Source organism: Miscanthus floridulus, chromosome 7 (genome assembly GCF_019320115.1).
Source record: "Miscanthus floridulus cultivar M001 chromosome 7, ASM1932011v1, whole genome shotgun sequence".
NCBI classification, from domain to species: domain Eukaryota; kingdom Viridiplantae; phylum Streptophyta; class Magnoliopsida; order Poales; family Poaceae; genus Miscanthus; species Miscanthus floridulus.
In genome coordinates this window covers 32,603,380-32,747,558 of record NC_089586.1, presented here as the reverse complement: position 1 = coordinate 32,747,558, position 144,179 = coordinate 32,603,380, and the positions used below count along the sequence as shown (strand labels likewise).

Sequence of the window (144,179 nt, the reverse complement as noted above, 5' to 3'; positions counted from 1 at the left end):
ACATGCGCGGCCACAGTGTCATTAAGGCGAGGCGATGGCACGAGGCAACCGAAACAGCCCTCGTGCGTGCGAGGACAAGGCGAGTGGCAGCGCAACACAATGTCGCAGTGGTGTCGGTAGCAGCAACGCGAGGTAGGGCAGCAGTGCGGACACGACAATGAGGTGATGGCACCAGCAGCGACTCCGTCGCGGTGCGGGGGAGGGCAAGCGGCAGCAGTAGTGGCTCCGCACGACGGGGCCAGCGGCGGCCGGGCCGCAGCCATTCTAGAGGCAGCCACGGCCGGCCACACGTGGCAGCGCGCGCACGAGCAACCAGCGCAGTGACGCCGAGCGCGCAAACCTGGTGACTGGGTCCACCCGGCGAGCCAGCCCGAGAACGTGTCGTGCACGGATTTCAAAGCGCCTATAAAAACTAAACGATTGCTTCTGAACCTAAACCATCTTCACCATGCTCGAGATGACATATGAAACTACCAAATTGAGCTATAACACTACACCACTCCTTAACCCAATCTCTCAAAATAATTTGCTAAACATAGCAATGTCTAGCTGTTGACAAACTTAAATTTTTTCTAAGTTTTTAGCTGAACTTGATTTCAATTTGTAATTTCTAGGCTAGTAGAAATATTAGCTAGTAATATTATTTTTCAACAGCAAGTATTTCACTATCATCTATAAAGTTTGTACTTCAAACTTTATTTAAGTATCATAAACATGTTCTATAGTATTTTTGCTTAATAAAAAATAGTTTTCAACCCTACTTGATATACATGAGCTATTGAATCAACTTCCATTTAGCATTTTTTATTGATTATTTTAAGTTACAAGAAATTTATCTGCACATTCTATCACATGTACTAACACATAAACATGATGCTCATGACATATTTTAGTAAATGATTTAGGATATAACACCGAGGGTGTTACACCATTTTTGCAAGTATACCTAAATAGCTACTTGAATGGGCAGGCACAAATTAAATTACGGTAATGATATAATTACGACGTCCGAACAGACGGATGCCTCTCTCTGCTCACTCCCACACGCACGCCGCTCACCCAGTGACCCTATCCTCTCGTCCTGTTTGTGCGCCTCGATGCATCCGCCCACCCCACTTCGCCTCACTACCGCTGGTCCCGCGCAGTGTCGCGCCCCATCCCCTACGCCCTCCTCCGTGCTGCCTCCTTCGCGTCGCATTCCCCACCCTATCTAGTCTACCTCGTCTGCCTCCACCGCACTACCACCACGCCACGGCTGGCTCGCTCACCACGACCGCCTCCATCGAGCTAGCGAGCCATGGCCACTTCCATCGAGCCAGCGAGCCTCTACGACGGATGCTCCAGCAAGCAGGCGAGGGGGACGAGATTCATGTGATGCCGCGCACGCCGGTGAGTTGCCCGTGCCGCTACCGCACAACCAAGTCCATGTGCCGCCGTCGACCTCCACGCCGGCGTGCCTCCATTCGTCAAAGTAAAGCCTATGTTGCAAGAGTATGTTTCAAGTGTTTTAGATATTTCATCTAGATATAGTGGCTATACACGTATGTTTCAAGTGTATGTTCTAAATGTTTCATCTTGTTTTTCAGACATATGTTTGCAAGTGTTTTCATCAGGTGTTTTTTGCAAGTGTTTTATACGCATATTTCGAGTGTTTCAGCTGTTTCGTATGTTTGTTGCAAATGTTTCATCTGGATGTTTTAAAAGTAGGTCTGGTGTTGCAGCTAGTGTTTTTAGATGCATGTTTCTTGTGTTTTATCTGCCTCAAGACGTATGTTGCAAGTGTTGTATCCGGATATTTTAAAAGTAGATCAGGTGTTGCATCTCTGTCTTCGCTTTTCTGCTGTCTCACCTTGCCTCGGTGTCTTCTCCTCCTCCTCCCGATGTCGGATGGGCATCCTCACCCCTCCCCCTTTTCAAGATGTTGGCGTAGCCACCTGCTGCCACTGTTGGCCTAAACAACCGTTTAGCCCGTTTACACACCGTTTAAACGCGGTGGTACACTGTTTCTGTATAATCGGTTGTTTTGACCAGTTAAGCAATAATTTTTCCGTTTAAACACCCGTTTTGTCTGAATAATGAGATAAACGGTAGGTGACGAACTGTTTAGCGTCTAGGTGCCGCTGCTACAGCTGCTGGCTATGTGCATGCGCGTGAGAAGCGGACGGGCGCGAGTGGGGACTCCCCACGTGCAGTCGGGTGGCATGGGCCCCGCATAAGCTGGTGCGTGGGGAGACGGAGTGTAGGCTTAGGCGTCCGTTCAGATGTCCGGACGCTAGCACGATTAAATTATTGAGCCAGAGTATTATGTACGTTTACATACGCAAATCTTTTGCTGATCCGCGGCAGATAAAGCTGTTAAACGAACTACCCGTATATATATTATACATATTAAGACAAAAACAAATTCAACGTAACATAATATTGAAAGCGCGTCCATGAACAGTAGTTAGACGCGGCAGGTTCACATACGTTTCACCAAGACCACGAAGACGAAAAAAACCATATATACTCTTATCAGGCACTTATAGCTGAGCAGATTAATTATTGTTTCATAAGTACGGCTAATGTTCCAGGATCGGAGTATCTTTTAATATGATTAGGAGGAAGCTCATCAAATCTATCTACAAAATGGAATCTTCTTTGTTAATGAGAAGTAGGTATATGATTCCAAAGAAAAGTTAAGCTACGCATATAATAAATATAAAGAGTAAAGTGCACCAGCGGTTCCTAAACTTGTACGGCTGTGTCATCCCGGTCCCTAAACTCGCAAATCGACCGTTTAGGTACTCAAACTTGTTTATCTGTGTCATCTCGGTCCCTAAACTTGTTCGGTTGTGTCATTCCGATCCCTAAACTTATAAACCGTCCATTTAGGTCCTCAAACTTGTTCAATTGTGTCATCCAGGTCCCTAAATTTGGTTTTGAGTCTCATCTGGGTCAAAACAAGGTGATCTAAAAACTTTATATGAAAAAATAATTCATAAATTTTTCATATGAACTCGAATAAAGACAAACTTTATATCAAAATTGAAGCCCTCAATGCGATCTACGACTTTGTAGTTGAAAATTTTTTGAATTAAAACTGTTTAGGGTCCCAAAATATTATTACATGTTTATAGATTTTAAAATTTAAAATTTAAAATTAAATTTTGGGACATTAAATGACTTTAAAAAAAAACTTTCAACTACAAAGTTGTAGATCGTATTGAGAACTATAACTTTCATATAGACCATATCAATATCCAAGATTATTTGATAATTTTAAATTTCAAATTTCAAGATCTTGGATTTTAACTTTCAATCTTACTTAGACCATCATGTTTAAGAAAGCGAAATTAATTAACACACGGCAGCAACCGATTTTTTTTTCTCTCCTAGACCAAAATCCACAGTGAGTGCACGAAGCTTGAGGCCGGAGATCCGGCCATCGGCTGGTACGGCGACAAGATCAGGTTGGCAATGGAAAGCCGCCGCAAGTGGTGGAGCACGGACAGGGGCAACGGCCAAAGGCGCTGTTGGACCTGTCCCCCATGGCGCGTAGCGCGGCGGCGGCTCGATCGCTTTCCCCGTTCCCGAGCGCGCGCCGTCGCGTCGTCGATCGACAGCGCTGCACGCCACGGCGATCAGTCGGGCCGCGCGCAGCCGTTGGCAGCAGGGCACGGATCGAGCGAGACCGCGACGTCCAGTCCAGTCCAGCCTCCGGCCGCAGCCACCTGCCACGTACTGGCCACTGCCTGCATCGTCCATGTGCTCCCCCTGCGCCCGCCCCACACGTGATTTCGCTCGCTCCTCCGTCTGCTCGTAACTGTGCGTGAAAGGTGCGCGGGGTAACAGTAGCCACGATAGCGCCCGTGTCCGTTGTTCTGGTGGTGGTGCCGCCGAGGAGATAGATAGCGCATCCCCGTCAGCGGCAGTAGTCCGGGCAATTTCGGTGTCTCATTCACATGCGGGGGAGGCTAACAACTATTTTGAGCTGTTTTCAGCGTGTATATCATCTTACTATGCTCACGATGGATGATGGCTTCAACAGGGCAGTAACTATACGAGAACGACCGTGTCTATCAGTCGGTCGACATCTTATATTGGATTGACATATCAAAACCACAATGGACCGTGGTTTAATTTTGCGTAAATACGTGGCTGGAGTGATATATAATTATACTTTCTTTCTTTTCTTAAAAAAAGATGATCGAATGTGTCTACTATTATATACCGGATCTGTTTGGTTCAGATATGATGTAAGTAAGCTATGAAAAATCTGTTATGGGTTGTAAACTGTGGAAAAGCAGATGTGAAAAAGCTATAAACTATTTGGTTCAAATAACTATGAAACACATCACCTCTCTATCTCCCTTGAAATAAGTCTATTATATTTCCAAAGCAAAAGGCCAAAAGCAGGAGAATTAAGGTGCTGAAAAAATTATACTAATCGAAAGCAACGGCTTCTAAAAAAGCAGCTTCAAATTTCACTCGTCTGGTCGGTGTTCCCTATTGATAGCATAAGCACTTTCCAGAAACTGAAACAAACACAACTAGAAGCAGCATGTAGTACATTAACATGGCTACTAGCTAATTATGGAGTTACAACTTCGACACTTTCTTTAATTTGTCGCATTGATGAGACGACTCAAAATCAGTTGAGAAAAACATGTTTATATATGAATCCTAGCTAGTAAATTAACAAATTACTTGTCAACATCTGTCATTTTTATATGTCGAATCTGAGTTCAAGAGCCAAGTTTAAGCAACTCAATTTTTGGTTCTGGGTCACAGAGGTAAACTATTCCTTTTTCTAGCTAGAGCACATTCGAAATGACAAGAGCATTTAGAAAAAAAAAAACTTTTTATGCAAAAGGCGCTGAAGCATTTTAGGTTTTCTCTCTTTTTCTTTTTTATGTTTGATATGTGGAAGACGATTCTCCTTTGCATGGAAGTATGCAATTAATTATAATTAATCAGTTAGTCCATGATCCATGATATATGTATATATGCGCCTATTTTTGTAGATCATATATACCTTACGGTTCAAGTTTCCCCTCTTGATCAACTGAATCTCCCTTCTCCAACAACCAACTGTCACCACATGCATCTGTGGTTATTATGGATAAAAAGAGCACAGAATCATATGGTCGGAAGCCAAAGTGCGATTCTATTATTCCAAACAAAATTCCATATGCGCAGAAAATGATCTGATATTAAAAGTCACATTCTTCTTGCTTAACTGCAGAATCATTCAAAAGGGCAAGAGAAAGGAAACGCCACTACTAGGTGGAGGTCCTGTACTTTGCACGAGTTTCATGAGTCGAGATGCATTTTCTTATCAGTTTTCATCTGATAGACTGATTCTGCTAGAGAATGGATGCAAATTTGGTAGCTACTTAGTTACAATATGAGTGATGACTGATGAGTATGGCCATGCATCTGCAGGATTCGTAAGATCGCACATATATAATATACTCTCTCCGTGTTGAAAGATGGCAAAGCATTTCCAAAGAATCCAATTCCTTTGCATGTAATGGTTATCTATCATTAATGATCTCTACAAATCAGTTCTGGTTGTGAATCACAATGAGGGAGCGGTTAAAATGTCACTATCTAATTCATTCAGTCATCTGATCTGTTCTGGATAATGTATAGTTTAATTTTCCCTTTGTTTTCCTTGCAATCTATCTATGGCTCAGGAGTGAGACTTGAGCATTTATTTCTACCAATGATACGGGTGTTTTAGTTTTCTAAATTATATTTTTCATTGCACCTTAAAAAAATGCTTAGCTGTCTCACAAAAAAAATGCTTAGCTGATTCTCGAAATTTTTATTTTTATTAAATTATTCATAAATGCCTTTTTCGTTAAGAAAAAAATCTAGAAGTGATCCTAGAGAAAACCTGCAGGCAGGTAATAGCGTACTGGCCCAGATCAACTTCCTAATACATATATCATGATGCAGTGTCGTCGTAGCTGGAGCTGCACACATTGATATGGTAATGATGCCTAACTTGTGGTATTAAAATGGAGTATATATAAAATGTAGAAAGAAATGTCTTTGTCACAAAAGTCTCATCATCTACTCCGTATCACCCAACAAGAAGAAAAGGATTAATCTCCGCCGGTTGAAATGGACACAGTGGATTTGTTGCTTGACATGGAATCAGTCCAAAGCTAGGGGCCTCCGCCGGTCCGATTCCGCTAATAATTTCTTTGGTCATACTCACTTTAGTTTCAAGAAAGGTTGTACGCTTTCGGTCATCTATGCAATCATCGCATGAATTCATTGTTATAGTTTAATTTATAAGGAATGATTAATGCTTAAGCTAAAACGTCATGTGACTTGAGTTTTGGATTTCTTGGTATCTGCACATGCAGTAACTTATTACACAAAACATATCTGAAATTTTCATTATGTTGATAATTTAATTAGATGTTCAAAGTTCACTCATACATTCAGCCAACAGGGACATATATACGTTGATACTCTTGTATATAATATAGTATACACGATCAGCTATCATATCTCTTTAAACGGAGATGTGGCTTTTATATACATTAAAAAGAGTAATAGTGTAAAATAAATATAGGTCAGGAAAATAGAAAGGCCAGAAGGCTTCTGGGAAAAAAATGATGAGCTAATAAAAATTTAGGCCACGAATCTCGATTTTTGTTAAATTATTTATATTAATTTTCTCTTTTATTAGCAGAATGGACTTGGTTGACTAGAAAAAACTAAATAACTATTTTCATCCGTGAAATATACTGTCAGGAGGACTTGGTTGACATTTTTCCATCCTTGTTAGGGACGACAATGGTCGTCATACGTGTGTGATGTGTAAGGCATTGTTTAGTTTCTCCCTCTAAAGTTTACTCCCTATCTCATTAAATATTTGGACACATGTATGAAGTATTAAATATAAATTAAAAATAATTAATTACACAGTTTATGACTAATTTACGAGACGAATCTTTTAAGTTTAATTAGTTCATGATTTGACAATGTGGTGCTACAGTAACACATGTGCTAATGACGGATTAATTAGGCTTAATAAATTTGTCTCGCGGATTACTGACGGATTCTGTAATTTATTTTTTATTAGTATCCGAACACCCCATACGACACCCCATATAACATCTGATATGACACCCCAAAACTTTATATCCTGGATTTAAACAAGGCCAAATATACTTTTTTTTGCGTGTTTAACTAGACCAAAGCATGCATACAGCGTTGAAAAGATGATAAATGAATAATACTAATAGATGTGCAGAAAAAGTTGACAAACATATACGGTCCTGAGACGCTGCATGGTTATCGAACACGTAGTCGTCGTTAGTCTAAGACGCCACGTCCTTTAGACCAAACGATATAGTCTAATTCTCAATCAGATCGGGCGTTGAATAATTACGTGTCTTCTGGATTTCTTGGTATGTGCACATCATATATATGCCGTAACTTACAAAAAACGTATCAGAAATTTTCATTATGTTGATAATTTAGATGCTCAGAGTTCACGCATTCATTCAGCCAACAGGGACACTATATATATATATATATATATATATATATATATATATATATATATATATATATATATAGGGAGAGGCTATTCAGTAGCCGGCTACAAAATAAATTATTCTGTAGCCACCTCCATTTACTATAATTTTATATACTAATTTACGATAATGTCAATACATATTTACGATAGTTGGATTACTATAACACATGGGGATATTTACCATAACGTTATATTAAACAACTTAGTAAGGAGTTACTATAATCTCGTAAATTAACATAGTAATTATCGTAACTCAAAGTGGCTACAGAATAAGTTATTCTGCAGCCAGCTACAGGATAGTAGTTCCATATATATATATATATATATATATATATATATATATATATATATATATATATATATATATATATATATATACGCGCGCGATCAGCTATCATAAGCCTATTCGGTAGGCCAACGATCGTATACGATCGTGGATTATAAGTTGGAACAGTATTTTTCTCTCACACTAAATCAACCAGCAGTAAATAATCCACGATCCAGCCCAGTCAGCCGAACAGGCTACATATCTCTTTAAAACAGGGATGTGGCTTTTATATATATTAAAAAGAATTGTAGTGTATTCAGTAAAAAAAGTATAATAGTGTAAAATAACCTAGGTCGGCAAAATAGAAAAGCCTAGAAGGCTTCTGGGAAAAAACAAATAAATGATGAGCTAAAAAATTAGGCCACGAATCCTGATTTATGTTAAATTATTTTGTTATTAGTATAGAAAACAATTTCCCCACACAGGCCTTTATTAGCAGAATGGATTTGGTTGACTAGAAAAAGCTTAATAACTATCAGCCTGTTCGGGAGGCCGTATCGTATCGTGGATTATTTACTGCTGGCTGATTTGGTATGAGAGAAAAACACTATTCTCGACTGAAAATTTACGATCGTTTACGAGCAAACGAACAGGCTGTATATACTTTTATCCGTTGAAATATATTATCAGATGGACTTGGTTGACATTTTCCATCATTGGGAACAATGGTCATACGTGTGTGATGTGTAACAAGTAGTATAGATTTTTGCGTGTTTGACTGGACCAAAGCATACAGCGTTGAATTGAAAAGATAATAAATCACTAATACTAATATACTTCCCTCCGTTTGCGTTTACTTGTTAGCAACTTTTTACTGTAGCAAATTTGACCATCTGTTTTTTCTTCTAAAAAAATCTTAGATACTTCAATGTATATAACACTAATGAAGTATGTTCAATAAAGAATCATATATGTAAAAACTTGATGTATCTAAAAATCTTTTACAAAAAAAAACGTATGGTCAAAATTGCTACAGTAAAAAAAATCGGTGACAAGTAAACGAAAACGGAGGTAGTACGTACTTACAGAAAAAGTTGACAACAAATACGGTCCTGAGAGGCCACGTCCATAGTCTAATTCTCATGAAGATCGGACGTTGAATGATTATTTATTTACTATATATACGAGTCTTCTGGGCTAGTTCTTCGTTAGGGAGAGATGTTGACAGCAGTCAGCGCAGGGGCAGATATCGCTTAATTTGCAGTCTAGTTTGATGTTCTTAATATATAATTTATTTATGTGGGCTAAATCGCGTATAACTTTGTGATGTTGGATTAATTAATTAATGAGATATCTTTAATACAAAGTAGTGCTGCATATATAGGACCTGTTTGGCAGGGCTCTGGCTCCTCTAAAAATAGCTCCGGCTCTGGCTTCTCTGAAGGAGCAGCTCATCTGAAGGAGCTGAAGCCGTTTTGGAAAACGTTTGGCAAAACGGCTTCTTCGCACTGGACGACGTGAACCCACAGCAAGGAGCCGCGCGAAACTCGTTTTTTAGCTTCTCCTGCGCGGGCAAAAATAGCTCCGACACTTGACCGGCTCCCCATGCGGAGCCCTTTCCAAAACAGACGTTTGGCACAGTTTCTACAGGAGCCGGAGCTAAACCCCCTGTAGAAGCCCTGTCAAAGAGGCTCATAATATTATTCTCACTATTCATAGTGGCCTTATTATGTTCTTAAAACATACATAGACAAGCATGCAGTCACCGCCGTCTGGAGGATTATATATACTACTACTTCGTTTTCATACGTCAATCAGAACTTAAGAAGGCAACGTCGCATTGCACCACCACCAGAGAGCCGCGTCTTCGCTTAGTGACCAGGCCGGGAGGAAACAAATAAAATATCTTTTGTTTTCTGGATCGGGTGTTCAACCCGTTTTTTATTAAAAGAAATAAACAAATAAAATATCTAGACGACGACACTGATTAATTTCGCTGACAGATATGATATTTGGTTTCTTTACAAAAAGGCGTATGAAATTATACAATGCCGTCGAACTTTTCCGTTACAAGAGACAATGCAAGAAACGACGACGACACCAACTCGATCTTTTGGTGTGCATAATAAACTGATCAAAGTTTTGAAAGGAAAAAAAAAGCTAAACTTGGAGAAGAAGGTTTCAACCAAGCACTTTCATACCATGCATGTATGGCTGCCTTTTTTATGTCGTACCTACCTGCACTACAGAAACGGAAACATATAGGCGCCGTTCGGCCGGTAAGAAAACCAGCCGAAATTCATTGTTCATGGCTGATTTTTACTGTTTATGCTCTCATAAATTTCTTCAGATTCATTCAGATTCCTCCAAATTTCTCCCAGCGAATAGGGCCATAGGATAAGAAGAAGTAACGGCCTGGCCGTGGTCGCGTCCACAGCGTAGCTAGTCTCGCGTTCCCATGGAATGGAATAACGACAAATATGAAATACATTGTGCGTGCGTCAAGCGCAGTTCTACCTCTGTTTATCTGCCGGTTTACTAATTTAAACCCAGAATTCGTGTTTATAGAAAACATAATAAATATAAACCACTTGTGGCCAAAATGAACGGATGGACATCATATGACACTGAGCTGATTGATTGATGATGCAGTTATGAGGCAGCAGGCTGATTGCCGCGCGTCAGGGTTCGGTTTGCGATTGATTGATTTCCTCTGCAATATTGTTGGCTCCTCCATGCCGGACCGCATGGATACCGGCGGCGGGCCCACGCGTAGCCCACGGACCGGACACAGGGCGGCACACCCCGCCCACCATCATCCCCCGCGGTCTCTGCCCCTGTCGGCTCGCCCGCTGCCACCCGGACCTGGCCCATGGCCCGCGGTCCGTGTCCGGTCCGCGTCGCCAGCCATCGCGGCCCAGGTAACGAGCGCGCCCATGGAAGCTAGCTGGCGAATTCGCCACGTGCGTACATACGCTATGCTAGGTTATGATGAGACGATGCATGATGATGGATCATATACACGTCCTGTTTTCTCTGGACGTCCACGTGGTCGGGTCCTTCGACCCGGTGCTCCCCCGTCGCGTACACATCGTACCGTGCGTGCAGTGTGTGCGCGCTCGTCGTCAAATTAAGCTCGGCCGGCCGGTGCGCGCAGGCAGGTATGTACCCGACACGGCGGCGCGCGCGGGGTATGTGTACCCGACACGGCCGGTGCGGATGTCTCATGTCTGTCTGCTGGCTGCTGCCATACGGCCCACCGCGAGGCATGGCAGACCCTGGATGGCGGCCGGCGCGTCCGTCCTGCTGCTCCTGCCGAAATCAATCGGCGGTGATGGGGGCGGTGCGGGTGCGGCCCAAGTAAACTCGGGCGACACCGATCGACGATTTGACGTCAAAACGGGCAAACGGCGACCGCCGCCGCGCTCGGCCGGACGGGCGGGACGTCTCTTTGCGTACGTTCGTGCTTTCGCGGCGGCGTCGTCTTTAGTGGACTTGGCGGCCGCGGCTGCCGGCTGCATACGTGCATGATGCGTTGCGGCGGATCCGTGGGTGGTGTAGCGCGAGAGCTCCAGTCCATGCACGGCGGTCCGATGATGGCCCCAGCTCGGGTGGTGGGGATATGAGCTTTCGGTACCAGCTGTGTCCATGCCGCGGTGTCGGATGCACTTTGCGAAACGTTCCCTTGTCCCGTCACTTCCACTGCTCAACTTCGTTTCGATATTTGCGTGGCGCGGTGCACGTCGTTTCTGCATGTGTCATGCATCATGCATGTGTGAGATGGCTGTCCAGGAAGAACCCAGAGGGGTGTACATGCAGTATAATTTTGCACAACTTCGGTTATCACCACCGCATAATTGATTTCAGAAGACATGCCTTTTTATTTATAGAAGCGGTCACAAATTGACATTGTCTTCTGAAATAGCTGGTGAATTGATTTTAGAGACAGTCAGCTGATTTATAGAAACAGTTCGATAAATGACCATCTCTTAACACTGATTAACAAAGCAGATTTTTTTTAAAAGGTCCACCACTGAACATATGACTCATTTTTCGAAACGGGCCTATGTCAAAAGGCTCATGGTCTATTTGAAAACCCACTCCATACCTAGCTACAGCTAGAATATATATATAGCTGCTGCCTTCTCTCCGAAAATATTATTTGACCGCCTCTACTAATGTTTTGATACTAGCTAGTGTATTGTCATCCTAAATCCTGTATTAGTCAAGTCATGAGAACTTGAATCTAAATGGATAGATTTCACCACAATGAAATTAACAACTGATGAGCTACGTTCAATTCACGGATGCATGGGTTTATAACTTTATAGCCAACTGATGCTAATGTTACGCACGCTCACCCGTGCCATCGAATTCGTTCTTGTATCAACAACTTCATGATCAAGACCGACAGACCGTCAATGGACCTTACCGGTGGATCTTGGAATATATGGTTTCTTGAGCCTCGGTGAAAACAAAACCATGGCTGAAATTAATTAAACATCCTGAGTGATTTAACAGCGCAAAAATTGCTAAGCTCAAAAGCAAAGATTGGAACAAAACTGCTAAACAGTGAAACAAAAGGAAGTACATTGGACGACGCCCTTCTAACTCTTGGCAAGTCCAAGTTTCATATTACAACCACAAAACCATATATCTTACCTCAAAAACTATCTGATACCATAATGATAGTCTATGGTGTAAGATATCTAATTTTGTGGTTAGGGTTGGAGTGTTAGATAGGAGACAAGAATTAGGACCTGTATGAATGCCAAGTCTAATTGTTAGCCAACTAAAAATTAGCCCTAACCCATTTAAACATGGGGCTAATAGGTCAGCTAATTTGTTAGTCAAGGCTACACCTAGTTGTTAATTTAAGGAAATTTTAAGATAATTTTAGCTCCAATTAATAACTAATCCTAGCTAGCTGATCCAAACAAACTCTTAAAGGATGTCGAATCAACTAGGGACATATCTAGAAACAACTATTGGAAGGGGTTTTCTTTCATAATTTTCTACCTCTAGCTCCTTATTTCAACCTACCATGGCTGTAAATTTGCAGGGGACTTGAGATTGGCTTCAATGAATAAGCAGAAAAAGAAGCCCCATGTACTTAAATGGGCTGGCCGATTTTATGGTTTATACACGATGAGCCTTCAGGCAGATGGATCAAGATTGGGCTCAACCCTGGGGTGCATATTTTTGCATGGGCCTCCATTCTCTTATAGGGCTCCGCCTTGAGGGATAGGCCTTTTTCTTACTCGACTCGATAGCACCTCCATTTCCAGGATGGGCTTTTTTTCACTCTAAACATACCAGACCCAATAGGGCTAGGCCTAGATTTAGAGACCAGGGCCTTGGTCAAGCACTAGCCCAACATCAGAAATAGCACATATATGACGTGAGACCCCAGTACGCCGGAGTACCTGAAACTTTCATCAAATTTTTGTTTCAATTTTTTCTCATACTTCTCACTCACGCTCTAATCCGGACACCGCACTCTTCACTTCTTGTCAATGTTTTTGGGAAAAAAACACTATATGGAGCATTTCTTCCCAAAAAAACACAGCACCATGTGGAAACATTAGAAAGTAGAGCTTTTATCTGTATGGCTCTTAAAAAAAATACATCTTCCTTGTATGACTTTTTTTTTAACTTACCTATATGGCCCCTAAACAAAATTTCCTTTCTTCTATGGCTTTCCATCCGTTTTTGTCACTCGATGGTGTTAAGTCAAGGATAAAATGTTCGTTTTACCCCTGGCGAAAAAAATAAAATGCAAAGTTTTGTTTGCCTATTGTATATTTGGAGTAATATTAAGCAAATAAATTCACATATAACAGTACATAATAGGACACATAATCAAGTACACAAATATATTGCAATAAAATGAGCTTATCAAATGCATAAAAAATTTCACAAATGCATTGCAATTAACCATAGTAAAGACGAGCAAGGATTTCATCTCGTAGTGTGCTACAGGGTTATACGACAGTAAAAGTTCACGAGACGTTCTTCACTCTAGCAGCTGATCTAACTCATCAAAGTCATCGTCCTCGTGATTTTGTACTCCTGATTCATCATTGTCAATCACTATGAGCTGATTGCCACGGGATCCGTCCTCGTAATATTGTACTCCCAATTCATCATTGTCAATCACCATGAGCTGATCGCCACGGGATAATCCTGTTCTCTGGTAGAACCCCTCATTCTGGGCATCCCATTCTTTGACGACTTCATCTATCTTGTCACCCAACAGCTTGTCACTCTGAAGGAGGTGCTTAGCATCTTCAACTTCCACAATTTGGCTTGCCTCTGTCCAGGTGATAGGGGCAAACAAATAGCAGTTGGGTTAGGAACAGTGTTTGTCCAGAGTTTTACATAAAAGGAGAAGAAAATGCACATATCCAACAGTGAAAAATGACAGGCACCTGCAAGGGCCAATTCCTTTGCTTCTGCATACTCCTTTGACAATTTCTTGATGCTATCAAGCTCAAACTCAGCACCCTAGAGGAAGATGAATAAATCAGTAACAGAAGCTTACCTGCATAATATCTGTATTACAAATAAAAGAAAGGCTTTGCAGGCTGCCTTTTGTTTCTGTGATGATATATTTCCAACCCAAGACAGCATAATAATTCTTTAAGAAGATCTTACAGAAAATAAAAGGAAGCACAGGTTCATTTTACAGAAATTGTATTAAAACATAAAACTAGAAGGATCACGTTCTGACTTGCATGTGCAAACCACAGAATCGTGTCATCGCCATGCTACCATGATAGGAATAGAACTATAAAATAGAAGCACAGAACTTACCAAGTCCATGTGCATATAACTTTCTGCTTGGGTATTTGCAAATAACCTGCAGACATAAAAGTTACAAGGAAAACATCAGCAGGCAATAAATTTAGCATTATTTTTTTCGTTGACCAAATTATAGCCTTGTTTGCACAGGAAGAAACATGAGTAATAACCTGCACTTTGGAACAACATGCAAGACAGTGTAGCAAGGGGAAGGAACTTAAAGTGAATATCTGTGTCACCGATCTTATTTGTTAGGCGCGATTTCTTACAGTACTAACACTCACATGGACATCATATCAAAGAAAACAGTGATGCTACGTCTTGTTTAGATGTCTATTGGTGCAATTTACTCAAAACAAAAATACTAATGCTAAAGATCAAGGTGGCAAAAGTCACACGTACTTGTCGCAGGCAAATTTTACTCGTTTGTTCTGCAATGCAGTCAATTCCTCAACCTGCTTGTCCCCATTGTCATCAATCAAATTCATGTAGCCAAACAAAAACATGCCCTCATTCAGCTGCGGGATGGGCCGGCCGCGACGGGCTGCTCGCTAGAGGTGGCGGCCGGGCCGCCGGGCTGGCCGCTGGAGGTGGCGGCCGCGCCGGACCAGCCCCGGCTGCGCGCGCTGCACCAGGCGGGCGGCGGCGCCCTCCCCCATCGCGTTTTTTTTTCGCTCGCTCTCTAGTCTTTCCGCTCGGTCTCGGTAGCATGCGGCGGTATTGGAATATCTAGGCGAAGAAATTTTTTATTTTGGAGCCATACAAATTAAAAAAGCAAAACGTATAAGAAAGATGTATTCTTTTTAGGGTCATACAAGTAAAAAGCTCTAGAAAGTACTGGTCGAAACCATATATCTGAAACGACAATTTCCCATGGTTCGAACAATTTTCTGATGCCCCCAACGAGCAGCTGCAAACACGGCAAGTAACCGCGCGATAAGAACAGCAAGAAAAAAAAATTCCTCCGTCTCCCTCTCGCACGCACGCCCGAGCTCCACTCCTCCGACCACCGGGCTTTTGCTCTCTAGCCGCGCTTGGTAGTGCGCACGCTGACGACGGCGACGTCGTCGAGCACGGGCCCGCAGAGCGAGCTGAGGTCGTCGCTCCGGGTGCTGTAGAAAGAGCTAAAGAAGACGAGCCTGGTGCGCGCGGACGCGGCGCGGAACGGCAGCACGGCGCGCTTGACGCCGCCCTTCCCCGCCGACTCGTACGCCACCTTGGTGGACTCCCGGCCCGCGTAGGCCTCCACCATAAGCGAACCGCGGCAGGCGTTGCTGGCGTCTCCCACGGTGAAGGACAGCGCGTACTGCCGCCCCGGCACGGTGCGGATCACCTGCGCGATGGCGCTCTCCCTCCCGGCCAGCAGCTCCACAGCGCGCCGGCCCCGCGGCACCGCGAAGCTGTCGCCGTCGATGTACTTGATGGCCTTGAGCGACTCCACCATCCACCCGGGAAGCGGCGAGTGGTCGTCCACCACCCGCGACGGGATCAGCACGCCCCACTTGGTCCCCGGGATGATGTACGGGCCCTCCTCGAAGTCACCGTTCTTCACCAGGTTCTCTGCAAGAAGGGCATACAAAATTAAGGACACGTCGACCGTCGTGTCAGGTCAGGCCACCGCCGGCCGGCACGCCTGATCGATGATGCAGCTAGCGCGGCAGCTCAGGGTGTGCGTGCGTGCTTACTGTTGGTGCGGCGAGGCGGGTTGAGCGTCTTGATTGCGACGGAGTCGATGAGCGGGCCGCAGGCGGGGTCCTCGGTGACGCCGGGGTTGTGGATGACGACGTCGACGTCGTCGGCGTCGGCGACCCAGGCCCAGGCGTACGAGTCCCAGCCGTTGCTACTGTACACGGTCTGCATGGCCAGCAGGCCCGACTGCCCCGACGCGGACACGTTGAGCTGCTCCGCCTGCGCGCACGTCCGCGCCGCGCTGAACGTGAGCGAGTAGCGCGCGCCGCGGGCGGCGCCCCGGAGCCGCTGGCGGATGGACGCCTCGTTGCCGAGCCGCACGGCGTAGGCGCCCTCGGGCACCACCAGCACCATGTCCCCCTGCTTCCGCCCCGACGGGATGTACTCCACGAACCCCGACGTCTGCCACGACGGGATCGCCGACGCGCCCACCACCCGCGTCCCACGCAGCTGCGACGGCAGCGGACCCCGCTCGAAGTTGCCGTTCGGGAGCAGACCTGCATTCCATTCCATTTCCATGGCAGAAAACCAATCAGAGATCGCGCCAAGAAACTTCACCCAACGGCAATCGCATCGGAACAACGACTGTGAATCAAAAACAACTACGTTACCGTCAGTAATTCCGAGCGTCAGTCTGCACGTCGTGCACAGCATCAGAAGCATCACCGGCACAGCCATGGCTAACCTTCCCATCTTGCTCCAATTTGCTCTTGATCTAAAGAGATGAACAGACTCTGCACTTCGAATCGTGTTGCTCCGAACTTCTGACTTCTGATCGATCGATCGATCGATGTGGCTGGCCTCCAGCGGAGCGAGGAGAGGCGCGGTGCTTAAATGGAGTGGGAGGCGACCTCCGGGACTGCACCTCGATTTGGGCGCAATTAACCGTTCTGCCACAAAGGAGTTACCTCTGCAAGGTTCAGTTCTGTCAGAACCTGCAACGTGCGGTCTTCATGATCTGGCAGGGTCAAGAACATGAGTCCATGTTCGAGATCAATCAGTAACGTTTCTTATTGCTGAAACAAAATGCAATCAATTTGCAGGCCTCAGCTTATAACTTATAATATAGGGCAAGATTCCACCTTATAGTTCTGAATTGTTTTTTCTTTGGATGATCACTCTCCTAAGGCTAAAGTTTGAGGTGTGAGTCAGTGACAAACCGTCAGGAAAAATCGACATGTCGGTATTGCCCATTTTTGGGTTCAGTTTCGTCATATTACGAATGCTTGTGGAAGTATGTAGATCTTTCGGACATTATAGGAGGTGTCAGGCTTTATATAGGTAGATCTGAAGCGAAATAGCTTCATGAGTGACCTGGCATGAGATGAGATCCTCAAAGTGGTCGGCCCCGTTCGCTGGTCTGAAACTGGATGAAAAACACTGTTCTGGCTGAATTGTTGTGAGAGAAAAGTACTGTTCTGGCTGAAAAAATAAGCCGAACAAGCCGAATATGAGGTAAGCCGAACAGGTATTTATGGTTAGGTCTCTGCTGCATATAGGTACTGTCGGTTATTCATGCTAAAACTGATGTACAGATGTTCTCAATTTGGGACAGTTTCTACAGTAACAGTGCAGATCAACATCATCGTGAGTTCTGCTTCGGAACTCAGTTTTCAGTGAGAAATCTGGCCTTTAACATCGCGGGTATGGCCAAGAGTCGAGACTCAAGCACTGATCTTACAATACTACATTGTTGTTGTCTTGGTGATGATATACAAAGCCTCCATTCAAAAATGATATACAAAGCCTGCGGTCTGTAGATCAAAAGCAGCGCAACAGAGAACCTGAGCCTTTTTCTGCGATTAGTTTGCTCGCTTGATCTCTGAACCTGTGGAAGTGGTGGTTTTGGCCTATGGCCAATTATGGGCACTCTTATCCATGTGAGGGAGAGGGAATGACGATGCCAAAGACCTTTGTTCCATCCAGCATGCATCCACCGACCATATCATGGACTGAAATTCACCTGTAGTAATCGCGGACTGCTCATGCAGTAAGACTGTAAGAGCCCGTAAGTTTAACATAAGTTTTTCACTGACGTCCCCATGATTTTGATCACTCTGCTATCTTTTCGGAGCCATGATCTTTCTACACCTGCAAATTGCAAAACACTAGATACTCCAGAACGCTACGAAAGAGTGAGACGTCACTCTGCAGTTATTTGAGCAATAATATTGTACGTGAGCTCAGAATCAGCGGGCTAATCTATTTAGCGGCCTCCCTCATCAAACAACTAACAGTGGGCTATATATAGCGGCTAAATTGTATATAAAAACAAAACAGCTATATCTGTAGATAGCGGCAGCTATAGCGGAAGATTTTAAAACTTACTCCTAATGTGCATGGAAGTTAGAAACGAGGCAGGAATCATTGTTCTTTTGTAACATTACCTCACTCATGCACTGAACAGGTCGGCAAGACATGCACGCAGATCGCAAGGGGGGCGGCCCGGGATGCGATTCCGGCATGTGACCGCGCCTGCGCTGGCTTATCGGGTGATCATGTGCCCGTGAAGCAGGGCAGATGGCAGGCACTCGCATGTGCAATTGCATGTGGAGGTGGAGCTACTCAAATGCAAGGCTTGTGCTCATGTGGGCATGTGTGTCTCCAGCTTTAGGTCTCAATAAGTACCCGCTACCCGATTTAGGTTTCAATAAGTCCATCCAGTGGGATGGAAACGGTTCCATTTCGTTTTGGATCAGTGCCACACCGACAAGTTTCCTATTTTATGACCCCTTCTTTAACTTTTAAGCTTAGTGTATATGTGCTTAGTTTTAAGGAAGAATGGACTGTGTGCTTTGATAGAGCTCCATCTGATTTTGATTCTCTATGTAAGCCGATTCTGTGAGAGAATTGATTATGTGGTTCAAAGTGATTCTTTTTTATTCTTTAGTATAAATTCTTAAAATCAGAATTACTTCATAGAATTAGAAGAAGCTACTTTTTCCGCTCTCAGTCTCTTACTTCATTTCAGATAATCACTTTACGGAATCAGCAAAGAATCACTTCTCTCTGAAAAATTATTTAGCAGAGCTTCTGCTGGATTCAGCAGAGAATCAATTTTAGGAGCTCCGCTAAACATGGCCTTATTTTGTTTCAAAACACAACCTATATGCTTGCAGGTGAAACCAGAAAAGCTGATTTTAGTGGGCTCTCTGGCTCCTCTCCGGTATCGTAGTATGAAGCGGGGAAAGAAACCCTCCCAAAGCGGGCCAAGCCATTTTTGTTGGGATTTTGTTCGTCTCTGTGCTGCATGTTCAAGCCTTCAAGGCAGAGGAGTAAAGGCGGTCTGGAGATGGTAGGAGGATGAACTAACTCTACGAAGATGAAATCCCGGCCTCGGAAGTGTAGTAGTATTCCTGAATGGCTGGATAGGTATGGCGTAACTCATCTCATGGATTGGGACCATGCATGACTCATGAGACGCTGCAGCCTCTTCCAGAACCTGAACCTATGTTGTCTCCACACTCTCTTCCATGCATAGTTGGCCATGCAGCCCGAGCCCGTCGGCCTAGCCCAAGGCCCATTTTTTTAGCCCGGCCCAAGCACAGCTCGACACGGAGGCTAGCGGGCCCGGGCTGGCCTGGCCCGGATGAGCAGGCTATGCCTGGGCCTTACCCCAGACACGTGGGCCGACACGTCATGGCCTGCTACCGAGCAGCCGGCCCGCTAGCGGCCTGGCCTGCCAGTGCTGCCTCCCGACCTCCCCGCACCCTCGGCCCTCGCGCCGCGCCCCGCCCCCGCATATAAGCGGCTTGCCCAGTCGCCTTGCCTCCTCACCTCTCCACTCTCCTCGCCCGCTCCACAGTCCACGGTCGCCTCACCTCCTCGTCCGCTCCGCTCTCCGCTCCCAACCCTAACCCTAATCCCCATTCCCCAGTTCCACACTCGCTCGCCGCGACGCAGCAAAGCCCCGCTCACCTAGTCGCCTCGTCGGTGGCCGGCTCCACAGTCTGCTCCCAATCCTAACCCTAATCCCCACTCACTCGCCGGCTCGCCGCGGCGCAATCTCTGCTCTCTCTCTCTCTCTCTCTCTCACCCGCATCGGCCGCATCCATAATCTGGCGAATCTGAGCTCTCGCTCGTGATCTACCGATCTTGTCTGTCGTCCTCGACTCCGGTGACCTCGATCCGCCCCTCCTCCCTTCTCCCTCTCTCCTCTCTCGCTCTCGGTGAACTATATGAGTTCGTGACCGTGTTCCTGTCCGTCTCTCCTCCGTCGTTCGCCGTTGTTTCTAATCGGTCTCTCTCCTCTGGGTGGCCCTCATCATCTCCGGCACCGGGCTCCGGTTGCGCAGGTACTCCACTAACCCTAACCCTAGATTTGTCTTCTCCACTTCTTGTGTCTCTTCCACTGACTCTGGATTTGTACCTCTATCTCTCTGACTCTGTTTTTCTCCTCCGTGCAGGTCGATTGCCGATGCCTCGTCGTCCTCTTCCTGTGGCATAGACTGGGCACGGCGGCCGCGTGCACATTGAGGAACGGTGCTGGAGATCAGCCGTCCGTGGTCAAGGTCACCATGGTGGATGACGACGATGTCGTCTATCCACTCACCGGCAACAATGACCTGATCGCGGTAGGGCTACTCCCAGAGGACGACGACGACATCCATGACGACTCTGCTGTGTTGTTGGGTATCGATGTCGGTAGCGGCTCTGCTCTGATCGATCTAGACGGTGGCAATGGTGGTGGAGGGGTGGAGTCGGTGCCGTCGGCGACAGCGACAACGACAGGGACACCGGTCGGCTCCAACAGCACAGATGGTACCTCATGCCTTGGTAAGTGTAAATCTGGTGTCTGGGTTGATTTTGATGAGATCTATGAGCCTGTGAATGGTCAAAATATTTGAACTGCTGCTATCTATAAAATGTGTAAGAGTAAATTGTCTGCTAGATCTTTTGCTGGCACTGGCCATTTGATTAGGCATCAGAAATCTTGTAGGAAAAAGGTTGATCATGCTGCTAGGGTTTAGTCTAGGCTTTCTTACAATCCTGATGGATCTGTGCATAACTGGGACTACAATGATGTTGTTGCTCGCTCTGAGTTGTGTAGGTTGATTGCTAGGCTTGACCTTCCATTAGGTATAGGTGAGTCACAGGCATGGGAGGATTACATTGTTCTTGCTCATAACCCTAGGTTTGCTAAGGTTTCTAGACAGACCACCACTAGAGATCTTGGTAAGCTGTTTACTGAACATCGTGATAAGCTTAAGAATTTTGTGTTGCCTGCTACTTCTTCTATTGCTTTGACTTCAGACATTTGGTCTGGTAATGCTAAGGAGGACTATATTAGTGTTGTTGCTCACTATGTGAATGTTGATTGGGAGTTACAGAAAAGGGTTATTGGTCTTAGGGTGATTGAGGTTAAACATTCTGGTGAAACCATTGCTGAAAGAATTGCTGCTGTGGTTGAGGAGTATTGTCTGATTGACAAGATTTTCTCTATCACTCTAGATAATGCTTCTTCTAATGCTAGGGTGTGTAAGGAAAATGGACCCTAGGCCCATTTACTTTGGATTTTGGTGCTTGATGACCAACACAACCAAAATTGGACTAATGAATTTGTAAGTGATTGTTTTGTAGTTCAATAGGATGTAAGACGTGACTTGGACAAAGGCGACGTGATGATCCGATGATCAACACCTCAAGCAAGACCTTAGGAGCATAAGAGAAGACCCAAGATATCAAGCAAAGTGCAAGCACGAAGATAGGAACCAAGCCGTACACAAGATCGCGAAGAAACGAGCTCGCAGAAGCGACCGAACGCTAGCAGAAGCGACCGAACTCTGAACCGGACGCACCGGTGAAGAAGCTCAGCAAACTAGCATCAGCAGCAGTGACCGGACGCTAGACCGGACGTTGGCGGCAGATCGACCAGACGCAGGACAGCAGAGTCCGGTTGAGTACAGAGAGGTTCCACAGCGGTGAAACTGCGACCGGACGCTGGCAGCGTCCGATCAGTTGATCGCGGATCTAACGGTCGGGACGACCGGACGCGTCCGGTCAGGATGATTTCAGCGTCCGGTCAGTAGCCGAAAAGCAGGATTTCGTCCCCAATAGCTACTTTCTCAGTGAGGCTTATAAATACAACCCCCAACCGGCCAAATGAGAGGTGTGGAGCTAAGGAAACCTACCAAGGATGTTGATACACCATTTTAGTGATCTCCACTTGCATAGAGCTTAGTGATTCACTAGGTGATTAGCGTAGGTGCTTTGCGAAGTGCTTAGGTTGATTAGACCATCGCTCATGCGCTTGCTCTAGGTTTAGGCCTAATGTTTAGTGAGGTTTGCATACCTATTACCACTCGGTGCTTGCGCGCACCATTGTTGTACATCGGAGGGGCTTGAAGCCTTGCGAGATCACACCAACCACGTTTGTGGTGTGGCCGCCACCATGTATCGGAGGGAACAAGGCCCACGACGTTTTGGCCGGAAGCTTGATAGTGAAGATGGCAGGGAGCATCCGGGAGAGGCTTGCCGAGAGGCACGTCGGAGACCCACTTGCGCGTGGGGAAGGCCCGAGGCTATCCACGGTGTTACCCGACCGGGAGCTTGGCTCTTGCGAGGGATTCCTTGCGAGGGGCTCCAACGAGGACTAGGGGGAAGCTTGCGTGCTTCTCTATACCTCGGTAAAAATACCGGAGTCGTCGACGGGAGTTTGCATATCTCTACCTTGCTCTTTACCTTCCGCTTTACATTGATTGTATTACTTCTTTTGCGGTAGAGATAGCAACACACTAGCAAAACCGTAGTTGCACATTTAGATAGTTCATCTTTTGCATAAGTTTTGCTAGGGTTAGAAAAAGAGGCCATAGTTTAGAGTTAGAATTTTAAGTTGTCTAATTCACTCCCCCCCTCTTAGGCATCACGGTCACTTTAATTGGTATCAGAGCCAGTTGACTCAATTTAGACCTTTGGCTTAACCGCCGTTGACCCAACGCTATTTAGAGTGGTTGGGATAGATACCTCTAGGCCTCCACACTTTGATGGCACTAACTTCCCTTATTATAAGGCTAGAATGGCTTGCCACCTTGAGGCGGTTGATTTGGGTGTATGGAGAGTCACTCGTAACGGGATGAAACCCATCAAGAATCCCAAAAACCCCACAAAGAGTGATAAAAAAGAAATGCATTTCAATGCTAGAGCTAAGAATTGCTTGTATGAATCATTTTGCATGGATGTGTTGAACCAAGTATTAACTTTAAATATGGCACATGAAATTTGGTTAAAAATCCAAGAGCTCCATGACGGCATAAGTAATGTCCGTGAGCAAAAACATTGTCTAGCTAAACAAAATTATGATTCCTTTACAATGAATGATGATGAGCTTGTTCATGATATGTATTCTCGTTTGAATCTAATTATCAATGAGCTCCATTCAATAGGATTAATAAAGCTAGATGATGCGGACATCAGTGAGGAAGATCATCTCCTTGCTACCATAAAAGAAATATGCAAGCATCATCACCATCCTTCACAACATGGAGGACTTGAGCACCATGACCCCAGGCATAGTTATTGGCAAGTTAGTGGCATTTGAAATGTCACGTAAGATGGGTAAAGAAGAAGCTTCTTCATCAAGCAAAGGTAAAGCTCTCGCATGTAGCGAGAAAAAGAAGATGAAGGGGAAGCAAGTTGAGACAAGCTCAAGCTCAAGCTCCTCAAGTGAAGATGAAGAAGAAGATGAGGACGACAGATGATGATGATGTAGATTCAAGTGACGATGATCAATCTTCCTCCTCCACCTCCGACCTTGATGAAGAATCAATTCAAATTAATCAACAAGGTGGAGAAGATGATCCAAAGGCTCAATGTCAAGGGTGTGCCTATTCCAAATTTAAGATCTTATTTTCACCAATCAAAGAAATGAGCAAAGAAAGAGAGGATGCTATGGATGCGGCGAGTTGGGACACTTTGTGGAAGTTTGTCCAGACAAGCATACACCCAAGACAAAGAAGAAGGCATGCAAGAACCAAGCCCTCACAGCAATAAGATCATAGGATGATTCTTCAAGTGAAGAAAAACACCATCATAAGAGGCGAGGCCGCAAGCACTTATCATCAAGCTCTTCTCGTGTGTGCCTTATGGCACGAGGTAACAAAAGCTCATCCTCTAGTGAGAGTGATAGTGATGATGATATGCCTTCTTATGATGAAATTATGCAACAAAATCTTAATTATGCTAAAGTTTACACTAGTCAACAAAAGAAGCTCAAAAGTTTAAAAGAAAAGCTAGATAGTTCACAAGAAGCATATAAAACTTTGCTTGAACAATATGAGAACTTTGCTAATCTCAATATTGAACTATCTACTAAAATTGAGCAACTTAAGACTAGTGCAATAACAAATGAATGCACAATCAATGATGAGCAACTTGTAAAGAAAAATAAAAAATTAAAAGAAAAGTTAGCTAGCTCACAAGATGCTTATAAAAGTTTACTTGCAAAAATAGAAACCATGTGCAAATATTATGATGAGCTAATTAATAAAGTTGTTAATCTTGAAAGCCATTAGTACAACCCCCACTAAGGCATCTAAAAAGAAAAGTTCTATCTTTAACATAGTCTAAAAATGATGCCTCTACTTCTTGTAATGATTTATGTTTAGACTCACCTTTGTGCAACCAAGTTTGTGTTGAGAAAGTTGTTGTAGATACATGCACATAAGAGGTTGCAAAGGAGAATGAGCAACTCAAGCAAGAAGTAGCTCACCTCACCAAGGACTTAACTCAAGTGAAAGGCAAGGCGAAGCAAACCCAACTTCATCAAGATAACACCAGTCAAGGGAGTGAAGAAGCTTGATGAAGGACAAATCGTGGTTTGTTACGTGTGCCACAAGGAAGGTCACTAAGTCCTATGAGTGCAAGGTGAAGAATGGGGGAGGAAGCAAAGAAGAAAGAGAAGAAGCAAACAAGCAAGCTCTCCAACACCTACACCAACAAGATGGACAAGAAGGCCTCCACTACCTTATCTCTTGAAGAAGAAGAAAAATGACAAGTGGTAGGCCATCAAGGTGAACAAGCAAGCCAACAATAGGGTCAAATGCTTTTGGGTGCCAAAGGAAATTATTTCAACATGAGGAGCACCAAGAAGGTTTGGATCCTGAAAGGGAAGTAAAAAGTCCAAAGGACTTCAGGGAATTTGGAGACTTAGCAAAGTATGGGTGCATTTCATAGGGTGCATCATGATGGATAAAATCATTGCCAAGTGGGTTAGTGAATACTATGGACCCAAATTCCCCTTCCCATATTAGATAACTAGATTCAATTTACTTCAATTGGTATAAGATTTAAATTTTCCTACAATTGGTATCTTTTAGCATCTAGTTACTCTTCATGCCTATGTTTGCATTTGCATGCCTATATCTTTTAGTCATGCATACACTAGGTATATCCTATGGTAGGCTTGCTTGGTTTCATTCTTAACCCTTGGAGCAAACCTACATGGTTTAAATTTGTTTAGGAGCACGGCACATAGCTTGTCTTTTGACGATTCATCTAATATGTGCCAAAGTCCAAATTGTAGATAATTTCTCTCGAATATTATCTTCAAAAATGATTCTCACATTCATGAGATGTCATCTTTCAAGTAGTATTCTTGATTCTAAAATCAATGTGCACGATTCCTACAAGTATTCCACACTTGTGTGTGCACAAATTTAGGGGGAGGTTAATCTACAAGTTGGATGCTTTGAGACTAATACCCTTTTCAAGCTTATCATGTGTGTAGTAGTCTCATTGCAAGGAAAATTGAGTCCCCGGAGTTAAGCATCATACTTCAAATATCCACCACCAATTGCAAGTGGTAGAAATCAATTTGGTTTCCACATGTGGTATTTCTAAACCAATATTATCATGTTGATTTTATTTTGATATTTATATGCTTTCTCCATGCATTATATAGATTAAATTCTCTTGAGCAATAACTTGCTAATTGTGCATATACTTTGCCTTCTATCATATGTATGCATATATTTAGGGGGAGCTTAATCTATATAATGTGAGAGTCAAACTTTGTGACCTATTCCACTCCACATACAAAGGATCACAAAGTTTGACCCTCTCTTGTGCTACTAATGTCTTCCTTTTCGGTGTTTGATTCCAAAGGGGGAGAATTTGATACACCATTTTAGTGATCTCCACTTGCATAGAGCTTAGTGATTCACTAGGTGATTAGCGTATGTGCTTAGGTTGATTAGACCATCGCTTATGCGCTTGCTCTAGGTTTAGGCCTAGTGTTTAGTGAGGTTTGCATACCTCTTACCACTCGGTGCTTGCGCGCACCATTGGTGTACATCGGAGGTGCTTGAAGTCTTGCGAGATCACACCAACTGCATTTGTGGTGTGGCCGCCACCGTGTACCAGAGGGAACAAGGCCCGCGACGTTTTAGCCGGAAGCTTGATAGTGAAGACGGCGGGGAGCATCTGGGAGAGGCTTGCCGAGAGGCACGTTAGAGACCCACTTGCGCGTGGGGAAGGCCCGAGGCTATCCACTGAGTTACCCGACCGGGAGCTTGGCCCTTGCGAGGGATTCCTTGCGAGGAGCTCCAACGAGGACTAGGAGGAAGCTTGCGTGCTTCTCTATACCTCGGTAAAAATACCAGAGTCGTCGGCGGGAGTTTGCATATTTCTACCTTGCTCTTTACCTTCCGCATTTACATTGATTGTATTACTTCTTTTGCGGTAGAGATAGCAACACACTAGCAAAACCGTAGTTGCACATTTAGATAGTTCATCTTTTGCATAGGTTTTGCTAGGGTTAGAAAAGGAGGCCATAGTTTAGAGTTAGAATTTTAAGTTGCCTAATTCACCCCCCCCCCTCTTAGGCGTCACGGTCACTTCAGGGTGAAAGGTCCTAATGGCTAGAGGGGGTGAATAGCCTATTAAAATTTTCTACAACAACACTTAACAAAATGGTTAGATAATAATGAGGCGAAGTAAGTGTTGCGCTAGCCTACTAAAAATGCAAGCCACCTACCACAGTTCTAGTTTATATGGTTTCTATCCACACAATGGCTAAGTTAGTGTGCTCTCAAAAGCTAACTAAAAAGCCACACTAACCAAACTAACAAGCTCTCACAACTAGCTATACTAAAGACAACTAGTTTGCGGTAATGTAAAGAGAGAGAGAGAGAGCAAGATAGTTATACCACCGTATCGAGGAATGAACCAAACAATCACCAGAATCAATATCAATGAAGACCAATTACCTCGGAATCAAATGATGACACAATGATTTTTTACCGATGTTCACTTGCTTGCCGGCAAGCTAGTCCTCGTTATGGCGATTCACTCACTTGGAGGTTCACACGCTAATTGGCATCACACGCTAAACCCTCAATATGGTGCCGCACAACCAACACAAGATGAGGATCACACAAGCCACGGGCAATCCACTAGAGTACCTTTTGGCTCTCCGTCAGGAAAAGGTCAAGAACCCCTCACAATCACGACGATCAGAGCTAGAGATAATCACCACCCTCCGCTCGACGATCCTTGCTGCTCCAAGCCGTCTAGGTGGTGGCATCCATCAAGAGTAACAAGTGAATCCCACAGCGAAACACAAACACCAAGTGCCTCTAGATGCAAACACTCAAGTAATGCACTTGGATTCATTTCCAATCTCGCAAAGATGATGAATCAATGATGGAGATGAGTGGGAGGACTTTGGCTAAGCTCACAACGTTGCTATGTCAATGCAAATAGCTAAGAGAGTGAGCTAGAGCCAGCCATGGGGCTTAAATAGAAGCCACCATGAAATAGAGCCGTTGTACCCCTTCACTAGGCACAACATGGGGGGACCAGACACTGAAAGGTCCTAATATGGCTAGAGGGAGGGTGAATAGCCTATTTAAAAATCTACAAATCAACTAGAGCACTTTGATTAGTATGACAAATAGCGAAATGCAAACTTGCTCAAGCTCTACAAGGATTGCAAGCCACCTATCCAACAATTCTAGTTGCAAAGATTACTAGACACACAACTTATAATGTTACTACTCACTAAGAGCTCTTAATCTTGCTACTCTAAAGAGCTCCACTAGATGAACTTAAAATAACAAACCAAGCTCTCAATTCTAATTACACTAAAGAGCTTGCCACAACTAGTTTGTAAGAATATAAATGAGTGAGTAGGGTGATTATACCGCCGTATAGAGGAGTGAACCAATCATAAGGTGAATATTAAATCAATCACTGAGAGAATACCAAATGACAAGACACAACCAATTTTCTCCTGAGGTTCACATGCTTGCCAACACGCTACGTCCCCGCTGTGTCGACCAACACTTGGTGGTTTGGCGGCTAAGAGGTGTTGCATAAACCTCGTCCACATAATTTGGACACCGCAAGAACCTACCCACAAGTGAGGTAACTCAATGACACGAGCAATCCACTAGAGTTACCTTTCGGCGCTCCACCAGGGAAGGTACAAATCCTCTCACAATCACCGAAGATGGCCACGAACAATCACCGACTCGTGCCAATCCTCCTCCGCTGCACCAAGCCGTCTAGGTGATGGCAACCACCAAGAGCAACAAGTGAATCCTGCAGCAAAACACGAACACCAAGTGCCTCTAGATGCAATCACTCAAGCAATGCACTTGGATTCTCTCCCAATCTCATAATGATGATGAAACAATGATGGAGATGAGTAGGAGGGCTTTGGCTAAGCTCACAAGGTTGTTATGTCAATGCAAAATGGCCAAGAGAGTGAGCTTGAGCCAGCCATGGAGCTTAAATAGAAGCCCCCATGAAATAGAGCCGTTGTATCCCTTCATTGGGCACAACTCGGGGTGACCGGACGCTCCGGTCAGTTTGACCGAACACAGGACCCCAGCGTTCGGTCGCCCGATGCTTGCCATGTGTCATCGGCTTCAAACACTGATCGCCTGATCTCAACAGTCAAGTGATGACCGGACGCGTCAGTTAGAAAGGGACCGGACGCAAGACCCCAGCATCTGGTCGTTTCTAGTAAGGTTCCAAACGCAAAATTTCACGATCCGAACATGTCCAGTCATGCTCGACTGAACTCACCTGGCATCTGGTCACTCAACGTTTCCTCTGTGCGCCTCACATCAGCATACGTCAGCACTAACCGGACGCACCCTGCCAGCGTCCGATCACAAGACTGAGACGTGTGCTCACAGCTACTACTGACTGGACTCAAGACCCAGCGTTCGGTCACTACGCCACCAGCGTCCGGTCACTCTATGAACCCCTATCTTTTCTATATAGGGCGCCGGTGGTACCGTCGGACTGTCCGCACTCTACGGGCGGACACTCCACCGGTGAAGTTCCTAACCCTTGCTCAAATGTACCAACCACCAAGTATATCACCTTGTGCACATGTGTTAGCATATTTTCACAAACATTTTCAAGGGTGTTAGCACTCCACTAGATCCTAAATGCATATGTAATGAGTTAAAGCATCTAGTGGTACTTTGATAACCGTATTTTAATACGAGTTTCACCCCTCTTAATAGTATGGTTATCGATCCTAAATGTGATCACACTCACTAAGTGTCTCGATCACTTAAAACAAAATGGCTCCTACTATTTATACATTTGCCTTGAGCCTTTTGTTTTTCTCTTTCTTATTTTCCAAGTTCAAGCATTTGGTCATCACCATGCCATCACCATCATCATGATCTTTACCATTGTTTTATCACTTGGAGTAGTGCTACTTATCTCATAATCACTTTGATAAACTAGGTTAACACTTAGGGTTTCCTCAATTAACCAAAATCAAACTAGAGCTTTTAGATGCTCTGGTCATATCGACCGGACGCAGGACCCCAGCGTCCTGGTCACCTGATGCTTGCCACGTGTCATTGACTTCAAATACTGAGCGCCCTGATCCCAACGGTCAAGTGATGACCGACGCGCTGCTGCGAAGTGACTGGACATAGGACCTCAGTGTCCGGTCGTTTCCAGTAAGCATCCAGAAGCGAAAAATCATGATCGGACGCGTCCAGTCATGCCCGACCGGACTCACCCAGTGTCCGATCACTCGACGTCTCCTCTGTGTGCTGCCACATCAGCAGGACTGGATGCACCCCATCAGCATCTGGTCACTAAGTGACCCAGTGTCTGGTCGAAGACCGACGTCAGCGTCTTCACACTACCACTGACCGGACGCACTGGTCCTACCGAGACCTCCGTCTTTTCTATATAAGGCACTGGTGGCACCGTCGGACTGACCGCACTCTATGGGTGGACACTCCGTACGGTGAAGTTCCTAACCCTTGCGTAAATGTGCCAACCATCAAGTGTACCACCTTGTGCACATGTGTTAGCATATTTTCACAAATGTTTTCAATGGTGTTAGCACTCCACTAGATCCTAAATGCATATACAATGAGTTAGAGCATCTAGTGGCATTTTGATAACCGCATCTCGATACGAGTTTCACCCCTCTTAATAGTACGGCTATCGATCCTAAATGTGATCACACTCACTAAGTGTCTCGGTCATAAAAACAAAATGACTCCTACCATTTATACCTTTGCCTTAAGCCTTTTGTTTTTCTCTTTCTTCTTTTTTCAAGTCCAAGCACTTGATCATCACCATGGCATCACTATCATCATATCATGATCTTCATTTGCTTCACCACTTAGAATGTGCTACCTATCTTATGATCACTTGATAAACTATATTAGCACTTAGGGTTTCATTAATTCACCAAAACCAAACTAGAGCTTTCATAGGGCTATAAACACTTTGACACCTCTATTTGCTTGTTACTTGGGTCCTGATCCTTTGGATCCTAGTAACCGTAAGTACAGTCTTGTACATCAATGTTGTGCTTGTCATATCATTAATTTCGTTATAAAATCTGGATTAAAGAGGTTGAAACCTTACACAGAAGATTTTAGAACTGCAATTAACTTCTTAAATTACTTTAATCAAAGAATTGCATTGTTCAAGGAATACTGTAATGCTAAGGGTGTTAGACCTAGAAAGTTTGGCTCAGATATGAATGTTAGATGGAATTCTACTTACCTGATGCTTAAACACTTGGTTCCATACAAGAATGTCTTTTCTGTGTTCATTAATTCCTATTATGGTTCACAATTGTTGACTACAAATCATTGGTATTTTGCTAAGAAGTTATTGAAGTTCCTAGAACTCTTCTATGACTCCACTGTTGTACTATCTGATGTTTATTATCCTACAAGTCCACTTGTTCTGCACCATATCTTAGAGATCCCAACAAATATGAGAGCAAGTTTGGTGCAACTAGGTCTCAAAGGGTTGCACTACCATCACATCATACAGGTAAGAAAAAGCAGACATGGGGAAGAATCTTTGACCGTGGATCAGGTGTTGTTGGTCCTTCTCCTCTCACTGCCACTTCATCTTCATCTACTTCTGTTGTTTCTGAGCTATCAGCTTACTTAGATAGTGACAATGTCACTTCTTATGAGGATGATTTTGACCTACTTCTGTGGTGGCGTGACCACAGGCTAACCTTTCTAATCCTGTCTATAATGGCTAGATATATCATATCAGTTCTTGTATCTACTGTCTCTTCGGAGTCTTATTTCAGTTTGACAGATAGGATAATTGAGGAACGGTGGCGGCGCTTGTCACCAGAGACTGTGGAGATACTGGCCTGCTTAAAGGACTGGGAGTTAGGAGAAAAAAGAGAACATCATGCTATTGACAACCAAGAGCTTGAAGACTCATTCCAGAACTTGTACCTTGATGAAGATGGACCTGCTGGTGGTGCTCCTGGTACTGAGTGAGGTACTGAGGTTGAGACTTGACTCCCGAGTGTGTGTGATCTGTGACTGTGAAAGGGTGTGTGTGACTGTGAAAGACTTGTCTATCATTTGAACAATGGTTAATTAAGAGTTGACTGCACTCTTTTTTTATATAGGGTTTCTCACAAGGGTGAGTTTTACCTAGAAAGATTTTTAATGATGCATCATTGCACTAAACAGCTCATTTTGGTTATTTCTGTTGTCTGTCGGCTTTGAACTTTGATTCTGTGAATGTATGAAACTATGATCTGTGAATGTATCGGACATTTCGACTTCGATTCTGTGAATGTATGGAACTATGACTGTATCGGACATTTGAAGTTTTGGACTTTGATTTTATGAATGTAAGAAACTGTGATCTAGCTAGTTATGAATGTATGAATTATGAAACTGTAAACTGATATCTGTTTATGAAATTGTGAATGCAAAGGGTAACAGACCGTAGACTAACACGGTCCGTGATTCTGATCGTACTTCGCGGACCGACCCGGTACGGAAATCGACTTATAGGGCTGTGCCTGGACCGAAGACCAGATCCGTGGCCCTGTGAGGCACGGCGTGCCATGCCGGCCCGTTGGCCATATATACTTCCGTGTGCGTGCTTGGTTTGTTAATTGTTATGGTCACAGTGACGGGAGCTGTGTGTAATGTGTACGCATGAATGCATTGCGTCCCACCCAATCAACGCTTCCTTCCACAGTCTGCTATGTACTTGCGTGTGTAGTACTTGTGCCATGACAGTACTTCCCTTCTCAAAACAAATGTTACGCCGTGTTTAGTTCCAAAAATATTTTCCAAAAAATGCTACAATATCTATCACATCGAATCTTGCGATACGTACATGGAGCATTAAATATAGACGGAAAAAAAATTAATTGCACAGTTTGGTGGGAAATTGCGAGACGAACGTTTTAAGCCTAATTAGTCCATGATTGAACACTAATTGTCAAATAAAAACGAAAGTGCTACAGTAGCCCAAATTCCAAACTTCATCCAACTAAACACGGGCTTAGTAGTACTTGTTTCCTTTGTCGATTCCGAATTTAACATCTAATTAGTTCTTTTCTCAAAAACAAATGTTAGTAGGTTACTTGTTCCTTTGTTTCTGTTCAGAGATCCTGCAAACTAACATAGCATAGCTTGAGGTTCAGAGCCGAGGTAGCCGCTGCCGTCCACTGATGTCTGATGGAGACCAATCTGATTTTTCAGGTAAGCTTCTGATGGTCTTATTGCACAGTGATCTGGGGAATCAAACCCCACCAGCACGGCAAAGTTGTAAGCACTAAATTCTGTTGCAAACGGTCATTTTTTCTAGGTGGCTAAAATGAAAAATGAGCAGAGAGTATTTTTTTATCTTCAATTCTGCCAACAGATACCAATAAAATGCGGCTAGGCAGTGCCTACGGTGGGCAGTGGCAGCAAAGCGGTGGAGACAATGAAAATTCATTAAAAACAAGCATGGAACAGAGAAAAACCAGCATATAGAAGAGATTTACAAGCAAGCATGGATGTTGACTGTTGAGGGGATTCAGATAGGAAACCATTTGAGACCCGGTTTTTCCCTTTCTTATCTTAGGGGAAAAAAGGTTTTTAGGTGTCGAATAAAAGAGCCCTTAGGCTAAGAGATGCTCTAACAACGTGAAAACAACATAGCTCAGACAGGGCCACAAAACAACATAGCTCAGACAGGGCCAGATTGAATGGGCCACAACATTGCAATGCATATTACACACCAAAGGGAACATCGCATGGATAATCAGATCAGAGCAGCAACCATTATGCAGTGTTCATTACGAGTGGGCTGGCAAACTGCAAACCAAGTGCGAACTGGAACGCAGTACATCGCGAGCTAGCAATGCATTAGTACCATAATCTAACTGATCTGATCAAATTCAACTTTGCAATAAAGTACTACAACCGTTATAAGGAAAACTTTAAACATATATATAGGCATGCACGGCATAACTTAAAGCACATCGCAAAGGTCCAGAGCATGCCGCTACACCATTCCACACTGCTTTGGCAGAGATATAAGAAGATGAAGGCACTCGCTTCAGGGAGGCCGTGAAAGGTGGGTACAAGGCATGAGCCTCACTTCCAGAGCTTGCGCAGGGACATGTTCTTCTCCGTGTCTTTCTTCATCACCTTGGCCACTGCCATCTCGAAGTCCTCCTGGGTAACGTGCACCCTTCTCTCGCGGAGAGCAAACATTCCAGCCTCTGTGCAGACGGCCTGAAGAACAAAAAATGGAAGGAAAAAATCAGTCTGAGTTACTTCGAATCAACACAAGGTATATAAAAAAAATAGCAACATTGAGCCACTAAAAGACAAAGCTATGCACGTATAGGAACTATAAGATCACATAGGCTTGGTAATAAGCATTGAAATCCCAGTTAAAACAAGAAATTCTAAAAAAAATAATGTGCTGAGGTCCAAGATGTATCAGCTAGAGATTGCTATATGAGCAAGCTTTCTGAACTCTCGACTCCATAATCATAAGCATTATTGTGAGTTGTGACTAAAAAGATGCGCGAACATAACTTTCTGCTTGAATGGATGGACAAACAGCAAACATCATAAAATTGAAATAAGAGGCACCACACAGTTCATCAGATGAAGTGGATTTAACAAACCTTGAGCTCAGCTCCTGAGGCCCCATTCATCTTTTCCGCGATCTTTTTCAGATCAATACCACGCATCAAGTTCATTTTTCTTGAATGAATCTTCAAGATATCGAAACGTGACTGCAAGGGCAAAAGATTAAGAACCCTGTCAGCAGGAGTAGCCATGTAAAATCAACAGGTATAACAGGACGAATTAGCCGAACATACATCCTCATTGGGATTTGGAAATTCAATCTTCCTGTCTATGCGGCCAGGCCTCAGAAGGGCTTGATCCAAGATGTCTATTCTGTTCGTTGCCATCAAAACCTGCATTAAATATTTAAAACATCACATCACAATATTCTACATTTACAAATCACTTATTCAGCACAAGTGATGTGTACCTTAATTTTGTTTGATGCTTCAAAACCATCAAGCTGGTTTAGAAGTTCAAGCATGGTACGTTGCACTTCACTATCACCATTGCCAGTTCCAGACTCCATTCTAGCAGATCCAATAGAGTCAATTTCATCCATAAATATAATGGATGGTGCATGTTCCCTGCAATGAGATAACCAGATAACTAAGCCCACAATGAAAGATAATAACAGAATATGTATATGCAAAATTATGCTTCAACTCACAAACAACTAATGCTTCAGGTACAGCAGGAAAAGAAATGTGGAGATATTTACTCAGCCTACCTGGCCATAACAAAGAGTTCGCGAACCATCCGGGAGCCCTCACCAATATACTTCTGAACCAACTCAGAACCAGACACCCTGATGAAGGTGCAGTCAGTGTGATGAGCAACCGCACGTGCCAGCAACGTCTTTCCTGTGCCCGGAGGTCCATAAAGGAGGACACCCTGAAAAATAAATAAGATCTCAGTCTTTTCCACCTACATGTAAAGTGCAAATAAGTTAAGATGGTCTTCAAGGGAGAAAACAAACCTTTGGTTGGGCAATTCCAAGGCTCTCAAACAGCTCTGGGTGTTTGATTGGAAGCTCGATGACCTAAAAGTTGACTTCACAAATCAGAATGTGCATATTTTGATGATAACGCATTTTAGTTCAAAACAAACCTCTTTGATCTCTTTAATTTGCTGGTCAAGGCCTCCAATCATATCATAAGTAGAATCAGGAACCTTCTCAACTTTCATGAGATTGACCAATGGATCAACTTTGCTTGGTAGGATAAGATGGAGCATATAGCTGTCATTCCGAAGAGCAACTCTTGTTGAAGGTGTGATCTTTGTGATATCAATGCTCTTATCTAGATCCACCACATATTTGCCTTCGGGATGTACCTGAGATTTCATTTAGAAAGTTAGTATCACTTTGATAACCAGGAAGTTAGAACCCCCATTGAGAACTCTCAGACAAGGAATCCAATAATAACAAGATTTGGATTATAAAAAACTACCACATCCAAATCAGTCACAGCTTTAAACATGTATTCACAAAACAATGTCAGGGAGCTCTTCACCATATTGAAAAAAAAAAACTTATACCAGGAGTTCAAAAACATTTCTAATATGCAGAGTTGCAAGAAAATACAGAATTTTCAATTGGTACTCAGTTCAGATAATCTGGGATACGTAAAAACATAGTTTAGACAAATTGGATTCCATATGCAGTATATGCCACATAAGGATTATTTGTCGGCAGCGGCAGATCTAGAAATCTACAAAAGATGGGGCCCAAATCATCTTCAAACTCCAGAACCCCTCTTTGATCTCTTATGTGTTTTGAAAAATTAGGAGGGCCTCCACTAGCACGGAGGGGGTTAAGTCACACCCGCCCCACCACTAGATCCGTGCCTGTTTGTCAGTAGAGATACCGACAATGTGACAGCCAAGATAAAAAAATGTGAAGGCTGATGCTAATTTGTACAAAGCATCTAAGATACTTGTATTAAAGGGCGTACCCAGTGCAGAGAGCTCCCGCGCTGTGCGGGGTCTGGGGAAGGGTGTTAGTGGCAAGCCTTACCCTCACCCGTGCAATGCGAGGAGACCGCGACTCGAACCCTGGGACCTTCCGGTCACAGGCGGTAAGACTCTACCACTTGCACCAGGCCCGCCCTTCATCTAAGATACTTGTATTACCATGGCCAAATATTATTTTACTTGTTTAGTTGCCATGTGACTAGGGGCTCATGTTGGCTTTCAACTCTAGCCTACCCCAACTTGCTTGGGACTAAAAGGCTTTGTTGTTGATGTTGTTGTTGTTATTGTTGTTGTTTTAAATATGTGGTGGGAACATGAATCTATATAATGCAGTCCAGTGCTGAATATTTGTTCTTTGTAAGCATAGTTCCATGGACTCATATGCAGTCAAGTGATGAATATTTGTTCTTTGTAAAATACAAGAGTCACAATTTCCACAGATGAACTTATCTTTAAAAACAAAGACACATTCCCATAAGCTCATTTATAGGTGTTAAATGGAGGCAGCAGAGTACTCTTCTAGCACGTAAGCTTAACCGAGAGAGCACTGGTAAAATCTCATTAAAGCTTTGTTTTATGTAACAGCAAGAATAAATACTTTTAAGCAGAAAATGATATTCATATGAAGTACTGACTGTAGAGTAGGCAAAAAATTACCTTCACCAGAACCTTTGATTTCCCCATGACCTTCACCACCTCACCAACATACGAGCCAGGCTCTTGAAGCAACTGCAACTCTTCCCTGAGCATTCTAACTGAAAAATCAAAATTGCAAGGCCAAATTTAGAGTATGGCAATCAGAAAACAATACATGTAGGAGGGTGTGCTGCTCCTGAAACAGAGACAGCAGGAATTTAATAAATCCTATAAACAAAAGCATCATGGTGCAATCATGCGAATGAATATTACTCCACTAGGTAATGGGGGCGTAGGGTGATCATCAAGATAATTTCACATTGCAAATGTTCAGGTAGAAGCGAATTTAGTTTATGGTTTCTGTTAGAATGTCACACAATAGGCAGCCACAATATTACAACTCAATCTGACTAATAATGGATAACCTCAGGAATACACCCTGCTTGAAATATTATCCTAACCACCCCACAAGAATGTGGTACAACAAAATTGAAAGGCAACATACGCAAACACAGACAAGCAACAGGTAGCCTACACATCTTACGCATAATTCACTCCCAAAATTAAGATCCAAACACAGCAAAACAACAGTTACCACTATGACACTACCATCAACAATTCAAATTGAACAGTCCAAGTCAGCCTGCTGCTCAAGCAGCTAAATATCTAAAGCATATTCAATTGGAGCTATTCTTCAGTCAATCTAACACACTGATTAATAGTTAGCGGGACATCTTCATCAGATCAGATAATTTGGCTAAGAAACTTCAGCTAGACGAACAATCAGGCATCGAAACCCAATTATATAGGCAACTAAAGCCCGTGCCTTTGGCCACGATTCACACCCAGCCAGAGGTAGGGTTTCCATCAACGCGATCGAGGAATCATCACCACACCAAACCGCGACGCGGGAGGGGGCACATCGATTCTAGGGTTTGCGGAATCGGGAAGAGATTCACCTCGGGAGTTGAGGTCGTTGCGCTGGGCCTCGAGGCGGTTGAGGTTGTGGGTCTTCTGCCGGATCTGGAGCTGCAGATCGTGGATGTGCTGCAGGTAGTACTGCCGCAGCCCCTCTCCCCCGGCGCCGCTCCTCCCCTTCGCGGCCGCCGCGGCCTCGTCGCCGGACGCCGCCGGCGTGGGCTTGGAGATGTCCATCGCCACCGTCGCCATATTCGCCGGCTCGTGTAGGTCGCGTTCGGGGTGGGGGAAGAAAGGTTTCTTCTTGCGTTGGAAGAAAGGTTTCGACCCGGAAGCTGAAGTGGGCTTGCTTGTTGGCTTGGTTCTGGCGGTCAGGGCAGCTTTGTTTCGGCGTCTAGGCGGTCAGGGTCAGCCCCCGACTCCGAAACCTCCTCTGCTGGGTTCGAGTCGGCTCCCTCTCTTCATTTCGGCCTAATCGACTCCGACTTCCTCCCCCCAGTGTGAAGAAGGGGATAACTTCGGCTCCGAACCCTTCCTATTTGGGAGAATTATGTATTTTTGTATCGAAACAAATCGGTGTTTTGTATTTGTCACTAAAAAATTTAAAATTTCTTATCTGATACCTAGTTGAAATTTGCTTTCATAAATGGCACTACCGTCCATTTATGACAGTAACGGTGTCAAGTGACTGGCAAAATGACATAAATACCCTTGTTTGCAGCAGAAACCCATGGTTCCAAATAGAGAAATTCAAGTATTTTCGTATGGACGACTGGCGTGGTGAGCTCGCGACCAGCGAGTGGGGCGGCGTGGCAAGTGGGCAGCCGGCATGTGGGCACAAGGCACGGCGAGCGAGCGGCCAGCGCGAAAGGTGGCGTGGCGAGTGGCTGGCCGGAGTGTGGGCACAGGGCACGGCGAGCGGGCGGCCATCGCAGGCACAACATGCGGCGAGCGCGTGAGCCCGTTGTGGAGAACTGCACAGTGAGCGGCGGCCGTCGCAGAAATGAGAAGCGCGCGAGCGCGTGCCGCCATCGCGGAGGGCGGCGCGGCGAACCTGCCCGGCTGGCGTGGCGAGCTCGCGGCCAGCACTATGTGCGTGCACGGCCAGCGTGGAGGGTGGCGTGGCGAGCGGGCGACCGGCGTGGGCACACGGATTGGCGAGTGGGCGGGCGCGGCTGGAGCGAAGGTCGGCATAGTGAGTGGGGCGGCGGGCGGCGTGATGATGGGTCTCCTTCGAAGAGGCGCACTCTAGGAGAGGACACGAGGTAGGAGTTGGAACGACGGCCCCAGCGCTGAACGGCGGAACAGAGAGGTTGCGCCCACGCCACTGCCACTCCGGCGACAATTAATGGACGGCAGCGCACGTGGACCAAGCCTACCCGTTGAATGCTGACTCAGGTCTTGGGTCAGCAGGCGAGGCCGCGCCCGGGACAGCTGATGCTGCAGACTGCAGTTCAATGCCAGCAGACGAGGCTCTCCCTGCTCCTGGCCGGCGGCCACCGAACTAGCTCCTCCGTGTCGTCCGGCCATGACGCGTCCCATTGGCGGCACGCGACACGGGAGGTCTGCGGTGGCGAGGCGCGTCGCAGGAGAGCTGGCGGCGTGAACGCATGGACGAACGGCGGCGCGGCCGAGTTTCTCCAACATCTCACCGGAGCTATGGAGCATGACGAGGGCAATGCGGTGACCTTCAGGGCCAAGCGACGTGGAGGAGAACGACCGGGGCGATGCATTGGAGCTTCGCGGCTGAGTGCCGAGGCCACGTGCTGGCTGGACAGCCGACAGCGTGAGCTAGACAGCAGCGCGTGACAGCACGTATGCAGCTGCTCCGGCTACCTTCCTCGGTTCCTCACGCGACGCTATTTTTTGCCTTGAATGGCTAAGAGGCCTTGGATCGACATTGAACGCACAAGATGAAGCGAAAGTTACGGCATGACTTTATGAAGCAAAGTCACTGAATCCTTATCCATCTAAAAGAGGGGTACATTGGACATAGGGAGAATTTCTCCGGACATAAAGCAAGGAAGAATTTCGATCGGACTCGTTACTTTAATTTATATAGCTTTCGCTAGCCGGATTAATTCCTGTTGTCTAAATGTCCTAACCGATGAACGCCCTATTCGTTTGGACTTATTTGGTTTATAAGTCATGGCTGAAAGTACTGTTAACTGGTTTGGTGTGAGAGAAAAATATTATTCGTTGGCTGATAAGTCATGGCTTATAAGTCAAATACGATCGAGCGAACATGCTGTAAGTCCTCATGGAGTATCCGATAATAATTAGTCTACTATACTATGATGTTTACTATCTGTATTATACAACAGAATTTAATTAGTATCGTGAGATGACGTACCTTGTTTGAACTCATATTATGAATATAGGTGACGAGTTTAAATCGTGAACAGGATAATAAACTAATTAAGATTCTAATTTCTAAATTACCATATAATACTATTTTAAGTAAAACCTACTAGAACGCTTACGATTTGAAAAGTAGAGTGCGTTGGACTAAAATTTTAAAAAACTTTCGTTTTCTTAGAGTATCTTCAGCAGTCTTTTTGAAACTCACTCTCTAAATCATCATTTAGAGAGTCATTTAAGTAAAAACCGTTTTCTATAACTTTCTACCATCCCAAAGTCTTTTTTTATATCTTGTGCACCACTCTAGAGAGCTAGCCTCGTTTTCTATCATTGACTAGCAAGAATCCAAAAGCGGATGCCTATAACCGGCAAGAACGCTTACGCTTCCAAAAGTAGAGTGCTGGTTGGACCAAAATTTAAAAAAACTTTCGCTTCCTCATAGCATCTTTAATAGTCTTTCTAAAATTCATTCTCTAAATCATTATTTAGAGAGTCATTTGAGTAAAAACCGTTTTCTATAACTTTCTACCATTCAAAAGTTTTTTTTTATCTTGTGCGCACTTTAGAGAGCTAGCCTTGTTTTCTACCATTAACTAGCGAGAAAGCCAAAAGAGGATGGTTATATTTGATATTCGGTTAAAAAAAGTTAGAGTTTTTCACCAAAATTTCTATTCCTTATCAATAAGAAGACATAGACAGTCTCTTATAATTGCTCTTAACGTGCTAGTGGAAATTATATTCTTGAGAAAGGTCAAAACAGAAAATCCAACCGGTGGGAAAAAACCAGAAAACAAAAGCCAAGCTTTTGCTATTGGAAATAATGTCGGAAAACAAAAAGAAATCGGAAAGCATAGACCATTCGAAAACCATAGACCGACAGACGAAGGACGAAACCAATTTCATGTTTTAATATTAGGTATATAAATATAGATATAAAAAATATTAAATTTTCTCTATAACTCTGTCTAGTCTATCGCATATCAGTTCCTCCACTCCCTCGAGCATACGAGTCCTACCCAATTTTATGGTTTAGTACCTGATTAATTTGAGATAAGAGTCTTAATTGGTTTAGGGTATAGTCTGTGTTCCGAACTCATGACTCATATTTATAGGACTTAGAATAGCATGAGTCCAAGAGCAATATAGAGTCTGGTTCCAAAATATATAGAGCACATGACATAAATTGTATATTTTGTTACAATGCAAATATATATGTATGCTAGTTATAATAAAGAAAACAACTAACGAGTATGACCTTCCAAGGCATTCGATACTTAGGTAGAACAATTTAATTTAATGGCTGAAAAAACCACAAACTCCAACTTTATGGGTGAGGGAAGTTTTTTTTAACTGTCTAAATTGGCTTCCATCAATATTAAAATTAGAATCTAAAAATGCTACTAAACATATAAAACCACTATACTAGAGTCTCTTTCACATTATAATACTATAATATAATATGGTATGAAGACAAAAAAAAACACCTTTTCCATTTTCACTAGGTCCATTGAATATAGTGGTTTTTTATGCCCTAACTCCAATGTTGTGGTTTTTTATGCCCTAACTCCATTTGCTTGCGCACACGGTTCATCTCGCAACCTTGCTTTTTTGTTTTTATTTTCCTCTAAATAACAACCATCCTTTTAGGCTTTGTCACCTTAGAAAGCAAACCAAGCTAGTTTTATCATCTAAAATGACCTAGTAAGTGTTTATCTTGATCAATAATTTATGTAGGAGTCACTCGATCACTTTAGACTTGCAAAACATAGCTACTTGTAGTGTTTATTCACCCTCTTCGCCTACTGTTATGCTTTGCTAGATTTCTTAATTAGGTTATTCACCCTCTCTAGCAATATTCTTTTGCGAGTGTGTTTGGTTAGAGGTATGGACAAACTGTCCAGACAAATATTGTTTCCTAGAAGTTGTTTAGAAAGTCGTTAATATTGCCTGACCAGGTAAGTGTAGAGAAGGTGTGTTTTGATTGGTGCACGGACATAAGAAAACTAATATGATGACAATGTATGATTTTTATACTATAAGTTTAATATATTCTGATTAAATAATACAAGAAGAAATAAAACTTTTAGTTAAGAAATGCAAAAAATCATAACCAATACCATAAAATAAACATTAACATTTATGAGTAAAGATCGTTTTCATGCCTAGGGGAATAGTAACCTGGTCAGTTTCTTCAGTAATAATAACTTATACATCTCGGTGAGGAGTAAACAATACTTAGGCCTATTGAGTCTAGATTCTACTCTCTCGGTGTCACAGAGAGTATCATTTATCAATTTTTGAGAAGTTAAATATTTTTAACTTTAACTAAATATACAGTGTAATATTAATATTTATAGTTTACAATCAGTATCATTAAATTAATCTTTAAACATAGTTTTATAATAAACTTATTAGAGCTACAAACATTGCTAATATTTTTTACAAACCTAAAAAGAGTTTGACCAACATGAAACCTATGTTACATTGCAACATTTTTTATTAAGAGAGAGAGAGTATATCTCTTTTGCACATGTGGGCTGAAAACTGCCTAGGTTTGGATGTGACCTTTATGGTCTGCACCAAGCCGTGCGAGGTCCTGCCGAGCAAAATGGAACGTCTGCCGCCGGCTTGTGCACAATCAAGTGACCTGCTGATTTTCTACTATTATTATAAATTAACTGAAGAATTTGCCCGTAAAAGAATAATTGAAGAATTGTTTATTAAATTACATTTTTTGAATTTTAAATTACATTTTTTAATGTTCATTAGAAACGGTTTCAGTTACAGCTAAAAAAAGGCTTTCCTGTCCGTCGACATGAAAATATTTTATGTGTATAAACGAGAGCAGTGAGATTTTTTTATTTTATAATCTTTTTTATTTAATATTTTAATAATAATCGCTCTAAAAAATTATGGATTTAATCCCTTTTGATCGCGCCAGCGCCGTTGGCTTGGTCAAATAACATTGTCACGCCATATGCGTTGGCGTGGCCACATGCATTGCCGTGTCAACATCCGCCACGTTAGACGGCGTTTTTCGACGTGGAAAATGCTGTCATGCCACTTCCGCTGGGGTGATAGTATTGTTCCGTCGCGTCAGTGAGAGTGGTGTGACAAGATTAAGCATTTGAAAAATCATAACTCTTTGATACGACGTCAGATGAAGATGAAATTTATATGAAAATTGTAGCTCTCGATGACATTTACAACTTTGTAGTTTTGAGTTTTTACATTTGAGAACATTAAATGCTAAAAAAGTAATATAAAATTTCAGGAGCATAATAACCGCGTACTGGTGCTCGTAGCATTAGACAAATAATATCTTTTCCATATGGTGTCAAATAAAAATATTTTTTACATCAAAGTTGTAGCTCTTATGAAATCTACAATTTTATAGTTTTGAGTTTTCACATTTAAAGCCGTTAAAATACTCAAAAAAATAATATAAAATTTCAATAGCATAATAATCACGTACTAGCACTTATCGCATTAGAAAAATAATATTATTTTAGTATCATGTTAAATGAAGGTATTTATTATATTAAAGTTAGAGCTTAGTGATCTATAATTTGTATTTAAAAAATATTTTTATGTGACATCAAATAAGATACGTAAGATTTTTCTAAAAAGATAAGCTTTGATACATGATTAATATGCTATAAAAACTTTATATTAATTTTTAGAGTATGTTAATGACCTTAAATATAAATACTCAAAACTATAAACTTGTAGAACTTTGGTATAAAATGTATCTTCATTTGACACCGTACAAAAATGATATTATTTTTCTAATGCGACAAACGCTAGTACACAATTATTATGCCATTGAAATTGTATATTTTTTTTCGTGTCTTAACGATCTCAAATGTAAAAACTCAAAACTACAAAGTTATAGATCTCATTGAAAGCTATAATTTTAATGTAAAAAGTATTTTGATTTGACAAAATACAAAAAAAAGATATTATTTTTCTAATGCGATAGGCACTTGTACACGGTTATTATTTTTTGAGCATCTTAACGACCTTAAATAAAAAAAAACTCAAAATTAGAACGTTGTAGATCTCATCGAGAGCTACAATTTTCATATAAATTTCATCTCCATCCTACGTCGTATCAAAGAGTTATGATTTTTTCAAAGGTTTTATCTTGTCATGCTGCTCCCGTTGGCACGATAGAACAATAATTTCACGTCAACAGGAGTGGCGTGATAGCATTTTTCACGTTAGAAACGTCGTCTAACGTAGCATATGTTGCCGCGCTAATACGTATAGCGCGACAACGTTACATGACTAAATGGTTAAATGCCTAAATTTTTTTTAGTAGCGATTATTATTAAAATATTAAATAAAAAATTTAAAAATAAAAATTCTCCAGCGACCGGAGTGGCGAGCCCGACTCCCGCTCCGTGCGCTCCATATAAAAGCTTATTAAAACGAAGCCATTTGAGTGAGGTTTTAAAAAATATATATTCCTTCGTCTATTCGCCTGTTTCGTATCACACTAGTATAGAATACTAGATCCCCGATCCGTAGGTTCTCCACCCCCATCGCTGTAATTATCCCACCATCAACACCAGGAACAATTTCTGTGTACAAATAACAAATCAAACCACAGATCCGGATCAGGCACGGACCCCAATTTAACCCTGATTTTTCCCCTTTTTTTAATCGGGCTAGGGCTAGTGCGCCGCGCTGTTTTAGGTTGTGCTCGGTGGCGGCGGTGAGGTTTGAAACTAAGGTTAGGATTTGCGGGAGGCGGAGGGATGGACAAGAAGAAGGTGGCGGTGCCGACGGTGTGCCATGGGCACTCGCGCCCGGTGGTGGACCTCTTCTACAGCCCCGTCACGCCCGACGGCTACTTCCTCATCAGCGCCAGCAAAGGTACGCCATCCCTGAATCCGTCACTGTTGCTTGATTTATAGATTGAGAGTGAGTGTGTGGGTTATATTGTGGAATGTGGATTGCACGATGATTAAGAATAGAGGGTTCCTAAGGTGAAAAATGCAGTTAATTTCATAGATACTGGTGGATTTTGTTGTCATGTACACTCTGCTACTGATGTCGTTCATGTTGGTAAGGATGTAACTGTCACAGAGACCCTGGTCCAGATTCTGGATCTGTATTGGTTTATCTTTACACATGGATGCTTTATTATATTAGCTTCCAGTCCAGTTGCTGTTTGAAATGCGAGATTGAACTATCAAATTGTCAATACCTGATAAATTGGCTATGCTATTCATTTGTCATTGGCTCATTTCATTTAGCTGGCTCTGCAATTTGTGTGCATTCAAGTTCAAAACAAGTCGTTGAGTCACTGAAAGATGAGACCACCTCTTGTTTGCGTCCAATCCCATGGCAGTCAGTGTTGAAGTGACTTGGGTCATTGCTCTTTAACATAGCAAAACTGAGGAACTGTTGTAATTTTCAGGGCTTAAGCTGAACCTGATACTAACGTTGTTGAGTGTTGACCATATAACTGTTCTTTTGAGCCTAATTACTTGTTCGGCTTATGCATAAATTTGGATTCCTTGTTGGAAGTAGTATCTTAGCCTCTTAGGCATCTCTTTGGTTTAGCTAAATAGTCAGTTCCTATAGTTTTTACTGTACAACAATCATTAGATTTTTTAGCATTATTAGTTGGCGCAAAAAAATTGACTATTTGTTCGGCAGTTCACTTCTACTGGATCATATCATAAATTCTGGTGAAGAGTGTATCCATATTTATACGGTGCAGGGGCAATGTCATCAGTTACAATTTGCACCGTGTGAGCTTCATCTATTGTTGGATTAGTGTACCTTGCTTATTGCATCGCTGTTATTGATAGCATGGTTTTGTTTGCAGACTCAAATCCAATGCTTCGCAATGGTGAAACTGGAGATTGGATTGGGACATTTCAAGGCCACAAAGGCGCTGTATGGAGCGCTTGCCTTGACACCAATGCTCTGCGTGCTGCATCTGAAGGATGTTGCATATCATCTGAATTGATCATCTGTTTACCATTCTCTGGTGGATTTTTTTTCTTGTGTTATCTCAAGTTGGCTGTTTATTAGTACATTATCATTATCAGAAGCAAATATGATACAAACTATGTGAAATAACGCTACCAAGAAACACAAAATTAACTTCTTGCATGGATGTTTTGACTTGGAGACAAGTCGAAAGTGTAAATGGCTAAATGCTATTCTATTTAAGTTAACCAACCTTCTATATCTTTGAATAATATGTTTACTGGATGGATTTTGCACCAGCTACCTGAATGAAAAAAATGAACTGTCAAAATGACATGGGATGGTTTACATGAATGGCATATAAGCTCAGTTTCCAAATGATGCTCTAGATTGTCTGTTTCCATTTTTGGGAATATGTGTTGATTATCTCTTTTTTTTTCAGAAAAATATGGGATGCACTAACAGGCGATGTGCTCCACTCCTTCGAACACAAGCATATTGTCCGTGCATGTGCTTTTTCTGAGGTTATGGTCTTACCATATTGAAGCATCATACATGTTCATCTCCTGTAGTCAAGTAATTCTGTTGGCTGCTTTTATTACCCTTTTTGTCACCTTGTTCCGATCAATTCTTTTTTTCCTGGTGACCTGCAACACATTCCTTTATTTTTATTGGTTGAGTGTAATGGTGATTATTTGTATTATTTTGGGTTGTAAATTTCAAACACCTGTTTATCATATTGGTTATTAATAATGCCAAAAATGTCTGTACCCATTGCTTTCGTGTGGTTGCATGGATGGCTAGAATTGATGATTTATGCACACTTTGTCTAGGAAGTGTCTAAAAACACTATAATTATGCCTAAAAGTTTATCAATATTCTATGACAATTTTTGGATTGACCAATTGACCTTAAATTAGCATCCTATTGAATTACCGATGTAAACATCACTGATCTGATCATCACAAGTTTTTAAGTGGCTTTAGTTGATATCATACTTCGAAGTGATCCACAGCCTTGCATTGTCTAAGAAAGTTATTAGTTTATGATGAAACAGTAGAATTTCAATTCTTTCTTATCTTCTAAGCTATCATACACTTTCCTTTCCATTTAACTCTATTTATTCAACCTTCATGTGATTCTGGTTGGAATTTTCTAATTTAACAAGGTGATCCATTATGCCTCTTCTATTTCTTGGAGAATATGTAGTTTCATTATTATGTATAGCTACTTGTCCAGTTGTGTACATTCTGAAATCTGAACTGTAGCAAGATGACTTGCTAGTCTAGTCTGAAATTCTGTATGAGGTTTATTTTCTCAACCCCAGTTACCTTACTCATCAAATAGGTTTTGGAAATGTCCATCTTGAAGATAACCTTCTTATGACTAATTCTAGAAATTTAACCATTAAATCATTTTAAACTTCTTTGAATCCCTACAGAATTGTTTTCTTTCCTTCGGTTTATTTTTTGCCGCATTAACTCAGAGAGTTTTCTGCATGCATAGATTTATATCTCATCAAAAACACAAATGTTTCTTGCAGGATACCCACATGTTGCTTACAGGAGGTTTTGAGAAGATATTGCGTATATATGATTTGAACCGCCCAGATGCAACTCCAAGAGAAATTGACAAATCACCTGGTTCTGTCAGAACTGTCACTTGGCTTCATAGTGACCAAACTATACTAAGTTCCTGCACTGATTTAGGTGGTGTGAGGTTTGTCTGCATGTACTGTTAACTGCATTATTTGTAGCTCCAGATTAGTATTGCCAATTTGCTGCGTAGAAGTTGATTTTGTATACAAAGTAAGCATGCTGAACTGTTATTGATAGGTCCTGGCAGAGTTGGCTGTTATTTGGAGTTGGGCCCTGCTAAACTGCGAACACAAAGACATAATTGAGAATTCAACTTTTACGAATTCATTTAATTTTGAAATAATAATTAAAGTTTGCACTGAAGCTCCTCTATTTTCCTAGTGAAAGAGAATATAATTGGAGGAATATTAATATATTGCATTGGGCCTCATGGGCTGATTATATAGAGTACATGTGACTAACATCTCACGTGATTAGGCAATGTGGTACTATTCCTAATACTCTAACAGCCCCTAGGCTACCAGCCGAACAGGCTTGGTGCCGGCCCATAGCAGGCCCCTTAGGCGCCTATTCTAACACACCCCCTCAGTCGAAACGTCAGCCACTCTGCACGTTTAGACTGGACCTGAACTCCATGAACACTGAAGTAGGCAACCCCTTGGTGAAGATGTCTGCATATTGCGAAGCATTAGGAACATGCAGAACACGAAGATCACCAATAGCAATTCGCTCCCGGACGAAGTGAAGATCGATCTCAATGTGCTTGGTGCGCTGATGTTGCACCGGATTGGAGGACATGTAGACGGCACTGATGTTGTCGCAGTACACCAGTGTGGCGCGCCGAAGAGGGGCACGTAGCTCCAAGAGAAGCTGTCGCAGCCAAGTTGCCTCTGCAACTCCATTAGCCACTGCGCGATACTCGGCTTCAACACTTGATCTTGACACTGTATTCTGGCGCTTGGATGACCAGGAAACAAGATTGTCGCCGAGGAACACTGCATAGCCCGAGGTGGACCTGCGAGTGTCCGGACAACCAGCCCAGTCAGCGTCGGTGTAGACAACAAGATCAGTCGGAGTAGACGGTCGCAGCAGAAGACCGAGGTGGAGTGTGCCCCGAACATAGCGAAGAATCCGCTTCAGGGCAGCAAGGTGAGGCTCTCGAGGGTCATGCATGTGAAGGCAAACCTGCTGAACAGCATATGCAATATCTGGGCGAGTGAATGTCAAGTACTGAAGAGCTCCTGCAAGACTGCGAAAGTCTGTAGCATCAGACACTGACCCCCCCCCAGCTGCAGCAACCTTGGAGTTGGTGTCAACTGGAGTAGAGCACGGCTTGCACTCAGCCATCCCGGCGCGATCTAAGATATCCAGCATGTACTGTCGCTGTGAGAGCAGAAGTCCATCGCCGCATCGTTGAACATGCATCCCGAGGAAGTGATGTAGTTCACCAAGATCTTTCATGGCGAACTCCCGCTGAAGAGCTGAGATGATCCGCCGAAGAGAATATGAAGACGAAGCTGTGAGGACAATATCATCAACGTAAAGCAACAGGTAGGCTGTGTCTGATCCGCGCTGATAGATGAAGAGAGAAGTGTCTGACTTGGCTTCAACAAACCCAATGGACAGCAAGTAAGAAGCCATCCGACTGTACCAAGCACGAGGAGCCTACTTCAAGCCATAGAGCGACTTCTTCAGAAGACAGACAAAGTCGGGATGAGCTGCATCTTCAAATCCGGACGGCTGCTGACAATACACTGTCTCAGTCAAGTCGCCATGAAGGAAGGCGTTCTTCACATCCAGTTGGTGAATGGGCCAGCGGCGACAGAGCGCCAAGGAGAGCACCGTGCGAACAGTGGCAGGCTTCACGACAGGGTTGAAGGTTTCATCAAAATCCACACCAGGCCAATGTTGTCACTGGGAAGTGGATCTTCAAGCACAAGTTTCAGTCTGATGGCTCCCTCGAGCGGTATAAGGTGCGTTGGGTTCTTCGTGGTTTTACCCAACGGCCTGGTGTGGATTTTGATGAAACCTTCAGCCCTGTCGTGAAGCCTGCCACTGTTCGCATGGTGCTCTCCTTGGCACTCTGTCGCCGCTGGCCCATTCACCAGCTGGATGTGAAGAACGCCTTCCTTCATGGCGACTTGACTGAGACAGTGTATTGTCAGCAGCCGTCCGGATTTGAAGATGCAGCTCATCCCGACTTTGTTTGTCTTTTGAAGAAGTCGCTCTATGGCTTGAAGCAGGCTCCTCGTGCTTGGTACAGTCGGATGGCTTCTTACTTGCTGTCCATTGGGTTTGTTGAAGCCAAGTCAGACACTTCTCTCTTCATCTATCAGCGCGGATCAGACACAGCCTACCTGTTGCTTTACGTTGATGATATTGTCCTCACAGCTTCGTCTTTAGATTCTCTTCGGCGGATCATCTCAGCTCTTCAGCGGGAGTTCGCCATGAAAGATCTTGGTGAACTACATCACTTCCTCGGGATGCATGTTCAACAATGCGGCGATGGACTTCTGCTCTCACAGCGACAGTACATGCTGGATATCTTAGATCGCGTCGGGATGGCTGAGTGCAAGCCGTGCTCTACTCCAGTTGACACCAACTCCAAGGTTGCTGCAGCTGAGGGGGGCCCAGTGTCTGATGCTACAGACTTTCGCAGTCTTGCAGGAGCTCTTCAGTACTTGACATTCACTCGCCCAGATATTGCATATGCTGTTCAACAGGTTTGCCTTCACATGCATGACCCTCGAGAGCCTCACCTTGCTGCCCTGAAGTGGATTCTTCGCTATGTTCGGGGCACACTCCACCTCGGTCTTCTGCTGCGACCGTCTACTCCGACTGATCTTGTTGTCTACACCGACGCTGACTGGGCTGGTTGTCCGGACACTCGCAGGTCCACCTCGGGCTATGCAGTGTTCCTCGGCGACAATCTTGTTTCCTGGTCATCCAAGCGCCAGAATACAGTGTCAAGATCAAGTGCTGAAGCCGAGTATTGCGCAGAGGCGACTTGGCTGCGACAGCTTCTCTTGGAGCTACGTGCCCCTCTTCGGCGCGCCACACTGGTGTACTGCGACAACATCAGTGCCGTCTACATGTCCTCCAATCCGGTGCAACATCAGCGCACCAAGCACATTGAGATCGATCTTCACTTCGTCCGGGAGCGAGTTGCTATTGGTGATCTTCGTGTTCTGCATGTTCCTACTGCTCCGCAATATGCAGACATCTTCACCAAGGGGCTGCCTACTTCAGTGTTCACGGAGTTCAGGTCCAATCTAAACGTGCAGAGTGGCTGACGTTTCGACTGAGGGGGTGTGTTAGAATAGGCGCCTAAGGGGCCTGCTATGGGTCGGCACCAAGCCTGTTCGGCTGGTAGCCTAGGGGTTGTTAGAGTATTAGGAATAGTACCACATTGCCTAATCATGTGAGATGTTAGTCCCATGTACTCTATATAATCAGCTCATGAGGCCCAATGCAATATATTAATATTCCTCCAATTATATTCTCTTTCATGGTACCGCTCGAGGGAGCCATCAGACTGAAACTTGTGCTTGAAGATCCACTTCCCAGTGACAACATTGGCCCGAGGCGGACGAGGCACAAGGTCCCAAGTGTAGTTCTGTAGGAGAGCACTGTGTTCTTCCATAGCTGCTCGCCAATTGGGGTCGGCAAGAGCACTACGGAAGGTCTTCGGCACCGGTGAGAGAGGCACGGCGTGGTAGATAGAAGGCATCCTGAAGCTGCTCTTCGATCGTGTGCCCATGGAGTGTTGGTTGGCTGCCGGAGGAGCAGGAACCGCCCCTTTGGGTAGCGGGGCAGCGGCAGCAGTAGTGGGGGCGGCCGGTGCAGCAGCCGGGCCGGCTGGGGCCGCAGTCGGGGCAGCCGGCAGCTCCCGTTGTCGACGACTGTAGACGTACGTGAAGTCGCTGGGCGGCCAGGGTGGCCGGAGGGGTGGGAAACCTGGTGGTGGCCCACGGGGTGCCTGAAGAGACACCGGAGAACCCGAGGAAGACGAGCCTGCACGCAGCGCGTCGGGTAGCTCCAGGGCCGCGCGTGGCGCGAAAGAGAGACTCCTGGTGGCCGCGCGTGGCGCGGTGGACGTCCCTGACACCCGCAGGGCGGGGGGAACGTAGAGTGCGGGTGTCCGAGGATCCTCAGCATCCTCGGGAGGCTCCAGGGGCGCCCTAGGCACGGCCGCACGGGGACCGGCAGGGGTGCGGGTGGCGTCGAAGGTGCTGGAGGGAGTCCCTGCAGGTAAACACTTGTGCGACGGTCCAATAGGAGCGGGCACAAATATCAGTACTGTCATCGGCAAGAAACTCGAGGTCTGCTGGAGTACTGGGACCATGACGCTCAGCGAAAGGGAAGGCCGTTTCATTGAAGATGACGTGCCGGGAGATGATGACTCTATTGGATGACAGGTCAAGGCAGCGGTACCCTTTATGATGAGCTGAATAGCCTAGGAAGACACACAGGACAGACCTAGGAGCAAGCTTGTGAATAGCAGTGGCGGACATGTTGGGGTAGCATTTGCAACCGAAAACTCGCAGATGATCATATGTGGGTGGCTTGCCAAACAAGGCAAGATGAGGTGTGGAGAACTCTAGAGTCTTGGTGGGCAATATGTTGAGGAGAACAGTCGCCGTGGAGAGAGCCTCCGCCCAGTAGGAGGGAGGCATGGACGCCTGAAAGAGTAGGGAGCGAACAACATTATTTGTAGAGCGAATAATGCGCTCAGCTTTACCGTTCTGAGGCGAGGTGTAAGGGCAGGACATGCGAAGGTGGATGCCCTAGGTGAGGAAGAAGTGGCGGGTGCTGGAGTTGTCAAACTCTTTCTCGTTCTCGCACTGGACGGCTTTGACGCAGGCGCCAAACTGAGTGGAGGCGTGGGCGATGAAGTGAGCAAGCGTGCTGAAAGTGTCAGATTTAAGTCGTAAAGGAAATGTCCACAGATAATGAGTGCAATCATCAAGTATGACCAAATAGTATTTATAACCAGAGATGCTGACAACTGGAGAGGTCCATAAATCACAGTGAATAAGATCAAACTTGCTAGACGCACGAGAGGTGGACACATGAAAAGGTAGACGAACATGACGTCCTAGCTGACAAGCATGACATAAATCTAAACAATCCTGAATAGAAAAAGACACACTAGACGCTAGCTTTGACAAGGCCTCATGACCGGGATGCCCAAGATGCCGATGCCACAGTGGAGAGGAGCCCTGAGCGGCAAAGGAGAGTGCTAGTGGAAGGCGAAGTGGGTACAGTGGCCCGGAGCTATTACACCTGACGATCTCTTTCCGAGACGGAAGAACCTTCACAGAACAACCAGCGGGGTCAAACTCAACAGAACAATTATTGTCAATAGTGAATTGGCGAACAGAGATAAGATTCTTAATAATTTGTGGCGACACAAGAACATTATTAAGACGTAGAGAAGGTGATAACTCTGTGGAGCCAGTTGCAATGACAGGAATAAGGGAGCCATTACCGACAATAATAGATGAAGGGTTAGGGTACCGCGAAGGTTGAGTATGTGAAAGAGAAGAAGACTGAGCTGTCATGTGTGAAGAAGCACCTGAGTCGAAGTACCACTCATTGTTCGAAGGAGGGGTCAGCGACGTCGTGCTGAATGACGCCGCGAGGTCCGTCGGGTCCCCAGAGGGGAGACCGGTCATAGGGTTGTAATACCCCGGAGCGACCCACTGACCGGCAGCCTGCTGGTGGGCAGCAACAAGCGCCTGCTGCTGCTGGGCGAGCAGGGCCTGTTGCTACTGCTGGTGTTGCGCTTGCTGCTGCGCCTGGAGGTGAGGAGGCACCGGGATGGGCGCCAGAGGTGGTCGAGGGCCCCCTGGCCACATCTGGATGGAGCCGGACCAGGGGTTGTAGAAGCTCGGCCAAGGGCGCCCCCCTCTAGCCTGCTGCTGCTGCTGTCCAGCAGCTTGCTGCTGCTGGTTGTTGCCGGTAGGAGCCTTGGAACCCTGTCCTGAAGAGCCGCTGCTGCCCTAACCTTTGCCGCCGCCGCCGCGCTTGTTGCGGCGGTTGTTGGAAGGCTTGGAGCCCCCGCCACCGCCTCCAGAGCCGGTGCTGGACGAAGGAGGAGCTGCTGTAGGAGTCGTAGTGGCAGCAAGGGCAGCTGCTGGAGTCTCCTTGCGGTTTGCCATGGTGAGTTCCTCGAGGATGAGGTCCTCATGGGCCTCCAGGAACGTGGGGAAGGGCTTGGCGCGGCGTAGCAGGGTGCCGACGTGGGCGAAGCGCTCGTTGAGGCCGCGGATGACGTTGAGGACGAGGGTGCGGTCGGTGATGACCTCGCCGAGGGCCGTGAGATCATCGGCCATCTTCTTCAGCTTGCGGCACAAATCGGTGACGGAGAGGTCGCCTTGGACGAAGTTGCGGAACTGCGTCTCCAGCTGAATGGAGCGGGCCTCCCGATTTCCGAGGAACTGCGACTCGACGGCGAGCCAGGCGTGACGAGCTGTGGAGCCCTGGGCACGGATGATCTCGCCAAGATCGTCCGTGAGCGTGGCGATGATCCAAGACTTGACGACGCAGTCCATCCGGGCCCAATCGGGGGAAATTGGGACTGGAGGCTCTTCGCGGACATGGCCCTGAAGCGAAAACTTGCCGAGGATGAGCAGGAATTGATCGCACCAACGGTTGAAGTTACCGGAGTCGACGTCGAGGACGGTGGTGACGTGGTTCCGGATGTTGCTGACGGCGACAGCCTGGGAGTGAAGCTGGAGCAGCGCCACGGCCTCGTGGTGGAGCATGGCCGCTCGGAGATCGGCTGGCGTAGAGGCGCCTCCAGGCGGTGGAGAGGCGCCGCCCGATGGCTCAGGTGCGAGTGCAGCAGCGGCGGCTGCGCGTTCCATGGCCGCGCGCACAAGGGCTTCGCTGGCGCGCAGGGCGGCGTCGTCTCGCTCCTTGGCCGCGGCTGCGGCCTGCTGCTCGGCCTCGAGAGCGCGTGCCAGAGCAGCATCACGCGCCTCCTCCTTGGCCACGCGCTTACGCTCCAGGCGCTGCGCGGTGGCGGCGGCTTCGCTGGCCTGCTCATTGGCGAGGCGCCGAGCGACCTCATCACCCTGGAGCGAGGTGGCGGAGCTATCTTCGTCGCCCTTGGGGGTTGGTGGAGAGGACGACCCCATGGGCGGGCTGCGCGGCTGTTTGCCGGCACGTGAGGGCGCTGCGCGGCTGGTGCCGGCGCGCGTGGGGTGGGTTGGGCAGCGGAAGACCTAACCTAGTCAGATACCATGAAAGAGAATATAATTGGAGGAATATTAATATATTGCATTGGGCCTCATGGGCTGATTATATAGAGTACATGGGACTAACATCTCACATGATTAGGCAATGTGGTACTATTCCTAATACTCTAACAGCCCCTAGGCTACCAGCCGAACAGGCTTGGTGCCGGCCCATAGCAGGCCCCTTAGGCGCCTATTCTAACACCTAGAAATCATATCTTTTTTTTACGCTAAAAACTGTGGGGGAGATCCCCACAGTATGCTTTTGTATTAAAATTTTTATAAATAGTTTACAGTGGATCATATCTTGATCTCTCTCTACTGTGTCTTTTTAGTAGCAAAGTCTGCACCAGAAGTATGTCACTGTCCAAAGTGTGTCAACGTACATATTAATGCAAATACCAATATGGACATATACATCTGTGAATCCAGTGATTTTGGTATAGGAACATGAGGTAATAAGATTGATTATTTGCCCTTTACAGGTTTCTAGAAACTTCCTTGCACTTTTTTTGAAGAACTCTAATTAAAATAATGTTAAGCTGAACTATGTATTAACAAGTACCTTGTCAAAACATGTGTTAAATTTAAGATACAACAACAACAACAACATAGCCTTTCAGTCCCAAGCAAGTTGGGGTAGGCTAAAGTTGAAACCCACCAATAGCCCCAAGTCACGGTTCAGGCACTTCAATAGCTGCTTTCCAAGCAATCCTATTCAAATATAAATCTCTAGGTATATCCCAAGCTTTCAAATATCTTTTTATTGCCTCCTCCATATCAATTTCGGTCTTACTCTATCTCTCCTCATATTATTAGCTTGACTTAGGACTCCACAATGCATGGGTGCCTCTGGAGGTCTCCTTTGGACATGGTCAAACCACCTCAACCGATGTTGGACAAGCTTTTCTTCAATTGGTGCTACCCCTAGACAATCACGTATATCATCGTTCTGAACTCGGTCCATTCTTGTGTGACCACAAATCCATCGCAACATACGTATTTCTGCAACACTCAATTGCTGAACATGTCGAATCTTTGTAGGCCAACATTCTGCTCCATACAACATAGTCGGTCTAATCGCCGTTCTATAAAACTTGCCTTTTAGTTTTTGTGGTATCCTCTTGTCACAGAGAATGCTAGAAGCTTGTCGCCACTTGATCCACCCTGCTTTGATTGTATGGCTAACGTCCGCATCAATATCTCCATCCCTCTGTAGCATCGATTCCAGATACCGAAATGTATACTTCTTAGGCACTACTTGACCTTCCAAACTCACATCTCCCTCCTCCTGTGCAGCTCCACCAAAGTTGTATCTCATGTATTCGGTTTTAGTTTTGCTCAATTTAAAACCTTTAGACTTAAGGGTCTACCGCCATAACTCTAGTTTTCTATTTACTCCCGCCTAGCTTTCGTCCACTAATACTACATCATCAGCGAACAACATACACCAAGGGATATCCCCTTGTATGTTTCTGGTAAGCTCATCCATTACCAAGGCAAAGAGATATTGGCTTAAGGCTGACCCTTGATGTATTTTAATCGGGAAGTAATCTGTGTTGTCATCGTTTGTTCGAACACATAGTCACAACATTGTTGTACATGTCCTTGATGAGGGTCACGTACTTTGATGGGAATATATGTTTGTCCAAAGCCCACCACATAACATTTCTTGTTATCTTAGTCATGAGCCTTCTTTAAGTCAATGAAAACCATGTGGAGGTCCTTCTTCTGCTCTCTAAACCGCTCCATAACTTGTCTTATTAAGAAGATTGCTTCTGTGGTTGACCTTTCGGGCATGAACCCAAATTGGTTTATTGATATCTGCGTCATTTTTCGTAGGCGCTGCTCGATGACTCTCCCATAACTTCATAGTGTGGCTCATCAACTTAATTCCCCGATAATTAGTATAACTTTGGATATCTCCCTTTCTTGTAGATTGGTACTAATATGCTTCTTCTTCACTCCTCAGGCATCTTGTTTGTTCGAAAGATATTGTTGAACATCTTGGTTAGCCATACTATAGCTATATCCCCGAGACATCTCCACACCTTGATTGGGATACCATCAGGGCTCATCGCTTTGCCCCTTTCATCCTTTTCAAGGCTTCTCTGACCTCTGATTCTTGAATCCTCCGCACAAAGCGCCTATTAGTGTCATTAATCGAGTCGTCCAGCTGAACGGTGGTGTTCTCGTTCTCATAATTGAACAATTTATGAAAATACTCTTGCCATCTATGTCTGATCTCATCCTCCTTCACCAAGAGCTGCTCCCTCTCATCCTTTATGCACTTGACTTGGTTGAAGTCCCTTGTCTTCCTATCGCGAGCCCTAACCATCTTATAAATGTCCTTCTCTCATTCCTTTGTACTCAAACGTTGGTAAAGGTCCTCATAGGCCCGTCCTTTTGCCTCGCTCACCGCTCGTTTTGCAGTCTTCTTTGTCACCTTGTACTTCTCTATGTTATCTGCACACCTGTCATGATATAAACACTTATAGCACTCCTTTTCCTTAATAGCCTTTTGCACATCTTCATTCCACCACCAAATGTCTTTCGAGTCGCATCCGCTCCCTTTGGTGACTCCAAGCACTTTTGAAGCAACCTTCCGAACGCATGTTGTCATCTTCTCCCACATGCTGTTTGCATCGTCTTCATCCTTCTAAGGGCCCTCTTCAATGATCTTTTCCTTAAAGACCTTTGATGTCTCCCCTTCTAATTTCCACCACTTCGTACTAGCAACCCTAGCTTGTTTGTTCCCACGAGCTTACACCAGAAAGCGGAAGTCAGCCACCACCAGCTTGTGTTGAGCGACCACACATTCTCCAGGTATTACCTTACAGTCCACGCATGTTCGTTTATCCCTCCTTGTAAGGACAAAGTCGATTTGACTAGAGTACTGGCCGCTACTAAAGTTCACTAAATGAGACTATCTCTTACGAAAGAAAGTGTTAGCTATCATCAGATCAAAAGCTATGGCCAAGTCTAAGATTTTCTCTCCCTCCTGGTTCCTACTACTATATCCGAAACCCCCATGAACCGCCTCGAAACCTGCACTTGATGTACCTACATGGCCATTAAGATCACCTCCTATAAAGAGCTTCTCGCTACTAGGGACAGCTCTAACCAAGCGATCTAAGTCTTCCCAGAAAAGCCGCTTAGCACTCTCATCATGGCCTATTTGGGGGCATACGCACTAATTATGTTTAAGACCATATCACTAATGACAAGTTTAAATAAGATGATCCTATCCCCTTGCCTTTTCACCTCCACCACACCATCCTTGAGGCTCTTATCAATCAAAACTCCTACTCCATTTTTATTTGAAGTTGTCCCAGTGTACCAGAGCTTGAAGCCGGTATTGTCCACCTCCTTCGCCTTCTGCCCCTTCCATTTAGTCTCTTGGACGCATAAGATATTTACACGCCTCCTAACCGTTGTGTTCACTAACTCTCTTAACTTACCCATAAGGGACCCTACATTCCAGCTATCTAAACGGATCCTAGTTGGCTCGACTAGCTTCCTTACCCTTCGCACCTGCCGAGGTAGGTGTGAAGACCCTTGCTCATTTTGCACCACACCCGGCGCCGATGTGGCGCGCCACTAAGGATGCGACGATCCGATCCGTGCTCACTTGACACTGTGCCTAGATCGCGACACGGCCCAGATCGCTTAGTATGTTAAATTTAAGATATGCATTTTTTTTGTTCTCCTTGATTGGTACCACCTCTTGACAGGTTATGGGATGTATTGACAGGTTATGGGATGTAAGGAGTGGGAAAATTGTCCAAACACTTGAAACCAAATCACCTGTCACCAGCGCAGAAGTAAGCCAAGATGGTTGGTTTATCACGACAACTGATGGCTCAAGCGTGAAGTTTTGGGATGCAAATCAGTAAGACATTTCTGTACCTTACTTTAACAATGCCGAGAGATGTGTTGGCTTTGTTGCTTACAGAATATATCTTGTTTTTCTGCAGCTTTGGACTTGTTAAGAGCTATAATATGCCATGTGCAGTGGAATCAGCTTCTCTTGAACCGAAGTGTGGGAATAAATTTGTCACTGGTGGAGAAGACATGTGGGTTCGTGTCTTCGATTTCTTCACTGGAGAAGAATTAGGTAAGTCTGTCAGTCTCTCTGTTTCAAGGTTTTGTCTATAGTTCGTTGTCATCATACTTGCAACTTGTTTCAGAATATTCTTGACGAATCTTTACTTCTTTGCTTAGTCTGTTATTCAAATTATTTTTTTCTCAAACACACGCCAGAGCTGCGTATCATTATATTAAAAAGAAGAAATAAAGGGGGGTAAGAACACTAACAACACATAACCACACTGTCCCAATTCTCCATGCACACCTTTAAAGTACATGACCTCGGCCTAAGATTGAACTTACATCTGGCTCAAGGACAAGGAGGTAGGAAAGGCCTCCAGACCCCACAGCTGTAGCTCTTCACAAGCAAGCTGAAGTGCTGTATCTATGCTAGGAGAAACTCCATTAAACACACAACGGGTGCGGTGGTTCCACAAGGTCCAGGCCCCTAGAATGACGAGGGAGTTAAGTCCCTTCTGAATCAGGTTATCACCCCCTAGAATGATGAGGGAGTTAAGTCCCTTCCGAATCAGGTTATCAACTCCAACAACAGATTTTTCCCACCTATCAACAAGAGAGAACTCCGCGGCTTGCGGAGCAAGGATCGATAGCCGACCATTTGCAAAATCTTGAGCCAAAATTCCCAGGAAAGCACACAGGACAAGAGGTGGTTGATCGTCTCTTCATCTTGATCACAATGAGGGCATTGGGCTGGATTCGGAAGGTCTCGTGTGCAAGACGAACAGCAGTCCAACATCTACCGTGGGCAACGAGCCACAAAATGAAGCGGGATTTGCCCAGGCCCAGTATCTCCAAATCATTTCCCACGGAAGAGACCCTCGTATGCTGTCTTAGTTTAGTGGAGTACTGACCATTAGCCGAGAAATGTGAAAATTTGAGTCCTCCGCACCAGGTTGCAGGGCCACCTCAGAAAGAAGATCCCAAAGCAGTATACATTCAGAAATCACAATTACAGTCAATGCACCTTGGATATCAGAAATCCAAGCCTGACCAGTAAGGGCCTCAAGCACTGTCCTTTTGGGAGCCAATCTAAACACACGAGGAGCAAGATTGGCTATCCTCTGGCCATGAATCCATCTATCAGTCCAAAATAAAGTTTTTACCCCATCTCACACCTTGGTTGTTACTGCCATAAAGAAGAAAGCATGGACATAGTGATGAACTTGAATAGGAAACTTCAATCGTGGCCGACTGGGGTCAATTTTTTGTAACCACAGCCAGCGCATTTTGAGAGCCCAACCAAGGTTTTGGAGATTAGAGATGCCTAGTCCACCGAGTTCTCGAGGGAGACAGGTCTTGGCCCATGCAGTAGGCTCTTTATTCAAAAGTGTAGCTGATATTCTGCTTGTTTATTTGCTTTGGTCCTCTCTCTTTTAATAAGTGCCAGTTGCTTGTAGACCTGAACTCCCGAAGTCTGTTTATGGTACCATTTCTTTAAAGTTGTTTCTGGTATTATATAAGTTTGTTTCGGCTGCCGCCTGGTTCACAGCTGTGGTTAAACAAATGTTGCTTGTCGACAAGTGTTCTGTTTCTTATGGGATCATTCCAAGCATTCTTTTTATTAGCATTCTTTTGTTTTTCAAACCGTTATTAGCATTCATTTGAAGTAGCTCAGAGATGTTATAGAAGCTGAACATTCTGTTTTCTTTACATGACAGTTGAATATTCATTCCATTGCTGTTGTTATTGTAAGTTATTATCCAAAAAACTATGCACCTGACTATCCTCACTGAACTTGTGGCTATGTTGCTTTCTGCTAAACAGCATGTAACAAGGGGCACCATGGTCCGGTCCACTGCGTGCGGTTTACTCCTGTCGGTGAATCTTATGCATCAGGATCCGAAGATGGAACCATCCGAATCTGGCAGTTGGGTCCAGCTAACAGCGACGAGCAGGAGGCAGCAAGTGCAAACGGGAAGACAAAGGTCGGGGTAAATGATGTCGCACGCAAGATCGAGGGCTTCCACATTCCTAAGTATGTGCAGACAGAGGGGTAGGGTCGTAGGGATGCATGCTTGCTGGGAGACTTTTGTGGGATGCTCTTTCCCTTCGTTCCTCCCAGAATCTGTTGTTGTAAACTTGTAAAAGTATAACTGTATAAGCACCGAGGTGAGTTGTGTAGTTTTGTTGGGATCCTCCTTGTAGTACTCAAAAGTATGGACAGCACTCTCGCTGAGTTTAACGAATATAGGAGAGTTAAAAATGGTATTTTTCTGTTTTTCCCGCTACGGTGAAATATACCATTTTTAGTTCGTTATTAGTCGCGTGCAGCTGAATAATCGTTTAATCGGCTACCCATCACTACCGCGAGGATGATTGTTAGCCCGTCGGATGACCCCTCGGCGCTTAAGAGTTCTGGGCGTGGATCGCCATTACTGCCATGAGGCACACAACGTATACTTGGCTCTGATAGGCGGAAAAGCAGCGCTCCGACTCCGGTGTTCGCCGGCGTCGATTCCGCCGACCTTCACCGACGAAAAGTAGGAGATCCGAATCGGGATTTGACGCCGCGTCGATCTATCCAGGTATCTCCTCGTCTCCCCCATCTACGCGAGAGTTTGACTCTCTCGGTTCTGGAAAGAACGGGGAAACCTCCCGACGTTTTTTTTTTGTCTCTGAGCGCTCGGATTCCTCAAGAGTTTGTTCCGGATTTGATCTTAGAGTTCGTGTTCGGGTGTCAGCCTCGATTTTCCCTGTGGTGCTCGTGTTTGCTCTGTTCGAGGTGTGCAGATGGGGAACCGGCGGCTCACGCTGGCGGTGCCTCCATTCTCAATACCCCAAGGTGACTTGGAGTTATCGGGCAACCAATTGAACAAGTCGAGGTCGAATTCGTCGAAGCAGAGCCCCCCAGATTGGTACAAAATCAATTTCGAGGAATATCAGCAGAATTGACCATGAGCGGGAGGAGCTGAACTTAGAAGAATGGCTCAACATTGATAAGTTTCCCCCACTCACACCTGGTCAGGGGAGGCCGACGGTCTCGTTCGGTTTACCAAAACATTCTCAGCCGGCGGAAGATACCAGACATGATCGTTTGCATAATCAGAGACCTCCGCCTATTGCTGCGATTGGTTCCAATTCGATAATGGTAGGGGATTTTCCGATCAAATTCATGTGGAATAGCAAAGAACAGGAGATGTCAGTAATGGGATCTTCGAAATTGTCAGAGTTGAATTTGGAGAGTTCGGTGCCGCCATTGACGGCAACAAAGCTCAGTTCGAAGGGGACAGAGGAGATGGACAGTGCATCATGGGCTACAAGGGCCGAAAAAGGGTAAGCAGTTATTGGGCCAGCCCAACAAGGGGGCCTGTCTATTGATGACCTGTTGTCTCACTCCTTCACCCCAAAGATACAGAGATCAGACACTAGGGTTTGGGACCCGGTGGCGGAGCGTCACCCAGCATCTGGTAGTGACGTTCACAAGTTTGGAGCTCAGGCTAAGCATTTGCGTTGCATTCACCCTCGAACGACTGACGGTAGATCGTTTGTTGAGGTAGCATAGAGTAAGATGGAGAAGAAACAGTTCCAAGGCAGGGAGATTAGAGATGGAGATAAGTACAGAGAGGGAGGCAAGGCAGAGAGGGTTTCCAAGGTTCAGATCGCCAGGGCAAGGAGGGTTACCATGACAATCGTGAAGCTAGAGGTGGTTATCAAGGCTCAGACCGTCAGAATAGAGAAAGTTTTCAAGAAGGGCGAGATCCAAGAGGCGGGTATCAGGGCCATTCCCGTGATGGTTTCCAGGGGCGCGACGGTGCGCGTTACAATAACTACCAAAAGGATAGAGATAGCAGGCAATACAGGCCATCCAATCGTTAGGACCAGAATGAGTACCTAGACCACAATCGCCTAGCTGGGAGAGATTTTTTTTTCCTAGAACACGACTTCATGTGTATTTCATTAAGAAGGGTAAACAAAACAAACAGCAGCTATCTCGGCGAGCTGCCAGGATAGGAAAGTTCACAGTCTTACCGAAACGAGCAACCGGACAAACACAGGCATAGCGGATTACATCTCAAAAGCACAGTGCGACGAGCGACGAAAACACTAGACAACAGAAGAAACGACCAAGAACTCAGCGATCGCCACGAACCCGGCGGCGATCCACTCGTCGGTCTCCTCCAACACCAGCTTCGCAACCTGCTGGACCGTGGACGCGGAGTTGTCAAAGGTACGTGAATTACGCTCCTTCCAGAGCCGACACGAGACCAGGAGGACGGTGGAATCGAATCCCCTTCGAAGTTGCGTGGGCACAGAATACCGACCATCCATCCACCAGGTCGACAGAGGAGAGAGCAGAAGGCGACAACTGCTCCCAGCCGCTAGGGCGAAGCAAGCGAAACCAGAGTTCCCTTGTGAAAACGCAGGAAGCGAGCAGATGGTCCACTGTCTCGTCCTCCTGGTCGTAGAGGACGCACTCCGCAGAATCCTGAAGCCCATGCCTCTTCCTGTGATCCGCCGTCCAAATGCGCCAATGGAGCGCGAGCTAGAAAAAGAATTTCACCTTCGGTGGCGCCGAGGCCTTCCATACCTCCCTGGCGCCCAAGAGGGACGATATGCCGAGGAAGAACGATCGGTAGGACGACGAAGCCAAATAGACGCCGTCCGGAGTCCAGCGCCATACGAAGCGGTCGCCCACGAGCGGCCTAGGCTGAACGGACTCGAGTTTCTCCCAAAGGTCCAGGTACTCATACAGCACTGGTGCAGTGTGAGCTCCAGAGATGTGGCGCACCCATCTGTGCTGGAAGATGGCGTCCTTCACCGAAGTCTTGAGGAAACGTTTGCCCACGGCCCCGAACAGGTGCGGGGCGAAAGCCTTGATCTGTCCAGCCGGCAACCACGCATCTGTCCAGAAGCGAGCTGAGACCCCGTCCCCCAGCTCAACACGTACCGAGCAACTGAACATGGCATCCACCAACCTCTCAGGCTTAGAGGGCAATTGCGTCTAGGCCGGTGCACCGGGCTCTCTCTTCTGCCACTCCCATCTCAGCCTGAGTGCAAACCCAAGAATTCGAAGGTCCGGGACCCCCAGCCCACCATAGCATTTGGGGGTACACACCACCGGCCAAGCCACCTTGCAGCTTCCACCGGCGACCGCGTCAGTGCCGCTCCAAAGGAAGGCACGCCGGCGCCTGTCGATCTGCCTGATTGCTCATGCCGAAAGGGAGCACGTGATGGACACGTGCACCGGTATGGCAGATAGTGTGGAGCGGGTCAGCGTCGTCCTTCCTGCCACATTCAGCAGCTTGCCCTTCTAGGTAGGGATACGGCTGGTGATGGCGTCCACTAGCTTCTGCTCATCCGAGCGCCGCAGCCTCCTGACGGAGAGGGGCGCGCCCAGGTAGCGGCAGGGTAGGGGCGAAAGCTGGTAGGGGAACGCCTGCTGAACAAGTGCGATGTCCTCAGAGCACCGGATCGGCGAGATGAGACACTTATCCAAGTCCGTGATCAGGCTGGATGCGTCCACGAAGAGGTTGAGGATGGCGCAGATGCAACGAAAGTCCTCCAGTGTAGGGGCTAGGAACATCACCAAGTCATCCGCGTAGAGCGACATACGCTGGCCAAAGTGGCTCCCGGGTAGGGGGGATAGCAAACCCCACTGGTCTGCCTCTGCAACCATGGCGTTGAGTACCTCCATAACGAGCACAAACAGTAAAGGGGAAAGCGGGTCGCCCTGACGCAAGCCCCGTGCATGATAGATCCTCCGCCCGAGGCGGCCGTTGACGAGCACCTTCGTGCTTGCCGACAATAGAATCGTTGCCGTCCAGTCCCGCCAAGACTGTGGGAAACCCATATGCTCCAAGACCTCCAAGAGGAAAGGCTAGGCCACTGAGTCAAATGCCTTGGCAATATCAACTTTTAGCAAGATGCAGGAGTGGTGCTTAACATGCAGCCAGCGGCAGCACAGTTGCACAGAGCAGAAGTTGTCGTGGATCCGCCTCCCCTTGATGAACACCGTCTGGTTCGGCCGAACCAACGAGCCCATAAACGGAGCTAGGCGCAGCGCCAGGCCCTTGGACACCAGCTTGCCAAAGCTATGGATCAGGCTAATGGGCCGGTAGTCCTTCAATCCATTCGGCGCGTCGTTCTTCCTCGGTAGAACCATAGATGCGTCATTGAGGAGGTAGAAGCTCCTCTAGTCCTGCTGCCAAAGGCAGTTAAAGGCATTGCAAATATCATCCTTGATGACAGCCCATGTAGCCCGATAGAATCTGTCGGTGAACCTGTCTGGGCCAGGTGCATGGTTCAGCCAGTGCCTGTAAGTCGAGTCTTGGCAGGTTGAGGCGTTCCAGGTCGATCCGATGTCTGCGACGAAAACGCGTACCCAGAAGGGCGTTGTAATAGTCGAACACCGCCTCAGACTTAGCCTCCTCAGAGGTGAAGGTGTGGCCCTCATGCACCAACGTGGGAATATAGTTCTTCCGCTTTCGATGGTAGGCTTGGATATGGAAGAATTTGGTGTTCGTGTCCCCATCCTTCAAGTAGCGGTGCCGCGACCGCTGTCGTGCGATGGTCCTAGACAGTGATGATAGGTCCAGCGTGGCTTCCTTGAGATCACGGCGTAGGTCGAGCTCCTCCGACGAGAGCTGTCTGGTCTCCTGTGCGTCGTCGAGTTTGAAAATGATAACCCGAGTCGTAGCCAACTGAAACCGTACACTCCCGATCCTCTGTGCGCTCCATGCTTTCAAAGCTTTGGCCATGTTGCGCAGCTTGTAGTCGATGGTCCTGCAGGCGTCAAGCCCGGGCGAGTAGGTCCAGGCGCCCGTGACCACCTCGGCAAAACCTTGGACAGATGGCCAGAAGGCCTCAAAGTGGAACCAGGGCAACGCCCAAGGCTTCGTGCACAACACGAGCAACAACGACACGTGGTCGGAGCAATCGGTGGAGCGACAGTGTAAGTGGTGGAATGGGTGACTCTCTAGCCATGGCACCATGGTGAATACCTGGTCCATGCGCTCCAGCGTCGGACTGGTCTGTTCATTACTCCATGTGTAGAGGCGTCCGTATAGGTGCAGCTCGGTGAGCTGTAACGCATCAATTGTCCGCCGAAAGGGCTGCATGAGACGACGGTTCAATCTAGCATTGTTCATGTCTTGCGCCTGGTAGATTAGGTTGAAATCACCGTAGATAAGCCATGGCCCAGTGTAGGTTGTGGCCAGACCCTCAAACTCTGAAAGGAATCCCTCCTTGAGGGTGTGATCTGTCGGCCCGTACACAACTGTGAGCCAGCAACCATCATCGCCATTCTGATCCACCATAGCGAGGCGCAACGTGACAGAGAATTGTTATACTATTCGGATCATCTAGGAGTGGATCTAGCCGGGTGCTTGATGAATCAAAGACCTAGGATACATTTTGTAACAGAACCGACCAATTATACGAAATTAAGTAAGAAAATCATTCGCCAGAGCAGACGATTTAGCAAACTTAAGCCCGTATAACCCGGTAGTCCGTGAAATCACGAAGGATTTCAAACTACCTTCCATTCCAGCCAAGATCATAATAAGTTTAGCGGTCACCATCACATATTACATAAAAGTTTGCATCTCAGATACATCAGAGTTTAAACATAGTTATTACAAAACAAGTTTGAATAAAAGTAGCGGAAGCCGTTTGTTCAAAACCACACGCACTCACACGGAGTTCAAATACAGTGCCAGCGAATGATCATCTCCAACAAAAGCATCAGACGAGACATAAGGAATGACCATGCCCATGGTCCTAAGCATCACCCATCGCAAGATAAAGGCAGTTGATACAGTAGCTGTAATATATCTGCCCATCTGCAACAAGTGGGAATAAAACCCTGAGTACGACAAGGTACTCAGCTAGACTTACCCGACATAACCGAAAATAAGTGACACTAAGGATTATGAAGGACTTTATAGTAGGGTAGCTGACTCATTTGTAAAAAGAAGCATTTTTAGCATTTCAAGACCTTTTTCAAAAGCATTATTGTCAAGTTAATTGTTATTAACCCATCGACTAGATTTGCATATATACTAGAGCAAACATGTGATTAAGCAGATAATGATAACCAATGATCATTAAACAACTTCCATAATGTTATATTCATTATAACTGTCCAAGTGTTCCATCAACATTACTACGATGAAGTAACTCAAGTCAAGTGCTCACTATCCAGGAGCGATGGCGATTCAAATCGATTCCTAACCAGCTGGTGATTTATTCCTTACACAAACCCCACTCACCCGCTAAAGTGAGATGTTGATCACCGAGTCAACTATCCAGGAATCTCGAGTTTGCCAGGAACCACATGTACCAGGGGGCCGACTGACTGCACTTTGGTCTTATCATCTTGCCCCCATGTCCTACCACACCTGCTCTGGCACAGTGCGCTGCGGGCAATCTACTCGGCCCGAATAATCTCCTAGCTTCACGATCGGAAGGTACTTTATCCGGCCAGCTAAATGTAAGGCATGCGTTCAACATGACTCGAGGCCCAACAATGGTCGGTCCTTAATCGACACAGATGGAAAGCACTACAATCCAAAACTCTATAAGTCTCCGTTCGGTCTTAACTTCATTTAACACTTAGTTATACCATGACTTCATAGTCATCCAAGCAGATCCAGGTAACCACCTATAGCTCACAGGTGACAGGAAATCACCCGACTTCTACCGATCTAAGCCAGCTAAGCATTGACTCGACCGCGGATACTAGGGTAACAAGGATATAGTATAACAAAGGTAGATAAGGTATAATGCAACAATGGTTGCAAACAACTCTTGAATATAATGCATCAATTAAAGTAAAGCATTTAATGAATAATTGCAAACCAGGAGAGAAAATGCTCCGGGGCTTGCCTCTCTCGAAGGAGCTCGGGCGGTGATCGGGGCACTCCGGAAGTTCCTCAATGTCCTCCTTGTCGGCTTCGGGCACTTCCTGCGGCTGCACCTTGAGCTGCTCCTCGGGTATGACGACTGGGTTCTCGGTTTGCGATCCTGTATGATGCAATGTGCGTAAGCGCTTATGCAATCGGTGCATCTAATGAGATGAATACAATGGATATGTTTGAATGCAAGGTAGTCAACATCATCCAAGAACATATACTACAAGCACATGTCATCTACTGCATTCTCTTCTACTACTAATATGCTAAATCAACACATCTTATTAAATGCTTCAAAGATACACCAAAGCTTCACTAATTTTTTAATCACACATAAAGCAACACTTGATTAAACCCTAATTAATAATAGGTTTGAATAGTAACATCTATTTTTATTGCTTAGAAAAATCTTAGAAAATTACCATAGCACAGTACTCCCCTAAGTAGTCTACTATCAGATTTTCATAGTATTTGAATGAGTGGATTAGCCTACACAAAATAACCAGCTATGGCATGATTATGAACATGAAAATACTTTGTACTGTGAAAAGTGTCAAACAACAGAGTTAGCATTTTTCCTATGATCTTCATAGCATACAATCACTGTACAAAAATTATCACATGCATGTTTTATACAAAGTTTGCTCTCTAGCTAAAATAACAAAAATCAGCCATTAAAGGCACTTGAACTACACCTCATAATTTTTCTACAGTACATGCATGGCACATATTTTTCCTAGGAAGTACATTACATAAGAAGATTAACAAACTTAGAATCATATTTTTCTGAAGCCTATAGGCTTTTCTACACATTTTTCAAGTTATCAGCAATATCCATGATTAAATAAAGTTCTACATAAAAGTGTCTCAAAAATGACATGCAATAATTTTTTCAAGTAGATCTGGTGATAAGGAACCTAGCAAAATTTATTTCAACAGATTTGGAGCAATTTTGAGTATCCAAACATTTTCCAAATCATTTCTTTTTTTTCAAATAATAAAGAAAAACTGAAAATAAAACATCCTATTGCTACCGGGCTGTCCCGGGGGAATCAGCTGGCCCATGGCCACACTTGGCCCAGCTCAGGCCGAGCGAAGGGGGTGCGATGGCCTAGCAGGGGCTTCGGCCCACGGCCACATGGCCCAGCTCAGCCGAGGCGAAGGGCGTTCACGCCGACGTTGAGACGTCGCGGCGGCGCGGCTCGGCCAGCGGGCCGGCGGCCATTACCGGCCGGGTCAGGGCAAGCGGGCAAGCGCCTAAGGTTCACGAGGAGTTGGTGAATGCGGGCAGGCAGCTAGGTAGGGAGGAGAAGGGGAGGAAGGGGGAGTTCCACGATGGCCGAGCACGGTGGCGCCATGGCCAACGGCGGCGAGGCGCGAGAATGCGCTACCTGGGCTCAACAGATGGCACAATCATGAGCACCAAGTGCCAGAGAGTGAGGCAGAGCTGCTGGCGCTTGATTGCTGGCCGAGGTGGAGGAGGGGCGGTGAATTCGCCCGACGGGCTGCGATGGCGCTCGGCGGCGAGCTCGCTGCGCGCGGGAGGAGCGGCGAGCACGAGAGAGTAAGAGAGCGAGCGGGATGGAGTGGAGAGGAGCGCAGCGTGGTCGGCAGGTGTAGGCAGGCGTGTGGGAGCGGACGTAGGCCGACCGCGACGCGTGGAGGCGTTGACGGCGCATGGCCGCCACGCGGCGGGCGTGTTCTGCCGTGGTCGGGACACGGCGCGGGCGAACGGCGCGGCGCAGCGCAGTCAGCAGGCCAGATGCGCACGGGGTTAGGCTGGGCCGAGGTGAGGCGTGCGGCGCTGCGGGAGGCTCGCTGGGCCGGCTTCGGCCATGGGCCGAGAAGCGAGGCGGCGGCCCGCGAAATAAGAAAAGTCTTTTTCAAATTATGTTTTTAAGAGATTTTTAAATACTAGTTTTCAAATATCATTTTGAGCAAGAAAATGACATCTTTTGAAAATGTACCAAAAATGAAAGTTGATTAGAATTTAATTCTCTACAACTTTGCTTTTATGACCAAAGTCCAATTCTATCTAGATTTTGAATTATAAAATCAAAGTCAATTTTAACTCAAAACCCTAGTTTTTTGGGGAATTATTTTTAAGGCAAAATTCTGCAATAATTTGAATACAAACTTTGCTCCAAAAATTGTGCTAAATAATTCTAGATGATTTACAAGCATAGCCAAACATGTTTTACTAACCTAGCAAGCATAATTTGGGCAAAACAACTCTTAAACAGGTGTATGCAACATTTACGTTTTACGAACATGTTTCGTATGTTTCGAAGCAGTGTTTCAGTTGTTATTTACATGATTAGGCATGTATGATTAGGATGCTTGATGATGCATGATATGCATGATTTGCAGTGCCTAAATACTGGCATAACATCGGGGTGTTACACATTCTAGTGCAGCAATAGAGAGACAAAGAGGGAAGGGGAAAGGTACCAAACCTGACATGGCAGAGGGGGAGGGTTTAGAGGCCGCCATCGGGTTCGTTGATGTAGTCTACTCATGGGCAGCGACGGTTGGGGAAGACGTGTTGGAGATGTGGTGCCAGCGGTGAAGATGACGACGACGCAGTGCTATGGTGGAGGTACTTCCCGTCACTGGCTGCGCCCCTCACTTAGATTGGGTTTAGGGTTTGTCGGTGGGGAGGTCGGCTCAGGTCAACCTCCTCACCTCTTTTTATAGCAGAGGTACTTCCCATCACTGGCATACGCCCCTCGCTTAGAGCCGTCGGCCCCCACCTCTTTTTATAGCGCAGGGTGACAGGGACCCTCCAGCCATAGTGGGCTGGGCGCCCCTGATCAGGGCACAAATCAAAGGCCCAACTGGGCCGCTGGGTCCAGTTAGGTTAGAGATCAATCTAACAATCGCCCCCTTGATCTCTTTTCATCTTTCACTTTCATATTCTTTATTTTTGTTTATTCTATTACAGATTAGCGCATAGAGCATGTCTCATCGTCACGGTCCATTGTCGATAGATTTAACAGTTACAACACACTACTCTGTTCTGAAATAGATACTTATCTTTAGGTCTTCTTTTGTCCAGAAATTATAGGCTTTCCTTTAAACCCATGCCGGCTATATGTTCTCTAAACACGTTGGGTGGTAAGCCTTTTGTAAGCGGATCCGCGAGCATCTTTACTGTACTTATATGCTCAAGACTTATGACTTGATCCTGGACTTTATCTTTCACAACATAATACTTTATGTCAATGTGTTTGACAGCACCACTTGACTTATTGTTGTGAGCATACTGTACTACCGGATTATTATCGTAGTATAACTTTAGTGGTCTATAGATGTCGTCAACCACCTTCAAACCAGGTATGAACTTCTTTAGCCAGTTCACCTGCCACGTTGCCTCATAACACGCTACAAACTCGGCATACATTATGGACGATGTAGTGACGGTTTGCTTTGAGCTTTTCCATGAAATAACTCCCCCTGCGAGAGTGAATACATATCCAGACGTGGATTTTCTATCATCTCTCGCATAATCAGAATCTGAATACCCCATTATATGGAGTGAATCAGATCTTCTATACGTCATTATGAGGCCTTTTGTTTCTTATAAATAACACAAGACTTTCTTTACCAATCTCCAGTGTTCTATTCCAGGATTGCTCTGGAATCTGCCAAGTAACCTGGTAACAAATGCCAAGTCAGGGCGCGTACATACTTGAGCATATTGTAAGCTTCCGACAGCTGAAGCATATGGAACCACTTTCATTTGATCGATCTCATATTGGTTCCTGGGGCATTGAAAATTCCCATATCTGTCGCCCTTGACTATAGGAGTAGGTGAGGGACTATATTTATGCATACTGAATTTCTTTAAGATCTTTTCTATGTATGCCTTTTGTGACAGTTCTAATACCCCTTTACTTCTATCTCGGTGAATCTCGATCTCTAGAACGAACGAAGCTTCACTAAGATCTTTCATATCAAATTTTGAGGATAAAAACTTCTTTGTCTCCTGTAGTAGACTGACATCACTACTAGCAAGTAAGATATCATCCACATACAGGACAAGGAAGATGATATTCCCATTCTTAAACTTTGTATAGACATAATTGTCCTCTACATTCTCTTTAAACCTAAAATTCTTTATTATCTGATCAAACTTGAAGTACCACTGTCTTGAAACTTGTTTTAATCCATAAATTGATTTCTTTAGGCGGCATCCCTTTCGTTCTTTTCCTTCCATGACAAAACCTTTTGGTGGTGCCATGTAAATATTTTTTTCCAAGTCTATATTGAGAAATATCGTCTTTACATCCATCTGATGTAATTCTAGATTGTAATGTGCCACTAATGCTATTATGATTCTAAAGGAATTCTTACATGAGATTGGAGAAAAGATCTCATTGTAATTAATCCCTTCTCTTTGCGTAAAGCCTTTTACCATAAGTCGAGCTTTATATCTCTCTATATTCCCTTGAGAGTCAAGCTTTGTTTTATAGAACTATTTACAGCCTACTGTTTTGACTCCTTTAGGAATTATCTCTAAATCTCAAACTTTATTAGCATTCATTAATTTCATTTCATCTTCCATGGCCTCAAGCCACTTTGATGAATGGTCACTTCTCATGGCTTCTTCAAATGAGGTGGGATCATCCTCCATTTGAAATTCCTTAGTGTTGTACACTTCATAGTCAGCAGAAATAGCTGATTTTCTAACTCTTTGAGACCTTCTAGGGACCTCCACATTTGGCACATCTTCTGTTTTAGGCTATTGTTGCTCCCCCTCATTTGTGGTAATAGGTTCTATAGGATCCTGAAGAACAGGTTCCTCATCATCATTCATTGTTGCTACAGGCGAGATAACAATAGGTGCTGGCACCACAGTGTCTTGTACTGTCGGTGTAGCGACAGCAGGTAGTGAGAAAAATGGCTCATGAATCATCGGAGTGGGTGCACACACCCGCTTCTCTTCAAGATCAATTTCTCAAGCTACCATGCTCCCCCTCATCATTTTATCCTCTAGGAAGACAGTGTGTCTCATTTTCACAAACTTTGTATATCTATCTAGACAGTAGAAATAAAAACCTTTTGACTTTTTTGGGTAGCCAATGAAATGACAACTTACTGTTTTGGGATCTAGTTTTCTAATGTTTGGGTTAAATACTTTAGCTTCAGCAGGGCTCCCCCACACACGCAAGTGGTTTAATGAGGGTACTCTTCCTATCCACAACTCATACGGTGTTTTGAGCATCGACTTACTTGGTACTCTATTGAGAATATGAATGACGGTTTTTAACGCCTCCATCCATAGACTCAAAGGTAAGGTAGAGTAACTTATCATACTGCGCACCATATCCATTAGGGTACGATTACGTCTTTCCGCTACTCCATTCTGTTGAGGTTCGCCCGGTGTTGAATACTGGGCAACTATGCCATTCTCCTATAAAAACCTTGCAAAAGGTCCAGAAACTTGGCCATATGGGGTATGCCGACCGTAGTACCCCCACGGTCGGATCTAACTATCTTAATCTTTAAATTACGTTGATTTTCAACTTCTGCCTTAAATATCTTAAATTTATCCAATGCTTCTGTTCTTTCTTTGATTGGATAAATATAGCCATAATGGGAGTAATCATCTGTGAATGTTATGAATAAATCATAACTATCCACACTCTTTACAGGAAACGGACCACAGATGTCTGTGTGAATAATCTGTAGAATTCCTACGCTTCGTTTGGCATCTTTCTTAATTTTCTTTATATACTTTCCTTTTATGCAATCTCTGTATTGTTCTAAATATGAGAGCTCTAATGGAGGAAGAATATCATTTTTAACTATTCTTTCTATTCTTCCCCTCAAAATATGGCCTAAATGATAGTGCCATAATTTCGACAACGCATCGTGAGCTCTTTTTTGTTTTCTGTTTACATCCATAGACGATGATACATTCACATTGTCGCACGCAATGTTCCCATCATCGCATACAACATTCACATCATCACGTAGTGATAACAAATAAAGCTCATTTTGTAAGATAGCAAGACCAACGCATGTATCATTAAATGTTATCTTACATTTGCCATTTCTAAAATGGCAATCATAACCATCATTGTCCAAACATGACACACTAATCAAGTTCCTCTGTAACGAGGGAATATAAAGAACATCTCTAAGTATGAGTTTGAAACCATTAGCTAGCTCTAGAGAAAGATCGCCAAGGGCTTCAACTTCTGCTTAGACTCCATTTGCGACTTTAACGTGTCTTTCGCTTCTTTGCGTAGTCCTCGTCGAACGAAATCCCTATAAAGAATTAGCAACATGAACAGTTGCACCTGAGTCAATCCACCAAGTAGATTTCGAATACTGTACATACAAGGATTCATTTATGAACGTAATAATGTTCTCACCTTTCTTTGCAATGATCATCTTTAGGTAATCGGGATAATCTTTCTTATAATGTCCCATCTTCTTGCAGTGGAGACATTGATCTTTCTCTACTGTGAACTTGTTTTGCTGAGGCTGATGCAGCATGGGACCATTTCCCTTTGACTTTGAGGAAAAATTAGCATTAGTATTCTTTTTCTTGTTATCTTTCAGATAATTGATAGTGCCACCATTGGCAGCTTTCATTCTCTCCTCCTCTTACACACACATAGCCATGAGCCTCTCTATATCCCATTTTTTGGGCTATATGTTATAGTTGACAACAAAAGTGTCAAACTCTTTTGGCAAGGAAGCAAAAACTAGATGGATAAGGAACTCATCCTTGAGAGCCAGATCCATTAGTTTTAGCTTGGATGCCAAATGGCTCATCCTTAGTTTGTGCTCTCTTATGTCACCATTGCCTGAGTATCTCTCTGTCACCAGCTGCTTTATCAGCTGGATAGCATATGTCTTTTAAGAGCCAGTGAACTAACTCTTTATTCTTTCGAGATACTCAGTGATGGTGTCACACTCTGGAATTGAGCCCATAATTACAGGCTCAATCGTGTTCTTTATCACAGCCAAACACTTCTTGTTGGCAGTGACCCATTTTCTATGCTTAAGGTCATAGGACATTCTTTGGGATGCAAAATCCCTATCTCTGGTTGTCCAAGCGGCATCAGCCTTGTTTGTCTCCTTCACCGGTGCCACAGACTCTGTGGGACACAGTGTGGTGACTACTCAGTCCACCTCAGCGAGGATGAAAGCCAGGTCGATCTTTTTCTTCCACTCAATGTAGTTGTCACCTTTTAGAGTGGGGATCTCTTTGATACAACTCACCAAGTTGTATCTACCTGAAAACACAATTCAAATAGTGTGAGAACATAAATAATAACAATAACAATTGCATGTCTTAGTTCCAATATTGGTCAAAATTAAAACATACAATTATTCTCTACACTAATTCTACATCACCGCTGGACAGAAATAGAATTAATGCAAGACAAAACATTATAATATTGCCATTAATCAACATTGGTCAAAATAATAACAATATTATAATCAATTAAAACATATCTATTTTTCAAAATTAAATTCTTCCGTTGGTTCGAATTTAATAATGAAAATAACATCTTTAAATACGCAACGGAAAATAATACAATTTGATGAATTTTACCCACAGAAAAATCCTCTTTTCTATTTTCTTTTGAGCCAATTTCTATTTTCAATTTTCTAGAAAAAAGAAAAAACAAAAACGGGCTCATTCTTTACTGTTTCGGCAAAAAACCGGTAAAAGCCGGTTCGACCCATCACTCCGCGCGCGCGCAGGCCGCACCCAGGCCGCAACCTAGGCCTGGGCCGGCAAAGTCACACCCCGCGCGCTCCCGCCTGGGCCGGCAAAGTCGCGCCCCGCACGCTCCCGCCTAGGCCGTATCGCTGGCCCGCTTGATCTCGGCCGTCCGCACCGATCCGTTCAGATCCAACGATCGAGCGGTGAGATCGGGTGAATAAAACCCGCTGACACCGGCATTCACCCAAAAACCCTAGCTCACTTTCTCCGGCGCTCTCTCTTCTCTCTTTAGTACCGCAGCACCGAGCGACGAGCAGGCGAAGCAGTGGAGCAACGACAACGGCGCCGTCGAGTGGCCTAGCCGCGGTGCCTCTTTGGTCGGAGCCTAGCGAGCAGTGCCCCCGGCTCGGCCCTTTCTTTTCCCCACACGCCTGCGTGACAGCAACACTGCTGTGGCGGCGAGATAGGTCTCCCTTTCCCCTTCTTCCCAATCGGATTTGGATCTATTTGCTCTTCTCGGTTTTGACCGATTGGGATGGGTTAGGGTTTTAGGATGGCACTGTTTATCTTCCCCAGAGGGGGACTCTACGATTTTAGGGTTCGTCATCTTACATTCTTAAGGCCGAAACCCTCTTGTCTTTCTTTTACTCAGTTAGGGTTAGGGTTTATCCGAACCCTTTTCTTTTCTCAGATCCAAAGGGATCGAAGTTAGGGTTCAATCGAACTCTTTGTCGGTCGAAACCCTCTTCTTCTTCTTAGACCCACACCGGATCTAATCTACTTTTTCCTTTTCTAATCGGTTTACCCGTTCTAGATCTAAAATCCTAGAAACCGATGGCTCTGGTACCATTGTTATACTATTCGGATCGTCTAAGAGTGGATCTAGCCGGGTGCTTGATGAATCAAAGACCTAGGATACATTTTAGTGCAGCAATAGAGAGACAGAGAGGGAAGGGGAAATGTACCGAACCTGACACGGCAGAGGGGGAGGGTTCGGAGGCCGCCATCAGGTTTGTTGATGTAGTCTGCTCACGGACAGCGACGGTTGTGGAAGATGTGTCGGAGATGCAGTGCCGGCGGTGAAGATGACGATGGCACAGTGCTGTGGCGGAGGTATTTCCCGTCACTGGCTGCGCCCCTCGCTTAGATCGGGTTTAGGGTTTGTCGGTGGGGAGGTCGGCTCAGGTCAACCTCCCCATCTCTTTTTATAGTGGAGGTACTTCCCGTTACTGGCATGCGCCCCTCGCTTAGAGCCACCGGCCCTTATCTCTTTTTATAGCGCAGGGTGACAGGGGCCCTCTAGCTATGGTGGGCTGGACGCCCCCGATCAGGACGCAAATCAAAGGCCCAACTGGGCCGTTGGGTCCAGTTAGGTTAAAGATCAATCTAACAATCTCCTCCTTGATCTCTTTTCATCTTTCACTTTCATATTCTTTATTTTTGTTCATTCCATTATAGATTAGCGCATAGAGCATATCTCATTGTCACGGTCCATTACCGATAGAGTTAACAGCTACAACATACTACTCTGTTCTAAAATAGATACTTATCTTTAAGTCTTTTTTTATCTAGAAATTATAGATTTTTCCTTCAACTTATACCGGCTACTTATTCTCTGAACACATATTAGGTGGTAAGGCTTTTGTTACGCACCAATTCCGCCTCCAGCTCCATGGGGTCCCCGTGCGGCGGGGTGGGCACCGGAGAACCAACACGGGGCGTGGACTCCAACACCCCCCCGAGGGACCCATCTGTCTGAAAAGGGTGTCAGGTGACTTTCGGCGTGTACAGGTGTGCGAGCAGGTGCAGGGTCAGAGCCCAACGGGACGTCCGGAATCTCGCAACACACGGCCACCGAACTCGCGCCACGTGTGCAGTCCTTGGGCCCAGCACCCATGAGTCCGCTCCCCGGCAACGGACAGGGGACAGAGCCCACAATCAGCGACTTACGAGCGGGCCCAACGGCCGGCGCCAGGACAGGGCCACCGACGTCGGACCCTGGCCGCGGCACAGCTTCGCAAACCGACGGCGAACCGGCGCCGCGACAGCAGTCCATCCCCGGGTGGAAACGGTTGCAATTGCTGTCCCTCGAGCCGCCATCATCATCGGCGGGGCTATCGCCGTCGCCAGTAGGGGACCTCCGCGACCGGTCGTCCAGGCCTGGGTGGTAACGATTGATGTTGCTGTCGGGGGAGCCGCTGTCATCGTCATCATCAGGCTCCGGCCCCTCCAAGTCCGGCGGCGGTGGCGGGGGGGGTCCAGTCTTGGAACGCGATCACTCGGATGCGCACCAGATATCGCAAGCCCGGGAGCTCCTCCAGTGCGCCCTCGACAGGGTTGTGGACGCACGGCTTTGGGACGAAGATAATTTTCTCGTCCGGGATAAACTGAGGGTGCAGGCACCAAGCCGAGACGAAGAACTCACGGTCATCATCGGCTGGCACATTCGCCGGACGGATAACCTCGACATCCGCACAAGAAGGGCCGAGGATCGTCTGCGCGGTGGAGGCGCTCCGCGCATGGAGGGGGACACGAGTCATGCCGACCAGCACAGTGAATCGGAAGGAGCCTGCACTGGCCATCGAGGTACGCCTCCATGGCCGCCAGACCAGAGGAAGTGGGGCACCCATCACCGGGGCGGCAAGGACACGGTCCCTGTCCTCCCGACGCCGGAAGCGAACGACGAAATCCTCCGGGTCGTGGCGACTAACCTTCGCGTCATACGTCGTCAGGTCAAACCGCTCGAGGAGGTAGCGGCTGACCATGGCGGGTGACACCGCGGGCCTAGTGCCACCGACAGCAGCGACGAGGGCAAGGCCGAGTGCGTCCTCAGCCGCCTGCAACTCCGCAGACCGCGGGATGACGACGAACTCAGTGCGACGTAGGCGACCCGGGCGGTCACCAGGAGTCTCCCCCGCGGCGGCTACCAGGGGCGCGCCGCCCCCCCGGGGGGGGGGGGGGGGGGGGGGGGGGGGGGGGGGGGGGGGCGGGGACTCAACCGGGGGCTGAGGGGGCGGAGCCGGCGGGGTGCGGCACCTAGGCATGGACGGGGAGCGGCCAGTCGAGACCGAATGTGTGGATGCCGTGCCCACGGACTCCGCACGCCGATGTCGCTGGGCAGGTCAGCGCGCAACGACCCTCCGATTGTGACCCGCACGCGGCGGCGAGCGGGCCCACTTGCCTCGGCCCGGCGGAAGGGGGTAGGCAAACGAGCGATGGCCCTCCTGGTGGCAATTGAAGCACCGCGCTGGGAAGACGCAATCCCGCTTGACATGATTGGCAACAAGACAGTTGAAGCGAAGCCCCTGCAGCCCGACGGGGACCGGCCGCGACTCCCTCAGCGGTGAGCGACGGCGCCACCGGCGTCGGCTGCGAACCTCGTAGAACCCGTCCGCATCCGGCACCGCGAGGGCGCGAGCGGAGTGCGCAGACGGAGAAGTGCGACGACGCGGCGAGGTAGGCGGAGAGACGGCCATCGAGGTGGCCTGAGGGTGTGCGCGCCTGGCCGCCGCCATGAACCCATCGACCAACCTGGGGCGACGACGCCGGCGACGCGCGCGCCGACGGCAATCGGAAGCACCCGCGACGGCCTTGCCCCTTCCCGGAGGCGGTGGTGAAGGGGGCTCCGAGTCGGAGTAGCTCTCCGAGTCTGTGAATGACACACGTTCCCCCTGGAAGGAGGCGGAGGGGCTCCCAATGAGCGCGGCCACATCCGAGAGGAGGCCCGGCGACCCTGCGCCCAGGGATCTCAGGGAGGGAAGCTCCTCATCGGCCTCGTCAGCCCAACAGCGGCGGGAGGGGGAACCGTTGTCCATGGACGCACCTATCAGCAGTCACCACCCGCCGTCGCTGCCTCGCCGGAGCCCAGAGGTCGCCGGATCCACGCGCTGTCCCGTCGGTTTCAAGTCACATCTCGCTTAGCTTGAACTCCGACAGAAGCGAGCTATCTTCTCCTCCTAGCTGGGAGAGATGTCCGCCAGATGACTGAAGAAGATCTAAGGCACAAGCTAGAGGACCGCAGAAGGGGTGGCCATCAAGCCTTCAATCAGCATGGTTACAACCAATACTCTTGGGAGTCAGGTCAGTCATCTGGCACACCCATGAAATGCTTCAATTGCAACCAGGTTGGTCATCACCACTCCGACTGTAAGAAGGTTCCATTCTGCTATAGCTGTAGAGATACGGGTCATAAATCTGCTAATTGCCCAATGATGCGTGCAAACAAGGGTCTTGCTCTTTGTGCTATGGGTATGCCGGGCCAACTTTTCTATTCTCTGAATATACCTGAGCTCAAGAATGAGGAGAAGACAGAAATCAAGGACTCAATTAGAGTTATTGTGTCAGTTTTAGAGGGCAGAGGCACCAAATTTAGGATCAAAACTGAGTTGCAATACCTAGTTGATTCAGAATGGGAGTGGGATGTGAAGAGAGTTTCTGGCAGTGAGTTTCTGGTAAATATCCCATCAAAAGCTGTGATGAACTTGTTGACCAGGATGCAGAAGATTAAGTTTATCACTGCTGATGTAGTAGCTGTGGTGGAAGAGACTGATAGGGACCCTGAAACTTTCCAAGTCTTGCAAACAGTGTGGGTGAGAGCTAGAGGAATTCCCAAAGTTGCAAGAACAGAATTTGCTGTGTTAGAGTTAGCTAAGCTTGTGGGTGATCCAGAGGAGGTACATCTTCCTTCTCTACAATGGAAGGCAGTCTGGGTTAAGGTGTCGTGCAAGAATCCTAGCAAAATTGGTGGGACCTCTGAGGTCTTCATCAATAAACAGGGGAAGAGAATTGCCTGGTATTATTCTGATAAGATGGCTCAACATCCACCATCGAAACCTGATGATGACTTTGATATAGATGATGATGAGGTCAAAAATAAGGAGGACCTAGAGTCGCAAGAGAGTCACGGCTGGCTTGAATCTGGCAAATCTCCTTCAAAAGGGCCTGCTAATCAAGAATCTGGTCCTTCAAATTATGGTAAGAAAGCGGAAGGAGCATCTGAGGTGCTGGCGGATGATGATACAACTCCACAAAAACATGACCAAGCTGTGAATGTCGATCTTCTACAGGAGATAAGTGATCTGGCACAGAAAATTCAGAAATCTCTGGAAAAAAGCCAAACTCCCCAAATTTGCACAGTGACCTAGCTGATCTGTTTTTTTTTTAACCAGTGAGAACTCCATTGTTACAGAAGAGGTGGTGGCTGAGATAAACAAAGAAATGCTATCCCAAGAAGATGCTTTTAGAGATAGTAATATTTCTACAATTCCCATGGGATCAGAGAATGGCGTGGTGAAGGATGTCGGGGTTGCAAAGCCCAAGAACAGTAAGATTGATATCATCTATCAAGGCACTAGGCACCGCTCCAGGTTGCAAGAGGATGGGACAGTCATGACAAAGAAAATTATAAACAACAAAGCTACATGTATGCCCCAAGGTAACTTAAATTCTTCTTCCTCCAGTAATATTTCTTCATGTCCTTTGGAAACAATATCTAGAGTTTGTGGTATATCATTGGGTAAAGATGAGAATGTGAGACTTGCCAACATCTCTCTTATCCAAGCCAGAGAAGAAGCAATGGAAGCTCTGGCGAAGGCCAAAAATAAAATACATTTGAGTTCTGAACTTGTATAGCAACAAGAATCTAGAGATACGGATGTGATCATTGTCACTGATATAATAGAGATAGATACCAGTCAGAGTTCTGGACAAGATGGAGAGAGGGCTGCATTGGATAATAACTTATCTCAAGATCATCCCAAATGAAGATCTTATTCTGGAATGTGAGAGGGCTCGGTAATGCTGGTAGAAGGAAACAACTGTTAGAGTTAGTTGCAATTCATAATTCAGACAAAGAGAGCTAGATAGGTTTGCTGGTCAAAGAGATGCATTAGAGCTGGTTACCTTGTTCTGGACATTCTGGAGGTATGCTCATTGGGGTTGATAAGAACCTAGCTCAAGTTTCTGCACAAGATCAAAGGGCTTTCTTTCAGAGTGTGAAGCTAGCTATGATAAGCGATGGCTTTGAATGGGTGCTTATCAATGTGTATGAACTGCACACGATGAAAAGAAGTTAGAGTTCCTAGAAGTTACAAGTTAAGGTACTGGAAACAGAATCTCCGCTGATAGTAGGAGGTGATTTTAATTTAGTCAGAAAGGTGGAGGAAAAATCTTCAGGAAATGTAGATGTGAGGCTCGTGGACGCTTTTAATGATATGATCAATACTACTGCTCTCAGGGAATTACACAGATCAGGTACACATGGTCTAACAAGCAAAACCCCCCAATTCTGTGCGTCCTTGATAGAGTTCTGGTTTCCAATTCCTGGGAAGACAAATTCAATTTGGCTTCAGTTTTGACTGCTCCTAGGCTCGGTTCAGACCATAATTGTTGGCGATAGCGCTCCTGAGGTTGTACTGGTGATGGACTGGAGGCCTGGGCTTGAACACGCGACGACGAACGGGCGGCGCCGTGCTCGGCGCCTAGGGTTGTGGCTAACGACACTAAGATGGCGGTGAGCAGGAAGTAAGGGCCGGGTGCCCAAGGGAGACTTAAGTCTCAATCCCAGGCTGAATCGTATTAGAAGCAAACTGTTTAACTTATACAAGACTTGTCAAGGGCGTCAAACCCCCGACAGGCAGGGCCTCGGCTACGGAGCTCGTAGCCGTCGGCCGTCTTCTCCGGTGAGGTTATACCTCTCTACCGCAGGCTTAGGGTTTAAGAAAGGAAGAGGTAGGAGATAATAATCTTGCTTAATTCCTCAAGGTGCCGAGTACAATCTTAAATAGCCGTGTGGCTGCAACTCAAAAGGAAACCAACCTCCTAGACATAAGGAAATAACTAAACTTAAGGAAATTGACATGATCTATTTCTAATCTTGGCCACGCTGTTGCTGCGGCCCCTCTGCATGCACGGCCTGAGCCTGGCTTGCGGCGCGCTCAACGGCCCGCCGCACATCGCGTGCGCGCCTTCGCCTGGTGTACGGGATGCCGCACATGACATCTCTCCCCCCCTCGACGACCGGCTCGTCCTCGAGCCGGAAAGCAGGGTACTTGGTGATGAAGTCGGCCTTGTCTTCCCATGTAGCAGAGGATGCCGGTTCACCCTTCCAGCGCACGAGCACTTGCTGAACTCCACGAGCCAGACGGCCCCGAACGACCTTCTCTAGTTCTGGGACGACAGCGCCCTGATGAACCGGCGGTAAAGGAGGTGGAGTATCTGGTGCTGGTCCAATCCACTTCTTCAGAAGGCTCACGTGGAAGACATCGTGGATCTTGGCGCGTGGAGGCAACTCAAGGCGGACAGCAACCTCGTTGATGAGTTCCCGGACGCGGTACGGCCCAAAATACTTGGGCTGGAGCTTCCCTTTGACAGCGACGGCCAGGGACGCCACTGGGCGTTGACGAAGACGGAGAAGAACCCAGTCCCCCACGGCATACGCCACCGGCCGGTGTGACTTGTCGTAGACGCGCTTCTGGGTGGCCTGGGCTTGCTCCAGGCGATATTTGACGTCCTCCAGGAAAGCGGCGCGTTCAGCCATGGTCTTGGCGACCGCTGCCACGCGTGTGTCGCCTGGCTCATACGACCTGATGGTGGGGGGGTCGCGGCCGTAGACCACCCGGAACGGCGTCTCCCGCAGTGACGACTGGTAGGCAGTATTGTAGGTGAACTCCGCCCATGGCAGCCACCGGAGCCAGTCGTGCGGGCGGTCGCCGGTGAAGCAACGGAGGTACATGGCGATGACTCGATTGGCCGCCTCTGTCTGTCCGTCAGATTGCGGGTGGAAGGCCGTTGTCATGTGTAGCTTCGCGCCCATGAGACGCATGAGCTCCCGCCAGAATGTGGAAGTGAAGACGGGGTCCCTATCCGAGACCATGGACTGCGGCATGCCATGGAGCCGCACGATGTCTTTGAAGAACGCCTCGGCGACAGACTCTGCAGTGTAGGGGTGAGCCAAGGGGAGAAAATGACAATATTTACTGAATCGGTCCACCACCGTCAAGATGACGGACTTCCCGCGCACACGCGGAAGAGCCTCCATGAAGTCGAGGCCGACGTCCGACCAGACCCCGGTTGGAACCGGCAGGGGCAGCAGCAGGCCGGTCGGCTGGAGGTGCTCGGTCTTGAAACGCTGGCAGGTAGCGCAGGCGCGCACGAAGTCCCGGACGTGCCGGCGCATCTCGGGGAAGTGGAAGTCACGCCGGAGGCGGTGGAGCGTGCGCTGGACTCCTTCGTGGCCATCATCATGCACGGTAGCAAGGAGCTCCAGTAGCAGCGTTGAAGATGGCGGGATGTAGAGCCGGCCATCAAACATGACCATGCCGCCATCGACCACGGACCACGGCGCGCCACGGTGGCCTGCTGCTATCTCTTCTCGGAGGGCCACCACGGCTGGATCCTCCGCTTGAACCTGGCGAAGGCGGTCCACGAAGTCGAACCGAGGGGCCGATAGTGCCAGGATGGCCCCATCGTCCGTGTCGCGGCGGGACAAGGCGTCCGCCACGGTGTTAGCTGCGCCCAGCTTGTATTCCACCACAAAGTCGAAGCCAAGGAGTTTCCCCACCCAATGGTGCTGGGGAATTGTCGCGAGGCGTTGATCCAGTAGGTACTTCAAGCTGTAGTGGTCGGTCTTCACGACGAAGGAACGTCCCCACAGGTACGGACGCCAATGACGGACGGCGTGGACGAGGCCGATCAGCTCCCGCTCATAGGCAGCGAGAGAGCGGTGGCGTGGCGCGACCGGCCGGCTGAAGAAGGCGATCGGATGGCCGTCCTGGATGAGCACCGCGCCAAACCCATGTGAGGACGCGTCGCACTCGACGGTGAATGGCTTGGTGAAGTCCGGCATGGCGAGGACGGGCGCCGTCGTGATGGCGGCCTTGAGTGCCGCGAACGCCGCCGCCGCGTTGTTGTTCTAGGAGAACCCCTCCTTCTTGAGGAGTGCCGTCAGCGGTGCGGCGACGGTGCCGTAGTTGTGCACAAACTTGCGGTAGTAGCCCGCAAGGCCCAGGAACCCGCGGATCGCTCGAGCCGAGCGGGGTGCTGGCCAGTCGACGATGGCTTGCACCTTGGCCGGATCCATGGCGACGCCGGCCGCGGAGATGACGTGCCCGAGGTAGGCCACAGAAACCTCCCCAAAGGCGCACTTGCTGCGCTTGACGAAGAGGTGGTGCCGGCGGAGCTCCGAGAGCACTATGCGCAGATGACGAAGGTGGTCGGCCCACGAGCTGCTGTAGATAAGAATGTCGTCAAAAAATACCAACACAAAACGCCGAAGGTAGGGCCGGAGTACGTCGTTCATGAGGGCCTGAAAGGTCGCCGGCGCGTTGCACAATCCGAAGGGCATGACCAGGAATTCGTAGAGGCCATCATGCGTACGGAACGCCGTCTTGTGGACGTCGGCGGGCCGCATGCGGACCTGATGGTAGCCCGACCGGAGGTCGAGTTTGGTGAAGAAGCGGGCGCCATGGAGTTCATCAAGCAACTCGTCGACGACGGGAATCGGGAAGGCGTCCTTGACGGTGAGCGCATTCAGCGCCCTGTAGTCGATGCAGAAGCGCCATGAGCCATCCGCCTTCTTGACGAGGAGGACCGGGGAGGAGAAGGCGGAGTCGCTGCGACGAACGATCCCCTGTTCCATCATGGCGGCGCACTGGCGTTCCAGCTCGTCCTTGTGCGCCGCGGGGTACCGGTAGGGCCGGACCGCGACTGGGGAGGCGCCCGGCTTGAGGACGATGCCGTGGTCGCGGCTGCGTGGGGGCGGAAAGCCGCGCGGCTCGGCGAAGACGTCGGCGAACCCGGCAAGCAGCTCGTCGAGGAGTGGCGCGCTGGACGTTGCGGCACAGGTCTCCAGGGTGCTCGAGGCAGCCACCCCGGGCCAGCGGACCATGCTGCCCTGGCGCTGGAAGGAGACCGAGCCATCTACGAAGTCCCACACCAGGCGGCCGAGCGTGGCCATCCACTGCAGCCCCAGCACCAAATCGTGTCCTGCAAGGGGCATAACAAAGAGGTCGACGGCGAAAGCGATGTCGTGGATCACAAGGGGGGGGGGGGGGGGGGGCGTGCCTGATGACTCCTGGGCACGGCACCTTCTCGCCATTGGCCACCATGGCCGTGAGGCGTGGTCTAGCTTGGATGGATAGACCGGACCGCGCCGCTGCCGTCTCGGCGATGAAGTTGTGGGTGGAACCGGTGTCAAGGAGGGCGATGAGCGGGGTCGAGCCCACCATGACGCGGACCTGCATGGTCCTACCCACGGGCACGCCAGCCACTGCGTGCAGGGAGAAGATCGGCGCCTCCTGCGCCACGGCGTCCGCCGCGGTGTCGGCGCCCGCGTCCTGAGCGTCGTCGATCTCTACGCCGTCGAGGAAGAACAAACGTCGGCAGAATCTGTTGTGGCCGCGGGAGTACTTTTCATTGCAGTTGAAGCACAACCCTTGGCGGCGGCGCTCGGCCATCTCCTCCGGGGTGAGGCGGCACTGGTTGCCCTCGGTACGGCCCTGCTGGGCAGCCGCCGGTGGCGCCGGGAGTGCCAAGAGGGGCGGTGGGAGCGGCATGTTGGCCCGGGCCGCGGGGGGTGGTGGACCGCGCGGGGGCGCCCTCGGTGGAAGAGGCGCCGGACGCCCCAGCTCCATCAACTCGACCTGTCGGGCCAGGCTTATGGCGGCGGCGAGGGAGTCCGGGTTGTGGATGCGGACGGCGTTGCTGAGCGGCGGCATGAGCCCTCCGGTGAAGAGCTGGACCCGCTGCGCCTCGTCGAGCCGGCCGGCGCGAGGTAGGAGGGCCTGGAACCGGTTGGCATACTCCTCCACGGGCCCCGTGCGGCGGCACTCCGCGAGCTCGAACAGCGGAGCGGAGCGAAGGGGAGGACCGAAGCGCAAATTCAAGAGATCCTTGAAATTTCCCCACGTTGGCGTGCCGTCATCGTCCTGCAGCTGGATGAACCATAACTGTGCGGCGTCGTCCAGATGATAGGACGCCATGCGCACGCGCTCTTCCGCCATGGTTCGGTGTTGGCGAAAGTAGGCCTCGCACTTGTTGAGGAACAACATCGGGTCGGACGTGCCGTCGAAGTGGGGAAAATCCCACTTCTTGTGCTTCGGGTGGAAGTCCAGCTCGCGCGGCCCTTCGGAATGGCGGCCCTCGCTGCTCTCGGCCGTCGAGGCCTTCATGGAGGCCATGTCGGCCTTCAGGGTCGTGATCTCGGCAGACATGTTCTTCAGCTCCTTGAAGAGATCGGCGATGGTAGGCTCGGCCATGGTGGCGGTGGGTTGCGGGGTGGGCGCGGCAGCAGTAGATGGCGGCGGCTGTTGGTGGTGGTGGGCTGGTGCGGCTGGAAGAGATGGATCGGGATGGGCGTGAGAGGATCGGCTGACGTGTGATACCAGGTTGTCAAGGGCGTCAAACCCCCGACAGGCAGGGCCTCGGCTACGGAGCTCGTAGCCGTCGGCCGTCTTCTCCGGTGAGGTTATACCCCTCTACCGCAGGCTTAGGGTTTAAGAAAGGAAGAGGTAGGAGATAATAATCTTGCTTAATTCCTCAAGGTGCCGAGTACAATCTTAAATAGCCGTGTGGCTGCAACTCAAAAGGAAACCAACCTCCTAGACATAAGGAAATAACTAAACTTAAGGAAATTGACTTGATCTATTTCTAATCTTGGCCACGCTGTTGCTGCGGCCCCTCTGCATGTGCGGCCTGAGCCTGGCTTGCGGCGCGCTCAGCGGCCCGCCGCACATCGCGTGCGCGCCTCCGCCTGGTGTACGGGATGCCGCACATGACAAGACTCAATAACCAACTTCCTAATCTTTAGGGAATAAATCAACTGACTAACTGACTCTAGATATGCTAACAACTTAACGACAATAGACTCATATGCCTAACTCCTTCTGCCAAAGGGTGGTGACCGCGGCCCAGCCGGCTCCTTGGCGTGGCCTTAGCCACTTGCCTTGTCGCCTGGCTTATCCCGCCGATGGTACACCTTGCCCACCATAACAATAATCCTCTCATCGTGGATCCTGACGAAAGTAGAGTTACCAAGCATCACTACTTCAGGTTTAGTAATCATTGGACTAAGCAGGAGGGTTTTTGTGAATGGGTGAAAAGTAAGTGGCCAAATTGGTATAAGATTGAGACGCTGGACCACTGGCATATTGTTTCTGGAAAATTAAGGAAAGCTATTAAAGGGTGGGGCCAAAATGTGGACAGTTTCCAGAAGTATCAGAAAAAAGATATCATGAAGACAATCTCAATCCTGGATGAGGCAAGTGAAAACAGGGAGTTAAGCCAAGCTGAATGGGAAGAAAGATACGACTTAGAGAGGGAGTTACTAAAAATTCTTTCAGATGAGGAAATACAATGGCAGAGAAAGGGAGGAGTAAAATGGATTCTAGAGGGGGATGCTAACACAGGTTTTTTCCACAAATGTGCGAATGGCAGGAAAAGGAAAATGCACATAGCCTCTCTGGAACATAACGATCAGATTCTAGAAAGCACACATGAGTTGAAAGAGCACATCACTGAATATTACAAGCAGCTATTTGGCAAATCTGAGACTGCAGAGATACATCTAGAACCTGACATGTGGAGCTCAGATCAACAGTTGTCTCCTGAGGAAAATGAATGGTTAGTAAGACCTTTTAGTCTGGAAGAGCTAGATTTTGCTCTAAAAGAAATGAAGAACAGTACTGCTCCGGGGCCTGACGGCTTTAGTGTTGAGTTGTGTTGAGTTCTTCAAAACTTTTTGGAATTTGATCAGAGATGATATCAAAGAAATGTTAGACAATTTACATAAGGGTCAACTGGATCTATGGAGACTGAACTTTGGAGTTATTATCCTTTTGCCTAAAGTTAAATCAGCTACTAATATCAAGCAATTTAGGCCGATTTGTCTACTCAATGTGATATATAAAATTATAACCAAGGTCCTCACTATCAGACCAACAAGAGTTGTGGACAAGCTGATCAGCCTTTACCAGACTGCTTTTCTCCCTGGGAGGAATATTTTAGAGGGTGTGGTCATTGCTCAGGAAGTACTTCATGAACTTAACTAAGAAAGCTGGAGTTATTTTAAAGCTAGATTTTGAGAAGGCGTATGACAAAGTGAGCTGGAATTTCTTAGAAGAAGTGATGGTTAGAAAAGGTTTTGAGGAACGCTGGATTCGATGGATCATTCAAGCGGTGAAAGGGGGTAGAGTCTGCATTGATTTGAATGGTGAGAGAGGGGAGTTCTTTAGAAGCTTTAAAGGTTTGAGACAAGGAGATCCCTGGTCCCCTCTGTTATTCAACTTAGTAGCTGATGCTCTATCCACCATGCTTTCTAGAGCTAGTGCAGCGGGGGTGATCAAAAGCCTTGTTTCCAATTTGATTGATGGAGGTTTAACACATCTGCAATATGCTGACGATACAGTAATCTTTCTGAGCTTTTCCACTGAGAATTTAATGAACTTGAGAATGATTCTCACATGTTTTGAAGCTATGTCTGGCATGAAGATAAACTTTGATAAAAGTGAGGTCTTCACTATGGGTCTTACTGAGGAAGAACAGCAACAAACAGTGGAAATGCTTAATCGCAAGCTGGGTTCTTTCCCTATGAAATATCTAGGACTGCCAGTTAGTGACCACAAAATCTCTAAGGCACAGTTGAGGTATGTAAGCGACAAGACTGAGAAAAGATTAGGAACATGGCAATGTGACTATCTGTCTTCTGGTGGGAAATTGACTCTGATCGATGCCTGTTTGTCCAATATCCCAATGTACACAATGGGTGTATATCAGCTGTATGAAGGCAACTATCAGATGCTAGACACCATCAGATCGAGATTTTTTTGGCAAGGCACAGGCAAGAAAAGAAAATACCACATGATCAAATGGGAGGCCCTTAACAGACCAAAGGAGTTTGGAGGGCTAGGTTTCATGGATGTTCGAGCTATGAACACAAGCCTACTTGCTAAGTGGATAGATAGATTAGAAAGGGGTGACAATAATCTGTGCTGCTCTCTGTTAAGGAAAAAGTACTTGGGTCACAAAAGCATTTTTCAGATCAAGAATAGACAGGGGTCACAGTTCTGGAGATCCTTGCTTGATATTAGGGAATGGTACCAAAAAGGTGAGTTATGCAGGTAGTCAGTGGACAACAGACAAGATTTTGGCATGACACCTGGCTGGGGGAGTGTCCTCTGAAAGTTACTTTCCCTAACCTGTTCAAAATAGTTTCTTATCCAGATATAGATGTATGCCAAGCAGTTAGAGATGGACAGTGGAACATCCTGTTGAGAAGACAACTCCATGGAACTCTCAGTGAGGAATGGTCCCAACTCCAGGAACTACTGAGTGAGGTTAACTTAGAAGAAGGGAGAGATAGAGTTGGATGGGCTTTTGAGCAGTCCAAAAAGTTTACTGCCAGTTCACTGTACAAGTTTATTACATCCGGAGGTATTAGAGATCAGCAGATGATGAATATATGGAAATGTAATATCCCGCTGAAGGAGAAGATCTTTATGTGGATGGCTGCACACGACAGAATCCAATCAGGGGTGCAGTTAAAAAAGAAGAAATGGTCTGGCCCAGAAAAGTGTGCTGCCTGCGATGAACTAGAGACTACAGACCATATATTATTTCAGTGCCCCATTACCGTTTACCTATGGACCTTTCTGAGGGTCAATTTGGGATGGCAAAATTCACCAACTAACTGCGCGGATTTCTTATTAGAGTTCGTAGACAATTGTAGAGGAGCTAAACGCAAGGTGACACTCTTCATTTGTGCAGGAGCGTTGTGGACTATCTGGAAGACGAGGAACGACATGGCGATCAACAAGAAGGTTCTCACTTCCCCTAAAGTGATCCTCTTCAAGTCCTTGATGTTGATCAAGTCCTGGCGCCCACTGCTGAAAGCGAAGCTGGAACCGGTTGCAGAAGAGATGATCAATCTACTCTCATCAAATGCGCACTAGCTTATCTCGTAGTAGTGTTTTAGTAGCTCTCCTTTTGAGGTGGTAGTTTCTGTGAAGTATGACGTGCGTTGAGTGGGCTGGATGTCAGCTGCTTTAGAGCTTAGTTCCCAGGTTAGTCGAGTTAATGTTTGAGAGGAAGCCGAAGTCTGTTTTTTTTCTATCTTGGTGCGCACTATTTTGTAAACTGGTATCCCCATATCCGGACCGATGGGTATTCGATATGCTTTCTAATAAAGCTGGGCGAATCCATTTTCGTCAAAATTTTTTTTTTTTTTTGACTTGTAGGGGATTTAATCCCTCCCCATCCTCTCCAACCCCTTTCTTCCTGGAATCAAACTAACAAGCCCTGATGGTGCTGTTTGACAGTTTGAGACGCTCAGCGACATGTCCTTGCATTGTTTGGTTGACGTAAATGAGATGAAAATAAAGATGGTAAGTTGAGGTGGTTCATGTGTCGAAGAGCAGAAAGGCTCAGATCAAAACATCAGCCACGCCATCGACAGAAGTCAATCATTGTAGAATTGTCAGAACACAGAACTGTCAACTGCTAGATAGGCCAGGGGCCGAGGGCCATACAGAAGCAACACGAATGCTATGTATAATCCTTAGAGAAGTCAATCATCGCCTTTCCTAGTGATATAAACTAAAGAAAATTCCCACCAGATCATTACCCAAACAATTGCAAACTCCGAAGGAATAGTAAGCACTATCGTTAACCACGATCGGGGGTGCATTTCACTCGCTGGAAACCTTGGAGACCTTGGGAACATCCACGGGGAACCTGTCGATCTCGTCTATCCACGGGTTGGTCTCCTCCGCCGGGTTCACCGACCGGAGCGCCCTCCACACGGCGCTGTTGCACTTGAACCCCGACCCGAACGCGATCTGCCACACCCGGTGGTGCCGCCGGATCCTCCCCTTGGCCTCGCTGTAGGCCAGCTCGTACCAGAGCGAGCTGCTGGACGTGTTCCCGAACCGGTGCAGCGTCATCCGCGACGGCTCCATGTGCCAGTCCGTGAGCGACAGGTTGCTCTCCAGCTCGTCCAGCACGGCGCGCCCGCCCGCGTGGATGCAGAAGTGCTCGAACGCCAGCTTGAAGTCCGGGATGTAGGGTTTCACCTTCTTCATCTTGAGCACCTTCTTGGCGACCAGCGTGGCCATGAACAGCAGCTGCTCCGACAGCGGCAGCACCAGCGGGCCCAGCGTCGTGATGTTGGTCTTGAGCGCGTCGCCGGCTACTGCCATCAGGTCCCTCGACAGCGACACGCCCAGGACGCCCTCGCCGTCCTCCTCCTGCGTCACGCAGCCGAAGCACCGGTCGTCGGCGCCCTTGTGCGTGCGCACCGTGTGCACCAGCTCGTACTTGGCGCGCCGCCGGTCGGACCGCCTGTTCGAGAGCAGCACCGCCGCGCCGCCCATCCGGAACAGGCAGTTGGACACCAGCTTGGAGCGGTCGTTGCCCGAGTACCAGTTGAGCGTGATGTTCTCCGTGCTGATCACCAGCGCGTACGATCCCGGGTGCGTCTGCAGCAGGTCCTTGGCGAGGTCCACGGACAGCAACCCCGCGCTGCAACCCATCCCGCCGAGGTTGTAGCTCACCACGTTCCCGCGCAGCTTGTAGTGGTTCACCACCATGGCCGACAGCGACGGCGTCGGGTTGAACAGGCTGCAGTTAACCACGAGGATCCCGATGTCCTTGGGCTTCACGCCCGTCTTGGCCAGCAGCTCGTCCACGGCGCCGAACATCACCTCCCGCGCCTCCGCGCGCGCCTCGTCCATGGACGGGTTGGGCGGCACCCGCGTGACGGCGGGGGGAAGGTACGTGTCCTCGCCGAGCCCCGAGCGCTCCAGGATCTTGCGCTGGAACTCGAGGCTGGCGTCCGTGAAGCAGCCGGTGAGCCTGGAGCAGCGCATGAAGGTGTCGCGCGTGCACCGCCGCTCGGGACCCGGCTTGTAGCAGGCGAAGTCCACCAGGTACACGGGCCGCGGTCGGGTCAGGAAGTAGGCCGTGCCGAGGAAGACGAGCAGCGTGGAGCAGGCCACCACGGAGATGAGGTTGAGGTGGAGGTGCGCCCACAGGTCGCCCACGTCGCGCGGGGACAGCGTGGAGAGGTGCACGGCGACCAGCACCATCAGCGGCATCAGCAGCAGGTACATGCCGTGGGTGATGAGGTGATGGTACCCCAGCTTCACGTACTTGAGCCGCACCGACTGCTGGAAGTCCGGCAGCTGACGCGACGGCGACGGCGACGGCGTTGGCGTGGCGCCCGTGGCGGCGGCCGCGGAGGCAGGATTGGTCGGCGGCGTTGGGTTTTCCATGGCCCCTCTGTAACACAGAGACACAGAGTTCGGTCGGTCAGTAAAACGCGAAAAACAACAACGCCGAGATGAAATTTCACGATCTTGCGCTTGTTGCTTGTGTAAAGGATCTGAGTAGAGAGATATGGCTAGCTGGAAAAAATGCAATGCGTTTCCTTAATTTCTTCAACATCCGAGTCAAGAAATTGCCACAAAAATCGACCAAACAAAAATGAATGAAAAGTAACCCTCATATTTTTTTTTCTTAAATCTGAATTATCAGTTATCTTAGGTGCCAAAGAACAGAAGTCAGAACAGAAATGGTCACAAGTTTTTCTTTCTGTACCCTTGTAAAATTGAAGAGATCACTCCCAAACAACAGCGCGGAAGAAACTAATCAAGCCGAACAAGAATCTTTCTCGCGAGCTCAAGATCGGATCACGAAAATGGCTACGGGTTCCCTTCCTCAAGGGTAGGAGAAACGAGCAGCAACGGATCAAATACGCCATGTGCGCGATCAACAAAAGAGGAAAGGCGTCTCGATGCGTACCAATCGAACTGCAGAGGAGCCGCACCAGATCAAGTCCCCTGTGATCGGAACCAGGCTCCACTCGAAGCACGACGGGGAAGGAAAACTCAGGGAGGAGAGGAGCGGCTACCTCCGTTCACTGCCCCACCCGCCGGAGCCGGGGTTTTAATAGAGGAGGAGGAGAGGGAGGTGAAGGCGGAACGGTGCGAGGGCCCACCTGACAGCTTCGGCCCCGGCGCACGAGCGGCGGCACGCCAGCCGTACGCTGGCGTTGACCGATGGACGGCCGGATGGTGGTGGCGGGCGTTCGAACGGGCGGACGGATGGAGTCCGCCTGTTACTTCCCCGCACGTTCCGTGTGAGCCCAACCGCGCACGCCGCACGCGCAGGCAGGCAGATGCTACCGTTGCGTACTGCGCTGTGTGCCTGACGCGCCTCTGACGGGCGGGTGGGCCCAATCGAGATGGCATGGGCTGGCCGAGGGCTTGGGCACCAGCGGTCTGCGACATCTGGCGGTAGCGGTTGGTCTGGGAGGTGGGGCGGAGAGAACGTGGCTGGGGCCTGTTTAGATGGTAAGTTTTTTCAATTTTTTTTTATCATATCAAATTTTTAGATATATATATATGGAGTATTAAATGTAGATAAAAAAAATAACTAATTACACAGTTTGATTGTAAATTACGAGATAAATCTTTTGAGCCTAGTTATGCCATGATTAGACAATAATTGTCAAATAAAAACGAAAATACTACAGTGTTAAATATTGATTCCTAACACCCATCTAAACAAGGCATGGAGTGAGGGATTTTCTTGCAGGAACGGCCGGCGGTTTGTCCGTTTTCGCCGCGGATCAGCTGCCAGTTCATTCGGTCTAGTTCACTGATTTGAAGTTGTGAGACATCTTTTTGGAGGATTAGCAGGACTCTAATTCGTGGACAAGGCAACTGTCAATGTGAAACGGAACTCTACCAGAGACAGGTTTCGGCTGATATATAAGACGACCGGTTTCGGCTGATTCAATGGTGTTCTGTGAGAGAGAATAAACTGAAATAGACTGACTCAGCCGAAAAGTAGTTCAAACGGACAGGCCCAGTCTAACGCCGGTTCGCTTGGAGGAATTCTGGAGAAATTTGGATGGTTTGAAAGAATGTTGGAGGAATCTGTGAGAAAAATACACGGTTCCAGATGAAAAAAGAAACGGATAGCCTGGTTTAAGAGCACGCGGAACGGTACGATGGTACGGCGAAATCATGAATCCATCCATGATGATTGACGAGTTGAAAGTGCCGGTCCTTTGACAAGTCACTTGTGCTGAGAATTTTCCTCTGACGCATTCCTGGAGCACCAGAGCAAGAAAGAAGGGAGACTTTTGACTAGCGCTCAGGCCTTCAAGAACCGGGGGGTGTCGATGGAAGCTTCCACACGTTGTTGCCGCACGTCTCGTCAGCGCGCGGCGAATGTGGACCGGCCACGGAGCACGCGAGCGCACGGCGGGACCATTCAGCTCAGCTGGCCTGGGAAACGTCAGGCGGTCCACGCCTCCACCACCTCCACGGTCTCACGGCCCCAGCCGCGATCGCGCGCGGGGAAGTGCGGGGCAGCCGGGGTTGCCCGCCTCGTGGAGCCGCGTCGCGCTGTTCCACTCTTCCAGAAGCAGAATCTTTGATTGATCGGTTCAGCGACGAAGCCAGGAATCGACGAAGCCAGGGCTGGCTTCCTCTTCTTCTTTCTCAGACTCTCCTTGCCTTCTTCTTCCTCCTCATGGCGGTAGCCCGGGCTCCATGTAAATCATGGCCGTAGGGGGGGCTGGAGCACGGGTAGCCCCCCGCTGGCTTCGTCGCTGGATCGGTTCGTCCGGTGCTGCGTCAGAAACGTCTTTAGCAATTTAATAAGAATATATTCTTTACGATCAATTAAGAATAATCCTGTCATTATCTGTTTGTGGGAGCACATTGTTCGTGGGAGCCTATGCCCTCCGGCCCTCCCACGAACCGTCTCTGTGGACTTATATATATATTACTGTTCTGCAGCTGGTCATAGAATAACTTATTCTGTGACCACTTTGAGTTACGATAATTACCATGTTAATTTATGAGATTACAGTAACTCCTTACTAAGTGATTTACTATAACATTATCGTAAAAATCACCGTGAGCTGTACTAACACGAGTATCGTAAATGCATATTCATGTTATCGTAAATTGGTACAAATATTATCGTAAATCAAAGTGGCTATAGAATAAGTTATTCTATGGCCAGCTACAGAATAGCATATATATATATATATATATATATATATATATATATATATATATATATATTAGCCAGCTACAAAATAAGTTATTCTGTAGCCACCTCCGTTTACGATAATTTTATATACTAATTTACGATAATGTCAATACATATTTATGATAATTGTGTTACTATAACATATGGAGATATTTTTCATAACGTTATAGTAAACCACTTACTAATGAGTTACTATAATCTCGTAAATTAACATAGTAATGATTGTAACTCAAAGTGGCTACAGAATAAGTTATTTTATAACAGCTACAGGGTAGTAGTTATATATATATATATATATATATATATATATATATATATATATATATATATATATATATATATATATATATATATATATATATATATATATATATATATATAGGATGAGGCTAAAATGCATCTTGGTGCATTCTGTGCAGCAAATGCACCCGACCGCGAGCGCGAGCAGCGAGCGAGAAACGTATCGGCCTAGACCAGACTCCACGCATACCGCACAGCAGCTGGTCCTCGCATTAACAAACTCCACGTTTGTGCATGCAAATAGATGGAGGCAACCAACCATGTGATGCCACATCACAGGTTAACCCACCAACCAGGAAGCATGCATGCAAGGAATCTTTTCTTAATTCGAAACGAAAAAAATACGATATCTCGTAAACGACAGATCCAATTTTAAATCCATTTGAACTAGGTTGTTGGAAAAAATGTGCTTAACAAAATAAGATCCATGAAGGCTATATTTGACGAAGTTTTTTTTAAAAAAATATGTAGTTGCATCCGTGTTATAGTGTGAGTTGCAAGCACAACTACAACATAATTGCATCTTGGTTGTAGCCTAAGTAGCACTGCTTGTAACTAGTTATAACCTGGTGTAACTCGGTTACTTCTAGTTGCAATTAGTCACTATTCTATTGCAACACAATTACTACACTGATTGCAACTAGATACGCTTGCAACTCCTACTGAATAGTGAGCAGATGCAACCAGATATAATTGCAACTTGACATGATTATAGTGAGCAGATGCAAATAATACACGGAGTTATAACTAGTTGCAACTCGGTAGTAGACAAAGTTGCAATCGCTAGTATACAGATATGCAACTCGTTTAAAAGATAAAAAATATACACATATTAGATCTAGTTTTGCTAAGCATATTTTTCTGAATACAACACAACAAACGGTATGCCAATCAGGGTTACGGTTTTGGAGAAAAATTGTTCCAAAAATTCGAACCAACCAAAGATTCCATACATGCATGCTGGCTGTTTTTTGTTGCACGTGGCTAACCTAGTTGTTTTCTTGTTGGTACTAGATTCATTGGTCTGGATCATCACCATTGCCATGGCAATCAGAGCGCCCTGGCGTACAAAGTCAACGACATCTGATGTAAGAGGCTCCAACAAGGAGATGGCTTCACTCAATCCTGTTCAAGCACAGAAGATTCCAACAGCTAGAGCTGCACCATAACGGACATGACAATTGTATGATTCTGATGGCAGGGACACGATTCTAGGTGTCTACTCAGGCTCGTTGCATTCATGTTGGGTAGTCAGTTGCGACTGCTCTAGACAGCTGGTTGCATCATCGTTTGTATACCGGTTGTAACTCATCCCTTAAACCGATTGTAACTTCTGTCGTACACAAATTGCAACCTTGGTGATAGGCCAGTTGCATTCTGGTTGGGTAGGACGGCTGGTTGCAGCTCTGTTTCTATACCAGTTCCAACTCGGCCCGTCAGCCGATTGCAACTTCAGTCGTACACAAATTGCAACTCTAGTGGTAGACCAGTTGCGACTCGTGCGGTAGGCCAGTTGCATTCTGTGCAACGAGTGCACAGACCCTCTCTAACCCTACGGTCCACGCGCCAGCGCAAGCCCGCAGGACCCTCCCCACATTTTCCTGCCAAACCTGCGCTCGTGCATGTAAAATTAAATGGACACAACCAACCACGTGATGCCACCTCACAGGTCAACCCACCCACCAGGAAGCATGCATGGATGGAATCTTTTCTTGATTCGATTCGAAAAAATGTGATATCTCCTAAACCACTGATCTATTTTTTAATCGGTTTGAAGTAGGTTCTTCGAAAAAATGTGCTTAACAAAATGAGATCCATAAAGGCTATATTTGTTAAAAAATTTTAAAGTATGTAATTGCAACTAAGTTGTACAATGAGTTGCAAGCACGTCTGCAGCACAATTGCAACTTGGTTGTAGCCTATTTAGCAGAAACATTTTCAATGAACTCATGTACAGTAAACAAGCAAGCAAGCAGGTAGAAGAAACATTTTCAATGATCTGTCTCAGGTTGGCTCAGCAGCTCACGTTCCTTCATTCCTTGTGCACCGGACGACGCTGGCACAAATTTGCTTGTAAAGCTGCTTGCTCATAGGCAGATGTTTGGGTTGGCTGTGGGTGTGCTCAGAAGAAAATTTGCCGCAGGGAGCAAGGAAAGTGTGTCAATGGTAGTTCTATTTCCACTCGACAAAGCATTGAGCTATCCTCGAGGACTTCACGTACAAATGATGTATAGGGTGAGAGAAAGAGAAAGAAAGAACTTCACTGAAAGGAAAAAAAGAAAAAGGAAAAAAATAAAACAGTCAGGCATGCACACACGGGAGTTGCTTGCAGCAAATAACACTACTGGGAATGCATGCGGTGAGTCTCGGCAGGCAGGCCAGGCATCACACGCATATGCATTGATCAAACATGCGAACAGGGAATCTATCTGATCTTTATGATTAGTACAACTACAACACCAGGCAACAGTTGGAGACGACCGCGAATCCGTGGATGAACCGATGAACAAAACTAAACGAGAGCCAGTCCAGTGACAAGCATCCAAGAACGATGAACAAAACTAAACGAGAGCCAGTCCAGTGACAAGCATCCAAGAAGCACATGCTAGCTCTGCCTGCTACCATGAATGCACGTACCAACTAAGTTTTGTGCGTTGCGTGCCGATGGGTCCTGCATAGGCCGGTTGGAATCTGGTTGGGTAGGCCAGTTATGACTGTCCTGGATGGCTGGTTGCAGCTCTGTTTGTATACCAGTTGCTACATAGTTGCAACCCAGCTGCTACATAGTTGCAATCAGTAACACACACAGAGAGATGCAACTCCTTGTAAAAATAATAAAATATATCAATATTGGATCTAGTTTTGTTAAGCATATTTTTTGAGTAAGATGCGGTTTGTTAATCGGGGTTACAGTTTAGAAGAAAATTTATTTCAAAGAATCGAACTCACAAAATATTCCATCCATGCATGCATGTTGGTTGCTAGTTGTATTTGTTGCACGTGGCTAACCATGAGTGGTGAGGAGTAGCAAATTAGCTATTGGTTGTCTCGGGTGCATGCATGCTGGTTAGTTCGCTCTGACTCACTTACCGGCCTGGGTGCATTCTGTGCAGAGCCGGTTACTATATAGTTGTACATATAACCTGTTACTACACAGTTACAACCCAATTACTACTCTGGTTACAATAAGATATGATATCAACTCTGAATTGCAACTGAATCCGGTTATTAAGACAACATGCAAAAGGTACACAAAGGTATAACTAGTTGCAACTCGGTATTATACAGAGTTGCAATCAGTAATACATAGAGATGCAACCCGTGTAAAAATAATTAAATATATCCATATTGGATCTAGTTTTGTTAAGCATATTTTTTTTGAGTAAAATGCAACAAACGAATTGTTAATCGGGGTTATGATGTAAGAGAAAATTTATTTTAAAGAATCTAACCCACAAAAGATTCTATCCATGCATGCATGCAGTCTAGTGAGATTTGTATGCAACGTGACTATGCATAGTAGGTGAATGATACAAATTAATTAGGACGCACGCGCCATATATATATATATATATATATATATATATATATATATATATATATATATATATATATATATATATATATATATATATATATATATATGGAGAGGCTATTCAGTAGCCGGCTACAAAATAAGTTATTCTGTAGCCACCTCCATTTACTATAATTTTATATACTAATTTACCGTAATGTCAATACATATTTACGATAGTTGGGTTACTATAACACATAGGGATATTTACCATAACATTATATTAAACCACTTAGTAAGGAGTTACTATAATCTCGTAAATTAACATAGTAATTATCGTAACTCAAAGTGGCTACAGAATAAGTTATTCTGTAGCCAGCTACAGGATAGTCACACACACACACACACCCATATCACCATTCATCAATAGATCAATAGATAGATTTACGTCTCAATTTCATTTACCTTTCCTTTCTACTTTTATGGTTGCTAGGTTTCTGTTCTGAACATGTTATCAGCACTTTCGCTATACAAAAGCCAAGGAGCAGTTGATAAAGACAAGAAGAACGAGAAGGAGATCGAGAAGGTAGGCAATGCCTTATGCAATGTACTCCGTACCTCCGGCATCCCTCGCTGAGCCATTATTGTCAATGGTTCTTCATTGCGCCGGCCGCATCGGCCTCCGTTTTGGTGATGGTTGGGTTTGGGCGTACTTACCGATTACTCCATGCCTTGCATACCCTTCTCCATGAACGTTGGGGCTTGAGGATGCGCATTGGTGGGCAGGGCGTCGTTGCAGCGTCGGCGTCGTTGCAGTGGTCACCACGCCACCAACTTGGCACCCAACAGCGGGCCATGCTCGGCCCAAGCCGTGGGGGACCATTGGATCTACAACCACTGGTGCTGGATGTACTTCGAGACGAGGTAGATTGACGACAATGACAGAGGGAATAGGAAGGGCATCAGGCTCTACCTATGGCGGTGATGGCGGTTTCCAGACCCTCATGGGCTGATCTTGGCCCAAGCCTAGGTTATGGCCAACGTCTCACTCGCCCGGGCTTCACGGACTGCAAGTTGGTGTGGACTAAATTTTATGTTGAATTGGCTCGTAGCAATAACAATTACCGTCCCCCTCCCTCCCACCTTCGGTATATCGCCAGAGGCCTGAGGGAGTGGGGATCCATCATTTTAATAAGTTTTCAGTAGATCAAGTTTTTAAGGTTAGGGTTTCTCCATGTCAAATTTATTGGTTTTGGGGATTTATTTCCTCCTCCTTCTCCTCTTCGGCGACGGCGAGAGGGTAGGGTGGAATCGTTTTCTCCATGGCGGCTTTGTTGAAGATGATGGCGACAACTACGACGTCAGCATCCTCACTGGTTTGACGACATGGAGACTTTTATTTCCGGACGGCGACATCAAGGCGGAGACGGTGTCGCCGCCGTGGAATAATTTTCTCCTGTCTCTTCTCCGTTTTATTGTGGTTAGATTTGGTCATGATAAAGGACTAGGGAGAATAAGGGCATGTTTGGCAGGGCTCTGACTCCTCTGAAAATGGCTCCGGCTCTGGCTTCTCTGAAGGAGCAGCTCCTCTGGAGGAGCTGAAGCCGTTCTAGAAAACGTTTGGCAAAACGGCTCCTTCGCACTTGACGACGTGAACCCACAGCAAGGAGCCGTGCGAAGCTCCTTTTTGAGGCTTCTCCTGCGCAGGCAAAAAATGACTCCGGCTCTTGACTGGCTCCCCATGCGGAGCCCTTTCCAAAACAGGCATTTGGCACAGCTCCTGCAGGAGCCGGAGCTGAAGCCCCTACAGGAGCCCTGCCAAAGAGGCTCTAAGTTTTAGATCAGTCTTCCTTATTCTTCGGTGGCAGAAAGAAGAAGAAGGAAGACACCAGAAAGAAGAAGTTTCTTAACTCCGCCTACATGAATGTTGGCCGTCGTTCGTTGGGCATCTGTTCTCAGGCCTTTTGCCGATTGTTTGCCTGTGCGATCATCCATACTGCAAAGCGTCGTACATGTTTGGTTTTGAGATCTGGAGCTATTCACAGTGTAGGTATAATTTAGATGAAAATCAGTTTTTGGATATTTGTGTAATCCAGAGTGCTTGTTACGTGTTGATGAACTCAGCTATTATCTAATATAATTCTTCTTTCATCATAAAAATTTATCTTTTCTTTTATTTTTTTAAGTAATTTAGAAATTTAGTCCATTCTATTAATTGCTATTTAAGAATTGCAGTTCATCAGTGTTGTTAGTCTATGTCCTTTTTAAATTAGATCCTGATGTATTATTAATCTATACATATAAGTGTTTGTTCCATTGTACTTAAGCAATTTTAGGCCCTGTTTGGTAGGGATTCGAATTCACTAGATTCGGATTCAGGAACTTGGATCACCCAAAAATTTCCCAAACACTCCGTATTCTCCAAATCCGGATTCACCAAAATGGTGGATCCAAGGGCTGGATTCACCATTTTAGTGGATCTCTTTAGGGGGTGCTCCACCAAACTGAGTTTAGTGGATTTGGAAGAAATTACCCACCACTGCCACCGGTTACACACCTCTCCCTCCTGTATCGATTTGTTTTCTATTATATTCTTCTCCTTCTCACGTATGAATAGACTCTGTCGCCCATCTTTCTCCCGTCGCGGCCAACTGGAGGCCACTGCTCGATGGCGAGCTCCCTAACTCTGGCGTCGGCGAGCTCCTCCTCTACCTCCCCCACTCCCTTTTGGCCCTTGGCCGCCGGTGTGCGGCCCCCCGGCCGCCAGAGCAACTCGCCTGGCCGGCCCCTAGATTCGGCCCGCCAAAGCGCCTCCCCCGTGCCTGGCCACCGGAGCGCCTCCCCCGCGCCCGCACCTAGTTGCCGGAGCGCCTCCCTGCGTCCGCACCTGACCGCTGGAGCGCCTCGCCCGCGCCGGTTGGGCTGGCCGTGCTCTGCCCCTGCCGGCCCTGCTCCAGCGGCCGCGCACCGTGGCCGGCCGGCCCTGCTCCTACCTTGCGCTCCCCAGATGAAAGAAGAAGAAGAACCTCTTATTTTTGTCTTAGTGACACGTGGGGCCGGGCGTTAGTGACACAGAGAGAAGTCCTACCGCCCAAGGGCAAATATGTCAATTCCAACGAAAATGGCCCTACGTGGATCTGGATCTACTAAATTAGCCAAACAGTTACTTGGTAGATCCACAGTGGATCTCGAATCCACGGTGAATCCCAGATATAGATTCACTTTTTCCGTGGTGAATCCCTGCCAAACAGGCCCTTAGATCCTATTATAAAATGTAAATTATGTTTGTGATGTATTTTATTTGCACTTCATACATATTTTATTATCTTGGTAATTTTTATCACAAGTTTCATCTTAACAATGCTATCCACTTAATTAAGTACCTCTTAAATATCCAAGTGTAGGTATACTAGGGGTGGCAATGGGGATGTACCTACTGAATATCACCGGAACATTCTCATCCCCGCCACGCAAAATTCGTCATCCCCATCCCCGTCTCTAGTCCCAAGGACAGATTTTGTCTGGTGCCCACCCTCGAGGAGGGGCAACATACCTGATGGTTAGACCAGACGTCTGCACGAGTGTCGGTGTTTCATACAAGCACCGGCAAGTAAATCTATAGTAATGCGCGTTAGGCTCGGATGGTGCGTTAATGGACACAGGATTTATACTAGTTCGGGCGGAACGTCCCTACGTCCAGTTTGTTGCTGCTTGTGTTATTAGCACCGTGAACGGTCTGTAGTAAGGGATACAAACTGCCGAGAGAGGGACTGGTCCCAAGTCTCTGATCGAAGGATTGAAAGGTGGTCGAGAGCTTCGTAGCTGCTCGTGTGTTTGAGTGCGTTCTATTGTTCAGTCCTATTTTTTCCGTCCCTTTGATGGAGGATGCGCATCCCCTTTTATAGATGAAGGGGCTGGCTTTACAAGGGTGAGGGCTCCAGGATGCGTACTCTACTTAGCCTTGGGGCTCATGTCTACCTGGTTAGGTCCTCAATTCTAATGAGTGCGAAGGAAGATAAGTGCTTACCATGTTGTCGATGTCTCTGTAGGATGTCAGGTTAGTCACAGTATGCTGCCCTGCGCAGGGTATGGGCTGTAGTACAGTGGTTTTGACTTAGGAGCCTCCCCCCAGCCTTGCTCCATATGCCTTCTGGTTCCCATGATTCTTGTAGGGAGAATTCAGGGTCGGGGTCCGGTGTAGCGCCGTGGCCAAGGCCCTCTGACTGGGAGGACCTGAGGGGTCGGGAAGAGGGCCCCGCTCCCTCGGGTCCACAGCACGGTGACGGAGTATCCGTCGCTCGTGGAGGACTTAGTTGGGTTCCGTGTCCCAGAGCTAAAGGCGGCGCCTACAACTCTACCGAGTGAGATGCATGCACCTGTAATACCTTTTGGGCTCAGCGGCGCCCGGAAGGGTCTAAAGCATCAGTCCTGTTGCTCCCTGGCAGTCCTTTTCCTGCCAGGGCGCAGGGTATGGTCGTTGGAGCCATGGTTGATCCGAACGTCTTGTCTCGTCCTGTATCCATCATTATGAGGGATAGATATCGATCAGGGCGAGGCTCGTTCTGGGCCATCGGGTGAGGCGGAGATCAATCCCCATCTCTTGGGCAAGACTAACCCTATCCCTCTGGGATCGGGCGAGGCGGAATCCATCCCTTAGCCCTCGGGCGAGACCGAGCCCGCCCTATAGGCGTCGGGCGAGACGGAGTTTAGCTTTGAGCCTTTGGGCGAGACAGGGTTATCCCACAAAGGCGTTAGGTGAGGCTGACCCTGCCCCTCCGGGATCGGGCGAGACGGAACTCATCCCTTAGCCCTCGGGCGAGACCGAGCCCGTCCCAAAGGTGTCGAGCGAGGCGGAACCGAACTCCTGTTTACTCGAACAAGGGATGACATGACGCCTTTATGCGTCCGGAAGTTTTTCACGTTTGGTGGTTATCGGTTCCACCTCCTGGGGTACCCTGGTATTAGGTCCCCGACAGTAGCCCCCGAGACTCTAGGTGATTCGTGTAGAGCCGTCTGGAGGATGTTTTTGATTTCGTCGAAGGTAATTTGTCGGAGGGTGCGCGCGAGCGCACCCAATGGGTGTAGCCCCCGAGCCTCCGGGTGACTCGAGTAGAGTTGCCCGGGGGGTTGTATCGGCCCCTTTGCGGGTAAGGCTGAAGGACTTAGTTTTTTATCAACTGGATGTTCTTCCGAGTGGGTCGTGGCGTTCCGTTCGCTGGGAACTGATTCGGGGCTGTCCTAACTGGTGCTTCTGCCCTTGATGAGGGATCGTTCATGGATTCCTTCTTGGTTGGGCCGGTGGCGAGTTTCTGGGCCCTAGGTGGGCCAGAGAGAAAAAGAATAGGCCTTTGTGGCTTGCATTTCCCGGGTGGGTAGAGAGTCCGGATTCGCTTGGGGAAGGCGAACCGTCCGCCGAGATTTTTGGATTGAGAGGATAGGGACTACGGGCGCGTGTCCCGTGATGTGACGTGGTGGCGCGCGTGGCAGGCCCGGAGATCGAGGCGGACGGTTGCCCTTCTCGCATCCGTCGCCCCCTATAAAACCGCGGGGTTTGCCCCCAGGGTCCCATATTTCGCTCCCCTTCCTTTGTGTTCTGAAACATCTGCCGCCAATCTTCCCAGCCTCTCGCGCCCGCATTGCCACCGTCGACCGGCCTGCGTTCGTGTTCCAGCCGCCGTTAAGCTCGCGCCTGCCCTTCCCCCCTACTGCTTCAATGGAGTTGTGGGGTAGATCAAGCATCACCTCCCGGCGTCTGGAGGGCCTCGTCCGCCGTGGCCTTCTCCGCCCACTGTCCGCCGTCCAGGAGTGGTTGCTTCCTGGCGACGAGGGTGAGCCGGTGCCGCCTGAAGGGTATGTCGTCTCTTTTGCCCTCTTCCATGAGCGGGGATTCGGGGTACCCACGCATAGATTCCTTCGGGGGCTATTAGATTACTATGAGGTAGAGCTGCAGCATCTAACTCCTAATGGGATACAGCATATGGCAGCGTTTGTTGCCCTGTGCGAGGGTTTCCTGGGGATCGATCCCCATTTTGATCTGTGGCGGTATTTCTTTAGCGTTAGTCTGTCGAAGAGGAAGATTAGGGGGAAAGAAGTGAACACGCCGATGGGGTGTGCCAGCATTCATCTGCGCCATACCCGGTCGAAGGGTTACCCGTACATGCGTCTGGCTACATCCAACAAGGGATGGCATTCGCAGTGGTTTTATATTAGGGATGATGTGAGTGCCACCCTACTGAAGTACACCGGACGTCTTATTGTGGATGCTCCGGCGTCGTGGGGCTGGGGCGTCCAGTCTAAAGACAAGAAGCACATCTCCGACCTTCTCTCCGCCCTCCATGCCCTGAAGGGTCGGGGTGTAAAGGGGTCGGGGATTATCGGTGCCTACCACGCGAGGAGGGTGGCGCCACTGATGGCACATGTGCTTCCCCTGCATCGGATGATGCCCGGGATATCGTTTGAGGGGACGGTGCTCGTTGACGAGGCGCTCCCTTATTCGGAAGTGGCGCAGCGTGTCAAGGAGGCGATGGAGCCGACGAAGGATTCTACCGGCATGGACCTCGACATCGTGTATCCGGTGCCTGGGCATCCTCCAATGCGGCCGGAGCCTGGGTTCTTCAAATTCGTAAGCCCTCTTCTCCCGCACTCTTTTCTTTCTCCTGAATCTCCCTTTTTTTAATACTTGCTTTTGTGATGTTGGGGCTAGCTGAGGGGGCTAGTCTTCAAGGATAGTCCGGCTCCACTGCCGAAGGATAGGGCTGCGGCGGCGGCGAATCGACTCGCGGCCGAGCGGGACAAGAAAGCAAAGGAGGAGATGAAGAAGGCGAAACAACTGAAGCAGGAGGCACGGGATCGGGGAGAGGACGTGAGCAGTGAGGATGACGACGATGATGAGGATGACGACGACAACGACGAGGTAGCCGTCGACGTGGATTGGGGCGTCCTGGAGGATGAGGAAACGCTGACGAGTGGCCACCCACCCATGCAGGGGCCCTTCCCTTTTCACGCAGAGGGAAGTGAATCGATGAGGTCAGTGGAGGCCGGTGAGTCCGCCGCTTCGCACGGCGTGCCGGCCAAGGATCGGTGGACGGGGGACGCCGGGCTTGCTGCCGCCGACCCCAAGGCGACCATGGAGGGGGGTGGCACCGGAGCCGCGCCCGGCTCTGATGCCACGCCCTGTGAGGTGATGGAGGGGAGCAGCTCTGGTGCTGCGCCCCGTGAGACGATGGAGGGGGACGGCTCCGGTGCCGCGCCCGACAAGACGATGGAGGGGAGCGACTCCGGTGCCGCGCACGACGAGATGAACCCCCCTGCCCCGGAGCAGGGGGCAGGCATGAAACGGTCCCGTCTGGACGAGTCAGGGCAGGGATCTGGGGATCCGTCCCCAAAACGCTTCCGCCGGCCGAGGACGTCAACGTAAGCTCTTGACTCCTCTGTTTTCATCTTTTTTCCATTTTTATTTCGACTTATCGGTTATTACCTTTGTGTAGGTTCTTGCGGACGGGTCACCCCCTAGGGCTAGCGCCCAAGAAGAGTCTCACCCTTCAAGTGGGACAGACGGCGTCGCCTAGAGTCACCCCTGTTTCGGGCAGGAGTGGTGCCGATGTCGGGGCCGCATTGGCCGAACCGACGGCGTCCATGGTGGCTCCCACGCCCGCGGAGGTGGAACAGCCGGCCGAGGACCGTATACCACCGGTGAAGGTGATCGTGACTGCGCCAAGCCAGGATCAGCCAGGCGCGGTCGTGGTGGCACCTGAGGGCGTGGTGCAATCCGCGCCGCCAGGCGCCCATGTGGATCCGCCCGTGGCGCCCGAAGCGGTCCAGACGGAGGAGGGTCCAGCCGGAGGGTCCTTGAGTGCGGCGGTGGTGCCGCACAGGGTCAGGAGGGAGCCGCCACCGGCCCCTTTGTCGGGAGGAAGCCGCTCCCCTGCGCGGGGGAGCCGCCGCTCTAGTGGATGGCTGCTCAGGACCCGACGTCGGCTCTTTTCTCGCTCGATGATCATTCCGAGAGTATGGAGCGAGAAGGTCTTGACATCGGGATCTCAACCATGCTGAACGCCCTGGACCAGGCTAGAGGAGCCCTCCGTGAGATCGTTATCCCTACCTCTCAGGTATTTTCTGGACTTTCTTTCTTCTTTCTTCGTGTGTTTGTGTGTTCTCGCATTTCCGATATCAGTCTTCTTCTTCTTCAGATTCTTGTTGCTCGTAGCCGGAAAAAATCCCAATTCCTTCGTGAGCAGAAGGCGGAGCGGGATCGCCTCTCCGAGGAGGCCCGGCTGCGAGCAAACATGGCCGCCCAGCTTGCTATCGTCCAGGAGCGGGAGGCCCAGGCGCGTCAGGATGCGGAGGAGGCGCATGGGATGTTCGAGGACCTGTCGGCGAGGTCTAAGCTGGATGGAGAGGAGATTGCCAGGCTCCAAAAAGAGCGAGACGAGCTGCTGCAGAGGAATGCCGCGGCCAATGAGAAGGCCAGCGAAGTCCTGAAGGAGCTGGAGATGGAGCGGGACCTCCGGCGGAAGGCCGAGAGTAGGGCCACAGCCCTCCAGCAGAAGGTGGACGAGGACGTCGAGGTGGTCCGCTCTCTCCGGGCGGAGCTTGGTGACGCAGTGGAAGGAAGGTTGAGTGCTGAGAACGTCGCCACCAAGCTGGAGAAAGAGGCTGCCTATACGCGAAGGGCCCTTCAGGCTGAGAGCGATGAGCACGATCTTCTACAAGCTGCGGTCAGGGTGGTCCTTAACGCCCTGAATGTGACGGAGCCGGTGGAGACCGGCCCGCTCGCAGCTCGTGTCGGAGGTATCACGGCTCGGGTGGGCCAACTTGAGGAGAGTGCCTTTCACGTTGGGATTACCTAGGCCTTCACCGTCGCCCACGCCCATTATGAGAAGGAAATAAACCTGAAGGTGATGAGCGAAGGCTTTCCGTCCACCTACGAGGATGAAGAGCTGGAGGAAATGGAGAAGATGGTCGCTCCCCTTGCGAAGAACCTGGCAGACAGTCTAAAAGAAATGGTTCTCCCTCCACGGGGGTAATCAATCGAATAATTTTGAGAACAGCTTATATGTAATATGTGGACAAGTGTCGGTACTTTTCGAGTCTGGACGCCTTTCGTGCTTTTGCGTCTTAATTTCGTTTTGTTTGATTTTTTGCGATTTGATTTTTTACGGTCTTACCAATATGTTCCCCTGAATTATGCCACTGATTTATAATGCGAGGAGATTGATGAGGTAGCCATACCTTAACAGCCCCCGAGTAAGGTCCGACCCCCGCATGGGGTCGGGTGTTACTGGAGACCGGAATCATGGTTTTGGTGACAATGGATGTCATCGCAATAATCCCTGCCTTGTCTTCCAACAGAAAATCCCAACTGGGGACTCTATGGGCTCGGCAAGGTGGGGCCCTTGAACCTGTGTCCCTGCATTGTTTGGCCCGAGCCCCCGAGCCCTATTAGGGTCTGATAGGGGTTGGCCGTTAATTGTGTGTTACCCCGTCCTCGGTTTTCGCAATCGGAGGGGCTGAGTGAACGACACTTGCCTCGACGGCTTGAGTACCGCGCTCAACGAGCTCGCTAACGGGTACGTTCGTGCGGAATCTGGGTCCATCATTTGCTGATGGGGTCGGCAGAGCCCTCTGGTGGCACTCCACAACTTCTTAACCCGCCTCCCGGCAGATGCCTGAGTCATTCGATAAGCTCAGGGGGCCCGATGGCCTCTCCTCGATGGAGATTCTGTGGGTTTGGCTCGAGGTTAGAATCGAACGAGAGAAGGTCAAGACGTCCCAGTTCGCTTCTGAGCGGGGTCGGGCAGGGCCGCTGGGGCTCGTCTCGGTTATCTCTCCCTAGCTCTGTTCGGCGTGAGGCGGCCTCGAGCCCTTTGCGGGCCGACCTTCGAACCTCAGCCTGTGGTTGCCTATATCGAATGAGGCGACAGCCGTTTCGTGGTGCGACACGAATCGTTGGGACGCAATTTTTTGCATATGAAATGTTTTGAATGCAAGATTTAATTGAAAATAAAGGCGGTGACGTTACCTTGGTGGTATGAGTGGCGGAAAAGCTCCTACCAGATGGGTTCGAGCCCTGACGTCTTTCTTTGGTCGTTCGTTCGTCGTGTCTTCTAGGCCGAACGACCGACCCAGGAGGTCTGAAAGGTCCCGTCGTCGGGTCATCGTGATCCTGCATGGGGAGGCGAAAAGTTGTCTGCCTATGTGGGTGCCTTAATTGCCGCGTCCAGAGCGGGTCAGTGGCGGGCCATACCTAGGCAGTGTTCAGTTTGACCAAAGAGGGACGCCTCGTAGACCGGGGTTCGTCCCATCACGTCTCCTCAGATATCAATCAGCATTGATTGCGTATTAAAAAAGGGGAAGGGAGAGGGTTTTTCGTTCGACCTTTCGCCTTTCCTTAGTCACAGCGCCTCCTCTTTAAATAGGGAGGGGGAGAGGAATTCTCATCCCACCTCCCCTTCTGCCTCCGAGCCGCTATCTCTCCTTCTTCCTTTCCGCCGATCGCGTCCGTGCATCGCGGCGGTTCCTGAGTGAGGAAGAGTAATGCCAGAGGGAGATAGAGAACTTACAACCTTGCTCATGAGTCTAGTGCGTGATGTCGAGCTGGAGGTTATCCAACATAGATGAGATGGTGCGCGTGGCCCTTGGTGAGGAGTCGCTGCTGCTGAAGGAAAAAAGGCGTCGGTGGGCGTCGTACGTCGTTGACTGCGCCGTCGTTCGCTGCGCTCCTCCCTTGGCGGGAGGCGTTTCCTGCCCATACGCCGTTGTTAGGGTTATGGCTGGGGATGATGGCGTAGTCCCCAGACGCCATGACGGTGGCGTTGCTGCCGGGGTTGCGGCTGACGATGATGGCATAGTCCCTGGACGCTCCGGTGGAGGCGTCGTAGATGGTGGCGCCTTCGAGGATCCAGCGAAGATGTCGCCGATGGAGAGCGTGGCACGGCGACCGCAGTAGACGAGCTGGCCCGTGTACACGCCCCGGACATCACCGATGGAGAGCGTGGCGCGGCGACCGCAGCAGCACTTGTGGTAGAGCTGAGCCGAGACTGTAATGAAATAATGTTGTGGGGAAGCCCCCGAGTAAACAGTCCTCAGAGTATATTGTTCCTTTTTGTAATGACATCACTTTGTAAGTGGTGAATTTGTGCAAAAAATGAACAAAATTACATCCTCTGCTTATGGCAAGTCATTTTAATGCTTTCCAACTCTTCTCATGGTCTAAGTCATAGGAAACTAGGAGTGTGGGCGAACTAATTCTGATTGAACTGGTGAGCAAAGAGGTTGCAGCCGCTGGGGCGTGGGTGTCTCGCAGTCCTACCAGTTGTGTTCAGAATTGGTTCCCAAGATCTTAGCCCTCGAGACTCGTTTACAAGGCGAATGGAAAACTTAGAGAATGTTTGCAAGTATAACACAGGGATTTTTTACAAGCGTAATACTTGTATGACATATGCTACGATCACATGCCAGCCCCCGAGTGAGGTCTGACCCTTCGTGATTTGCAGGGGCCGGAAGTCACCAAGGATCGGGGTTCTATTAAGACAGAAACTGATAAAGAAAAGTGTAAGCTTATTTTAAGGATAGAAACGACGTAGCTGCTCAATGTTCCAGGCGTTGGTGAAGACCTTGCCTTTGATGGTTTTCAACTGGTAGGCGCCTGGGTGAAGTATTTCCGCGACAATGTAGGGCCCTTCCCAGGGCGGGGAGAGTTTGTGACGATCCTTGTTGCTCTGCACAAGGTGGAGGACAAGGTCTCCGACGTTGAAGGCTCGACCCCGCACCCGTCGGCTGTGGTACCGCCATAACGCTTGCTGGTACTTGGCTGAACGGAGGAGGCCGATGTCGTGGGCCTCATCCAGCTGGTCCATGGCGTCTTGGTGAGATGCCTCGGCTCCCTTTTCGTCATATGCTCTGATTCTTGGTGCTCCATAGTCGAGGTCCGTCGGGAGAACAGCCTCAGAGCCGTAGATCATGAAGAAGGGTGTGTAGCCGGTGGCCCGGCTAGGAGTCGTCCTTAGGCTCCAGAGCACAGCCGGGAGCTCAGCGAGCCAACGCGCGCCAAACTTGTTCAACCGGTTGAAAATTCTGGGTTTGAGGCCTTGAAGAAGCATGCCGTTTGCGCGCTCGACCTGTCCATTTGTCCGGGGGTGCGCGATGGCTGCCCAATCGATTCAAATGTGTTGTTCATCACAGAAACGAATGAATTTCCTACCGGTGAACTGCGTGCCGTTGTCTGTAATGATGGAGTTCGGTACTCCAAAGCGATGGATGATGTCGAGAAAGAACAACACAGCTTGCTTGGATTTGATTGTGGATATTGGCCGAGCTTCAATCCATTTTGTGAACTTGTCTATGGTGACAAGCAGATGGGTAAAGCCTCCGGGCGCTTTTTAAAGTGGCCCAACTAGGTCAAGCCCCCAGACCGCGAAGGGCCACGTGATGGGGATCATCCGGAGGGCCTGGGCCGGGAGGTGTGTTTACCGAGCGTAGTATTGGCACCCTTCGCAGGTGCGTACAATTTGCTTGGCATCGGCTACTGCGGTGGGCCAATAGAAACCCTGTCGGAATGCCTTCCCAACCAAGGTTCTTGGTGCGGCATGGTGTCCGCATGCCCCACCGTGGATGTCGCTCAGTAGGAGTTTTCCCTGATCATCAGGGATACAAAGTTGCAGAATTCCGATGTGACTTCGTTTGTAGAGTTCGCCCTCTACAAGAACGAAGGATTTAGCACGTCGCGCGAGCCGCCGGGCTCCCGTCTTGTCGGTTGGTAGTACGTCGTGGAGGAGATAGTCGAGGTAAAGCGTTCTCCAGTCATTGGGAGGATCGGATTCCATTGCTGGATCTTCTTCAAGCTCCATGACCTCGGGGTCGGGAGGAACAGTTGGCGGATCAGCCTTGGGGATCGGACTAGAAGGGCCATCGTCGGCTTGTTCCGACCCCGCATAGCATACCGAGGGTTTGTGTTGATCACTGGCAAAGACGCCTGTTGGAACCGGCTCTCGGCTGGATGCCGCTTTTGCGAGTGTGTCGGCCGCTTCGTTGAGGCGCCTGGGGATATGATTGAGTTCGAGGCCGTCGAATTTGTCCTCCAGACGTCGGACCTCTCGATAGTATGCCTCCATCTTGACATCGTGGCAGCCTGACTCTTTCATGACCTGGTTGACGACCAGCTGAGAGTCGCCCTTGACATCGAGGCGTCGGATGCCCAGTTCGATGGCGATTCGTAGGCCGTTGATGAGCGCTTCGTATTCTGCAGTATTGTTTGATGAGGGAAAATGAAGCCGAACCATGTACCTCATGTGCACCCCGAGGGGGGATACAAAGACTAGTCCTGCTCCGGCGCCCTTCTTCATCAGTGATCCGTCAAAGTACATTATCCAATACTCTTGGTCGACAGCTGCTGGTGGCATCTGGACCTCGGTCCACTCCGCGATGAAGTCAGCCAGTGCCTGAGATTTGATTGCCGTTCGGGGGACATAAGAAATGCCCTGATCCATCAGCTCGAGTGCCCACTTTGCGGTTCTTCCCATAGCGTCATGGCTACGAATGACCTCGCCGAGGGGGAACGACATCACTACTGTCATGGGGTGTGACTCGAAGTAGTGGCGTAGCTTCCTTTTGGTGATGAGGACGGTGTAGAGGAGTTTCTGGATCTGGGAGTAGCGGGTTTTGGAGTCGGATAACACCTCGCTGATGAAATATACAGGGCGTTGCACCCTGAAGGCGTGCCCCTCTTCCTCTCGCTCTACTATTAAGGCGGAGCTAACCACTTGGGTGGTGGCCGATATATATAGCAGGAGAGATTCTCCATCGCATGGAGGAACTAGGACCGGTGGCTTAGTTAAAAATTGTTTAACCATGTCAAGTGCCTCCTGAGCCTCGGCCGTCCACTCGAAGCGGTCAGTTTTCTTCAGGAGTCGATAAAGGGGGAGTCCTCGTTCGCTGAGGCGTGAAATGAATCGGCTGAGGGCGGCGAGGCACCCGGTGATCCACTGAACCCCCTTTATGTTTTGGATCGGGCCCATCCTCGTGATGGCTGATATCTTCTCTGGGTTGGCTTCGATGCCATGCTCGGAGATGATGAAGCCGAGCAGCATGCCCCTTGGGACCCCAAAAACACATTTTTCGGGATTGAGCTGAATGCCATTCGCCCGGAGTTTCGCAAAGGTGCGTTCAAGGTCGGCGACAAGGTGGTCAGTCCACTTAGATTTGACTACGATGTCGTCGACATAGGCCTCAACGGTTCGCCCAATGAGGTCTCCGAAGCAACTAAGCATACAGCGCTGGTACGTTGCCCCAGCGTTCTTCAGACCAAACGGCATTGAAACGTAGCAAAATGATCCGGAGGGTGTGATAAAAGATGTCGCGAGCTGGTCGGACTCTTTCATCGCGATTTGATGGTAGCCTGAGTATGCGTCTAGGAAACAGAGGGTTTCGCACCCCGAGGTGGAATCGACTATTTGGTCTATTCGTGGTAAAGGAAATGGATCCTTTGGACATGCTTTGTTGAGGCCAGTATAATCAACACACATTCTCCATTTCCTGCTTTTTTTTCAGACAAGAACAGGATTTGCTAACCATTCTGGGTGGTATACTTCCTTTATGAATCCTGCGGCCAATAGTTTGGCTATCTCCTCGCCGATGGCCCTGTGTTTCTCCTCGTCGAAGCGGCGCAGGCGTTGTTTCACTGGCTTGGAGCCCGGGAGGATTTGGAGAGTATGCTCGGCGACCTCCCTCGGGATGCCTGGCATATTCGAGGGTTTCCACGCAAAGATGTCCCTGTTGGCGCGGAGGAAGTCGACGAGCGCGCTTTCCTATGCGGAGGAGAGCGCGGTCCCGATTCGGACTTTTTTGCCCTCGGAGCTACTGGGATCCAAGAGGACGTCCCTGGAGCCCTCTGTCGATTCGAACGATCCAGATGACTTCTTTGCGTCGGGTGTCCCTTCAATGACCTCCTCCCTGAGGGTGGCGAGCTCTTCGGATGCGATGACCGCGGATGCGTGTCCGCAACATTCGACCTCGCACTCGTAAGCGCGCTGGAAGGAGGTGCCGATGGTGATGACCCCATGGGGGCCCGACATCTTCAGTTTCAGGTACGTGTAATTGGGTACGGCCATGAACTTCGCGTAACATGGTCGCCCCAGAATGGCGTGGAAAGTCCCCGGGAACCCTACTACATCGAAGGTGAGGGTCTCAGTCCGGTAATTGGATTGATCCCCAAAAGTGACGGACAGGTCAATCTGCCCTAGCGGCACGGCTTGCCTTCCTGGCATGACGCCATGGAAAGGTGCTCGGATGGGGCGGAGGCGCGTTCGGTCGACGCCCATCTCATCGAGCGTCTTGGCGTACATGATGTTGAGGCCACTGCCCCCATCCATCAGTACCTTGGTGAGCCGCTTTGGACCGACGATCGGGTCGACGACAAGCGGATACCTTCCCGGGTGCGGGATGGTATCCGGATGGTCGGTCCGATCGAAGGTTATGGCGGATTCCGACCACCGGAGATAAGCTGTTATAGCCGGTTCAGCAGTATAGACCTCTCGACGTGCGACCTTCTGGCGGCGCCTGGAGTCATAGGCCGCTGATCCTCCGAAGATCATGAGGGCACCGGTCGGAGTTGGGAAGGTGTTGTCCTTCTCCTCCGTGTCGTTAGTGGTGGGAACAGGCTGCTTCCCCTGCTCCTCCTTGTTCAGACCCTCGGCCAAGTATTTGCGCATAAGGCCGCATTCCTTGTATAGGTGCTTGGCCGGGAAGGCGTGGTTTGGGCATGGCCCCTCGAGCATTTTCTTGAAGTGGTTCGGAGTGCCCTCCGTGGGCTTCCGGCCACCTTTGCGGTCGGCAGCGGCCGCGAGTGGGTTGTCGCGCCGTTGCTTCTTATTTTTCCCTTTGGCGGGATGGTTGGAGGCGCCTTCGCTGGCGTCCTCGTCCCGCCTTGTCTTTCTATCGGAGCGATCAAAGATGGCTCCGACTGCCTCTTCTCCAGAGGCGTGACTAGTGGCGATGTCCAGAAGTTCCTTGGTAGTTCGCGGGCCCCTGCATCCTAGCTTGTGGACTAGGGATTCGCAGGTCGTTCTGGACAGAAAGGCTCCTATCACGTCGGCGTCGGCGACGTTCGGGAACTCATTGCACTGTCGGGAAAAGCGCCGAATGTACCCTCGGAGGGTTTCATCGGCCTTCTAACGGAAGTTCTTGAGGTCCCATGGGTTTCCAGGGCGTTTGTACGTGCCCTGGAAATTACCCACGAAGATCTCAGTCAGATCCGCCCAACTCTGAATAGCATTGGACGGTAGGTGCTCCAGCCATGCTCGCGCCGAGTCGGCCAAGAACAGCGGGAGATTGCGAATAATGAAGTTATCATCACTCGCACCACCGGCCTGACATGCAAGCCGATAGTCTTCGAGCCAAAGCCCGGGATTTGTTTCGCCAGAATATTTAGGAATGTTCGTAGGCGGTCGATACCTTAGAGGGAACGCAGCGTTGAGGATGTGCTGGCCAAAGGCCTGAGGGCCTGGCAGGACGGGGCTCGGGCTTCGGTCCTCGTTGCTGTCGTAGCGCCCGCCACGTCGGGGATGATGGCCGCGGCGCGCTGCTTCTCCATCGTCGCCGTGGGCACGTCTCCGGGCGTCGATTATGCTGCGTACGTCGGGGCCACGGCCGAGGCGTTGATGTACAGGGACGACGGAGGGCTGCCCGCCGGCTGGCGGTGTTTGGTGTACGGATGCGTCCTTGGTGGGACGCACTGAGGGTGCGCGCTGGCTGGTGTCGGGTTCGCGTCGTCGAGACAACGAACTTTCCGCCTGCTGCGCGGCTGCACGCTCGAGCAACGTGCGAATCTCCCGATAAGCGTGTCGATCCTTGGACGTCGCGGCCTCCGGGAGGCCATGCAGCAAGGCGGTTGCTGCGGCGATGTTCTGGCTGGCTCGAGCAAAGTGAGGAAAGGCCCCATCGTCGGTGAGGATCCTTTGATGTACGGTGCGGGCTATGGCGCGCGCGCGCCCCCCGTCTTTGCGGCGTTCAATCTCGCGATTGATGTCCACATATTCCCGTGCGAGCCCTTGCCCGGCCTCATCGATCTCTTGCTGTCGAGCCCTTAGCTGCTCCATCCTTAGGTGAGATGGGGCTGTCCCCTCTTCCCCGGATCTGCTCTCAGGATTGTTTGTAGGGGTGGCTTCTTCCCTGGAGGCGCTTTCGACGTGACCCTCGGGGGTCTGCGTCATGTAGCACTCCCGGGAAGGGTGGTGGCTCCCCCTGCTGGAATCTGAGCTGGAGAGCGATACGGGCTCCTCGTTGAGGAGCTCGTAGAGGGTCTCCGTATCTCGCTCCCTCGCTCCCACGAACTCGATGTCCCTAGGTGGTTGAACCACACATAGCGCTAGAAGGCGGCCAGCGGTTGCCGCAACGTTGCGAAGACCGGACGGAAACGCTGTCGGGGCACTCCATACGGACCCTTCCGGACACATGGTGGCGTTGTGAGAGGTCTCCTTGGGTGGCGGGACTCCCCAGGAGTTGCCCGGTGGGCCCTCAAGCCTGAGACGGCTGAGTTTGATCGAAGGGGGAGATGGGGCGGCTGAGTGAGTCAGCGCCAGTTCTCCTCCTAGTGTGATGATGAAATCCAGGTCGCCGAAACGCACGCGTGCGCCCGGGGCCCAGGTGATTGCGTGGGTGGCCATCCGAGACCTGATTTGGAACGCGCAAAGCCCCTACCTGGCGCGCCAACTGTCGGTGTTTCGTACAAGCACCGGTAAGTAAATCTATAGTAATGCGCGTTAGGCTCGAATGGTGCGCTAATGGACACAGGATTTATACTGGTTCGGGCGGAACGTCCCTACGTCCAGTTTGTTGCTGCTTGTGTTATTAGCACCGTGAACGGTCTGTAGTAAGGGATACAAACTGCCAAGAGAGGGACTGGTCCCAAGTCTCTGATCGAAGGATTGAAAGGTGGTCGAGAGCTTCGTAGCTGCTCGTGTGTTTGAGTGCGTTCTATTGTTCGGTCCTATTTTTTCCGTCCCTTTGATGGAGGATGCGCATCCCCTTTTATAGATGAAGGGGCTGGCTTTACAAGGGTGAGGGCTCCAGGATGCGTACTCTACTTAGCCTTGGGGCGCATGTCTACCTGGTCAGGTCCTCAATTCTAATGAGTGCAAAGGAAGATAAGTGCTTACCATGTTGTCGATGTCTCTGTAGGATGTCAGGTTAGTCACAGTATGCTGCCCTGCGTAGGGTATGGGCTGTAGTACAGTGGTTTTGACTTAGGAGCCTCCCCCCAGCCTTGCTCCATACGCCTTCTGGTTCCCATGATTCTTGTAGGGAGAATTCGGGGTCGGGGTCCGGTGTAGCGCCATGGCCAAGGCCCTCTGACTGGGAGGACCTGAGGGGTCGGGAAGAGGGCCCCGCTCCCTCGGGTCCACAGCGTGGTGACGGATATCCGTCGCTCGTGGAGATAGCAAATCCGTTCTCGGAGCGTAGCGGTTGTCGTATATCTTCGTTGGGTTCCGTGTCCTAGAGCTGAAGGCGGCGCCTACAACTCTACCAAGTGAGATGCACGCACCTGTAATACCTTTTGGGCTCAGCGGTGCCCGGAAGGGTCTAAAGCATCAGTCCTGTTGCTCCCTGGCAGTCCTTTTCCTGCCAGGGCGCATGGTATGGTCGTTGGAGCCATGGTTGACCCGAACGTCTTGTCTCGTCCTGTATCCATCATTATGAGGGATAGATATCGATCAGGGCGAGGCTCGTTCTGGGCCGTCGGGTGAGGCGGAGATCAATCCCCATCTCTTGGGCGAGACTAACCCTATCCCTCTGGGATCGGGCGAGGCGGAATCCATCCCTTAGCCCTCGGGCGAGACCGAGCCCGCCCTATAGGCATCGGGTGAGACGGAGTTTAGCTTTGAGCCTTTGGGCGAGACAGGGTTATCCCACAAAGGCGTCAGGTGAGGCTGACCCTGCCCCTCCGGGATCGGGCGAGACGGAACTCATCCCTTAGCCCTCGGGCGAGACTGAGCCCGCCCTCAAGGCATCGGGCGAGACGGAGTTTATCCCTCGGCCCTCGGGCGAGACCGAGCCCGTCCCAAAGGTGTCGGGCGAGGCGGAACCGAACTCCTGTTTACTCGAACAAGGGATGACATGACGCCTTTATGCGTCCAGAAGTTTTTCACGTTTGGTGGTTATCGGTTCCACCTCCTGGGGTACCCTGGTATTTGGTCCCCGACAACGAGCTTCATGTCATGCGTAGTGCTGCGTTCGCCCGCCCGTATCCCATTGGTGTTTGAACATGAGAGTTGGACTGATGGTGCTCCCTCTGTCCCCCAAAAAAACATAATTATAGGACCAAGCGCATATACCAAGGTAGCTAGCGAAATTACCAAAATGCCCTTGTATATAGTTGATTGACCTATGCAGGAATATTCTGGAAGGTAGAAATGTGTGGAGGAGATGGCACCAGGCTTGTAGGATTGCATTTTTTAGGACAAAATTTGAATTGTAGGATTGCGGTTTTTTTGGGACGGAGGGAGTAAGGCATAAAGAGATGATGTGATTTGGGGAGGAAATCTAGGGTTCCACACTTCCACTATTTATATATGTCATCTCTGGGCTTGGGCCAAAATACTTGTATTAGCTTATTTTGACCTATTTTCGCTAGAAACTCGAATTTCAGGGAACTCGATAGGTAACTGGGGACGAGGATATACAGAATGTCTCATCCCCACTATACTCGACAGGGATGCAATTTTTCCATAAAAAAAACTGGCAGGGAGCAAACTCGTCCTAAATCCATTCCCTAATGTATCAAATCCCCGCCGGAGATCAGAAATTAGGTACCCATTGTCATCCCTAACAGGTACTAGACCTACACTACATCATGGGTCCAAACAAGTTCTAGACATACCCGTTTGCCATGTCGGCAAGCAGGTCTAGCCTAGACCTGTTTGGACAATGCCATGGCGCGAGCCAAGTTAGATACAGATTTTTGAAATTTAGGGGCCTAGATGATATGGTCTACTAAGTTTAAGGGCCTCTACTCTACTCTGAAGATGAAATTGGAGAGGTGCCTAATGGTTTACTTGTTAACGCTTTGGCACTTTTTATTCTACCTGTAAACATGTTCAGTGCGTTGTAGTGAGAGAAGAAAAAACTACTCCATTTGTTCAAATTATAAGTTGTTCTGGCTTTTCTAGCAGATATTGTTTTCTATAAAATTTGAAAGCTATAATTTATTTTCTGATGACCATGACATATATAATATAAGTTAATATTGGTGATAATATGACAATGTCCTATCAAGTCTTACAACTTTAATAATTTTCTATTATAAGTCACAAAATTATTTACTCATAAATATATTATAACTTTAATTTTCATACTATCCATGTATTCATAGAGTTAGATATCGGAGGTCCATCTTTAAGAACAAGAATGGTTCGAACCGCACTTGTATTAGCTGAAGTTATCGATACATATACAAGTGTACAGGCTGTGCATGAGCAAGCTACAATCAAGGTGAACCGCAGGGCTGTATCACCACTGAGTATCGCATGAGGCAGTCAATTACAAGCAAGCCGCAGGGCTGGATCACCACGGAGCCAGTCAACTACAAGCAAGGTGAACCGCACGGCTGGATTGCTACTGATGAGTCACCGCATGAGTGCATGCTAACACCATCAACTTCTCTAAGAATTCATAAAAATATGTAATTCTAATATCTTATTACAGTATGTATAAAGTTAGTTGGCATCATGTCAAAGATTGTACTGGTATATGCATACATCTTGGTAATACATTTATATAGAATTAGATTGTATAATAAATTGTTCAAGATTTTAGTCTACGGTTTGATTAGTTGGATCATCACATGATTGAAGTTTTACTAAGAATAGTGAGTTTTATTCTTAATCAAAATTACATCAACAATTTAGTGGTGAGAATATTTATTTATTAGCACGACGCAGAGGATGAGGACAACAATGACGGAGCTGACAAGTATCCACGAGAGGAGAGGAGGTCCATCGTCGAACTCACTCGAGGGATGGGTTAGGAGAGAATCAAGCACTCTGAGTCAGAGGAGACAAAAAAAAATGAGACGGGCACCAAAGATTGATTGAATGGCGAAAGCAAGTGCGGCAATGTGGATAGCATGTTGTGTTTAAACTTCTAATGATGCTGAAAAAACATCCTGATGAGATGTAGGAGTATGGTATAGGCAATGAGGAAATGAGGGGGGGTATTTGGTTTTAAATAAGCTTATCCCATGGTAAGATTGTGTCTTCTAGTTTAGTGTGGATACTCTACGAGAATCTTGGACTTTTGCGACCCACCTTACAAGAGAAGGAAGAATTTTTTAGAGTTGTAGCCCACGTGGCCCACAAAGGTAAGTTTGGCCTTTAAAGAAAGAGAGAAAGAAATGCCTTTTAAAGTTGTGGCTCATGTGGACCATAAAGGTAAGTTTGGGTCTTTAAAAGGACGGAGAAAAAAAAAGATTGAAGAGGATATCTTGTACCGTAAGCAGGCAAGGATTTTGATCTCAAGAATGCAAAAGTGCCTCCGATATATTATTCCATCAATCTTTTGCAAGACCCTTCTATGCTCTAAGCTAGCAGCCTATAGTTTTAAGTTTTTATACTTATAATTATAGGATCATGTCCATGTGTTGCATTGGAACAAAATAATGTTACGCGAATTCTAAGTTTTTGTCTTTTACTATTAAAAAATGATTTTCTAAGAGTTATGAGACGGCCATTATACTCTTACTGCCATCGTTTGTCTTCACAACCACAAGGAAGCGGTCTAACAAAGCATGTCGCGATATGAGCTGAGCGGCGGTCGCGGTTGAGGTTGACGGACACAGGCTGATGCTCCATCTATGGCAACGGACTGGGCACACGGAGAAGGCCATCGTATAATTTCATTTGAAATTATATTAAACGTCCCCGGCAACACGCATACCGCCTTATCGTAACATAAAGTCACAAAGAGTTTTGCCCGTGGGCTGCAATGGGAGTTAAAAGGTTGACACAAGATTACAAAATAATGAAATAAGCCTAGCTCGAGTTATCGACTTTTCACGGTTTTGTCGGACCTGAGCAAAGCTAGGGTTCACCACGACAGAAAAGCTAGTTTGAGACGGTTCGCTATGTCAATTAGTGACGGTTAATTCAAGTGTCTGAGATTTCTTGTCTATGATGTGGCCGGTACTAGTGACGGTTAAAGAACCGTCTCAGATAAGAACGTAAAAGAGACGGCTCAGAAAAAAACCGTCTCTGATACGTAACATATACAGACGATCATTAAGTAACAACCGTCTCACATAGTCTATAAAACAGACGGTTCGTTACCAGCAACCGTCTCTGATCAGCATAAAATGAGACGGCTGCTAAGTACATAACCGTCTCTGATAAAACACAAAACAGACGAATGTTTAACGTAAGCCGTCTCCGTTATGAAAAAATTGCGACGGCTATAAAGCGCTGCCCGTCTCGGACCAGTGTAAAATGAGACGGTTGGGAGAACGCCGTCTCTGATATTTAGCAGATTGAGACGGTTATAAAAGCATACCGTCTCACGGTAATATCGAATTTTGTGACGGCTGCTGAGTGTTGCCGTCTCAGATAAGATTTAATAGGGACAACTAAAAATGCTCGTCTCAGTTTTCTCGGCAAATATGCATTGAGACGGTTTCTTGTACGGTATCTCTGGCGCAGCTTATCACATACATGCAAAATCGTGTCTCTTAATGCTCGTCACAAAAAAGTGGATAGATAAAAAAAAGTAAAATGGACCATGTCTCACAAGATACAAAAAAATGTTTTACAAACCCAAATTTTTCCATAATAACATTTCTCGTGACCATATCTAGTTGCGACATCCATCAGGATTCTATTCCAGTACTGTGTGGTTGGCACCTCAAAATCCTGGCATACCTAAACATAGCCTTTTAGATAAGACAACAATAAATCAGCACTAAGAGGAGCTCTAGCTCCCGGGTTCGTACAAGCAGTTTATACCGAAGGATCTTCACAAGTTGCGTCCGCCACTTATTTGATTCATGACTTTCAATTGCGACATCAGGAATGAGGCAATAGCTCCTCAGATTCCACATGGCACACTTCTATCCAGGACTGTGGTTGACACCTCAAAATCCTAGTATATAAAACACAGACTGTTAGATAAGACAACAATAAATCAGCACTGAGAGGAGCCATTTCTAGCTCCAGGGTTCGCACAAGCAATTTATACCGAAGGATCTTCACAAGTTGCAGCCGCCAATGCTAACGTCATGTGATGTGCAGTGTAGAAGCCACAAGTGTGATCATTGGGTTGTCAGGTGGCACTTGTAAAAAAGTAAGCATGAAAAGCATCAGTGGTGCATACTGGTACCAATTCAAAAGGAATTAACTTTAAACACAACAAAAATTCATACCACAAATTTAGTGGCATGTGAAAGTGCACCCTTATTAGCTGGTTTCTTTTTGTAATTTGAAAGACCAAAAGCCCTGCAATCGTGCATCGTGACCATGCGGCCAGTATGCACACTTTATATATCCAAAATGCAAATCAAGACAAAACTTACTAGTTAATCACTGTTTTCAACAAGGTATGATCTCGCTGTTTTGATCTGTCAGAATCAAGGTAAAGGACCTTGTTCCACTTTGGGGATGATTACATGTTGGTATTTATTAACGCACACAGATAAATCCAGTAAGCGCACGGATACCGCTGTAGCTTTCATCCGGAAGTATTCCCAGTATCGTATCCATAGGGAAACGTGTGAGATTAACTACAATCTAATTTAACCAGGGGTAGCAACAAGGCTAAGGATAAATAGGAGCGTAGAGAGGATAACTAAGGTTCTCTAGTTCTGACTTCGGTAAGCTATGTCTTCTACTATTTAACTAGGTACATTACTAGGGAAAGACACCAGCAGAGGATGCTTTCCTTCGTAATCGGGTCCTACTTGGCCTACAAATGGGAGGTGGACTATAGAGGACTCAACGAGAGTGTCACACTTGCGGTCTAACGCTGCCTCGCGATCTACCACCGATCCAAAATGCAGTGTGCATCCACGATTAACCCAAGTCTAAGCACCGTGGCATCCACGATTAACCCAAGTCTAAGCACCGTGCTTACACTTACGATTAATACTTTACTCCCTCTAGATCAGGAATAAATCACTCAAAAGTGTCGCAAACCTGATAAACAATATAAACAAGTTGCTTACTTAAATAGAAAGTTGATTACTCGAGAAATCTTAGAAGCAAGCTCAAGTAGAACTTGGTTCCGCCAAGATACATGCTGTAGAGAGAGCACCAATAGGCTGACACTTCCTCCAAACTCTTCCCTTACTCTCTATCTCACTATTGTTTACAAGACTAGATTCTATGGAGGCTAATCTTCTCTTGAATTGCTGGCTCTAATCCTAATGAGGAGAATATGAATTAGGATTTTCAGGATGGCATTCAGGGATAGGGGGTAGGGGCTGCTATATATAGGGGAGATGGAGTAGGGGGGTAAGGCATTGCCACAGTCATCGATCCGCGTCAACTACCCTCGATCACCGTTGGATAAACTAACCTAAAACTTGCCTTAAAATCAAGGGTCCAAATATTAGGAAGGTGTACGAGGCGGCGGAGGACTGAACGGGCTCTGGAGTGGACCTGAACCTGTCCTCACCCTTGGGCATGGCTGGCCCACCATAATGCTAGGTGGGCCTCCCCTTCTAGTGGTGGGTCTTGGGCTCCGTCTTGAGTCAACTTTCATAGATTTCAGTGGGTAGAATCACTTGTTCATGTCAGTTTACCTATTTAGATTGTATGACGGTGGTCCCAGGAGCTGTTTTCTAGATAAATCCTCCGGTATTGACATATAACTAAGGCTCGTGGAATTCATTAGTTTAAATGCCCTATACCTATGTTTGGTGATGGAAATTAAGTATATATGCAGGTTATATTTATGGTTTATAATTGATGTTAATGACCAGTCAATAAGCTGCCCCCATGCTTAACCTTTGCCTAGTACCTAAGCAAAGCTAAACTCAAGCAATGGATCAGGAGTTGCTATAATGCTTTCACACCTCAAAAGTACACATACGTTCAATAAAAAATTCTTCCTCTGGATTAGAATAAATTGATCTGACTTTTCAAACTTACCCATATTACCTTCAACCATGGAGGTTCTTAGCCTTCACTTGGGTCTTGAGCAATTGAAAGACTAGAACGATCAAGTCAAGCACTATGTCTCAAGTTCTTTGATTCCACCATTGTTCCAGAGTTTTTTTATAAGTTTTTGAAACAAAACTCAGAGATTCCATTGTACGACACTCTCAAGTCTCTCAATATATGTAGTATTTGTGGATCCTCACCTAAGGCAATAATAATGTTATGCCTTTTCTCTTCCTACCACTAAGGCTTATGTGGAGTTCATAGATAGGGAGAAAGCTAGAGCATACTTGCAATACATATATTGTAAAGTCAAACAACGGATCCAAAGAGAACTGAGTCATACAATCAAATCAAGATGTGTATATGTGTGGATGTATGGTGGCTAACCTAATTCTACTTTGCTCCTAAAAACTTATCTCTCTTTTGAAACTTAGAAATATTTGCTAGAGAACAGGGGCTATCTAATTCAACTCTTCTTCTTTTTTAGACGGGCATCTAAGTACCCATTATTTTTAATATCTTGGACACTTGTCTATTTTTTCTCAACTCTTTTTTTCTTTCTTTTTTATGAATAACTTTTGCATAGCCCATGCATCTTTTCTACAACAAAACTTTTGAGAGATAGCAACAAGAACTTGGAGCATTTATTTGGTGGATGGAAAACCTATCAAGCATGTTCTTGTGTTCACTCCCAGTGTAGAAGTAAAACATTTTTGGGTAGATCTAGATGGAAGGCATGTTTTTGCGTCTATCCCCAGTGTAGGAGTAGTGCATATTTAGGTGGTGTGTATGCGATCTTGATTTTAAGAGCATGACAAATCTCTCATAAGGGTCAACAAAGCTTGACAAAACTCAATGCAATTATAAGCAGCATATATGTGGAAGTTTTTCTAGCCTAAATAACATGTATGGCTCTGGTCGAAATTCAAGCTTTGTCATACAGAAACTCATCATGTAGTATTTTTGTGTTTTTCAAAAAGTAAATCTCTAAAATTTTAGTGTTACTTGGAACAAGATAAACAGTAGCTCAGACCTTCCCATATCATATCCATCAATTACCTAGACTTAGATCAAGCATATGCCACCAACGAGTTTCAAGTTCAGAGTAAATCCTTATATCAAAACAATTTTATCCAAAAGTTAGCAAGAATTCAAGGCTGAAAACTAGGTACCTAAAAGAAATTACAATAGAGCAACTATTCATTATTTCCATTTAAGAGATTATTCTGAGTCATCTTTATTTTATTCAGCTCTTAAAAGCAAATTAAAGCAAACTAGACACACCTTTTTATTTTGTTTTTAATTTTACTAGATCACACATTATTACTATAAATGACTAATGCAAAGATAAATTTTTATTTTATTTTTCATTCATCATTTTTAACTAATTAAAAAAGACTAAAACTAAAATAAAAAGGGGAAAGAATACTTATCTGGATACACGGGAGTACTCCCCCAAGCTAGCTCTTTCGGTGACGGTTTGGTGTTGTAAGTTCTTCTAACCGGACTTCTCCTTGTGAAGTTCATTGATCAAGTACCTCTGTTCGCTCTAAATATGAGGATTCTTGAGGTGGCGCCTCTAATGGTGATGCCACCTTCTTCCATCAAATCTGTCTTGGTTTTGAGTTTTGATTTTGGTTTGACAGGTTTAGAACCTTCACTTGTAGAAATTGGGGAATAGACTTTTCCCCACACTTTGCTTGAAGTGTGTTCTGCTCATAAGACAAGGTAGAGATCAAGTGCATGGGCTCTATTGGTGGGAAAACACCAACATAACCAAAATTTTATTCATTCTTCTCTAACATTAGGCACATGGAACAAGATGAAGTTGATGTTCGCTTTGTTCAATTATAACATGGGTGGTAAGATCAAAAGATTGAGCATAAATGTAGCATTTAAGTATATTTGGCAGAAAAGATTGAATTGCTTAACCTATGTAAGGAGTAGTCTATCTTTACATAATATATCGAACTTTATATAATTATGACTATCATCTTCTAGAGATAGGATGTGCACTTTTTAGCTTATTTGGTTAAGACTATGAGATCAAGAAAGTGGTGCTAGGAACAAGCTTAAAGAACTAAATATGTTGAGTTAATTAGGTTGGATCAAGTAAGTTATAACTCAAACATGTTTATTTCTTATTTATGTACCTTATCAGAATCAAGGAAAAACTCTTTTAAATAATGACCATTTACCTTAGGATGTTCCCACCATGTGATGAATGGTAGATGATTCATGATGGTCCTTCCCTTTTGCTTGAAGTTTTCCTTGTTTAGGCTAGCCTCGCAGTTTGAATTGTTTATGAGCTTCTTGTTTCCTAGCTTGCACCCTTTTTTTATCAACCTTTTGTCATGTCATCTTTTTGCTCTTTGATCTTTGACACTTTGTTAGACCTTCCGCTTCAGTCATTGTTTCATGCAGCTCTTCCATCCATAATAAATGAGCTATGTCTTTTTTGCGCAATGATATTGAAGTCCGTCCTGTGTTTTACTTCATCTCCGATTTGAATTCATCTTATGACTTATCCAAATTAAATTGAGAGTTTCCTGTAGGGGTTAGTCTAACAAAATATCCAGTATCTACTACAACATACTATCAGCTCAAAAATCAACGTAGACACCACGTCTAATTCAATTTAGGAAGGTATTTTAACGTAAGCACCATGCTTAATTTAAAAGTCTTTGAACGTAAAATCAGCACACCTTTTGGTTCAAGAATCAAACTAGTCACCTTGTCTAATTTAATTCAGAAAAATAGTTCAAACTAAGCACCATGCCTAATTTAAAAGGTGTATGAAAATACTTTAAAACCTAAGCATATACTATAACAAACAAAGGTAGTACGAAAGCATTATAGAGATTTACTCTAATGGAGATGAAAGAGCATGATTGTTATTTAGCAAATTAAGCATGGCTTAAAGGTAGAGACAACCAAAATAATTTAGCAACATTGCATAAGATTTTTTAGAGAAGCCCATCCCCCATACTTGAATTTTGCAAATGCAAAATCAAGTTTGGATGGATGTGATTAAATGTTGCATGATAATTGGTTGGACATACCTTGCGTCGTCATCCTTCATTCTTTTTGTTTCAAACCTAGAATGGTTAGTGAGAAAAATACCCAAAGGAATATTTTTACAATTATATTGCTATGCTCATTTCATAAGGGCATTACTGCAAAAGGTGAAAGCTCATGTTATCTCCTGAAAGTGCTTGTTTTGGGACAAAAGCTCGTCCTTGGAAAACCTTCAAATTACTTTAAGTTAGTGGAGTGGTTTCCCCTCCAATACCAACCTTTGTATACCTATCTCAAGATTTATGCCCACACAGAACAAGATTTACAATATTTATGATAAATATACGCATCTACAACCGCCCTTTCAAAATTTTTATGAACATGAAGTATAAGAGGGTTGAAAATCTCATGTGTGGTAGTAGAGAGATCAATTAATTCAGGAGATTTCCCATGTGAGCATGGATTTGATGAGATGTTCATGAAGTAGCTTTCATGCTCGTTGATGTCATCTTCCTTTTCATGCTCCAGGGTTGATTCTTCATGAATGCCCATAGGCAAAAACATTGTCTCCATCATTCCATACCTATGACATTTGTTGTCCAAGATTTCCCTTGGATTAGTGGCTCTTGGGTTGATCTTGTCTAAGGCCTCCTCCAAACTTGGATGAGTGATGTTTATTAAGGAGATTGACTTAAGCTCACTATTTGGATCTAAAACAGGTTTGGGTTCTATCCTTAGAGCTTCGGCCTCATCCAACCATTCTTTACTTGCAACGACACATGAATTCTCTTGTCGTTGTCGTTGCTCTTCTTGGTCTTTCTTGGATCCTTCATGATTTCTATGCTTAGGATTTCTAGGATCATGAGACTCAGAAAAAGGAGCATCAGGGGATTATCGGGGTCAAGGATGGGTGTAGAGATGGATTCAGAACTTATATCGGTTGTGAGCATAGAAGGGGAGAAGATAGGATTGGTTTCTAAATGACTCGGCTCTCCTTCTATGGCATCACTTGACATGCCACCCTTGAATTTTTCTAGATGTTCTCCAAAGGAATTTGATTTAAGACGTTTTCTAAGAGATCCCTTCTTGAGAGTATTTGAATTATATTCACTCAAAGGTCTCTTATGTAGCAGAAAGTTTAAGCTTTTTTCCCAAAATCAGCATAAAAAGACCATCCTTAATTTCAACAGAAATTTCCAAAGGTTGAATTTCTTCTATCCTTAGAGGATTTTTGGGTATTAATGGTTCGAGATTGACATAAATCTTGGGATTGGAGTGGTTGTGATTTGGCTATCAAAACTTCCTCTTCTTATTCGGGAGATGAATCCTTCTCTTCCTTGAGAAGTTCATCATGAATGCTAGTGTAGGGAATGCATCCAATAATTTTGTCAAGGATAGTCCTTGCCTTACTAGCAAACAAATGAAGAAAAGCTCCTCTAGATGCTGAATCAAGGAATTTCATGGAATCCTTGCTAAGACCTATATAAAAATGTTAAAGAAGTACAGGGTCCGGAATGGCAAGGTCAAGGCCAGTGGTGGTGAAGTCATTGAAACGAGCCCATAACGTACCAAGAGATTCTTCTTTTAGTTGTCTAAAAATTTAGAACATCTTTTTGAAGGATGACTACTTTAAAGATGGGAAAGAAACGTAAACAAAATTTAGAGCATAGCGTTTCCCAATCTCTTTGCATACTTTCTACGGTTTAATTGTACCAATGTTTAGCTCTTCCCGTCAAAGAGAACGGAAACAACTTTCATCTTAAGGTCTCGTCAGACATGCCAGTGATATGCAAGCATGCACAGGTCTATTCAAACTCCTATAGGTGTGAGTATGGGTTTTCGTCGCCTTTTTCCGAGAAGGATTGTTTTTTAATCAATTTTATAAAACTCGGGCGCAGCTCATAACCAAGTGTTAGGATAGGCTCTGAAGATTTTAGTGGCTCTAGGCATGCGCTCATGCGTTTAGCATATTCATAGATAGGGGAGGATTCCATAAAAGAAAAGGTAAAAATAAAATATAAAAGGTTAAGCTAGGCTCGAAGTTAACTCAACAACCGTTTTGCTGGCTACGGCGCTAGAAAGCTTATTGGTATTTATTAACGCACATAGATAAATCCATAAACGCACAGATACTGCTGTAGCTTTCACCCGAAAGTATTTCAAGTATTGTATTCACAGGGAAACATGTGAGATTAACTATAATCTAACTGAACCAGGGGTTGCAACAAGGCTAAGGATAAATTTGAGCATAGAGAGAATAACTAAGGTTCTCTAGTTCTGACTTCGGTAAGCTGTCTTCTACTATTTAATTGGGGACATTACTAGAGAAAGACACCAGCAAAGGATGCTTTCCTTCGTAACCGGGTCCTACTTGGCCTACAAACGGGAGGTGGACTACAAAGGACTCAATGAGAGTGTCACACTTGCGGTCTAATACTACCTCGCGATCTACCACTGGTCCAGAATGCAGGGTGCATCCATGATTAACCCAAGTCTAAATACCACACTTACACTTATGATTAATACTTTACTCCCTCTAGAATAGGAATAAAGCACTCAAAAGAGTCACAAACTTGATGAACAATATAAACAAGATGCTTACTTAAATACGAAGTTGATCACTAGAGAAATCTCAGAAGCAAGCTTAAGTAGAACTTGGTTCCGCCAAGATACAAGCCATAGAGAGAGCACTGACAGGCCGACACTTCCTCCAAACTCTTTTCTCACTTTCTATCCCACTATTATTTATAAGACTAGATCCTATGGACTAATCTTCTTTTGATTGTTGGCTCTGATCCTAATGAGGAGAATATGAATTAGCGTTTCAGGATGGCTTGAGGGAAGGGGATAGTGGCTGCTATATATAGGGGAGATGGAGTAGGGGGCAAGGCATTGCCACGTCATTGATCCGCATCAACTCTCTCGATCACCGTTTGATAAACTGACCTAAAACCGCCTTAAAATTAAGGGTCCAGATCTTAGGAACGTGTATGAGACGGCGAAGGGTGAATAGGCTCCGGAGTGGACTGAACCGGCCTCCCCCTTGGGCCGGCCGGCCCACCATAATGCCAGGTGGGCCTCCCCCTCTGGTAGTGGGTCTTGGGCTCCGTCTTGAGTCAACGTTCGTAGGTTTCGCGGGTAGAATCATTCATTGATGTCGGTTTTGTCTATTTAGAGTGTATAACGGTGGTCCTGGAAGCTGTTTTTCTGGATAAATCATCCTGCATTCATATATTCACCAAAGCTTGTGGAATTCATTAGTTTAAACCCCTATACCTATGTTTGATGATGGAATTAAGTATATATGCAGGTTATATTGATGTTTTATAATTGATGTTAATGGCCGTCAACATTACCACAAGTAACCAGTGATCTCCAGTATTGTGGGGAAACATTATAAGGCTATCCGGCTCCTTTGCATAATGATTAAGCATGTTTTTCACATATTCCGCAACAGATGATTCATTGGAACGCATGTTGGATTTCAAGAACAACGGGGGTCCGTAATACCAACAGACAAGCCATCATCCTTTACCTTATGTACCATGTATCTGAAGACAAAACAAAAGGGTTATAATTATTAATTCATGTATGCTTTTCCAATCCTAATAACAACAGATTTGTTTATCCAATTTTTAATTTAATGAATTAAGACTTCAGCAGCAGGCACACAAAACTAGTTAATGAGTGGACAACATAATCTAACTCTTATAGCAGCTACCAGGAAGCTAAGGAGCCAAATGGGAGCTTTTAGGCAGCACCTTGCTGCCCTGTGCCACTGAGAAGCACATAAATGAAGCTGGAAATGAGGTCATACAAGTCATCAAATCCAACCACCAAGTCATTAGCCGACTTCTCACTATGCCACCGGCGTAGTGGTTTTCTGGCATAGTGGTTTGGCTAATAATCAGAGATAAACTCTTGAGATATATCCATTAAAATTGGAATCAACATCAAGCTGGCCAAGGAGCCGAAGTAGCAACAGTTTAAGTATATTGATGACGCTCTAAAAAATTTGGAGGCCTCACAAAGCTCCGGCTCCTCTTGCCAAATCGCTAGTGCACATACATGCGGGAAATGCAGCTCAAGGAGCTGCCACATTCGCTTGAAGTTGGCACAACCACCAGGCACCCGAACTCTTTGCAGGTTGGGAATTAGCGCATGAGTAGTTCAATGCCTTTGTATGTAGGAAACTTGCAGACAACTGTGCAAATTAGTAGATACAAAGCAATAACACATAAAAAATGTACAATTATTATAAAATTAGTAGATACAAAGCACACATAGAAGATGTAAACATTGGTTATGTCACTGGAAAACAGACAAACTATGAATTGATGATGAAAAGACTGAAACTCTGAGTAGCGAGACTGAAACTCTGAATCACTAAGGCAATTCCTTTCCTTCTCTTCTAGCTTCTGAATAACAATTAGCAAGGCAGGGTTGGAAACGATCAAACAATACTAAGATAATCAATAAAGATAACTCACTGTGAAGCTTCGACAAGAAACTGGAGTTACATACTTCGATTGACCTATCTTATTACTTTCCACCCATCTCTTGAAATCTCCAATGATCATCGATCTGCGTACAGACGAGGAGCAAGAGCCGGCGCGCGTCACACAATCTGGCAAGCTGCAGCATGTCTACAATGTTGTCAGGAGCAAAGGAAATTCCTCTCAGATTGGTCAATGCAGACAATCTTCAGAAAAGACACCCATGTTATCAGGAGTCAGGAAATTCCTCTCAAATTGGTCAATGCCAACCATCTTCAGAAACGACACGGAGAAAACATGGCGGAGCACACAAGCAAATGGAAATGCTTCTTCATATGTTCCTGCTCAAGACTTTACCAAACAAAAAATATAAATCAAATCATTTCTTTCTTATTGTTTCAAAATGAAATTCCAAGCTGGGTCACGTGAAACACCCTCTCCTGCTTGCGATCAGTTCTGTAAAAATTTTAAAAAAGAAGTACTGGAACATATCATTTGGAAGAAACAGAACAAGAGGAACAAGACATCGTCGCACGTTTACTACTAGCTACAACACGAAATTACCATACAGTAACGCAAATGCAGTATTAATTGCTACCGAAACCCCAATCAGACACCGTAATGATCGATCATCAAACTTATCTTACAGACACATCACACCCTGCTGTCCTTACACTACACAATGACCAACAGACCAGACATCTATTAAAGCAACTAGCTAGCTAGCATGTGCACACACACATGCATGGAGGCCACGCACACCACACCAACTGGACCGCGAAGAAACAGAGGACTCATGCATCTCACGGCGCCGGTGGCTCGCCCAGACGACGCGCAGCTCCTCCACAGGGGAGCAGGTCCGCCTGCGCGGCGCGACGCCGAAAATCTTCGGGTCCGAACGTTGGGACCCGAGGAGCGCGCCGAGCGGCCAAGCGCGCCAAGCGCAAGCTGTGAGCAAGCGGACAAGCGCGCCAAGGGGTGAGCGATTTCTGTGCCGTACTGGCTGCTTAGTTTGTTAGGGGGTGTTAGGTTCCATGGACTAAATTTTAGTCCATGTCATATCGGACGTTCGGATGCTATTTAGGAGAACTAAATATGAGTTAATTATAAAACTAATTACATAGATGGAGACTAATTTACGAGACGAATTTATTAAGCCTAATTAATCCAACATTAGCACATATTTACTGTAGCACCACATTGTCAAATCATGGACTAATTAGGCTTAAAAAATTCGTCTCGCAAATTAGCCACAATCTGTGCAATTAGTTATTTTTTTCGTCTATATTTAATACTTCATGCATGTGTCCAAACATTCGATGGGACATGGACTAAAATTTTCCTGTAGGAACCAAACACCCCCTTATTCTGGCCAGCCCATTAAATAGGGACGTACGGACTGCTTTATTTTTTTTAACCTTTTTTCGCTTTTCTTTCATTTCCTTTTATTTTTTCTTTTATTCTCTTTCCTTTCTTCTTTTTATTTTCACTTTTTTTTTCTTTGTTTTGACGTTTTTTCATCCTTATTTCATTTTCTATCTTTATATTTCTTTTATTATTATTTTTTATCTACATGTTTTCTTATTCTTTTGTTATTTATTATTTATTTATCCTTTCTTTTATTTTTCTTCTGTTCTCTTTTTATTGTTTTATTTTCTTGCTTCTATTTATTGTTCCTTTTTTCTATTTAGTTTTCTATGTTTTTCATTCTTATTTTATTTTCCTTTTCCTTTCTTATTCTTTTCATATTTATTTTTACCTTTTGTTTTATTTTTTCTTTTGATTTTTTATTGCTTTTTCCTTGCTTCTTTTTATTATTCCTTTATTCTTTTCTTTTTATTTTTCTATGTTATTTCATTCTTAATTTATTTTTATTTTCTTTTAAATTTTATCTTGTCTATCCTTATTAAGTTATTCATTTATTTTATTTGTTCTATATATTTATCATTTGTTAATCATGTTTTATGTATATTTTTCTTCTTTGTTGTTTTACTCTAATTAATTGCTTTAATAATTTTATTTTTTTACTTTTTATTTCCTATATATATATATATATGCGATGTTTACATAGTATATATTTTATGTTCTATGGTGTATTATTATGTTTACGTAGTATACATATGATGGTTTTTTTACTGTTCACGTAGTATACATATGGTGTTCTATGATGTTTTTTATGATGTTCACTTAGTATACATGTGATGTATTTAGTGTTGTTCATATTATATATGCGATGTTCTATGGTATATTTAGTGATGTTCTAGGCTGTATTTAGTGATGTTTACTTGGTATGCATGTGATGTTCTATTGTATATTTTAGGATGGTTGAAAAGTCTCCATGTGATGTTCTTTTAAAATTTTCTCTATTACGTGTTTTTATTTTTTCCTTATGCTTTGCTCTAGATTTTATTATTTTTTATTTATGTTATGTTATGTTATGTTATTTATTTACTATTTATATATTTCATGGTTTTTGTTATTATTATTATTATTATTATTATTATTATTATTATTATTATTATTATTATTATTATTATTATTATTATACCAATTGCATGGACCTAAACCTAGAATACTGTTCTTACAAAGACGAAACATTGTACTCTGAACCTAGAACATCGTCTCGCTCAATAAAAAATAGTTTATCTTTGTAAGATAAATATTTGTTAATAAAATTTGATCTAAATATATCCATGTGGGATATTGTTTTGAAGGATTTATTATAAGAAACCCGGTGATGTAATCAGAATTTAATTTGGATTTTTTTATTTTTAACACTTTTTAAAACTATTTTCAAATCTAACACTGTATTTTTTTTTTATTTTCAAATCTAACACTTTTTGCCACACCTATTGCCACAGTGCGGCCAAACAACGCTGTCGGCATGGCAGGACCGGTGGCGTGGCGATGGCCCGGGCGTGGACCGGTGACGTGGCAGGCGTTGCCGCGCCATAGATCTTGGCGCAGCTGTGCCACGCCACGGGCCACGGCACGTCTAGGCCCGGTACAAGCCCACGACACGACTTTCTCTTTCCTCTCACTTTCCATTCTATCGCCGTCGCCCGTGCCCGCCGCCGTCGGCCGTGCCCACCACCGTGTGCCGCCATCGCCCCGTCCCTTGGCTCGTCCATTGCCGGCCACCCCTCCGTACCTACGCCCGCGCCGCCTCCCCTAGTGATAGGCTGGGGGTCAGCCCCTTGGCCGCCTACGCTGGCTCCCTTGGTGGGTGGCCGTTCGGCCACCGCCGCCATCGACGTCCTCACCGATGGCCCTCTCCGTCGTCGGGGTTGACCCCTAGGAGCTCTCCCCCATTGTTGCTAAGGTATTCCCCCCTCCAAGACCCTTATTTTGGTGATTAAATTTTGAATCAATTGATTATTGTTAGTGATTTGATATAGTTAAGTAGTTAGGATTTAGGGTATGGTTAGGTAGTTAGCCTTTAGGTTTTTGTTAGTTAGGATTTTGGATTTAGGGTTTCGTTAGTAATTTAGGGTTTAGATTTTTATTAGTTAGGATTAGTGGTTTATGGTATAGACTATTGTTAGTTAGGATTTTGGGTTTAGGGATTGGTTAGGTAGTTAGGGTTTAGTTAGTTTCTAGTAGTAATGGTAGTTAGTATTGATAGTAGTTTTCATGTGTTGGTACTTAGTAGTGCGTGATACGACGATTTCAACAACTTGATAAAGTTTCCTCAAATGCTTTTGTAGATGGATTGTTGTGTCCGAGTTTTTTACGGAGGAAGTATTAGGAAAGAAGATGATATGTTTGAGGATATGGAAGAAGAATTAGAATGGTTTGATGAACCTCCTAGCTTCAACAACCTTTGTGTCCGTTTGAATGCAAAGTTTGGCGGTGATTTCACACTAAAGGGGAGATTTGATAGTGGGAAGACTAGGGCACACTATGTCCTGATGCCCTTGCGTGACCCTGCTCACTGGTTTCGCTACAATAGGGTGCTCCATGGTTCCAATGTGCCTTGGCTGAAGTGGTGGTGGAGAATGGGTACAGGATGCAGGGTCTCCATGACGGTGTTGGAGGCAATGAACAAGAATTGGGGGTCGAAGGGGAACCAAATCAGGGTAACATGGATTTGGATGGTCAGTTGATGCAGGAGCAGTTTCATTCAACTCTAGTAGGCTGTATAAACAATGACTTTGATGTGAACGAGTTTGAACGGGAAGAGGAGTAGAAGGAGGATAGGATCGGTGATGTAGTTAGTAGTGATTCAGACAACTCTGATGATGACCAAGGAGGTACAGTTGCTATACCAACACCGGTTCATGCCATACTAGTACCAGTTCATGCTATACCATTACCAGTACCAACTGAGGTACTTCATAGTACGCCGGCTCAGGGTAGACAAGTCATAGATTTGCTAGAGAGTGGTACCCCCTATGATTCATAGGGTAGAATTAGCGAAGCACAACAGCATGTTCCACCACCACCTTACACAGCGATAGAGCTTATGCAACTAAGGTCAATGAACGCACCTTTCAGTGGTGTTCTAAACTATAGGAATGTCAGCATGACAGACATGGCAGTTTGTGACACTGGTCTATAGATGTGTAGAAAATTATTGAATGACCATGAGAATGAAATCCTTAGCAACGGTATGATATTCAATACAATGTCAGAGGTGAAGCTATTCCTTCATGACTATGCTGTGTATTACCATAGGCCGTACACCATAACTCATTCGAACCAGGAGTTGAGGTGCCATGTGATATGCAAAAATGGTTGTATGTGGAGGTTAAATGCACGAAAGAGACAGAGTGATGGCAAGTGGAGGATAAGTAAATTGGTCCAACCCCACACTTGCCTATCAAATAAGGGGAAGAAAAATCATCATCAGCTCACTGCACGTCACCTTGCCCATCGTATATTGGGGCTCATTAATGACAATAACAACATTTTGGTGTCTTTGTTACAACAATCCATATTTAGATTCGTTAAGTATGATGTGAAGTATGGAAAGGCTTGGTGTGCTAAGAAAATTACCCTGGCTATTCGTTGGGGTAGCTGGGTGTCACAGAACCAACCAATTTATAAGAGCACAAGTACAATAGTAGCCCGCAAGCAGTCGCACTGTCATACTTGAGCCCATATAAACCTGGTAGTTCGTCGAGTACCACGACAGGTCTCGATAAACGATCCATATACAACCAATATCATACATGATTCAACATACATGTCACACTTTACATAAAGTTCACAGATATAGTTCATTCATCAGAGTACGAAATAGAGTTATTACAAACCAAGTTCGATAAATAGTAGCGGAAGTAAATTAAAGTTCGAAAGTAGTATTTGTCAACATAGTTCCAATATAGTGCCAACACATGATCATAATCCACAAAGCATAATAGAAGGATTATTAAAGATGCCTGCCCAAGGTTCACTCCTCATCCATGGCAGGATAGAAGCAGTTCTTAAATAGCCATGATAGACTGTACCATCTTCAACAATGAGAATAAAACCCTGAGTACGAGAAGGTACTCAGCTAGACTTACCCATCATAAACCAGAAATAAATTGACTCCAAGGATTATACAAGGCTTTATAAGTGGAGGTAGCTTGACAATATTTTGCATAAAAAAGCGATTAACTCAGTTATACAGTTGTACTTAGGTCATCAAGTTAATTATAGCTATTCATCTCAAGATTAGCAACTATCCTGTGCCAAATATGTGGTATATCATTTTAAGAGCATACAATAGTAACCATAGCCGGTGTAGTAATTCCATGTTTATTTGAACCATCACATTCCATAATAAATTACTATGATGTTGGAGCTAGCCAAGTTTCTCACTATTCGAGAGAGACGGTGATTTGAATTGATTTCAACCAGCTAGGAATTTATTCTTAACATAAACCCAGGCCTACCAGCCATGGTAGCCTTAGGTCACCTTTGGTACAAATCAGGTCCACATTTCATGGGTTCGCCTAGCGCCGCACAATCAGGGACTGATGATAGCCAGGTCGCTCAAGCCATGCCTGCCCATAGTCCCAGATCAGGTCGCACAGGTCATGCTTGGCCACGGTCTATTGATCCGCTCCCCGCACATCCTTACTACCATCCAGAGTGTGCACTTTTATAGAGTGGGGCCTAGCTTGAGTTAAGCTACTCGGCTTCATGGTTGGAATGAGTTATCCAGTCAGCTAAGTGATAGGCATGCGTTTAATCTTGTTAGAAGTTCTAACAATGGTACGGTCCTTAATCGGTACAGATGGGGATAGATCCACACCCAAGACCTCCATGTCTTGTTGTTTCTCTATCGACATCCCGCTCGGTCTCCATTTACATTACCCTATGGTTCTTTTCTATGATAGCAAATATAGCCAACCGTGCATCGGTATCCACCTATATCTTGCAGGTGACAGGAAATCACCCGACTTCTATCGGTCTAAGCATGGCAAAGCATATATTCGATCCTAGACCTACACAGGGTTAAAGGTGTATATATCTGGACAAAGTAGTTCCATGCATCAAGTATTTCCGGTCAACTCTTATAACCTAATGCATCATCATAAAGGACTCAAGTAGTATTTTGTAAAATACTGGGAGACTTAGAATGCTCCGGGGCTTGTCTTTGAGAAAAGAGATGGGGCGGTGATCTGGACACTCAGGGAGCTCTTCTGGAGTATGCTCCTTTTCTTCTAGAGCTATAGCTTAAGGAGTCTCCTGCTGATCCCCTTCCTCTTCTTTATTGAATTCCAGCAACGTTATCTCCTCGGTTGATCCTATATGCATGATCATGGAATAAGATATTGCGAATGCATGTATGACGACTCGTATAATATGATAAAAAGTGATGAATGCATCCTTGTAAGTATTTTCAATACTATGGTGTCAAAGTAATAATAAGTGCATCCTATTTTACTGAGTAGGTGCATATCTCTTCTCTATTACTTAAGCAAAAACTTCTACAAGTTATTTACCGAACTACAAAACAACAGCTACTTGTTTTAATCATAACTGGAGTTATATACATCGAAATCATATGGTTATGGACATTCTAGAAAGCTTATGAAATTGTCTACAACTTCCCTCTAATACTCTCAAGGTGATTCAATAGTTATCTAGGTCAAACAATTCAATCAATCAAATCTATCCAGAAAGTAAACAATTAGGACAACAAACTTCTAATAGCTAAAACTCTTAAACCCAAGGGCTATGACTATGAAAATATCACACAAGGTAGATTAGTAAGTTATCTATAACTTTGTTATTAACAAGTTTTATAGAAAAGGTCATTATCAACATGAAATCATCCACAAAACTGAAACTATACCTATAGCCATTTATTTGAATTATAAAGTGATAATTAATTAGTTGCATACAACCAATTGCTTCTAGGCCTCACAATTGACATCAATAGTTACTATGCATTACAAGAACCATAGAAAACATCTTGGTCAAGCATAATTTATCTATTAAACGCCTTTCTTAATTTAATTAGATAATTAGGGGAAATAAAAAACACATAACCAATGTGCAAAATAAATTCTTATAAAATTACAGTGGCTTCCTAGTGCTCACAATAGGCTACTGTGAAAAGTTTGTACCATTTGGACATGTATAACATCCTATGCAAAAATGACAAGCTAGCATGGTCTAATTTAGTGAAAATAGTTAACCCTATAGAAAAGTGTCAAAGAACAGATTATATATTTTTCCTAGCTTCATATTAGTGCCATACTACTGAACAAAAATTTGCATAGCAATATGTTACTTATTTTTATCCCTATAATTTTCCTCAGAAAATGTCATTTATTAATAGATAAATAGAAAGATCATATTTTAATCAAGTTTACTGCAAGCTTAATATTTTTCCTAGCTATAGCATGTCAACACAAGACTAACAAAATTGGAATCACAATTTTATCACATTTCTAGCTCAAGATATATAATTTACAAGATTGTAACATTCAAAAAGCATTTATGTAAATACATTTTAATAACCAATAAAAATACTAGAAACTGTACATCTCATATTTTTATAAAATACTACACTTCCTAAGGAACACAACAAAATTTGGTTCACCAAAAATGGACATCTAGAACTCCACTTATGATTTTTCAAATGTTGCATTCAAATCTGAAATAAATGAACTAGCTTTCATCCTACAGCCGCTGACAGCTGGGACCCCGGCACCAGTGACACAGAAAGCAGGGGAGCAGCATAGACCGGCCCTAGCTCATCGCTAGTGAGTTCACCGGTGGTGAGGTCACCACCGACGACTTTGCCACGATGCCCCGCAGCAATGGGTACACAAGGTTGGCTCGGAGGCTCGCTGGAGTAGGCTCGACGGCGGCTATGGCGGACGACGGAGCTGTGCGGCGGCGCTCCAACGAGCTCAGGTGAGGCTTGCTACATCTCTATGGTGACCTATCAAAGCTAATGGATGCAAGTTAGGGTACAGGGGGTGGTGCCAGTGAGCTTGACCGCATGCATGGTGCCCTGGAGGCGAGAGCACAACGACGGAAGGCCACGTTCTGGCGCCGGCATAGCGGCATTGGCTAGCGGTCAGTGACGTGAGCTAGACATGACTCTAGGCTATCTTAACGCAAGAAAGGAGTGAGCGAGACAGCTCAGTGGAGCATGGCCGCAGCAAGCGCGAGCATGGCGGCGCTCCGGTGGCGGTCGCGGCGATGGTGAACATGGCGCGAAGCTTACCACTGCTCGAATGCGGGTGCGAGTGAGTCAGGGAGGTGGAGGAGACAAAGGCGGAGTGGTGGGTGTGCGGTGGTGGCTGAAGGTGTGGTGGTGGAGTGTGAGGGAATGTGACGGTGCACGATAATGGCGACGTCAGCGTGGCTCTTCGCTCTGTTCTAGCGTACGCGAGAGAGGGCGAGATGCAAGAGGGAAGTGAGGCGAGCACCGGCGTCGCACGCCTTAACACCCCGCTCTGGCCCGACCAGCCGGGCTGGCATTGGCATACGGCCGCCACACGATGCTCCTGGCCTGCCCCCGGTCGGCCACTGAAGCCATCGTGGTTCAGCATCAGGCCCCTATGAACCCGACTGACGGAGCAATTTTGAGCAATCAATACTCCTAATTCATGGCGTGTTAGCGAAAACCATATTAGTGAAAGTCATAGAGCTACATGTGATCTACAAATTTGCTTTATAAAGATTTCCTAAATTCTCAACAGTTGAGATCTACAAAGCCCTAAAGTGTTGTACTTCAAACTGAATTCATCGTTTTTGACTTAGACAAAATTTTCAAATCCAAAATAGTATTTTCTTGCTATTTGTGAGCTATATTCAAGCATGTTAGGAGCTGAAATAGCCTATGACCCAAAAATAAAAGTTGTTGCCCTACTCAAATACTAGAACTTTGATTTAGTGAACACATCCATGCAAAGTCTCTATGACATAGTTCAACCTAGGTCAAACATACCACTTTCAAATGATGTCTTACACTATATCTATGTCTTAGAGACCAAACTAGCCTTAGTCATGAATACCAAAGTTGTCCCTAATGACATTCTAAACATGTTTAATGTATTCCTAAGGTCACACAAGCATTTCATACATTGGTTACATATTTTAGTTCCCAGGTCAACATGCATACCATCACTTAGGAGCTTAATTAGACAAAGTGATCTACATGAACAATGTTCCATTAGTCATCGCAAGTGTAGCTAAGGTGTTTTAGGAACTAACATCAACCACTTACACTATTTCACACATGATCATAAGCTTACACAAAGAAAACATAAAATAGCAAGGCGTGTTTCACATGTTTCAGTTGTATGTTTCACATGTAAAAGCTCATATATGAATGCTTGATGATTATGCTCATGCAATGCAAGTGAAATTATGCAAGCTTAACACCTAGGGTGTTATAGCCCCTCCTTCTTAAAGAAATCTCATCCCGAGATTTGCAAGACCTACCATTCTTTGACAAAGGCAGGATAAACCTCACGTAAATAACCCTCTCGTTCCTACGTGGCATGTTATTCACTATGATTATTCCACACCACCTTGTAGAACTTAATGACCTTACTCTGTGTTACTCTTTCCATCGCTTTTGACACTCGGATTGGTTTCTCTTCATAGGTCAAATTTGATTGGAGCTCAATGTGGGTGGGTGCAATGGCTTCCTCAAGTATGTGAAGACATCTCTATAACTGAGAAACATGGAAGACATCGAATATGGCACTCATCTCTAGGGGAAGTTGTAACTTGTAAGCGACATTCCCTTTCCATTCAATAATCTTGTATAGCCCTACATATCTAGGCGCAAGCTTTCTTTTCACTCCAAATCTCTATAGTCCTTTCATGGGTGACACTTTTAAATATACAGTCTCCCACTTCAAAAGTCAGTGGTCTCCTTCTTTTATTAGCATAACTCTTTTGTCTTGATTGAGCTGCTTTCATATGTTGTTGGATAATGTGCACTTGCTCTTCAGCTTCAGTGATAAGTCAATGCCAAAATATCTTCTTTCGCCGGGCTCAACCTAATTCAACGGAGTTCTACATTTTCTACCATACAAGGCTTCAAACGGAGCCATCTTGATGCTTGCTTAATAACTATTGTTGTAGGAGAACTCAGCTAAAGGTAGCCATTTCTCCCACAAACCCTTGGAAGATATAACACAAGCTCTCAGCAAATCTTCTAAGATCTGGTTCACTCACTCAGTCTGTCCAAAAGTTTGTGGATGGTATTCTAAGCTTCTGATTAGTTTAGTCCCCAAAGCTTGGTGCAAGCGTTCCTAGAAATGAGCTATAAATTGTGGTCCTCGATCTAAGATTGTAGTCCTAGGTATTCCATGTAGTCTCACAATCTAAGAAACATACAGCTCAGCATACTTCGCCGCATGATATGTTGTGTTAACCAGTATAAAATATGCTGACTTGGTGAGGCGATCTACAATGACCCATATGGAATCATAACCTTGCTGTGTCCTCGGAAGGCCTGTGATAAAGTCCATACTGATTTCCTCCCATTTCCAACCTGGAATAGGCAAAGGCTGAAGTAATTCGGTAGATTTCAAATAAACAGCCTTTACTCTATTGTAATTATCACACCTAGCGACATAGGCGGCAATTTCCTTCTTCATCTTGGTCCACCAAAAATGGGTTTTCAAATCTTGATACATTTTGCTACTGCCCAGATGGATAGACAACTTGGACGATGAGCTTCATCTAAAATTTGATTTCTAAGCTCACGGTCTTTTGGTACCACAAGTCGGTCCTCAAACCATAGCACACCTCTTTCATCTAATCTGAAATGTTTGGTTTCTTGTTCTTGCATTTTTCTCTTGATGTGAAATATACCTAGATCTATCTTCTATAGTTCTATGATTTTGCTCTCAAGTAAACAACTAATAGTGATATTATGCAGCACAACAGGATATAACAAATTAAATCCATCTTCCAAAGTGTTGCAATGAGATTTCTGACTAAGTGCATCTGCTACAACATTGACTTTCCCTGGATGGTAGTGCACTTCTAAATTGTAGTCCTTAATTAGCTCTAACCATCTTCGCTGTCTCATGTTTAGCTCAGGTTGAGTGAAGATATATTTGAGACTTTTATGGTCAATATATATATGACATACATTGCCCAACAAATAATATCTCCATATCTTTAACGCATGAACAGCTGCTGCAAGCTCTAAATCATGCGTAGGGTAATTGACTTCATGTTTCCTCAACTACCGAGA

The 144,179-nt window shown here is 46.4% G+C and overlaps 5 protein-coding genes and 1 pseudogene across 6 annotated transcripts; 2 read left to right on the top strand and 4 right to left on the bottom strand.

Moving 5' to 3' along the window:
• Positions 1–13,776: 13,776 nt before the first annotated feature.
• On the bottom strand, positions 13,777–15,188 carry LOC136462994 (uncharacterized). Of its 2 annotated transcripts, none has more exons than XM_066462041.1 (4): positions 15,021–15,188; positions 14,631–14,676; positions 14,190–14,321; positions 13,777–14,073 (listed from the first exon to the last, which is right to left on the bottom strand). In XM_066462041.1, the coding sequence occupies exons 1-4, from the start codon at positions 15,122–15,124 to the stop codon at positions 13,831–13,833; spliced, it is 525 nt and encodes a 174-aa protein (XP_066318138.1). In that variant the 5' UTR covers positions 15,125–15,188; the 3' UTR covers positions 13,777–13,830. The 2 variants fall into 2 exon arrangements, with proteins under 2 accessions (XP_066318138.1, XP_066318139.1); XM_066462042.1 differs by having other exon boundaries at positions 13,777–14,129; positions 14,246–14,321.
• A 239-nt stretch (positions 15,189–15,427) lies between these two features.
• On the bottom strand, positions 15,428–17,286 carry LOC136462993 (BIIDXI-like protein At5g11420). The gene is made up of 3 exons (XM_066462040.1): positions 16,919–17,286; positions 16,304–16,804; positions 15,428–16,178 (listed from the first exon to the last, which is right to left on the bottom strand). The coding sequence occupies exons 1-3, from the start codon at positions 16,998–17,000 to the stop codon at positions 15,643–15,645; spliced, it is 1,119 nt and encodes a 372-aa protein (XP_066318137.1). The 5' UTR covers positions 17,001–17,286; the 3' UTR covers positions 15,428–15,642.
• A 16,545-nt stretch (positions 17,287–33,831) lies between these two features.
• On the bottom strand, positions 33,832–38,538 carry LOC136466842 (26S proteasome regulatory subunit 8 homolog A). The gene is made up of 9 exons (XM_066465350.1): positions 38,215–38,538; positions 37,277–37,374; positions 35,756–35,980; positions 35,625–35,687; positions 35,376–35,539; positions 35,076–35,232; positions 34,900–34,998; positions 34,702–34,812; positions 33,832–34,300 (listed from the first exon to the last, which is right to left on the bottom strand). The coding sequence occupies exons 1-9, from the start codon at positions 38,423–38,425 to the stop codon at positions 34,160–34,162; spliced, it is 1,269 nt and encodes a 422-aa protein (XP_066321447.1). The 5' UTR covers positions 38,426–38,538; the 3' UTR covers positions 33,832–34,159.
• A 6,484-nt stretch (positions 38,539–45,022) lies between these two features.
• Positions 45,023–61,643, top strand: LOC136466841 (uncharacterized). The gene is made up of 7 exons (XM_066465349.1): positions 45,023–45,415; positions 46,377–46,512; positions 46,926–47,007; positions 48,027–48,202; positions 59,080–59,217; positions 59,303–59,442; positions 61,200–61,643. The coding sequence occupies exons 1-7, from the start codon at positions 45,298–45,300 to the stop codon at positions 61,430–61,432; spliced, it is 1,023 nt and encodes a 340-aa protein (XP_066321446.1). The 5' UTR covers positions 45,023–45,297; the 3' UTR covers positions 61,433–61,643.
• A 522-nt stretch (positions 61,644–62,165) lies between these two features.
• LOC136465317 (uncharacterized) lies at positions 62,166–91,185 on the top strand (annotated as a pseudogene).
• A 175-nt stretch (positions 91,186–91,360) lies between these two features.
• On the bottom strand, positions 91,361–93,904 carry LOC136466839 (3-ketoacyl-CoA synthase 11-like). The gene is made up of 2 exons (XM_066465348.1): positions 93,771–93,904; positions 91,361–93,248 (listed from the first exon to the last, which is right to left on the bottom strand). The coding sequence occupies exon 2, from the start codon at positions 93,239–93,241 to the stop codon at positions 91,658–91,660; it is 1,584 nt and encodes a 527-aa protein (XP_066321445.1). The 5' UTR covers positions 93,242–93,248; positions 93,771–93,904; the 3' UTR covers positions 91,361–91,657.
• Positions 93,905–144,179: the final 50,275 nt, after the last annotated feature.

Coding starts and splice junctions, on each gene's coding strand:
- LOC136462993 (XM_066462040.1), bottom strand. CDS start 17,000: ATGGGAAGGTTAGCCATGGCTGTGCCGGTGATGCTTCTGATGCTGTGC. Junction 16,805..16,918: donor GACGCTCGGAATTACTGACG/GTAACGTAGTTG, acceptor AATGGAATGCAG/GTCTGCTCCCGAACGGCAAC. Junction 16,179..16,303: donor CCCGCCTCGCCGCACCAACA/GTAAGCACGCAC, acceptor CCCTTCTTGCAG/AGAACCTGGTGAAGAACGGT.
- LOC136462994 (XM_066462041.1), bottom strand. CDS start 15,124: ATGTTTTTGTTTGGCTACATGAATTTGATTGATGACAATGGGGACAAG. Junction 14,677..15,020: donor GTAAAATTTGCCTGCGACAA/GTACGTGTGACT, acceptor TTATGTCTGCAG/GTTATTTGCAAATACCCAAG. Junction 14,322..14,630: donor GTTATATGCACATGGACTTG/GTAAGTTCTGTG, acceptor ATCTTCCTCTAG/GGTGCTGAGTTTGAGCTTGA.
- LOC136466842 (XM_066465350.1), bottom strand. CDS start 38,425: ATGGCGACGGTGGCGATGGACATCTCCAAGCCCACGCCGGCGGCGTCC. Junction 35,540..35,624: donor TTGGAATTGCCCAACCAAAG/GTTTGTTTTCTC, acceptor TTTATTTTTCAG/GGTGTCCTCCTTTATGGACC. Junction 34,999..35,075: donor AAGCATCAAACAAAATTAAG/GTACACATCACT, acceptor TATTTAATGCAG/GTTTTGATGGCAACGAACAG.
- LOC136466841 (XM_066465349.1), top strand. CDS start 45,298: ATGGACAAGAAGAAGGTGGCGGTGCCGACGGTGTGCCATGGGCACTCG. Junction 45,416..46,376: donor CCTCATCAGCGCCAGCAAAG/GTACGCCATCCC, acceptor TTTTGTTTGCAG/ACTCAAATCCAATGCTTCGC. Junction 48,203..59,079: donor ACTGATTTAGGTGGTGTGAG/GTTTGTCTGCAT, acceptor ATGTATTGACAG/GTTATGGGATGTAAGGAGTG.
- LOC136466839 (XM_066465348.1), bottom strand. CDS start 93,241: ATGGAAAACCCAACGCCGCCGACCAATCCTGCCTCCGCGGCCGCCGCC.